General features: G+C 58.4%; 1 protein-coding gene across 5 annotated transcripts; it reads left to right on the top strand.

Moving 5' to 3' along the window:
- Positions 1–5,044: 5,044 nt before the first annotated feature.
- Positions 5,045–90,397, top strand: Adgrd1 (adhesion G protein-coupled receptor D1). Of its 5 annotated transcripts, XM_004844000.4 has the most exons (26): positions 5,050–5,483; positions 5,562–5,598; positions 19,395–19,478; positions 20,660–20,755; positions 23,141–23,257; positions 31,040–31,219; positions 34,933–35,187; positions 37,542–37,603; positions 38,260–38,415; positions 41,964–42,023; positions 43,538–43,655; positions 44,371–44,481; positions 44,980–45,055; positions 46,615–46,756; positions 65,086–65,159; positions 70,340–70,463; positions 73,197–73,300; positions 73,974–74,085; positions 74,326–74,479; positions 79,760–79,826; positions 80,557–80,623; positions 85,475–85,566; positions 87,235–87,361; positions 87,920–87,961; positions 88,187–88,279; positions 88,801–90,397. In XM_004844000.4, exons 1-26 carry the CDS (start codon positions 5,418–5,420, stop codon positions 88,894–88,896), a joined length of 2,712 nt encoding a protein of 903 aa, XP_004844057.2. In that variant the 5' UTR covers positions 5,050–5,417; the 3' UTR covers positions 88,897–90,397. The 5 variants fall into 5 exon arrangements, with proteins under 5 accessions (XP_087054636.1, XP_012927317.2, XP_004844057.2 ...); XM_013071863.3 differs by lacking the exon at positions 34,933–35,187 and having other exon boundaries at positions 5,047–5,483; XM_004844001.4 differs by lacking the exon at positions 20,660–20,755.
- The last annotated feature ends 48,742 nt before the right edge of the window (positions 90,398–139,139 follow it).

The raw sequence follows: 139,139 nt of genomic DNA on the forward strand, positions 1-139,139 counted from the left end.
TGGACTGAGTCCTCTGGAACCGTGAGCCAATGTGAACCTCTCCTCCTTTATGTTACAGGTACCGGATATTTTGCTTGAATGGTGGAAAGCCAACTGATACACTAAGGTGGCGCAGGGTTGAATTTGAGAGGAAGCTGGGGAAGGGTACCCCAGGAGGAGCCCTGTGGACACAGGCGTGTGAGGGGCAGGAGCCGAAATGCCGGATCAGTGTGGTCAGAAAACAGGAGAGAGCTGACAGTAGGGGGCCGTGGCAGGAGCTGATGTTGGGGAAGGGAATATTGTAACATTGTCTCTGTGACGCCAGAGTGCAAAGCAGGGATGGTGCTGAGATCTTCCCTTACGCAGCAGTTTCTCCACCTAGAACCACGGTCGCTTCATTACTTCTTCCTTTCCTACTGCTTCACTCGGGTTTATTTTGCTCTAGTTTTTCTAATTTCTTATGACACGGGCATAGGTCACTGATGTGGGGTGTTTCTTCTTTTCTAACATAGGCATTCCATGCCATACTTTTCCCTCTAAGCCCCGCTTTAGCTGTGCCACCCGTTGTGATCAGTGGCATTTTCATTTCCATTCAGCTCAGACAATTTCCTAGTTTATCTGGGCATTACTTTTTACTCACAGATTAGGCGAGAATACATTTTTGATTGCTAAGTGACCTGCCAGCTTTCTGCTGTGGATTGATAGCTTGATTCATGATATCCAGAGAGTGTATTTTATATTCTCTCGTGTTGATTAAATTTTGTTTTATGGGCTCTCTGGGTGGGTGTTGTGTCCCGTGTGTGCCTGAGCGCGCAGCTCCTGCTGTGGTTGGGTGGGGTGCTCCATCAGTGACAATTAGATCCAGATGTGCGCCAGCCTCTTCATTTCTCCTACGTCCCTGCTAGGTCTGTTTCCTCCTGCAGGACTGTGCGAGGCAGAGTCTCTTGAGAAACAGCGCCAGCAGCCCCTCCCTCCCTCCCCCTCCCCTCCCCCTCCCTCCCTCTCCCTCCCTCTTCCCCTCTCTCCCTCCCTCTCCCTTTCCCTCCCTCTCCCTTTCCCTCCCTCTCTCTCTGGAGTGGAGACAGACCCCAGGGCCTTCCCGCAGAGTTGCATCCCCAGCCCTTAGAGATAGGATCTTGCTAAATTGCCTGGGCTGGGGTCAGACTCCAATTCCTCCTGGCTCAGCCTCTCAGCGTACTGGGCCCTCTCTCCCCATCACCCCCCTCTCTCTGCGGTCCAGATCGACCCGTCTTTATCTTTATCCATGTGACCCCACGCACAGCGGTCGCATGTTCTGGCCCCAGCGTTGCTCAGCTCCAGCGATTCATTTCCTTTGGGAAGGTGAGGCTTCGCCACAGAAGCATGGCTGCTTCGAGGACGCTGGGAGCGAGGCCCATCCGCCTACTCACTCAGAGGTCGGTGTCCCAGTCTCTGAGGAGGTAGCAGTGATCCAGGCACGGGAGAAGAAGGAGGCTCCTCTGTGTGGAGGGATCTCGGCCTGGCACGGCGTGGCTCTGTCCTCGGAGGGAGGGAGTTCTGTGTCTCCTGCTTCCGCTCCGAGCTCATGACTTCTTTCTGCTTCTGTCTGGAAAAGTGTTTATTCTTCTTTCTTCATATGTGGAGGTCCTCCTGTCTCAGCCTCCTGAGTGCTTAATTGCAGGCATGAACGTTCACTTTTTAGAGTGTAAAGTTCAGTAGCTTTTAGTATTTTCACAGAGTTGCACAATCATCTCCACTAACTTCAGAACATTTCCATCACCCCCAAAGAGAAGCCCTCACCCGCAAGGCTAAACATCGCATGATGTCTGTGTGTAGAAACCCAGAGTAAACGTCAACCAAAGAGCAAAGTGAACGAGAAGGTGGGAAGCAGGCTGCACTTTGGAAGTGGGAGGGGAGCGAGAGGTGGGGTGAGAAGGTGGGAGACACTGAGCGGTCACCGTGCGCTGCCAGCGTGGACGGCACAGACAAAGTAAAGGAATGCTGCCCCGTCAGCAGTCAGCACTGCCACCCCTGCCTGGACGCATACCCTCGCTCTGGAGGAGCTCACGGTGTGGATTCCAGCTGACGACCCTAAACACTGTGGAGTTTGACTCGGAGCCTGCGCTGCGCTTCTGTGCCCATGTGCGCGTGTGCCTCTGTGTCCATGTACGTGTGCCGTGTGCCCGTGTGTGTGACCCTGTCTGTGTGCGTCTACCATTGGTCTTGCTGCAGGTGCCTGAACCCCTCGCGCCTGGCTTGTGTCTCCTTGTTCCAGGCACTGTCTTCGCCCCTCACTCTGCTCCTGCACCGCCTGCCGCACAGACGTGGGTCTCTGGCCTTCTCCTTCTGCACCGCGCTTTCCTGTTGGGCGCCCTGATGCATCTCCCACGCTGCGGCCCCTCCTTGAGCTGCAGGGGCTCAGGCAGGGCAGGGGGTTAGAATTCCTCTTTTCCTCTGCACACCATTTCCACTGCTGCACAAATCCCCCGTCAGCCTAAGGATGCTCCCTGTCTTTCAGTGGAATAATTCATGTACAAACTGCTGTATTTAACCTTTTTGTCTTATACTTTGATTGCCTGAGATCCTCCTGCCTCAGCTTCCAGTGTGCTCGGATTCCCAGCATGCACCACCACTGTCAGTTTTCTTTCTCTTGCTTTTCATGTGTGTCGTGGCTTTGGAAGGAACGCTGGGTCTCGTGTGTAAGACAGGAGACTGGTGTCAGCAGTACCTGTGCCAGGGATCAGGGATGGCTCCATCTCCTACTGGGCCACAAGTTGTGCACATGTGTCTCCGTACGGTGTGTGCACGCGCGTGTGACTGTACGGTGTGTGTGTGTGTGTTACATTGGTCTAATGGGGCTCTGAAGCTGTCCAGGCCGACCTGGGCCCTGAGAGCTGCCGGCGCAAGGTCCCGGCTGGGGACACTGCCCCGCGTGAGCATGGGGTCTCCGTCTGTCCCCTGCTGGCGGCCCCTGGTGGTGTCCATGTGAGCCGCTGAGTGGTGCCCAGTCAGAGTGCAGGCTGGGCCCTCGCCACACCTGGATTTGGGGTCCTGCTCAGCACCCACTGCGTCTGGGGGGAGCAGGTGTCCAGCGCCAAGTGCGTGGGGATGGAGGACAGCAGGGCAGAGGCACTCAGGACCTGGGGGCCTTGGGTGAGGGCAGAGGGGGCTCCGCTCCCCTCCTTGACCCACGTGCTCCTCATGCCACGCCCCAAATCAGGGCACACAGTGGCCAGGCGCAGAGGCTGTCCTGCAAGAGGGCACCTCTGTGTGGGGTCTGACAAGTCCGTGCAGGGGCACGGCCAGGGGGCGGTGGGCAGGCAGGGTGGGAGCCGCTGATGGGGTTCTGGGCCGAGCATGGCTCACACACGTGTGCTGTGCACAGAAACGCTGCTGGGCGTGGTGGCACACACTTGGGAGGCTGAGGCAGGAGGATTCCTTCAAGTTCCCAGCCAGTCTGGCGTACATAGTTCAAGGCCAGCTTCAGCTGCATAGCAAGACCTTGTCTTAAAAAAAAAAGACCAAAATAAAAATTGCTAAAGCAACGCTTTCTGCATTCTTATTCATAGGGGCTCAGATGACAGCGGGACTGATTGGCTTGCTTTAGTCTTTCTAAGCAATCAAGAGCAGGACCTCAGGGCCACACCCAGCATCCCAGTTTAAATTCTCAGGCTGGCAAGGAGAAGTTTGCAGGGAAGCCACACCCTTATAAGTGTGTGAATTTTACTTGTCAACAAAAATAATTACTGTCTGACCTCTGCACGGTTTGGAAATGCTGCTTTCAGGTGCAGAGAGGTGGGGAGCCAGCAGCAAGACCTGGGGCCTGGGCTGGGCACAAGAGGCATCTGCAGACGCAGGCTTGGTTCATTTTATCACTGTCTCACCCTGTCCATGGAATTGGGTGCCTGTCATCACCTAAAGGGGGTTTTAACTTGAAGGAATGTCACACCCATCATCTCAGGAGGATGCTGCAGGCTTGAGGCCGGCATGGGCTACATAGTGAGTTCAAGGCCAGCCTGGAGCACATGCGAGACTCTCCTGAGAAGGGGAGAGCGAGCGCTTGGCTGTTTGGCCCTGGAGGTGGGGAGCCCACATATTCAGTGATCTGTTGAACTCTTCCTGGGTTTGGAGGGGCTGAGAGCAGCCTGCTGCAGCCCCTCCTCCCTCTGATGGGGGGAAGCCGGGCTGGGAGCTGGTGGCCTGGCCTCCCGCAGCCCTGGCCAAGGCACAGGGAAAGCTCACCATCGAAAAGCCTGGCCCCGGAGCCGGTTTTCTGGCTGGGAGGGGCGGGAGGCCTGGGGTCCGCCCCAGCTCCAGCTGCAGGGAGTTCGCCATCAGATAACCATTCCCCCCCCACCCCCCACCCCTGCCGTTCCTCCTGCTTTAGGAAGTGTGCGGCTCTGGCTGGCTCTCGATTCCCATTTAAAGTCAGGACAGTTGGGACTCTGCGTGCAGTGTTTCTGGGATTATTTTCTGCTTTCGGTGGTGATTACAGGATGGTCAGAGGGCTGCGTGCTTTCCGGGCTCTGCCTTGGGGCCGTGTGCGTCCACCTCCGTGCCCCCGCCCCCCTGGAGCAGGGCAGTCCTCCTTCCCGATGGGCGCCCAGGAGGGGGCTGTTCAGAGAGCGCTGGGGGCGGAGTGCCAGGGCCCCGTCCCCGACAGGCACGGCTGCTCTTCGGAGTAGACCGGAGAAACTCACGGCTTGGGTAAACTGAGGCACGGCGTGGCTGCGTGAGTGCAGGGCGCACTGAGCAGTGAGGCTGTGCAGTGAGGTGCTCGGGGTGTGGTGGGCAGGTGCTGAGGTAGAAGGGGCGCAGGGTCAGGCCACGGCCGGCACTGTTCGCAGACGGTGTCCACGAGGACCGTGGGGCTGGGCTGGAGCCCCGCGTGCATCTACACACACACTGCTCTGCTCTCCAACACGCGCAGACAGCCATGCACCCACACATGCACATTTGCACACTCACAGTCACGCGCACCCTTCCCAGCCTGAGCCCGCCCCGCCCCACTCCGTCCAGCTTTCCCGGGAAGCTGGTGTTAGGACCCAGGAGCCTGGGCCGGACGCGAAGGAGTGGGGAGTCGAGGCGCTGACATCACTGGCTCCACCCGCCCTGGATGAGGTGCGAAGGAGCCAGACCAGGCAGCTCCCGCGGGACAGCAGGCAGCAGACGCGGGAGCCAGGACTCTCCCGCCAGCCACACTGAGGCGCTGGGGACCCAGCAGCCCTGGAGGCCAAGGCGGGCAGCCCTGCCTACTTCCCTGGGCCGCGCGATCCTGAGCCAGCAGCTTCTCCCCTGCTTCCCACTGGGACAGGCGCCAGGGATCCGCCGGGCTCCAGCCCCAAGCCGGAGGAGACGCCCTGTGTGCTCCCAAGGAGCAGACTTTCAGCCGAGCTGGGGTACATGTCCCTCTCCCAGAGCGGGCGAAGGTGAGGGGCCGCCCCGCCGGGACTCCCACCATGCGGGTGCGTGGGCCCCTGCGCTGCAGGGACCTCTGGCTGCTGCTCCTGTGCTGCACGTGTCAGGTACGGCCCCAGGCTGTGGCCAGCTGGGTGTCTGCAGGCCCTCCAGCCGAGTCTCACGCTGCCACTTTCCCTGTGCAGGTGCGAGGAGCCCACCCCCGGGCCCAAGACCACCCAGGTAAGCCCCTGCTCGGCCACCTTCTCTGTCCACAGCTGTTTGTCTGCTCAGCCCTCAGGCTGCCAGGCCCTGCATGCACACTTTGTCCCAGGCCACTCCACCGCCCAGGTCCGTGACTCGGAGCTCTGGTGACAGCGGTCTCTGTCCTGCCGCCTCTTCTTGGGGCGTAGGAAACCTCTTGATGAAGGGGACCCCCTTCCCGGGCGGCCCGGTCTTCTCTTAGCTCACGTTGTGCGTCCTCAGTGCCAGTCCCCGCTGGATTCCTGGTGGGCTGTTGTCCTGGGTTCTGCACCCCTCCAAGGAGAAGTGGGGTGGCGGGATTTGCTCGGGGACAGTGGGGTGCAACTCTTGGGGGCAGGGACTCTTCAGTCCAGGGCTCCACCGGGCTCTCTCATGGGGACCCCTGTGAGGGTCCCCCTTTGTTAGGGGATGCAGGGGCTGGTGAGCGGCACTGACTTGGACCCCAGACCACACAGGCTTCCTGTGGGGAGCAGCCGCCAGGGCTCGGACCCACGTCGCTGACACCAGCTTTCCCCGCCTGTCTGTTGGGATGGCACACGGGGCTGGGGCGTTTGGTCCTTGTCACCCACTTCGGGGTAGGGACGCTGTTGCCTCCACTTTACCAACGTTTCAAGCCTTGTCTTAGACCCTGTGCTCAAAGAGGGGCAAAGACCCAGGGTTCCCACCTGTTCCCCTTTCCTCAGACAAATGCGGGGGTCTCAGGCTTGGGAATGGGGTAGGGGGAGGTGGCGCCCAGCACCGGAATGACCAGGACCTCGCTCCCCCTGGGGCCAGGGTGGGGAAGAGCCAGCCGCTGCTCCCAGGTGTCTGGGGCCAGGAGGTCAGAGCGGCATGGGCCCCCAGACCAGCCCGTCCTTGCTGCTCCCTGAAGAGCAGAAGCTGCAGGGGCCCTTTCCAGCTTCTCCCTTGGACATGGCATCCACATGGGTCCACACATCACATGCAGGCACACACATCCACACGCATGTGCACATGAGTCCGCATGTACCCACATGTGAGCTCCCATTCTGGACCCTACTTGCGGGGAGCAGTTTGAATTCAGTCTGCTCCAGACTTCGCTCCTCCCCGTCGGGACTTAGGGCAGGAAGAGCCCTTTCTGAGCAAGCACTGCCCTGGGGAGCGGGAGCTGGGCGCTGCCCTACAGTCTGTCCAAGACCTCCCCACTGGCCTTGCCCACGCTGGTGCGGCTCTCTCTGTCCTGCCCCCTGCCAGCCCACCAGTGCAGTGAGGCCTTTGTGCCGTGACCTGTGTAGGGTTCCAGAGCTGGTCAGACCCCGGCGGGCTTAGCTGGGACCTCGGAGCTGGGGCAGACACTCGGTCCCTGACAGCCACTTCCCAGGCAGGGGAGGGCCATGGCCACACCCAGGTCTGGGGCTTCGGCAGGGTCCTGGGACAGCCAGAGCTTGCTCACCACAGCCACTAAACTGTGCTTAGAGAAGGATCACCCAGCTCTGCCGCCGTAGCCTGGCACACCAAGTCCACGAGGTAGCTGTTGGGGAACCTGCGGTGCCCACGGGGTGGCCTGGTGCCTACACCTCAAGTCTGTCCACACTGAGCCAGGGAACCAGATGGGTCCTTACCCATTTGTGTACATCAGTACTGTCCTGTGTACATCAGTGTTTGGTTGGAAAATAATCTCAGAACAGAGCTCGTCTGCACCTCTGCCGTGCCTGTGTTTGCCTGTGACCGGGGACTGTCCTTGTAGAGGAACAATAGAGACAGGAGGGATCTGGTACCCCACTCCCAGTGCTCCAGGGGGCACTGGCCCGGGGGCTGAGCCCTCCCTGCAGCCCGTTTCCATGACAGCCACGGAGGTGTGAGGCCGATTCATCCAAGCCCAGCACAGCGTGGCCAGGGAGCTGCAGGCTGCTTTGCACAGCCCGAGAACTCGCCCTGCCATGGGTCGTGCTTGTTTGGGAAGCAGGCTGTGTCCTTAGCCAGGGCTGGGTGCTGGGTCCCAGAGCCACGAGTCCAGTCCGTTTCCAGGAGGTCAGGGCAGCTCCGCAGCCCTATTTTTAGAAGACAGAGAGCCAAAGCAGATAATGATAGTGATTACAGCTCTGCGTGTTTACACAGTGCCACATGGTGAGACGGGCGGCCGAAACTGCACCTCCCAGTGCAAAAAGCAAAATGTATTCACAGTGGAAATTGTAAAAGCAGATGGAAATTTGGCAATAGAGATGTTCTCGGGGCACCAGGATTAATATGTGTAATTATGTCGTGTTTACTCAGTCTTGCACGCGATCATTCATTCTACCTCTATGGTAATTTTTTAATTGATAGCATAGGAAATTGGGAGATTTCAAATGCAGAAAATAGAATTTCTGTTTTACGTAGGGGACAAGAGAGACGGACGGACGTCACCCTCAAATAGCAAAAAGGCCGACGCAGGAGACAGACACGCACACTAAGCACGCACTCCAGACAGCCGGAGGGGCTGTCCGGGGGGAGGAGCCAGAAAGGAGACATCCTCTGAGCTGGACCCCATTCAAAAGAGGTGGCTGCGCAGGGTGTGGCGGTGCACAGCTGTAACCCTAGTGTCCTGGGCGGCTGAGGCGGGAGGGTCCCAAGTGTGAGGTCAGCCCGGCAGTCTGGCAACTTGCAAAGAGCCTGTCTCAAAATAAAAGATGAAAAAGGTCTGGGGACATAGCTCAGTGTGAAGGCCCTGGGTTCAACCCCCGGTACAGAAAGGAAAGAAGAGAGAGCAAAGCAGGAGGAAGGGAAGGAACGAGGGAAGGAGAGGAGGAGCGGGGCGGCTGCGCAGTTTGTGGAGCAGCGCGGCGGTGGGCGGAGGGCAGCTCCCCCATGGCGTGGGCCTCGCCGCCCCGGAGCGCGGAGCGCGCAGCGCTCGGCCCTGAGTGAACCCGAGGCCGCAGCTCCTTGAGAGGCACCTGGAGGAAAGTGGAAATCCGAGGCTGACAGCTTCCATTTATTTGAGAATCGCTATCCCCACCTGCCTGCCCGCGTCTCTGTCTCTATCCCCGACGCGGACGCACGCACGCACGCACGCACGCACACCACTGGAACTTCAAACATGGACGAGAGGCTCTTTGGCTCTGAAGGGCTGACTCCTACCGTGGGTGCAGCGCCGTCCCTCCCTCTTTGTGTCTTCCTCCCCTCCGCCGCTCTTCCTCGGTTTCCCACGTTCTCTCCCCTCCCCTCGTCGCCCTTCTCGCTTCTCCGCCCAACGCGGGGGGACCCCGGCTTCTGGACAGCCAGGGAGCCTTGCTCCTCCGTGGGCTTGCTGTGAAGGGGAAGCGCGTGCAGGCTGCCTGGACCCTCTGCCGCCTCTCACCTTTGTGGCCTGGGCCGTCCTTTTGAGAGGTGAGGCCTTCTGTTCTGTTGAAATCTTTGGGGCCCGGGTGTTTCGCTTCCAGGGCACCTGAACTGAATCTTGCTCACCTCGTAGGCATCACAAAGATTTTGATTTAAGAAACTGCTGACTTTAAAATTGGGGACGATTTTAGATTTAAAGCATAAAAATCTCTGGGTTCTCCTTTAAAAGTGGGAGACCTAGGGAGGGGGTGTAGCTCAGTGAGCACTTGCCTGGCATTGGTGAGGCCTGGGCTCCACCCCTAGCACTGCACACACGCACACGGACACTCACGCATGCACACACACGCATGGAATGAACTACAAAGGGGAAGGCAGGCCTTCTGCCGCGGACCCGTCTGTCAGCACAGGCGGGAACTCCAGGGCTGGCTCGGTCAGTGTGCATGGCCGGGGCTCCACCGCAGCTGCGAAAGAAGAAAGCGAGAGGCCGGTGCTTGTGGGCACCCCCGCCTGGCTGGTGGCACCCTCTGTGCACAGGTGTGGGTCTGGGCCGGGCCGGCGGGTGCCATGTGGATTCCAGCTGCCACGTGCGCGCCTGTGCCCCGGTGCTGTCCCGTGACGCTTCCAGCGGAGACACTGGCTGTGGCTGACTCCGTGCTGCGGCTCGCATGCTCTCGGGGCGCCTGGCCGTGGTCGGCACAGACCGGCCTCCGCCCCTGCCCCGTGTGGCCGCCATTCCCTGGCCCCCGCCTGCCCCGAGTGCTGTGACTCCGTCAGTGGAGATGGACGGGGACTTGGTGTCCCCGGGCCCCGTGAGAGACACAGCTGTCCCCTGTGTACGGATGCGGTGTCCTTTCCCTCAGCCTGCAAGGCTGAGGGAAAGGACAGAGGGCGAGGTGGGGAGCGGTCCCTCGGGGTGTGGGCAGAGGGTGCGAGCCTGGCCCCAGGGCCGACTCTGTCCCCAGCTGGCCCCTCAATTTGCCAGGGTGACACAGAGGGGAAAGGCGCCGGCTGGGAACGCGACAGTGGCTCCCGGCGTGGGTGGACGCTTGCACTGGGCTCACAGACGCCTGTGAGCGGGAGGCTGCATCCGGGACTGACGATCTTTCAGGAGTCCGGATCGGACCGGAGGTCGGGGCAGCAGAAACCTCCCTCGCACCAGCTCAGGCCCCGCGTCCCACTGCAGCCACACCAGGCGGGCCAGGCGCCTTCCTCTCTCTGTCCCTCCTGTCCTGGATTTGGGGGTTCACGCAAACAGCTGCACAGTTTTTCTGAGCTTGACTTTTAAAAGTCACATTGATTTTTAGCTGATAAAACACACGCATTGCACTTAGTGGGGTGCCACGCGATTGGACATTGTGTAATCAGGTCCGATTTGCCTGCTGCCTCCAACGTTTATGGCAAAAACGCTGAGAACCCTTTCTTTTAGCTTTGTCAGCCGGCGCGCACTCACGGTCTCCTGCTGTGAGGGGCAGGCCAGAACTTCTGGGTAGTGTGTTTGTGGTGTGCGGTCACTGCATTCATCCTGGGCATTAGTCTTTTTGGGTTTTTTTGGTACCAGGGATTGAACTCGGGTCCTTACTCTTGCGCAGCAGGCGGCGGCACCACTGAGCTGAATCCCCGGCCCGTGGGCATTGTTTTGATCTTCACTTCCTCTTTAAACATGGGTGCATGGATTGCTGCAACACGATGGCTTCAGTTCCTCGGGGAAGATACCTAGAAGGGGAACAGCTGGGTCCAGTCCAATTTATAGTTTGAGTTTTTGAGGAATCTGCACACTGATTTTCTTTCTTTCTTTTTTTTTTTTTTCTCTTAAATTCTTTTATCGGTACACTTTAGGTATACAATGCAGTTACATTCATCACTGGGATCTTGTACCTGTACATGGTGTATCTTGGTTCTTATTTTTTCCCCATTCCCTGTGTGCCCTTCAACCCCTCCACCCTTCCCTATTTACAAAGACTTTGTTTTCATTTTTTCGTTTTCTCATAATTTTTCCTTTCCCCTTCCCCTCATACTTCCCCTACCCTTTTGGACCTTTTCTTTCTATTTCACATTATCAATTATTCATTTTAATCCTTATTTACACTATCAGTTTCTCACACTAGAGAAACTATTGGTATTTACACATGTGTGTCCTATTTATTTCACTTAAGAGGATGGCCTCAATATCCATCCATTTAGCTATAAATGACTCTAGTTTCTCATTCTTTTCCTCGGCTGAGTAGTGCTCCATTTTATAAAAAAACCACATCTTCTTTATCCAGTTTCCAGCTGAGGGGCACTTGGGCTGTTTCCAAGCTTTAGCTATTACAAACTGTGCTGCTATAAACATGGGTGCACATATGTCGCTGTGGTATGATTCTTTTAATTCTTTTGGGAAGATACCCAGCAGGGGAATAGCTGGGTCAAATGGGACCTCCAGCCCTAGTTCTTGGAGGTATCTCCATACTGATTTCCACAGTGGTTGCACCAGTCTGCACTCCCACCAACAATGGAGAAGGGTTCCTTTCTCCCCACACCCCCGCCAGCATTTGTTATTGGTTGATTTCTTGATAGCAGCCATTCTTTGTGGGATGAGGTGGAATCTCAGTGTTGTTTTCATCTGCATCTCTCGAATGACCAGTGATGTTGAACATTTTTTCATATATTTATTTGCTGCTTTTACTTCTTTGAGAAATGTCTGTTTATTTCAGATGCCCATTTTTGAGTTGGGTCTTTGAATTTGGGGTGTCTGATTTTTTTTAGTCCTTTATAGATTCTAGATAGTCCTTTGTCTAAGGTACATCTGCTGAAAAATTTTTCCCAGATTGTAGGTTGTCTGTTAGCTCTGTTGGTGGTTTCTCTTGCAGTGGAGAAACTTTTTAATAAGATGAGATGCCAATTGTTGATTCTTTGTGCTAGTTTCTGTGCTACTGAGGTTTTGTTCTTAAAGTCTTTTCCTATGCCAATGTCTTCAAGAGTTCTACCTAACTCATCTTCCAGCAAGTTTTGTGTTTCTGTTTTAATATTTAGATCTTTAATCCACTTTTATCTTAGTTTCACGCATGGTGATAGATATGCATCTAGGTTTAATCTTTGGGAGGTTGAAATCCAGTTTTTCCAACACCATTTATTAAATAGGCTGTCTTTCCTCCAGTGAGGATGGTTGACTCCTTTGTCAAAGACGAGGTAGCTGAGTATGTCTGGAGTTGTTTCTGTATCTTCTAATCTATTCCACTGATCCTCAGGTCTGTTTTTTTTTGCCAGCACCATACTGTTTTTATCTCAGTAACTTTGTAGTATAGTTTCAAGTTGAGGATTGTGATACCTCCTGCCATGTCTCTGTTGCCTAGAATTGCTTTTGCTATTCTAGGTCTCTTCTGGTTCCAAATGAATTTTTGGATTGTTTTCTCTAGTTCTGTGAAGTATATTGTTGGAATTTCAATCGGCATTGCATTAAATCTACATAGCAGTTTTGGAAGTATGGCCATTTTCACTATATTGGTTCTTCCTACCCAGGAACAAGGGATGTCTTTCCATTTTCTTATATCCTCTTTTTTCAGAGTGCTGTAGTTTTCAGTGTAGAGGTCTTTTGCTTCCTTTGTTAGATTGATTCCTAGATATTTCATTTTTTGGATGCTATTGTGAAAGGAATTGTTTCCCTAATTTCTCTCTCAGTGAGTCTATTATTTGTATATAAAAAGGCTATTGTTTTTTGAGTGTTGACCTTGTATCCAGCTACTCTACTGAATCTGTCAGTGAAGTCTAGAAGTCTTTTGGCTGAGTTTTTGGGTCTTCTATGTAAAGTATCATATCATCAGCAAATAATGACAGTTTAACTTCTTCCTTTCCTATCTTTATTCTTTTTATTTCTTTCTCTTTTCTAATTGCTGTGGCTAATGTTTCCAGAACTATATTGAACAGGAGTGGTGATAGTGGACATCCTTGTCTTGTTCCTGATTTTAGCATGAAAGTTTTCAGTTTTCGACCATTTAGCATGATGTTGGCTGTTGGTTTTTCATAGATAGCCTTAATCAGGTTAAGATAAAGACCTTCTATTCCAATTTTCTGTAGGGTTTTTTTTTTTTATCATGAATGGGGATGTTGGATTTTGTTGAATGCCTTTTCTGCATCTATTGAGATGATCATATGGTTTTTGTCCTTGACTCTGTTAATACGGCATATTACATTTATTGATTTATGAATGATGAACCATCCTTGCATCCCTGGGATAAATCCGACTTGGTCAGGGTGTATGATCTTCTTGATGACCCTCTGTATTCTGTTTGCCAGTGTCTTGTTGAGGATTTTTGCATCTATGTTCATTAGGGAGATTGGCCTGTAGTCCTCTTTTTTGGGTTGGGTCTTTCCCTGGTTTTGGAATCAAAGTAACACTTGCTTCCAGGAGTGAATTTGGAAGTATTGCTTCCCTTTCAATTTCATTGATTAGTTTAAAGAGTAATAGCGATAGTTCTTCCTCAAATGTCTTGTAGAATTCAGCAGTGAAGCCATCAGGACCTGGGCTTTTCTTTTTTTTCGGTACCAGGGATCAAACTTGGGTCCCTCTGCTTGCAAGGCAGGCAGTGGAACCACTGAGCTAAATCCCCAGCCCTGGGCTTTTCTTTGTTGGTAAATTCTTAATTACATTTTTAATATCACTCATTGTATTTGGGGTGTTTAGAATTTCTATATCTTCTTCGTTTAACTTTGGCAATTCATATGTATCTAGGAATCTGTCCATTTCTTCTGTGTTTTCCATTTTATTAGAGTACAGGTTCTCAAAGTAGGTATTGATGATGCTCTGGATTTCTGTTGGGTCTGTTGTGCCTTCAGATTTTTCGTTCTTAATTGCATGGATTTGAGCCTTTTCTTTCCTTTTATTTTGATAAGGTTGGATAAAGGTTTATAGATTTTATTTATTCTTTTGAAAACCCAACTCTTTGATTCATTGATTTTTTTTTGTATTGTTCTCTTAGTCTCCATTGCATTGATTTCTGCTCTGATCTTTATAATTTCCTCTCTTGTACGAGCTTTGGGTTTGTTATGCTCTTCTTTTTCTAGGACCTTGAGGTTCTGCATTAGGTTATTTATTTGAGTTCTCTGTGTTTTCCTAATATAGCCATTCACTGCTATGAATTTCCTGGATAGAACTGCTTTCATTGTGTCCCATAGATTCCTGTATGTTGTACTGGCATTATCACTTACTTGTAGAAACTGTCTAATTTCTTCTTTAATTTCCTCTGTGACTCATTGGTTATTCAGGAGGATGTTATTCAATTTCCATGTGTTTGTGGGGGTTTTGTGGTTTCTTATGCTATTGATCTCCAATTTTGTTGCACTATGGTCTGATAATATACAGGGGATAACTTCAGTTCTTTTACATTTACTTAGACATGTCCTATGAGCTAGGATGTGGTCTATTTTGAAGAATGACCCGTGTGCAGCTGAAAAGAATGTATATTCTGATTTTGTGGGGTGGAACACTCTGTAAACATCTATTTAGTCCATTTATTCAATAGCTTGGTTCAGTTCTAGTATTTAGTTGTTGATTTTTTGTCTAGATGATCTGTCTATTTGTGATAGTGGGGTATTGAGGTCCCCCACTACAATTGTATTAGTGCTTATTTGTTTGGGTTTTTTTTCAAACAGTCCTAAGTTTTATTTATTATCTCTTGGTTGTTGTCATTGCTTTATAGTCAGAAAGAAAACTAGATACTCTGTTTAGGAGTTCTAGGTATCAGATCTGATTTCCTTATTGCTCTTTTTTTCTGATGAGTATAGATGAGAAGAGGAGTTGGGATTAGGAGGGAAGCTTTGGTCATTGCTAGGAGACACTGTGTAATGTAAATAACATGCTTTTTGAGCCAGATGCACTGAAATAAAAATACTAGTTTTGCTAGTTTTAGGTATTTAACCTTAGGCAAGTCTTGAATCTCTCTCAATTTAAGGTCTTGGTATTTATTTATTTATTTTTGGTACTGGGGATCGAACTCAGGACCTTGTGCTTGGGAGGCAGGGAGCAGAACCACTGAGCTAAATCCCCGACCCCAAGGTCTTGGTTTTTTGAGACAGTCTCACTATGTAGCCCATGCTGGCCTTGAACTTGCGGGGATCTTCCTGCCTCAGCCTCCTGAGTGCTGAGATTACTGTTGAGAGCCACTGGGCTAGGCTTTCAAATGTGAGGGTTTTAACCTCAGGTTGTTTATCTTAAAAGGTCTCTTGTTCTCAGGACCAGTGGTAACTGTTTCTCCTGCTCTGCTAGAAGCTGATCTGAAGCCTCAAGTTGACAGCAGTAGCATGGCTCAGTCAGGTGTTGCCTTCTGTTTTTCCTTTTTGCGATCTGAAAGCTGTATTCCAGGCTTTGGTCTCCCCTTTGTTTCATCAAAACCAATCAGCTTACCCAGTTCAAAACACTGTTGTTAGCAATTTGAATTGGATTACGACACAGAAGAATCCTTTCCACATGGGTCAACGCTAGCCGGCTGTGATTAGAAACTACACCAAACACTTTAAATTCCAGTGCTTAGGGTGGATAGGAGCAGAGCTTTGGCTGTATCTCAACCCTGTAATTCTGAGTTAGGAGTCAGTTTCAACTGTGGTCCCTGGGGCCTATCAAATGCCAACCTTACCCCTTTGGGGGTGTGGCTACCATTTTGGGGCTCTGGGAATGCAGTTCTCCAGGGGGCCAGTCCTGAAAATACCATAAAAGGTCTGATTCTCTCAATTCTGAAGCTATCTTCTGTTGTTCTTCCTCTAAGAGCGATACCCACAGTTACACCGTGTGCAATCCGTAGCTCTGAGTGCTTCTTTGGTTTTTCATGTCCATTAATATTTGTTTTGTATAGTTGGGGGCATTCGTATTTGGTGCATATATATTTAGGATTGTCATCTCTTCCTCTTGGATTGTTCCCTTCACAAGGACGTAGTGACCATCTTTGTCTCTCTTAATTAGTTTTGGTTTGAAATCTACTTTGTCTGCAAATAAGATTGCTACCCCTGGTTTTTTCTGGGTTCCTGTCACATGGAGAACTGTTTTCCATCCTTTTACTTTCAGTCTATGGATTTCTTTTTGAATTAGGTGTGTTTCTTGTATATAGCATATTGCTGGATTTTGCTTCTTAATCCATTCTGCCAGTCTATTTCTTTTCATTGGTGAATTGAGGCCATTAACATTGATGGTTATAATTGATAGATATTGACTCATCCTTGTCATGATGTTTTACTGTTCTTGGCTCTTTTATTTTTTATTTTTCCCCCTTTCCCTTTAGTTTCTTACCTTGTCTGGTGGCTTCCCTCTGATGGCCATCATGGAGTTGTGACCTTCAATTGCCTTTTTCTAGGATATTGTTTAGAATTGTTTGGAGTGCTGCTTTAGCATTCATGAAATTTCTCAGGTGTTCTTTGTTGTGGAAGTATCTACTTTCCCCATCAATTTTGAAAGATAATTTTTCAGGATACAACAGTCTAGATTGGAAGTTATTTTCTTTTAGAACTTGAAATGCTTCACTCCAGGCTCTCCTTGACTTGAGGGTTTGTGTTGAGAAGTCTGCTGTGATTCTGATGGGGTTTCCTTTGTAGGTGATTTGTTTCTTTTCTCTAACTGCCTGTAGGATTTTGTTCTTCTGTTGGGTCTCTAGATCTTGACTATTATATGTCTAGGTGTAGATTTTTTTTGATCATGGCTAGTTGGAGTTCTATATGCCTCACTTATCTGTATGTCCAACTCTCTACCTCTGTTTGGGAAGTTTTCTACTGTTACTTCTGTGAACAGTTTTTTTTTTAATGTCAATTGTACTTTCTCCTGTTTTTTCATGGACTCCTATCAGTCATATGTTATTCTTCTTTGCATCATCTAGCAGCTGCTGGATTGATTTCTCATGGTCCCTTACTAATTTTAAGAAATATGTTGTCATGGCCACTAACCGCAATCCTGTCTTGTATATCTGATATTCTATCTTCACATTCCCTTAATCTGCTGTGCATACTTTCAATGGAGTTTTTAATCTCCTGGATATCTGTTTGAATCAGTTTCATGGATTCCATTTTTTTGTTATGCTGGGCACTCATGGCTTCCAGCATGGTTCTGAGCTCGTCTATTTTTTATCTGTTTCTGTTCTAGAGCCTCTAATCATGTCTTTCACTCTGCTCACCATCTCTGTAGTTATCTTGGCAATTATTTCTGCTTTGAATTTTTCTAGAGCCTCATTCATCTGTTTTGTTACTTACGGTACTATCAGTTCAGGGTGTCCAGGTGGCTCGGGCACCTCCAGCCTCCCCGCCACTCTGCCCTGGCTGGCCGGGTAGTTGAGCTCTGCCCACCCACTCCATGCAGGTGGCAGTGATGGGCCAGGCTGACCTTCACTGAAGTATTCAAAAACAAGGTGCATTTCTTTCTCTTTGAGCTGCATGTTGCTTTTTCCTCTTTAATAGGGGGCTTTGGGTGTGTTTTGCGATGCTGGGGATCAAACCCTGGGCCTCAGACAGGGCAGGCAAGTGCTCTACCAGGAAGCTACTGCCCCAGCCCACAGGAGTTTTATTAATTGACTGAATTTAATACATCTAAAAAGAAATCAGTGTATTTCTGTCACATGCTATATAAATAGCATTCTCTTTTATTTAATTTGTCTTTTTTCTTCTGCACAGAGATTTTGAAAAAGTAATGTATTATGCTTTTTTTGTTGTTATTTCTGGAGCAAGGGTCTCACTATGTAGTTCAAGCTGGCCTCAAACTCAATAATGTAGCCCAGGCTGGCCTTGACTTTTCAGTGATCCTCCTGCCTCAGCCTCCTGAGCGCTAGGATTATAGACATGCACCACCACACCCAGCTATTACACTTAAATTTTGACTCATCTCGAAATTTCTGTGGTGTAAAGAGTGAGGTAGGGATATTAATTGTTTCTGAATGTTAACCAGTTCCCAGAGCCGTGACTCAGCTGGATTTCCCCTCTGATTTAAAGTGCCGCCTTCACCTGAAGTCCCACATTCCTGGGAGCACCTGTGACCTCTCCCCTGCAGCCCAGTGGCCCCCGGGGCCCCTGAGCTTCTCCACCCCTCTCCATGTCCTCTGGGCTATTCTTGCTGTGTTTAAAAATATAAGCTTCATAAACAGAGTTCCCCTCCCAAAGAATTCTCTCCTCAAGGTTACAGGAAATCTCCCCATAACTTTAGGTTAATTAAAGGGTGCTGATATTTTTATGATGAGTCTGCTTCTCCAAGAACAAGTCAAGCTGTGCAGTTAAAGTGTTCTTAAAATCTCAGCATTGCTGTATTTTTCTCTTCGTGAAAATCGTGTATAGTTCTCATTCTTTTGTTCTAGAATGCTTTTTTCTTTATTGATTGCATTTAGAGAGACTGTTTTGCTGTTTTTCAGCTCTATTGTTGAAATACAGGGAGACTCTGGGCTTTGTAGGTTGCCTTTGTCCAGGTCTCCTTGCTAAATTCCTTTGTGGTGTGGGATGGTCTTTGCTTTGCTTATTGAGCATACATCACTGGACAATAGTGATCTTATTATCTCCTCTCCGAGGCTTCCGGTACAGTGAATAGCACAAGGAACACATTGGTCCTTTTCCCTTCTCCCCAGTCCAGCACACACTCAGTCACTGGGACCATTATTTCCACGCTGACAGCCCCCTGGACTCAGCCAGAGCAGAGGCGGCTGACCACTCAGGCTGCAGATCCTGGGTCACTTCCTCCAGGGAAGGGGGGACATTGGCTGCCTGTGGGTGGGGGAGCGGGTGGTCGCCCGAGTGGGCAGCCACCCAGGACATCACCAGGGCTCACTATGGAGCCAGATGGGAACAATGAATTAATCGACTCATGCAGTGTGTGAAGAGAAAGTGATCCATCCACGCAGAGGGTTGTCCTCATGGAGTAGAAGGATCACCTAGGACATTGGAAAGGAGTCGTTTTCGGGGTGCAGGAGACACCAGGGCCTGTCAGGGGCTGCGGGAGGCGCTGCCTGCCCTGTGTGTCCATGCCGCTGGCCAGTGAGGTGGGGGACACTGTGCTCCCTGTCTTCATGCACCAGCGAAGGAGCAGTGACCTTTGAAGTCATTGTGGGGTGGTAGGCAGAAGTGTCCGTGAAGTGCCTCTAACAACACCTGGTGTATATGGGCATTGTAGCCCCATCTCCCTGCTGTCCAGTCCCATCCGAAGACCCTCTAAGACCATGTCAGTAGCCGGCCAGTGGATGCCCTCCTGTTTCCCTGATGCCAATGGGCCAGTTTCTGGCATTCTGCTGTCAGGTGCGGCAGCTTTGGTTTTCATGAGTTAAAAAGCAGTTAGCACCTGAGTTAGCACCTGCTCCTGTCCCTTCTGTCTGCTCTCATTAAAGAACTATTCATCGATTTCTAATTGAAGGTTTGTTTTTTAAACAAAGCCTAGGTACTGGGTTTAGCCTGGGCCCCGTGCAGGGCCTGTGGTCACTGTCGCACTTCACACCTCCTGCGGCACAGTGGGCGGACTTCCCTCCAGCCCCTTCCGCCCTCAGCGCATTAAGATGTCGGTTCTTGCTCCCCAGGGTTTGCGGTCCTGGCTTCTGCTTCCCACTACTGGCCACTGGAAGATGTAGATGGGATCCAGGAGCTTCAGGACATGACTGGAGGTGAGCTGGGCACTGGGGACAGCTGTGGGTGGGGATGAGGCCATCCTCGAGGCTGAGCCCAAGTGCTTCACTGGATCTTTAGGGATTGCTGTGCTCAGAGGGCCAGATTTAGGATTCAAAATGAGGCTAACATTTGCATTTCCCCAGCCTTCCTGGAGCATCTCCCAGACAGAGCCACCCTCCTCCTCCTGGCTGGCTCGCCAGCCGCAGGGTATACCAGCTGTCCCAGAGGCCGAGTTCCTCCAAGTGGTCTGCACTGTATGGATGAGAGCACCTCTGGGCACATGTGCTCTGGCTGGCTGGGGTGAAACAGACCCCTTTCCCTGGTTGTGGTCTGAGTTTCCTTTCTTGGAGCCTGATTTTCAAGCCATCACCAGGCACTCATCTCAAAAGTGGAAATGTGTTGTCGAGACAGCGCCTTGTGTGGGAGCCGTAGCTAAGATTTCAGGAGTCCCCTCACACGAGGGCCGCAAGCCCCCTGTCTATTTCCCGGCTTGCTCAACTGAGCTCATTTTTGTTGGGTCAGCGGTAACCGGCCGTGTCTTGAGCCCCTTTCCCTGTGAGAGAAACCCTTCCTGAGACGCAGCATCATCGCACCGAGTTTGCATTTTGTTTGCTGAACACATTGACGTCTGGTAAAGCTGAATATTTCAACGCTTGTCCCACGGCCCTGGGGCGTTGAGGGCCATCCTCGCTTTCCCATGGGACCCGAGTCCCCGCGAGTCCCCTGGCAGCGATTCCAGTAGGATCACAGGTCCTCGAGCCACGCTGTGGTGCTGGAGATGCCATTGGACACAAGGCCACGCTGTGGGTGTGGGGCTGCCCTTCTGTGTGGCTGTGTTCTGCTGTTGTGTTTGTCACAGTCCTGCGTCTCTGTCAGTCCTTGTGCCATCACCACCACTCATGCTTGAGGTGCGGCCGCTTTAGAATCAGCCTAGCTCAACTTCCTGTCTCTCAACCAAGTGTCCAGATGCGAGCCTGCGGGGTCAGCAGCCCTCATGCCTGGCTTCCAGACACAAGGTCACCAGAGCTGGTGGTGACATCGCGGGATGAACGGGAAGAGGGCAGGGAGGGGGACTGAGGCCACACAGCCTCCGGCCAGCGGGTCCAGGGATGGGGCGGCTGCGTTTGCTTTCCGTCTCTCTCATCCATTGTGCTTTTGTCTCTTGTCGTTTCTTCAGCACTGCGAGCTTACAACCTCACTGGGTCCCCCTCCCACTCTCCCACCTTTGTGCCCACCAGTGACTCTGCCTACTCCAATCTCTCTGCGACTGTAGGTGAGCATGCATCCGCTGTGTCCTGTGTTGTCTGGCTGCCTGTGCGGTGAGTTCTAGAGCTGGGTTCTGCAGGACTCCACTGTCCTGGCCCACAGAGCACAGATGGATGGGCAAGGACATGTGGCAGAGAGAGCCAGAGTGAGCTGGGTGTGGTGGCGCAGGCCTGTGATCCCACTGCTCTGGGAGGCTGAGGCAGGAGGGTCCCAAGTTCAGACCCAGCCTGCGCAGCTTAGCGAGACCCTGCCTCAGAGCACAAGGTAAAAAGGGGCTGAGGATGTGGCCCGGTGCAAAGGCCCTGGTTCAATCCCTAGTACTGAAAAAAGTTTTTAAAGAGACAGAAAGAAGCCATAGAGAATGAGAAACTAGAGTCATTTGTGGCTAAATGGATGCACATTGAGGCCACACTCTTAAGTGAAATAAATAGGACACACGTGTGTAAATACAGAACAGTTTCTCTGGTGTGAGAAACTGAAAGTGTAAACAAGGGTTAAAATGATTAAAATGAATAATTGATAATGTGAAATAGGAAAAGGTCCAAAGACGAAGGGGTGAAGGGAGGAGAAGGGGAAAGGAAAAACTATGAGAAAAGAAAAAAAAAAAGTGGAAACAAAGTCTATGTAAATAGGGAAGGGCGGAGGGGGTGAAGGGTGCACAGGGAATGGGGAAAAAATAAGAGCCAAGATGCATCATGGACAGGTACAAGCACCCAGCGATAAATGGAAATGTAGTGTATACCTAAAGTGTACCAATGAAAGAATTTAGGAAAAAAGAATAAATAAATAGGAGAACTTACTGTTTTGAAAAAAAGAAAGAAAGAAAGAAAGAAAAGAAAGAAAAGAAAGAAAAGAAAGAAAGAGGAAACTAGAAGGCCCGGTGTTAAGACCCGTGAAGGGTTCTGTGTGCAGGTGATGCAGGGCCTCCTCTGCCATCCCAGGGTCTGGGGAATCAGCTGTTTGTTTCCAGAACAGCACCCACACAGGTAGCCTTTCCCAACCCAGAAATGGGATTTTTAGCCGGGCGTGGTGGATCACACCTGTGATCGCAGGGCACAGGAGGCTGAGGCAGGAGGATCACTGGGAGCTCAAGGCCAGACTGGGATACATAGCAAGAGCCTGACTCAGAAAATCAAATCAAATCAAAACAAAACAAAAATGAGAGAAATGGGATTTTTGAAGGGATTGTGTTCTTCGTGGGAGGGAAAGTGTGCTCTTTCCATGGAAAATTAACACTGCTTTAAAACTGCTCCATGCAAATTTCGATCTCTTACAAACATTAAAATCAGCATTTCTTCTGCAGCTGGATTTTTAAAAAGCTGCCAGAGCTGTCTTACGAGACATGGCCCCAGCAGATTGTGAATAACTCGCTGTCTCACAGGACAAACTCCAGAGCGCCTCCCTCCCTTCTGCGGCGCCCAGAGCACAGGGGCAGCAGCCACAGTGACGCTTGTTTGCCGGGTAGATGCACGGCTCTGAGCAGGGGTCTCCCCTCAGCCTCTCTCGGCATGCCGCAGCTTGCGGTCCCCACGGCGGGCTTGGGTTGCACAGCACAGCCTAGCTGAGCAGCCTGGTGGCCCCATCAGGTTGAGGGCTCAGCTCTCCCCAGCAACGAGAACAGTGAGGAGCTCACAGTCAGGATGGACACCGGCCTGGGGGCCGCTCTGGGGACAGTGGCGTTCCAAGGCCCAACGTGGGTATCCTCTGGCCCGTGACCCACAGCCCCGTCCACCCAGAGGCTGCGCCCACAGGGCCCCACATGTCCTGGCCTGGGCAGCGGAGGCGGCCAGGAGCTGTGTCCCGGCAAAGGACAAGGCCATCACCCGGGCCTTCACAGCTTCCCTGTGGGCTGCACCCTGCCTGGCCCTGGCGGCTGGCTCGGGACAGCAGCTCTGTCCCGGGCTGGTGGCCTCCGTCCAGCAGTCAAGGCTCCTCTGGAACCCGGATGTGAGTCTGTGTCCTGCTGAGGCAGCTGCAGGCTGAGGCCTCCCAAGGGTGGGGTCAGCCTGGGAGGGGAGGGACCAAGGGTTGGATTCACACCTGTGACGGGAGAGTCCTGGGGGGAAGTTCAGAGCAGGCAAAGCAGGAAGGTCCCGGGCGGCGAGGCAGGCGCTAGGGGGTGGCCATCATGCTGCCGTAGGTGGCGGCGGCTCCGGTCAGATCCAATGGTTTCAGCATCACCACAGCAGAAGGTCCACGCCACACCACAGGACACGGTAATAACTACCCGGCATTGGAACTTAAAGTCGCTTTCATTTAATTATCAACCATGGGGCATTAACTCATGCCTTGGTAGAGTCCCGCGTGACGTCATGTGCGCCGGGCCCTTGCACGTGAGCTCTCTGTGAGTCTGACCGCGTCCTGGCCTCATGTCGCTGTCCTGTCTTCCCAGACCTCATGGAGGCCAAGATCAACAAGAGCATTTACCTCAAGGAGGAGAAGGGGGAGACGCTGCTCTTCTACAAAAGCACCTCCTGCATCAGCAGCCCGGAGAGGTGCAGTGTCCAGGGTGAGTGGTGGCAAAGGCCTGGGGTCGCTCACGCGTGTCCTGGTCAGGTGCCACCTGCTCGGGGCTGGCGGCAGATGGGCACCAGAGTGCTCATCAATTGCAGAAGGCGTAAAAATGTTGCATTCGAGCAGGGCAGGGGACACAGGCGCTGGGTTCCGACCCAGGGCCGGTCGGGCAGCCTGGACACACTGCACCGTGCTGCGGAGCTTCGTGGTCAGCCTATTTCATCCTTAAAGGAAGGGGCGAGGCACAGTGATGTCACTCGGGGACCGGGACCGGGCGCTGGTATTTGTGGGCAGGAAGTTGCGGTGTGGCTCCCGCAGTGTTATTTCTGGCTTGGGTGGGTTACATGCAGGGCAGCCTGCACCTGTGAACCCCACCAGGCGGCCACTTTCATGTCCACAGGTGGCTGGACCATGGCAGCTGGCAGCTGCAGGCTGAGGCTGAAGCGACGTGGGGACCAAGCCCGAGTGCTCTCAAGAAACAGGGACCCTTCCCTCCCTTCCTGGGAAGTGACCCGCGGTCTAGACCTGGGGTTCAGACAGCAGATCTAGGATGGGCAAGTGCTCGCTGCCACTGACCAAGCCGCCTTTGCCTGCAGGGTTCCGTGAAAATGTTTATCACAGAGGGAGAGAAGCTTCCTGTGGGCCATGGGAGGTTCTGGGTGCCCAGGGCCTCTTGCGATGGGTCAGTTGTGCGGATTCTGGGGGAAGACAGGCTCTGCTCTGTAAAAGACAGACGAGGCAGAAACAGGCGGCTCTGCTTGGGGCCCAGGTGGTGTGGACCAGTCTGAGGTCGGAGCCCAGCCAGGCTGCAGACCCATGCGGGAGTGCTCTGGGATTGTTCACGAGTCCAGACCCCAGGCAGCCCGGGCTGGGACAGCAGCAGGAGGACTGGGGAGTAGTTCTGTCCCTGCCACAGTGGGGGACTGTCCCAGTGACCAGCTGAGGGGAGAGCCCGAAACGTCACCACATGACGATGCCAGCGCTCACTGTGGCCACTGGCCATGCCAGGCCTGGCAGGCAGTGGGGTGAAATGTTACATTATCTGCTGTGGTTGAGCACTGGGAAATTTGCAAGGTTTCCAGTGTTCTGAGAACCCCTTTGTGTCCAGTGCGGTCCCCATATGGTTCCTTCTCAGCATCCTGCAGGCAGTGTATAGTGGCCTGGCCTAGACGGGGCCTGGGTTCCGGTCCTCTCTGTGGCCCCCTGGGCCATACTGCAGCTGTGGGAGAGTTTCTTATGTGTAAAACAAGCCAGGCAAGCAGCTTCCTCACGGGGTACATGAGGACTGGAGGCCCCCTGGATCTCTGGCTCATCGAGCAGCCCTTGGGTGTCCGCCCTGAGCTCATGGCTCTGCACGTCTCGGTCCCTGATTCTGTTCTTTCTGAGGACACCAGTAGCCTGCTTGGGGGTGACCCTCTGAGGGCTGCTGCGGTCCCGCTCACCGTGCCCACAGCACGCAGGGTAACGCGGACCCTCTCGTGCTGCATGAGCTCTGTCCATCCCCAGATAGACGCGGCTGTGGGATGGGTGTCAGGAAGAGCTATGGGCGTGGCCCAGTCCCGCTTGTTACCAGTTGCTCACCTGTGGCTCATCGGAAGCCCTGGAGGCATTTAGACCCCACCCCTGCTTTATCCCCGGCCAGATGGAGACGAGGCTGGACGCCGTGGCGCAGCCCTGGCGTGGGGCAGTGGCTGCAGGGCGAGGGAGCGCCAGGGCCACCTAGCTTCCCTGTGACCTCTGTCCAGACTTTCCTGGGCCTCGGTCCAAGAGGACAAAGCTGCCCAGCACTTGCGGAGTTGAAGCACAAGGGCCCATGGGGGCGTCAGGGGTCGCTCGAGCAGTGAGAACCAAACCAGGGGCTGTTTTTCTCTAATGCGACCTCCTCCTTCCAAGCACAGAGGCTATTTGGGGTGAGGAACCCAGGAAGTAAAGCTCTGAAAGTGCACTGATTTTGCAGAAGTGCCTCCTAGCAGTGCCGTTCAGATGTGAAGGTGGAGAGTGACTGAGACTTGGAAAACGCTGGCTCCGTGTTTTGGGGCGTGTTGGGCAGCACGTTTTGCTGGGACACAGACAGACAGTCCATCGCTTTAGCAGAAGCCAGCGCTTAGATGGAGATCCGCACCCCATGCCCACCGCTCTGCTGTTCATTTCCAGACCCTCCGTGGTCGCCGGGCAGTTTTCCCATGGATTTTCTTTAAAGAACGATTTGGAGTCAGGATCGAGGTGGGTCCACGCCCCGGGAGCCCAGCTGCCTCGGTTCTCAGAGCCCCCCACTCTCCTGAGGCCCGTCTCCCTTGTGGCGTCCCCTCCTTCACCCTGAGATGAAGGCCCAGGGCCCCTGGGGAGCCTTTCCCTGGTCACTGGCTGCTGTCCAGGGAGCTTTTGAGGGCCCAGGGAGAAGGCACTTGCATACGGCTGTTCCTCACTGGGCCTCAGGAGGTGTCTGTGTCCCTTGAGGCCCCGACCCCTGGCTCCAGGCCGGAGAGAGGAGCGGGGACCAGAAGGCAGCAGGGAGCTCTGAGCAGCCTGCCGACGTAGGGTGTCTCCTCGGGCTGCAGGCTCGAGCTGTGACTGCCTCCTCCGGCCCAGGGCTGCCGCGGCCTGTGCCTGGAGTCCTCTCTCTCAGTCTCTGTGAGGATGGCACCTGTCTTGGCCCTCGCGTCCCCAGGGCCTGGGTGGTGGCTGTGGCACATGCGAGGGCTCACCACACACTTACAGGACTCGCCGGGGCAGGTCGAAGCCCAGTGTTCTCACCACAGTGGAATGAAGTGCGGCAGAAGGAAATGGCACAAAAGTCTGAAAAACGTCATTGCCCGAGGCACAAATGGCTAGAATTACTTTCTTGCTTAATTTCCTCTCCACATCTGATCTCTCAGTGTGTTAGTTAAGATGAGGCTCTTTGACATAGCAAATAGATAAGACCCACACAACGGCTTAAAGGGGTGGAGAGGAGAAAGAGGCTGCTCCATTTCCGGGCTCCTCTGGCTTTTGGAAAGTTATTTCCAATGCTGGACTAACTTCCGTCTTGAGGGATTCGGTATCTGCTTCGCATGCGGCCGTGTTCCTGTCCACGGGAGTTTTCTGCACTCGGCTCCGGGCACCAGGCTCCGCAGAATTTCCTGTCCTTGTAAACCCCCAGGCTGGCTGGACACCCCACTGCCGCTCTTCCCTGGCACGGCTTGGCCTCCACTGCGTTCCTGTGCTGGCAAGTTTCCAGAGCTGTCAGGAGTGCCGAGCCCTGAGGATGGAGGGTGAGCGGGTCCAGGACCCTGGGCTCTGTGTGCACCGGGTGGCCCTCTGTGCGGCACCCAGGACACTCGGGAAACTGAGGCCGGAGAGGCAGCAGGGTGTGGCACCAGGACTGTGCACTACGTAACATTCCCTTTTAGTCTCACTCACTCAGACCTAGCCGAGAGGGAAACTGCAGTCCCACAAACGGAAACCAGTAACGGCTCCCACGGACACGACACTGTTACGCCTACTGCATGGGCATCATTGCCCGCTGCAGGGCGATGTCGTGGCAGCTGCTGTTGCCAGAACGAGACCAGCAAGTTCTCATGAATGAGTCTCTCTGGAAGGCTCAGAACTGAACCAGACTGAAGAGGGACCTGGTCCCCAGCAGGCAGTGTGCTTAGAGCCACGCCTGCCACCTGAGGCTCTCCAGGGAAAGCAGCCAAGACTGAGCAGCACTCACCGACCCGCCCCTGAGCAGGTGGAAGCTGTGGCAAGTGTCCTGCTGAAGCGCAGAGGTGGGGTGCCGCGTTGGGGAGGGAAGCCAGCAGCCGTGGGGGATCTGGACCCTCCAGCAGCGGGAGGCTCACTGCTGTACGCCTGGGCCCGGGGAGCCAGGCCCAGGAGAGGGCCCGCCGTGCCTGGCTCAGCCGCCTCTCCCTCCCGCACAGGCCACACTGGACTCGGCCACTCCGGCCCCTGACCCAGGCTGCACGACATCACCTGTTCATTTCACAAATGGGGAAACTGAGGCCTTATTCTGGAGGTGTCACTTACCCAGAAACGTCCAACCCCTAAGTTTGAGAGGAGCTGTGAGATTGGAGCCCGGACAGCCAGGCCAGGGGGAAGGCCTTTCCCACCCCGCCAGGCCTCTCTCCTTCCTTAAAATACGTAAAAACCTTTTCAGTTTTGAGACAGGTGTAAATTCACAGATGATTGTGAAAACACACCGTGTGATCTCGCGTGTCCCTCGTGTTTCCCATGCTAGTGTCTTACACAGTGGTAGCAGCGCAGCGTCCTCCGGCAGTGCTCTTCAGACTGCACCAGATTCACACACACTCCGTGTGTGTGCTGGGCATGCGTGTTGTGTACCTGTGTGACCATGCACGCCTGTGTTTGTACATGTGCCATGCAGGGGTGCATTTGTAGATGTGCACGTGAGGGTACTGCTATGTGCATCCGGTCTGTGCCTGTGTGGAGCTGTGCACCAGCACTTCTGTGTACTTGTGCACACATGTGCACACACGTAGGGTCTCCTGTGTTTTGAGGGCAGCTCTCTTTCTTTTTTTTTGTACTGGGGATCAAACTCAGGACCTTGTGCTTGCAAGGCAGGCACCAGAACCACTGAGCTAAATCCCTGGCCCAAGGCCAGCCCTCTTTTGATCCAGGCACCATCAGGCCTTTGGAAGTGGCAGAACTGGCAGATTTTTGGTTTCTTTACAAACTGTCATTCTTTCTTCGCCTGAACTTTTGGGCTTCTACACTCTCAACAGTGTCCCTGTTGGCCATTTCTCCCAGCATGTGGAGACGTGTCCGGTATGGACTTTGGCCATGTGGCTCCGTGGACTCTGTGTCCTCTCTCTGCTGGGCTGCTGGGCCTCTCCCTGGTTCCACAGGGCTCTGACCGGGTCCGGGCCAGCAGTGCTCCTGGTGCCCGGAGGTGCCTGCGCCACGGCGACCTCCTGCCCTTCCCGCTGAGCCAGGAGCACTGCCCGCTGTGCTCTGAGCTCCGAGTGTCCTGGGCCAGCGGAGGCCCCACCTGGCCCTGGCGCCCAGTGAGGCGGCTCCGTCCTCAGAGTGCTGGTACCTCCTCTGCCTGGGAGACTGCTTAGGCTGGCGTGGGCCCTGGAGGGTTCTTGGCCTCATCCCCAACCCTGCGCCTGTGACTCCGGAGGTGGCAGAGTCCAGGCCTGCAAAGTCTCGGAGTCCAGCTGCGCACGCCATCACCGATGGCAAGATCGTGCTCCTCTTAGGAAGCTGCTAACATATCGAGGGCGTTTGCTTCCTCCCTGCTGTGTGACCGATGCTTTCCCCCGGACTGTCATCTGTTGCCCTTCCTGGCGATTTTTACCGTGTAGAATATTACACACTCAAGCTTCTCCGGCACTCTCGTGTCACAGGGTTTTGTCTCCCCCTTTTGCCTTGTTGAGCAAGGTCTCTCCCCACTTTATTTTTGGATGGAGCAGGATTCAACACGCACAGCAAGAACAAAGCTCAGGACCGACTTACCAGTGGTGGGCTTGGCCTTTCCCTGCAGACCTCGAAGCTCGGTGCTGACAGCCACTCACGGATGGCCGGTGCCCAAGGCGGTGGGGACAGACTGGACAGCGGGAGGCTGGCAGCAGGCCCCACGCCTTGCCCACAGCTGGTCTGCGCCAACGCCACGCTGCACTTTTAATCTTTATTTTTATGACCTAACCCTCACCTAACACTGCATTGAACTTTCTTATTTCTTTCTTTCTTTTTTTTTTTTTTAGTACGGGGGATCAAACTTGGGTCCCTGTGCTTGTGAAGCAGGCGGTGGAACCCCTGAGCTAAATCCCCGGCCGAACTTTCTTATTTCTGTTTTCCTCCTCGGACAGACACTTGGCCACCACAGATCATTTTGAATTGAGTGAAAGGACTTTTCACACGCAGTCAGGCCTTTTGGGGAAAAATCCCTGACGTCCACGAATCCTGCTGGGAGTATGTTTCATGACAGAGTCTCACAGTGTGCTGTGCTCACTGCCCTGTGAAACTGCCTGTTCCTGAGGACAGTGGGGCCTACGGAGCGGGAGGAGGTGGCCCTGCCTGCTGCACAGGGGACAGTGTGGGGCGTCGCCTGGGCCTGGATGCCCCGCCCACTGCCCCGGGCCCTGTGCTGCCATCATTATGGTGACAGCGCGTCCTTCATGGGTGACAGGGCATTCTGAGGCCCCGGGGACCCTGCTTCGACTTGGATTCTACCCTGGAGCCTCCCAGAGCCTCAGGAACCTAGGGGCCCTTTCCGGTATTGTACCCTTCATGTGTAACTGGGCAGCGCAATCATCTGTATTACGGGGCTCAGTATGTGCAAATCCCTCACTCTCCATTCTTATCTTTGTTTGTGTTAGGGACACGCACAAATCTCAAGGTTCCTTTTATGTAAAAAAATAAAAAGGAGAAACCCCAGGCCAGGGTTAGAAAAACTGCCGATCGCCATGTCCCCGTCGGGGCTGGGACCCCCAAGGGTCAAAACAGTGCTATTGCCACAGGCTCTGGGAACTCACACAGCGGGTCAGCCCACGGGGCACGGAGAGGGCAGTCGGTGGCCAGAGGCTGATTTACATGCGATAGCACTGCTGTTGGACTCGGCAGCTCTCTAAGACTGTGTCCGCGATCTCACTGAGGACGGGGCCCTTACAGGGCCAAGGCCTGCCTGCTGCCTGCCTCTGGCCCCACACCGGCCCCGCCTATTTGTCAAACCCTGGGCAGGGGTCTTGGCCCCAGGATGCTCTCATGATTGCCCTTGTGGTGGGCAGGGCTGGGTCAGCTCCAAGCACACACTCAGCACACTCATACACACACACTCATGTCTACTTATACAATAGGAGTGGGCAGGCACGCACAGGTAACCAGGGCAGAGAAGCAGCTCAGAGGAAGCCAGAGCCCCAAGTGAGGCCCAGGGCCTCCAGAGTCTGAGCCAGGGTGTCCCTGAGTGCCAGGCAGGGTGTCCACTGCCTGTGTGTGAACAGGAAGCACTTCCTGTCAGGCCGGGCCGGTCACCTGCTCTATCTGTGCCCAGGCGTGGCGTGGAGGACACATCATCTGTGACCCAGCCAGGGCCACTTGCGATTGTAGCAGGGACCCCGCCCCGTGAGTCCCCTGGGGTCTGGACCTGCTGAGTGCCTGCCTTTGAATGTCCTCAGAACTGTGCTGCCTGCCTCCCCGCCGGCCACAGTGAGCGTCGCTTGGAAACGAGTGGCCATGGAGATCAGAAACCTGAAAGTGCGCTTCCCACTTGACGGGAACTCCCCGTGGAGACGGGATTCCAGAGCCTCTGATCTGAGGGGCAAAAGCCTTTAGCCTCGGGTTCTCTTTGGAAGACTCCTTCAAAACTGTGATGAAAACCTTAAGACTCAACACAGGGCACTGTTTAAAAAACCCTGTGGATCCTGTTTAGGACATAGTGCCATGTGGACATAAAAATGACAATCTGGCAGTGTATTTATGGACATGGGAGGAAGTTCACAAGCAGCCAGAGAGTTGAAGCTGTTTACAATCCGGTCTGCACGGGAGGGCCCCTTTCTTTGTAAAATACGTTTATAGACCAGGTGTGGAGGCGCTGGTGCGGGTGTCTGCACATGCACACCCTGACCCGGGCGCCAGGTCTGTGTCCCCCCTTGACGAGTCCCAGCCCAGGGACCGGGCAGAGGCCTCAGAGTCCCATCTGCACAATGGGACAGTAACAGTGCTGCGTGCTATTCAGGCGGAAGTGGTTCGCTAGGGCTCCTGGGGAGGGGCTGGCCAGTGATGTTCCCTCTGTCCCCTGTGCTCCTCCTGCTCACCCTGCCCTTTCCCTCTGCAGGGCTCACCTTTTCCTTCTTCTGGAAGACCCAAGGCGAGCACGCCCGGCCAGCCCCTTCCACGTATGGGGGACAGGTGCTGTCCGACGGCTTCAAGGTCTGCTTCAGTGGCAGCCGGGGCTCTGTGCAGCTGTGCACGCGTGATGACTTCATGATCTGGCAGGCCACCTTCAGCCCGCTGGGTGAGTGGCGTCCGGGCCCCGAGCTCCTGCTGTCTCACTGCAGGGGACACTGATGTGAGCACCGATCCCTCAGGACCCTGGGCAGGATCCTGGCTGGCAGGGTGTGCCAGAGGCGGTGGCTCTGTGCTCACCCAGGTCACAGGGCCACGGAGGTGACCTTGAAAGTGTCCCCTCCTAGTGGGCAGGAGACGCAGTTGTTCCTCCCTCTTCCCTTCACCTGCTTCTCCTCCTGTGGTGTAGGTGGAAGCTGCTCAGCACAGGAGAAGAGGAGCTGCTGGGGAGAGGGGCTGTGGCTGGGGGAAGGAGGCCTGGAGGGGATGGATGCAGGGCCCCGCGGAAGGCAGGGTGCAGACAGCTGAGCCGAGGGTGGTGGAGGCCCCGGCTCTGTCTGCTGGGTGCCGTCTTCTCCAGCGTGTGCCCCCTGCTGGCCTGGGCTGGAGGGGGGGCAGGCAGGGCTGAAGTGGACCTTGGGGAAAGGGAGAGGGGACTCAGGGAAGCACACTAGGACAGCCCAGGCAGTGACCAGGAGACAGGGTGGGGTGGAGAGCAGGAGGGAGGCCGGGGTCGGGCGTCCCTTCCTGGCCCATCCACGGGGACTGCATGGCTGCCTCCTTAGAAAGTCTGGGTCGCTCTGCTCTGGGCCTCACTGCCCTGTGAGCTGGCACCCGCGTCTCCACCCACACCTTGGTCTGCGTGTTTGCTGTATGAGGGTAAAAACTCTACCAGCTCATAGGGAGACAGAATGGTGTTAACAGACCCAAGGAGGCAGAGGCCAAGTTTGTTCAGTGGGGCTCGTTGCTTCCAGTGAGCGTGCACCTCCACGCCATGAAGTGGAAGAGGTGGCGGCAACAGCAGAGTGTACTTTGAGTCTGTCCGCTCTGATCCCCAAGACAGGAAATCTTGTGGCCTCCCTGTCCTGTGCAGCACTCCCTCACCCACCCGGGCTCTTCCTTCCTGGGCTCTGTGGACCATCAGCATTTCCTATGGGAGCCTCTCCTCTGTGTGTCTTGGGCCAGTGTGACAGACACAGGGCCAGGGGCCCGCAGGCTCTCTGGACTCGGACTTGGGTTAAGGCATCTCGACAGGGAGGCTTAGAAACATCGCTGCAGGGCAAGGCGCTCTCCATTCCCACATCGAAGGGATTTATTTTCCTTACAAACTTAAAAGCAATAATACTTGGACCTATTAGGATCCAAGTGTTCTCCAGAGACTCCAAACTATTAGAAAGCTGCCCAATCCTGAGCAAGGAGCCTGGACGTAGTTGCTGGACAGCCCACACAGCCTGCTGCCTGGGGGGAAGCTGTCCTTTGGGAGGGCAGCCCTGTCCCTTCCACATCTGAACACAAACACTTGTACCACACAGGGGCCCTGGGGGACAAGCTGCCCTCCAAGGCTTCCCGTGATGCTCGGAGCCTCACTGTCAGACTCCCCGAGGAGCTGGGAAGTTGGTCCACGCCATACTGGTCAGTGTCCAGCTGGCTCCATCAGAGCTGAGGCTGCTATCACGGCATGGGCTGACTTGGGCCCCTAGACGGTTTCACATTCCCGCATCAGCCTCCCCCCACAGCCAGCCTCTTCCCCGCAGAGCCTCTTGCTGTAACTGATGAACTGACTTCGACATCCTTGTCACCCAAGGCCCACGATTTGCATAGGCCCATTCTGGGCATTGTGCATTCTGTGCGAGGCAGCATCATCTGTTCAGATCTTTCGTCCATGTTTTCTTAAGTGGGTTGTTGAGTTCCAAGAGTTCTCTGTGTATTTCAGGCGACAGTGTCCACGATCGTGTCTTTCACAAACCTCTTCTCCCGTCTGTGGCTGGTGCTCTTGTTCTCCTGTGAGTATCTTTCCCAGTGCAGAGGTTCTTAGCTTTAATGAAGCCCAGCCTATCAGTGTTTCTTCTATGCACAGTGCCTTTTGTGCTGAATCTAAAAGTCATCACCACCTCAGTCTGGTGGTGCACACCTGTGATCTTACCACTTGGGAGACTGAGGCAGAAGGATAGCTGTAAGTTCGAGGCCAGCCTGGGTTACGTGGTGAGTTCAAGGCCAGCCTGATCTACACGAAGAGACCCTGTCTCAAACAACAACAACAACAGCAACAAAGGTCATCACCAAAGTCCAGATCATCTAGATTTTCTCCTGTTACTTTTCAGGAGCTTTATAGTTTTGCATTTTATATTTAGGTCTATCATCTATTCTACCTTGATTATTTATTTATTTATTTATTTATTTATAGCTTGATTTTTGTGATGAAGTCACATGAAGTCTACAAAGTCTGTGCCTAGATTTATTTCTTTTTTATTTTTGTATTTGAATATCCAGTTGTTCTTATACCATTGGTTGAAAAGACTATCGTGGTTCTCTTGAATTGCCTTTGCTCCTTTGTTAGCTATTGAGTAGCCTGTTGTCTTTGTTACTTTCTCATTGCTTGGACAAAATGTCCAACACCCACAACTTAAAAGAGGAAAGGCTTAGTTTGGCTCACAGTGTGTAGAGGTTTCAGTCCATAGTCGGCTGGCTCCAAGGCAGGACAGCCTGGCAGAGGGGCTGGCAGAGGAGAAACAGTCCATGGTAGGGCTACAGGATCAGAGAGGGATCAAGGGAGGAGGAGCGAGACAGGCCCTTCCAGGCCACGCCCCAGTGCCTACTTCCTCCACCAGGCTCCACCTCTCAGCATCACACCCAGCTACAAACGCATCAGTGAACTAATCCAGGATCACATACTCAGGATCCATTTACTCCCCAAAACCCCACCTATGAGTGCATGAGGCTTTGGAGGTACATCCAGATATAAGCCACAACACCTGCATTTGTGTTGGTCTCTCTCTCTCTGACTGTCTCTTCTGGTCTACTGGTCTGCCTGTCTGCCTAATCCTCCGGCCCCAGTCCATACCCCCTTGATTACTGATCACTGTAACTGTTGAATAAGTCTTGAAGGCAGGCAGTGTCAGTTCTCCAACTCTGTTTTGCTTCTTTATTGTTTTGTGGATTTTCTTGGTATTTGCCTCTCCATGTAAACTTTAGAATCAATTTGTTGCTACCCATGAAATAACTTACTGAGGTCTTGATCAGAATTGCATTGCATTTATAGATTAATTTGGAAAGAACTGGCATCTTGGCAGTATTGGGTCTACCTATCCATGAACATAGAACATCATTCCATTTATTTAGTTCTTGTTTAACGTCTTTCATTAGAGTATTTCCTCAGATCTCATACATGTTAGATTTTACCTAAATACCAAAGTACTTCATATTCTTTTTTAATTTTTTATAGCAGTAATGTAAGTGATGATGGGGGTTCTTTAAAAATTCAAATTCTACTCATTCATTGGTGAAATATAGGAAGGCAACTGACTTTTGCATGTTAAACTGGAATCCTTCAATCCTGCTATAACCACTTAGTGATGCTTGTGTCCTGGCTTTTAAAAAATATTTGATCACTTTGCCTTGTAGGCATTTACATTTGAAAATGTAAATTTACAATATGTTGAAATAATAGAGTCTTCTTAAACTACCTGTTGGAATTTTGAGAATGGAGGCACAAGAGCAAATTCTTTCCTGTGTGCTACATGATTGAAGAAGAGCAGATCTCTATTGTGACACAAGGTTAGGTTGGAGGTCATGGTAAGATGGATGTGCTTGATGGCAGGAAGGCCTCGTGCCTGGAGAGCTCACCCCGCAGGGCCCAGAGCTGCCATCTTCCCTCTCTTCCAGGCCCCTACTGGACTCACATCCTGTTCACATGGAAATCCAAGGAGGGTCTGAAAGTCTACGTCAATGGGACCCTGAGTACCTCTGACCCTAGCGGGAAAGTGTCGCATGACTACGGAGAGCCCAATGCCAACCTTGTGATAGGGTCTGAGCAGGACCAGACTAAGTGCTATGAGGACGGTGCCTTCGATGAGTTCATCTTCTGGGAGCGGGCACTGACCCCAGCAGAGGTCCGGATGTACTTCTCAGCTGCCGTTGGTCAGTGCATGCGGCCGGGGTCTGTCCTGGGCACCATGTCTGCCTCCCCTCCTTGCTCCCTCATCTCTCTCTCCTGTCACAGTGGGTGGTGTGGCAGGTATGAGCTTTGTCCCAATAAACCTCACAGTATAGTCGTGTTTCACAGCACCTGTTCCTGGACAGAGGAGGCAGTGGTCTTTATTTTTTGGTGGTAATGGGGATTGACCTCAGCTTTTGCACTGGGCTACATCAGCAGCCTTTTTTTAATTTTAATTTTTTGGAGACAAGGTCTCACTCTGTATCCCAGGCTGGCCTTGAACTCACAGTGATCCTTCTGCCTCAGCCTCCCAGGTGCTGGGACTCTTGGTGCAGTTAACCATGTGCCGACCTCCCTGTGGTCACCCCAGGCTTTGCGGAGTCTGTGGTAGAGGCCCACAGCAGGCTTGGGATGCAATATTCCGGGTCCCTCAGTGATTTCATCCCAAATGCCTCCTGGGCCTCCCTGAGCCCGAGTGCCCTCTCTGCTCACACAGAGGAGCTGTTAGGCAGGGGACTCCGTGCAGTGCAGTGGGTCACTCTGCCATGGGCCCTGGGGCAGCGGGGAGTCACTTTTGAGAAACTGAGGAAGATTTCCTGTAATGTCAATTTAACTGTTTAAAAGTGAATGCTCAGGGCATTTAGTAAACTCCACTGTGCAGCCAGCCGCTGTCTCCACCTCCTTCTGAGACATTCTCCCCCACAGCCCCACACAGCCCTGCTGCCCACCAGCGACCTCCGTCCCCATCCCCAGCAGCCGGTGTGCAGGAACAGAGTCATGTGACAGCTGCCTCCTCGGTAACAGGGAGGACACCGCCCCCATGAAGTGTGACAGGCGTGTCAGGCCTCGGCACAAGCCTGGCGTGTGGCCAGTTCTCAGCCAGGCTCGGCTGTCTTTGCCTTCATGTCCCCTTTCAGCTCCACCCTGGTCCTGCTCACAGTGCGCACTGCTTCTCTGCCCTGCACAGGATGATGAGTCAGGAAGCTGCAGTCACCACGCAGCCGGATGCTCAGGGCCAGGCCTGGCTGCTGTAGGCTCTGGCCTTCTGTCCTTGTCTTGGCTGTTAGCACTCGAGGGTCTGGGGGAGAAAACCCCACTCAAAGCCACCTCAGCAAAGAAGGGCGTTGTCTTAAAGACCGAAAGTCCCAGGGACAGGAACTGACTCAGGGAAGACAGACGCGTGAGCCCAGCCCTGCTGTGGAGGCGATAGGACCCGCGCTGCACACGCAGATCCGCGTGCACTCGCAGCTGTGAGGGGCTGCAGGTACCCTAAGGGTCCCTTCTCCAAGTGGCCGTCTGGAGGGGACACTCTCTTCTTCTGTTAGCTGGTGCAAGACCACCTCTGACCCTCCCACCCATGTGGCGTGGTCCTCTGATCCCACAGAGGCAGACCTCTGCCCTCTGCTGCCCGGCCAGGCCCCTACCCCACCACTGGAATGCGTAGAAAGGGACACTGTGTGCCAGGGCCTCAGTGGTGAGGGCCGCGGTCACTGCCATGCGGCTCTCAGTGGCCCGTCCTGTTGTGGCCTTGCTTGAGTGGAAGTGGTGTGTCGTGGCAGCTCTCACTCCCAGACCCCCGAGGGGTGGATGGCCCTGGAGCTGGAGAGCAAGGTGGTTTGGGGTCCACCTCTCCCCTCCGAGTGACATCTGTGCCTGCAGGCCAGCCCAGCCCCACCCACGCCCATGGGGCAGTGGCTTTGGGCCAGGGGGGTTGGTGGGGTCCTCAGGCCACCCAGAGAAAGACATCTCCCCGGACCAGAGTGAGACAGGACTGCGTGGTCAGGGGCAGAGGGCAGAAGTTGCAGCCATCCTGCTCTGGAAGCCTCCCTGTGTGCAGCGGCTCAGCATCTGCCGGGTGGCTCCCACACAGAGCCCCGGGCGAGGGCCTGTCCTGTCCCCCACCACTCCTCTGGTCCTCTGGAGTCCTCTGTTCTGGAGGAGGGGTTTGGGGCTCCTGTCTGTCCTTGTCCAGCGAGTAACAGTTCTGCATTTTCTCCCTCTAACTATGCATGCAACTGAAGCCTATTTTTCATTATTTATTTTAAATTGGTGACACCTTGCATAAAAATCATCTTTTTATATGATGCCTCGCATGAATGGTGTTCAAAAGCAATTCAGAATATAAATGGAAAAATAATTTGAGCTGGGAAAATCCATATAATCTACCTATTAAGCTGATTTATTAGCCCATTATCTTTCCAGCAGCATCTCTACTCAAAACATTCCCAGGCTCTGTCAGATGCATCTCAAGCTGGTGAATTTTTGAATAAGGTCAGACGTTACTCACAGAGGGTGGTGAGGTTTTGGTCCTTACCTAAGCACTGTTTATCTCTTCCAGGGAAGCACGGGCTGCTGTCTTCCACCCCGCCCAGCTTCGTGACCCGGACGGCCAGCACCATGGTGAGCCTTGGCCGCCCCTCTGCCCCTCACTGGTGTTTCTGCTTGGACTGTGAGGCAGCAGGGCTGGATTTCATTAAGAACCCCAGGTCTCTCTTGGCACGAGAAGGCCTGGAAAGAAGTGATAAGTGGAGGGAAGCCGACTTCGGGCCATGCTTGTTGCTGAGTGAGGGATGGCAGAGAGCCTGTGCTTCCCGCAGCAGCGACCTCAGCACCTGGCAGGAGGAAAGGAGATTCTTAGGCACAAATGATGGCAGAGATGGTCTCCTGGGGCAGCCAGAGCCTGCCCTGGCTCGGCTTCCTGTTGTGCCTTTTCTTTTGATATCCAAAGAAAGGAACAGTTTGAGCAGAAAGCATCCCCCTCTCCAATTAGCATTTGTAACCAAAGACCTGTCCTTGTTGAGAATTCAACAGACAGTGCAGGGGTCTAAAGAGTCCCCTTGGGTTCAAATGCCCGCTGTACCACTCCCTCTGTGTACGGCTTTCCACGCCCAGCGTCCCCTATCAAACGGCTCTTCTTTCCTCCCGTGCAGACAAGATGGTGACACATGCAAGGCGTTCATGAAGGCGCCTGATGTGGACGTGTCATTGTCACAGCAGCTGGAAGTCCTCGGACCTCCACAGGGCATACAGAGCCTCATGCTGCTGCTATCTTTCAGGCGCCTGTGGATGCCTACCATCCCATCATAACCAACCTGACAGAGGAGAGACAGAGCTTCCCACGAGCCAGAACTGCACTGAATTACCTTCAAAACGTGACCCTCAGCTTACCCAATAAGCCTCTCTCAGAGGAAACAGCGTTGAATCTCACAGAGGTAAAGCTCTCCGGTCCCTGTGTCTGGTGGGCCAGGCCCAGTGCATGGCTACTCCACAGCCTGGTGTTAAAAGGCCGGGAACCTGCACATGAAAGTCAGGTTTCAGACTCCTCATGAGCTGGCCGTAGCTGACCAGTGCTATGCAGCTCAGTGAACTTGTGTCTTCCATTTTCATAATGCCCAGCCTGCCCGGTACATCCAAGCACCCCCTGCTCCCCTGAGGTATTTGGGTTCACAGCTTCTGGTCTGGACTCTGCTGCATCAGGAGAATGACAGGATTGGGTCTGTAACAGGTGGAGCGAGGCCCAGGCCACAGTCTGCACACAGGGGAGTCTCAGAGCGATGCCAAGTGTTCAGCGAATGCACATTTGAGGCATTCAAACCAGGGTGCCTTCTCGTTTTACTTCTCAGAAACCTTCTGGGTGAAGGCAGAGGGGGTTGTGGGATCTGGTAGAGCCAGGGCCCCTGGCTGGTGTGGGGAGAGAAGGGGCGTGTGATCTGGGCTCCTCGTCACAGACACAGGAGACATCTCGGAGGTGTCCTCATGGGGCCTGCGTGGGCGCTGAGCTCTTCTCGGGGGTTCTTAATTCTTCCTGGGTTCCCAGTAGATGACACCCACGGAAATGCACGACAGGCCCCGTGCTTCCCGAAGGAGACGTTGTGCGGCGGGGAGGCTCTTGCTAGCTGTCCTGTTAGGGTGAAACGCCTCAGACTCCATCCACCCACAAAGCACAGCCATGCCCAGTTGGGGCTGTGGGGAGAGAGACGCAGGTTCTGGAGATCACTAGGGAGGGACCAGCACGGGCCAGGGGGGCCAGGCAGCCGGGCCCTCAGCTGGTGCCCTCAGCTGGTGCCACAGTGAGGAGATACAGGCCCAGAGTGGGGCTTCCTTGAGAGGCCAGTGATGGTGGCGGGAGGCTGGGTAGCCTCCTCTGTGTGGCACTCTGCTCCAGGTACAGCTTGTGGGTCCCTCTTAGCACTGAAGGTATCATCTTATGTGATCTGGGCAGCACCCAGCTTCTCACACATGGCTTGGAAGAAGGTGAGGCCAGTGGCTCCTATTTCGTGTACAGAATGCTTCCCATGATGCTCTGCAGCAAGCTCACACATTTAATTGGTCAGAGCTAGCTCACATGACCTCTCATAGCCCAATCACTGGTGAGAGATTAAATCAGTGTGATGGCTCAGCCAATTTGAAGGACCTCTTGGTGGGGCAAGACTGCCTCTGGGGGAGCACTTCCAGCTCCCACAGGAAGGGCAGGCTTGGGTTCACTGGATTTGGATAACCTCATAGGTCGTTATGTGTGTAAGTGGAGGATCTTGTGTGACTCTCTGGACAGGACTTGGTATGCAGTAAGTGGTTCATTAGTATTTTGTTTTGTTTTGTTTTTGGTACTGGGAATCGAACTCAGGACCTTGCGCTTGTGAGGCAGGCAGCGGAACCACTGAGCTAAATCCCCAGCCCAGTCTTTCATTAGTATGAACCTGAATGTGTTTCTGTGGAGCTAGGCTACAGGGAATCGCCTGGACAGGTGGTGCCTTGTATACAGTTGGCACCCAATAAACCCCTGTTCTTGGTACCAGCACCCTTTCCTCTAACCAGCAGGGAAATGCAGACAGCATACAGTAAGTAAGTGTCCACTTTGTACTAGCATCTGCACACTAGACAGCAGTGCATGCAGTCGGTGCCTCATAACCACTTCCTTTAGGTTCGAGTGGCTTGCCCTCTAAGCAGGGTGGGGCTGCAGTGGCTGGTGTGGCTCAGAGCGTGTATGGCTGTGTCTGTCAGAGCAAAAAGCCAGTGCAGGTCTGCACAGGAAGCACTTCCTTTCTGAGCCTGGTGACTTCCTCTGCTTGCTGCTCCCTTTCTGTTCTCCACTAACCTCACAGAGCCAGAGATTGCAAACTCAAAGGCCTTCAGTGCCCAGAGAAATAAGGGTGCAGGCTTCACAGGCCGTCTGCTCACCTCTGCCACAGAAGGGCACGACCAGCCAGGGACAGTGTGTAAAGGATGAGTGTGTGTCAATAAAACTTTACATACACAGACAGACAGTGGGCCCGATTCAGCCAGGAGTCCTATGGAGTCCTGATCTAGAGCATTTCTGTCCACCGAAATATATGAACCACATTCGTCATTTTAAATTTTCTAGCAGCCATATATTTTTTTAAAAAAATAAAGGTGAAGTTAATAATATATATTTTAGCTGGGTGTGGTCACACATGCTTATAATCCCAGCACTTAGAGGCTGAGGCAGGAGGATCACCATGAGTTTGAGGAATACATAGTGGAACCTTGTCTCAAAAAACAAAGAAACAAACAAATAGCTCAGTGCTCAAGAACATGGGTGGCTGCTGGGCACCTTGCTGCCCCTCGCAGGACATCAGCACCTGGCATGTCCCTGTGTGATGGTGGATGGTGAGGAGCCTGGGCCCCAGGAGGCCCCAGGACCATTATTTCTCCCTGGATCAGAGCTCGGGAGTCTGGATGAATCTGCACGATCCATCTGCTGGCCCCTGAGTCAGGTGCCTGAGGCCCCAGACTGCCACCCACAGGCTGGGTTCCTCTCAGGGGGTCTGTATTGGTCTGCACATAATTCCTCTCAGTTGCAGTTAGCCACTCACTTCTTCCAGGTGGGAATGTTTCCCTTCTAATGCTCTGGGCATGGGGCTCCCTTAGAGAACCAGAAGGGTGCCCCTAAAGGTTAAAGTCGGTGGCTTTGGATGCCCAGCTGCTACCCACCGTGGTGGCATGGGCCTGGCCTCTTACAGAAACCCTGCTGACTCTGCCTTGGCCCATGAGGGCGGAGGTTGTTTTCTCATTGGTTCCAAGGCCTCACACACCTGTGGAATAAAGGCCAAGAGTGAGGAATTTGGAGTTTAAGCTGCAGACGCCGAGTGTCTGGAGTGGGAAGATGTTGGGCCTTTCCTGTGTGGGCCTGGGTTTCATTCTGTGCCCAGTGGTGGGAGACACGTGCCATGGGCTGAGGCAGCCAGGCGAGGCAGTCGGTGGGCACTGGGGTGAACTGGCCCATACTTCCACTATGCTACCAAACAAGAGCAGGAAATCCGTATTTTTCACTTAAATCTTGCACCCAATTTGAAACTGTTGGGAAGTAATGTCATTTTTGGGGGCACAATCGTGAGCTGAACCAGACATGGTTCTAAGACACTTGAAGCGAGGGCCCGTGGCTGCTGCTTAGGGCGAGACCACTCCCATTAGCCCAAGTGGCTTAGCATTGTTTGCCTTCTCACCCAGGAAGAGCCTGTTCCACAGCTTCCACTCCTTCGCAAATGTCCCCCAAACCCCAGCGGTGGATTAGGGCCCTGCCACAGCCACTGGAGGTCATGGTGACAGCCCATGGCAGGCGGGCACTGTCTGCTCCTCTGTCAGAGTGCGCAACTCAGAAGACGCCCTAAGATGCGGCAGGGGGCCCAGAACTCCAGGGGAGCTGCCGTTGCTTCCGGCTGTCTGCACAGCAAGCGGTAGTGGGGAGGGTGCCGGGGACCCGAGGTCTTGTGAGCCTAACACTGCCATCCTGCCCCCTCAGACCTTCCTGTGGGCCGTGGGCCAGGTGCTGCTGCCGCCCAGCTGGACCATGGCGTTGGAGGTGAGGAACGTGTGATCTTCAAAGTGTATGTACCTGGGGACACTTTGTCACACAGATGTGGGGTGACAGGGCCTGATTCGTGGCCCCAAGGGGAGTTTGCTCCTCCCTGTCCTGACGCCAGGCCCTGAGTCTGTGTTGCTGGATCTTCCCAGAGGGCTGTGCCTGTGGCATCTGCCTCCCAAGGGCGGAAGAGGCTCCTTTTCCCAGGGAGAACCTGCGTCCCCGGTTTTACATAACACAGGTTTATACCCCTCCTTCTTGGACAGCGATCAGAGACATGCCTGGTGTTGAGGTAACCCAGACAGGTGAAACTGAGCTTCTCTTCCTTGTCTGCACTTGAGAGAATGGAAGATTTCATTTGATTTCTAAAAAGCATATTGACTTCACTCACTGAAAAGTAAGATAAGTCAATAAGTGGCTGAGAATCAGTCACCAGAAACCTGGAGCCTGGGCGGTGGTCAGCAGCTTGGTGCAGCCCGTAGGCCGGGTTTCAGTTCCCTCTGACTCAGAGGCTCTGGCGGCAGGCGTGGGCCCGGCCTTACCCTGCCCCCAGTCCTGTCAGAGCATCTGGGACATGGAATGCTTGTCTGCAGTGCCCTGGGGGTCAGGAGAGCTGGCTGAGCTGCAGTAGGGATGCCCCACACCCCACGCCCCACGGCTCTGCCCCGCTGTGGCCCTCTGCGGCCCCAGAGGTGTGTGTTGGGGGACAGCTCAGCCCGGAGGCCCTGCTGCGGTGGTGGTCATGGTGCTCACCGCCTGAACCCCCCTCCCAAGCACCTTTGAGAGCACCAGCCAGCTCTGGAGGCAGAGGGACAGCTCCTTCCCTCTCATTAACACTCTTGCACTGCAGTTTCCTGTCAATAGCCTTTTTATTTGGAGAGCTTCCCGTGGCGTGAGGTCAGGTTTAACACTGGCCAAGTGAGAGGAAAGGTTCCGGAATGTAACGCTGACGCAGTCCTAACTGGAAACAAATTCTCCTTTAAAAAGCATGGCCCACCAGGGCTTGTGATTTGAAGGGGGTTCGTGTGCAGGCCGCAGATGGGGAGTCAACAGCGGAGGCCTGTGGCGGACAGGGCAGATGGGCTGTTTTTAAATGCAAAATATGCACATCTGAAGCAAATGTGAACAGTCCTGAGGCCTGGGGCCCAGCGGGTCTGGGGTGCACCGGGGAGCCTGTGAAAAGCCACTCCCCTCCAACGTGGGCCACCAAGCAGCCCCGTGCAGAGCTCAGCTAAGCTGAGGGAAATCAGGTCATGAGCCCAGAAGAGCACGTCTGAGCTCGGCCCGGTGTCTGTTTCCAGCTCCTCAACTTCCCCCGGAGCCTGTGCCTATGGGAATGCCGGGCTCAGGGAGGCAGGAGAGAGGCGGGTGGCGTGGGGGGGCAAGACAGGCCGTTCTAGTCCTGTGCATTGAGGATGACACACGCCTGATGGCAGCAGAGACAGGTGCGACCCGGGTCCTGCCTTGGGTGCAGCCTGGGTGAAGCGGGCCTCACGCTGCCTCTCCGTCTGCAGGACAAGGCCCTGGTGCCCGACCTCCTCGACACCATTGACACCGTCATGGCCCATGTGTCCTTCAATCTGCAGGGCGGCAGGTCGCAGGTCACCCTCGCAGGCTCCTCTCCTGTGGCAGGTGGCTGTGGTCTGCGGGCGGGAGGTGTGGGTGAAGGGACTCGGGGTGTTCAGCCTGCTGTGGGCTCCAGCTGCCCCAGCTCACACCCAGGAGATGAGGCGCACCTCGCCGTCTTCCTGAACCCCGAGGCCTTTGGCCGGACTGTGTGTTGCAGGGCCACGTGCACAGTCCCGGTGACCTACAAGGCTACTTCCTGTCCCGGGACAACCAGGCCCTGCTCCCCAGGGTGTTTGGGTAAACAGCAGAGTCGGGGTCTTAGAGTCGGGCACTGGCACTGCCAGGGTACAAGCGTCCCAGTCCCAGGAGGCAGATGTGTGGGGTCTGTCCTGGGTCGAAGCGGCCCAGCCAGAAGCTCAGCTACCTGCAGGGGCTGTCTCGGTGCCAGTGTGGCCGCCCACTGCCACCTCCATGTCAGGCGTACCTGCTGGCATAGGATGTCATTTTTCCGGGTCTCCTACGGTCCCCGCATGTTCAGAGCAACAGCGGCAGACTGGGGTCTTCATGCCCTGGCTGGGCGGGTGCAGGGTGAGGTCGGGCAGCGGACGGGCACAGCCCTCACCTAGGGCGGGAGTACGGGCTCACGGAGCTCTGGGCGTTGCTTCCCGGCCCGTGTGCTGTCTCCAGGCCTCACTCCCAGAGGCGCTCAGCCAGGCCTGTGTGGTTGGAGAGGGGGGTTGGTGCCTGCTGAGCTGACCACTCCCTCTGTCCCCTGTAGACTTCTCCTTGGCCAGGCTCACCCCGGGGACCCTGAGTGCGGCGCACTACCGGTTCCCTGCCCATGGGGACAGCTACATCAAGATTCCCGGTGAGGCCCTTCGTGGCCAAGGTGAGTGGCATGGCTGACCAGAGGCCCCGAGGGCTGTTCTCCAAGCCCAGGTGAACCCCAGTGCTGCTCCACACAGCCACCCACCGGGAGAAATCCACACTCGCGTGAGCCTGGCCACATGTGACTGCGCGTGTCAGGACGGCCGTGCTGGGCAAGGGCTTTGTCCAGGGCCTGCCTCTACCTGCAAGTCCAAGCCAAGTCCCGACACACGCACGGGAGCCACAGGGACTGACTGAGGTCATCCAGAGACTCTCAGCCTGTGCCTCCTCCAGGCCTGGTGTCTGCACCTGCCCAGCCGGAGACCTCTCCGCCCCACTGCCCGCCTGCCCTTGGTACAGGGCCCAGGGCTCTGGTGGCCTCTGGCGGGGCTTCGGGCCATGGCTCCAGGAAGGCGTGGTCTGCTCAGGCTGCCGAGGAGTGGGGGTCCCCCAGGCAGGACCTCTGGCTCCTCCTGCTCACTCTGGGTGTTGACAGCGTCCCCCTCTGCTCTGTCTCCAGCCTGGACCACCATCGTGGGCCTCCTCTACCACTCGGTGCACCAGTACGTGGGCAACATCCCCCTGGCCAGCACCACGTGAGTTCATGGGTCTTGGGGCGGAGGCGAGGCGGCAGTGCCCGGGCAGCCAGTCTCAGGGACCCCTCCCCTGGCCGTCACACGGCACTGGGGCCTCGCCGTCCAGCCTGCACTCACTGCAGAGAGGGGTCAGCACAGCCTGGGGAGGGGGCTTCGGAGCCCCTGTGTGACCTTGACCCATGACTTAACCTCTCTGAGCCTCAGTTTTCACATCTGCAGAATGGGAAGACAGCACCGTCTGTCTGTGGGTGGATCTGTTCCTTCCCTCATGCATTCGTGCGCTTGGCCCTTGCCAGAGCTGGGTCAGTGGAGGAGCTGTGTGTGGAGGAGCTGGAGGACACGGACAGGCAGGGAAGGACCCAGGTGCCGGGGCAGTGTGCAGCTCCGTGGGGGAGCATCTGCCTAGCACTGCCGGGCCCTGGGCGCCATCCCCAGCTCATCCCAGGGAGGTGGCGCCTGACTAGGTGATGCAGGAAGGACCCTAGAGAGGCCGTGGAGTCTGTTTTAGGGCTGCCAGCTGCAGTGACCACTGTGCTGCGGCCAGCGTCATGGCCCTCATTCCCGAGGATGCTCCTGGCCTGTTTTCGGGGACCCAAGAGTGCAGTGCCCTGCACCTGGGCCGTCTGAGCCCTGCATTCTCACAGGCCTTCCCCTCAGCCAGAGGGCTCCACATCCCGGTCCTCGGGTCCAAGTGGGTGCTTGGGACATACAGCTGCTATGACGGTCACGCTGGCCGCACTCGGCGTCCTCAAGGGCAGGGCTGTCTGGGCCCACAGCTCTGAGCCCCGCAGTGTCCCACGCCCTGTGGGGCCTGAGCCCCACACCATCCTGGGCCATCGAACGAGGGGTTGGGAAGTGCAGCCCCGGAGCCAGGCTGCCTCTTCATTTTTAAATTTGCACCTTTCTCCTGGCGGGTTGTGTCGGTGTTGGGGACAGTGACGTTGTCAGGCAGAATGGTCAGGGTGACCTGTGACCGTCATTCACGGGCACGGGAAATCATAGGTGACAGACACGATGTTCGGATCTGGTTGCTGGGAAAGGCCAGCAGAGGGAGGGACAGGGTGCCAGCCACGCCCAGGGCCCCGACATGGCTCCAGGGGCGGCTCTGTGGGCATATGCCTTGGTGGGAAGCACAGGGGGCCTTACTGGGTCGCATACAGCTCCCCAGGACAGCTCCCCAGGCATTCAGCTTCAGGAGCAGCTTGATCCAGCGTCCATTGCTAGCTCCATCTCCAGGCCACCCCTCAGGGGAGGCCCTCCCCAGCCAGCCCCTCCCCACTGATGGTAGCTGCTCCCTGGGCTTTGTCCTCCAGGGCAGGCATCCAGCCCGGGGAGGAGCCTCTGTCCAGCGTCCTTCCTGAGCCTCTCGCCCTCTCTGGGGTGGCTGGGCTCTGACCTGGACGAGGCTGCACCCTGGGTAGGGCTCCCCTGGAGGGGACTGAGGCAGCCCACGCCCCACACCAGGACCTACGGGCCACTGCGTCCTCACAAAAGGGGTTCAGAAGGCAGCAAAGGCCACAGCTGCCAGACGAGGCGTGTGACCAGGCCCCTCTCCCCAGGATTCCCATGCTGGCCAGCTGCAGAGACGGCCTGCTGTCCACCGCCAGCCCCCTCATCTCGCTGGAGGTGCGGCCCCCGCCTGCGCTCTCCCGGAACCTCTCGGGGTCCCCCCTGGTCACCGTGCAGCTCAGACACAGCCTGGTGAGTTGGTGTGACCCCCGGTGTGCGCAGAGGGCACTGGCAGGTGTCCGCGAGACGCCGAGGAGCCCTGATCTTCTGGTGCTAGCGGGGCTCCCAGGGCGGCAGTGACGTCCTGCGAGGCGTGGCTCCTGCCCTCCGTGCTACCCTCGTGCCCGACCTGATCCTCCGCCTTTGCCCTGTGGTGCTGAGGATGCGCATCGCTCTGCTCCAGTCCGTGGCTCCTGGGGTGGGGGTCGAGCTGCGCCAGCCCAGGTCCTCTAGCCGAGAGGCTCGCAGCAGGTCTGTCCCGCCCTCTCCACCTGTGGCGCCCCAGTGGTTCCCGGGCTCAGGCCCCTCCCTGGGCCCCCCGGGCGCTCTGGAAGGTGTGTGCACCTGTCTGCAGCTCACCCGTCCCGCCCCTCGTGTGCAGCACACCAAAGTGAGCAGAGAACACAGCTCCTCAGTGGGCGGCAGAGCTCGGCCCCAGCCAGGCCTTCCCCACTCTCCTGTGACCCTCGCGCCTGTGCATGCATGCATGCGTGTGCCTGCGTGCGTGCATGCAGATCGTTTCCGAAGCAGTGATGTGGGCACTGCCGACTGAAGTCCATGCCGCTGGGGCTCTGGGGGGCGATGAGAGGGGTGGCTGGGGAGCAGCACAGCTGCAGCATCTGCCAGAGGCGTCCGCACCCGGGAAGCGCGGGCAGGAAGCGGTGCAGCAGGCAGATGCTATGTAGGGTGCTTGGGGTGGAGGCCAGCAGAGAGGGGGAGCCGGGCATGGGTGCTGGTGGCTCCCTTGCTCGCATGGAAGGAGGTCCCGGCGGCTCCTGGGGGCACTCGAGCCCCAGGCGTCTGAGAGGCTGGAAGCAGCGGCAGTCCTGACCCCACGCTGCCGTGCGTGTTGTGGTCCCCAGGCGTCCTGTGTAGAGGACTCCGGGGGCCTGGGCAGTGCCTCCGGCCGGAGCCTCCAGCAGGGTGTGAGCTGGCCGCCAGCGCTGGGAGCTGCTGCCTCTCCCTGCCCGCCGCAGCCTCGCGATGGTGGAAGCCAGGTCGAAGATACACTTCTGTCTTCTGTGAAGTGCAAGGTGCCAATTTGAAAACCAGAGAAAAAGAAAGGGTGGACTGAAATGCAGTTCCTGCTTTAATGATTGGTTACTGTAGCTATTTTTAACAAAGCAAGTGCTTGAATAGAAATCTGTCTCGGAGAGAGGCAGAGGGAATGTGTCACGCCAGAGAGCGTGGTAATCAGAGCGTATCGTAGCCAGGCATCCTCCAGGCTCGGAGGTTTCTCCTGGGAAGGTCACCTGTGTGCCCCTGCTGCCCTGTCCGGCTCTGGCTCTGGGCGCTGGCTGCTGTGTGAGAGGCGGGACCATCCTGTGTGACGCTCTTGCTGTGGGGCAGTGTGCAGAGGCCCACTCATGGCCGGGGCACCCATGCATCTGTTTTCCTGGCCCCAACGAGGCCAGCACAGTGCCGAGGTTGAGCATGGGGACAAGGTTTCAGCCAGGCTGAGGCGGGAGGATGGCCCAGTGGATCCTGGGGACAAAAGGGGCCAAAGCCACCGAGGCCCTGGATGTAGGGACAGACCGCTGTACCCGGGCCCCCACTGAGCGTGCTGAGCCCTTGCTGGGCCCTCAGGTGGCAGAGGAGATGGCACAGGGAGGTCTGACCAGCACCTGGCCTCTATCCCTCACAGCTGTGCATGGCCTGGCTGCCCTGTGGTACCCGGTTGAGTCTGGTTCACCCCGTTGAGCGTGATCCCAGGTTGGAATTCTCAGGAGCAGGTTCGAGGAGATGCAAGCAGGTGGATGGGTTTCTCTTGCGGCAGGGCTGCAGCTTCCACTGGGGTTTCTCCAGGATCTGAAGTGGGCAGGGACATGGTCTATGTGGATGCAGTTTCCTTCTCTTGCTGTGGTCATTCTTTGGTGCCCAGGTGTCCCTGCTCTGCAGACTGCTGTACCGATGGACATGGCTATTGACATGGACACGCATGCACATACATGCACACATGTGCACACACGCACATAGGTGACATTCCCAGAACCCGCACCAGTCTAGAGATTCCTGCGGGCTTGTGCTGGGGTGTCTGAGGGGTACCCTGGCGCCTGCACCTGCACCTGTACTCATCCTCAAGGCTGTGTCGCAGTCCAGGTGGTTGAGTCCTGCTGTTTGGGCCAGTGTGTTCTGAGTCCTCAGGGCCACGTGCAGCACCGTAAGGAGCCTTCGTGAGCCCGCTCAGCACTCTCTGGCAGAACTTGCTAGAAATAGAGGTGTCTGGTTCACGCTTGCGCTTCAACCCTGGCCTTAGATTGGTTTCGATGTTTGGGCCAGATCCATGTTTACTTCCTCACAGAGGGAGCCTGGGAACTGCAGGTGTGGTCGGAGGACTGAGGCGCGCTGCTCCGCGGTCCGTCGCCGAGTGGCAGGTCACCATGTCGCATTGGCACTGTGGAAGTGCATGCAGCATCCTCCCAGGGCAGTCTGCCCGGCCCTCGGGCCGCCCTGCCAGGCAGCCGGTCTCGACAGTCAGCAGCGCGCACAGGCCAGACAAGGCTGGGCCGTGTGGCAGCTCTGTGGCCTCCCCAGGGCCGGCTTTTTCAGACCAGCATGCATTTCCATGGGGAGATGCCGGGTCACAGCTGATGTGTCCATCAGTGACGGATCACACAGAATGGTTCTTCCTGGGCAGGTGCCGCCCCTCCCCGCTGCGGCAGGACAGTCCCTGCTGCCAGCGCTTGGCACTTCTCTGTCAGAGCACAGCCCCCCGGCCAGCTTTCCTTACCCGCCTGTCATTTGCTTTTGCCTGAAGTAGGTGGCTGTTCAGGTGTTACTGGGGATCCGGGTATGCTTTCTTTTTAAATGTGCCTGCTGCTGCTTTTCCTGATTGATTTTTAGGCGTTCTCCACATTCGGCTGTGAGTCATTTGTGGAGGGTATGTGTTGCAAGTCCCTTCCTGGACTGGGTCCGACCTTTTGCTTTCTTGGTGTCTGCTGATGAATAGCAGTTTTAAATTCTAATGAAACCCAGTTTGTGAAGCTCTTCTCTGAAGTTTAGTGCCCTCTGTGTTCCGGTTGAGGAATTTCGCCTGACCCAAGGCCGCAAGGAGCCCCGCGTGTGACCCACAGCATTTATTGCTTCCTTTGCCATCTAGATCTATGGCCCTTGTCCAATTGTCTGTGTGCGTCAAAGTCAGGGTCAAGATTTAGCCTTTCCCTCACTCAGATCCCATTTACCCGGCACCACTTGTTGGCAGGATGAACCTTCGGCTCACACATTGCAAATCGAGCGACCTTTCTCCGCGGCTGTCTCTGGGACTGCACTCGAGTCCCTGTACCTGGTGGCTCTGTGCCAAGGCCCAGGATCTGCCCTTGCACACCCTCCTGCCTTGCTCCTCCAGCGCCTCGGCCACTTCTGGTGAATCCGTATTTTACAGTTTGATATGCAGCTTGGAGCTACCCTTCAGAACAACTGCTGCAATCGAGGGCGTCCTGGTGTGGCTCGTTAGCACCTATTTCCTATATTGTTCGAAACTCTGACACACAAAAAGCCACATCTGGCTGTTATTTTTGTTTGTGTTACTTTGATTGCTGGACATCTTTTCCCAGGGAATCGGCCATCTGCACTCGCTTCTCTTCTCATCACAGTGTCACGCGCTGTCTTTCTGATTGCATGGAGGGAGTGTGCGTTTCCTTACTGACGTCTAAGAGCTCTGCCCGTCGTGGACACCAGCTCATTGCCTGTCACCATTCACCAGGCTCATTTTTATTTTGTGCAAGTTAAATCCTTTTCCATGGTCAGATGCCCCAGGCATTTGCTGTCGGGTGAGCTGCCTCTCTGGCGGCCCTAACAGGTCCACAAACGCAGCTGCTGTGAAAACACGGAGCCCTTAGAGCCCTGCAGGCTGCGACCCACGTGCTCAGAGCCGAGCTCCCTTCGGAGGCTCGGAGCAGGACTGTTTCGCTGCCTCTCCAGCTTCTAGGCCCCGAACCCTCTGTCTGCAGATCAGTCGTCAGCAGCAGCTATCCATCCCCAGGTGCCCTTCTCTCTGCTCCACCCCCTCCCTGGGCTCGGGTGCCCCCAAGCCCCAGATTCATTGCACAGGAGAAGCCCTTTGCCAGTGAAGAGTCTCGGGTTTGGGGTGAGGTGGTGACCTCTGGCGGGGCTGGGCCTCACGTGGCAGGGGCACAGGGGGTCACAAGGAGCCCACAGAGGCCGCTCGTAGACTGTTGCTGCCCCTCCCGGGAACAGGTGGCGGTGGCAGGGTGGGCGAGGCACTATGTGCTGGTGATATGAGGCCGACAACCCGGAAAGGCTCCTCACGTCCTGTGCACGCCTGCCTGGAGGAGACAGCTCTTCCAGGGTCTGTGGCCACAGCACGGCTGACTGCACAGCAGGATGGCTGGGCCAGGGTGGGGCGGCGCTGGCTTCCTGGAGGAAGTCGGCTCTGGGGCTCCCTGAGGGCAGTGGGGCCTCCTCAGGGGCTGTGTCCCAGCTTCCCGTGCGGGGCCAGCCCTGGAGGGTGGCTGTGAGGCCCAGCCTCTTCTCGGGGCTAGGACAGTGGCAGCCTCCCTGCTGACCCTTCAGCTTTGCCACGTCCACGTCCATGTCCCGTCCACACGCAGCACCCAGAGCCACACCCCAAGTCTCCCTGGACCCGTGGTGGCGAACCTGTGGCATGCGTGTCAGAGCCAGCTGTTTGTTATCACTGAACGCTCTAAAAGGCTCGCCGTCACCGGACCTAGACTGTCACCACGAGCATCCTGGTCAGAGGCAGGTCTGGCCTCTTCCTCCCCTGCTGCGACGCCTCCCCTCTCGGTGCCCCAGAGCTGGCATGGACAGCTCTCATCCTGTTCTTGTCCCCTCCACTCTGTCCCGACCCCAGGGCCTTTACACCTGTGCCCTCTACCAGGAGCCCTGCCCCTTCTCCATCCTGCTCTCTCCCAGGGCTTCCTGGGCTCCTGGCTGGGTGGGGTCACCACACTGTGCCCTGCTGCATGGGGCACCTGCGTGCTCCACGTCCCTGGGCCTGCTGTCTTCCCCCGCACTGCCAGTTCCCTGTGCCTTTGCACTTGCGCACAGTAGCCGCTTTGAGCAGAGGACGCAGAGCTCAGAAGGCGAGGCGCTCTGCAGGTTGCTGGCGGGGAGCAGGGCTCGGTATGGAGCTCCCCTGGGTGCCCCGTTTCGTGAGTGCAGACATTTGTCCCAGCTCGGCCTCCGGATGCGAAATGCCCCTCGAGGGACTTGGCTTCCAGGCCGGACGCGGTGCGGTTAGCAGCTGGCCACGCGGGAGTGCAGCTGTTGTTCTAAGCCTGGAAAACGGAAAGGCTGCAGCAGCCAATCCCTTAAATAGTGTGGCGCGTTGTTATTTCCCGAGAAACCGTGTTAGAACTATGCTAATGGAAGTCACCGACTTCCCCACAGACCTGTTAATGCCTGCGCTCACCACGGAGTCAGAAAGTAATGTAGATGGGGCCGCATCGTCCCGGTAATTATTTTTCACATTTCTGAAAGGGCAGCGCGGGGGTGTTAGGGTTACTCACACCCACACTCACGCAGGGCCGAGTTGTGCGTGACTAAGTCTCCTTGCTCATTTGCTAAACAAAGGCAAAACTTACTTGGGTCTTAAGAATACACTAAATTCAGCTGGTGGTGCACACCTATAGTCCCAGCACCCCGGGAGGCTGAGGCAGGAGGATCGTACATTTGAGTCCAGCCCGGGCAGTTTAGTGAGACCCCGCCTCAAAACTAAATACGTAAATGAATAAAAAGGGCTGGGGCGTGGCTCAGTGTGAAGGCCCTGGGTTCACCTTCAAAAAGGACACACTGAGGCCAATGACTGCTGGCCCGCCGCTGCTGTGGGCCTCTGCTGTGGCCGCAGTAGACACTTCCGCCCTTTCCGCCGTGGCTTTTATCCTGGCTGTGCAAGGCGCCGAGCTCGTGTCTGTCGGCCTAGTGGCCAGCAGCCAGCGCCCCGACTCACCGTGCCAGTGACAGGCTGCGGTGGCGTGCGCTGAGGGCCGAGCTTCGTCTGATTCCTCTGCCCGCCCGGCCCTGCTCCTCCTCTGCCCCTTACCCCTCAGGACCACAGGCAGGCAGCCTTGTTCTCTCCTTGGCTGGAACTTCCTGGGCCCCACAAGGGCACTTCGAGGGGGCAGAGGCTGGGCCGGAGGACCCGCCTACTGAAGGGGCAGGGCCACATGCATCCTCCGTGTCCCCACGCCCCAGCCAGCTCCCCTGTGGCTGTGAAGACTGGGCCAGGCTGCTGTGCCCGCCTCTCCGAAGAGGATGAGCAGGGTCAGCCAGATCCTAAGGGTCCAGCCCTGGCCCAGACCCACAGAGGGTTCAGGGCCAGCTGGAGTCACTGTTGGACCTCCCGTGGGTGCCCACGAATGAGCAGGGCTCCAAGTCCTGCCTGGCTGAGGTCGGCTGCCCCTCCCTTGACCTGGCTCGATCCTGGGGTCACCGTGGCATGACATGTGGCCGGGTGTTGGGGACAGAGAGCCCTGGAGCTGTGGGACACACCCAGAACGACTGCCTCCCAGGAGAGGGTGGGTTGTTGGAATAACTCGGTGTTGAGCTAAGACTCCTACAGGGACAAGCCGGAAGTGCCTGGTCCCCACCGAGAGCCATCTGTCTGGGGTCCTCCCAAGCCCGGCAGGCCTCCTGTGGCTGCACCTCCGAGGACCCGTGTGCACCTGTCACTGGCATGCTGGATTGGTGCCCCGCGAGGGCCGAGTGGGGCGCTGAGGATGAGGGTCAGACTGGGTCAGCAGTTTCCCCTCGGGAGTGGGCAGTGGACGGCACGGTGGGTGGTGGCCCGAGGCCCTGCTGAGTGCTCCTGCTCCCCAGGGAGTGCGTTCCCTTCCAGCCCACCTGCAGCTGGCTGGGGGTGCACGGCCTGTGTGGATCCTGAACCGCCCTGTCCTGCTGCTCCTGCTCAGCTGTGCAGCAGCTCAGATGTGCACGGGTTTGAACCCACGGCTCTGCGGAGAGGACAGGGCCCCCCCCCGCAGTGCAGTGGTGCCAGGCTCTCCCACCACGCCTGGGCACGCTCTCTGCCACTCTGCATCTGGGCCATCACAGGGCAAACCCTCACTTCCTCCAAGGCCTGCTGTGCTCCAGGCCGCTTGCTGGGAGGACGTGCTCTGCCAAGCCGGGGAGGCGCGCATCTCTTCAGAGCAAGCGCTGCGCCTTGGGAACGACCTGGCATGGTTTTCGAGCCCTGAGAATGACAGGTGATTGGCATTGAAGCAATTGGCTGTGACCCCACAGCAGCTCCATGAATAGGGCTGTTTTTCGAATTTTAGACCTTCTACAGTGGCGATTAAGGTGAGTAAACTAGAGCATAGCTGGTCCCAGGGACATATTCCGGGAACGGCCAAGGCAGCAAGGCTGGTGTTCCTGGTTCTGCGAGGCAGGTTTGGCTTCACACAAACTAAAGCTCCAGCTCTGGATCTGACTTGGGGAATGGGAGGCTGGGTCAGAGGGCGGGAAACCCTGGTGTGCTGATTTTCACATGGCTCTGCAGCTCTCCAGCTGCCCCCAGTGCCGCAGACTTGGGGCTTTACAGTCAGGTTGGTGTGGAAGGCTCTTGTTGAAGCTTTGAGGTGCAGTCCCGGTCCCCAAGGCGATTATGTGCGTTTCCTGGCTCAGCCTCCTGGGGTCCTGGTGCTACTCCTGAGACCACCTGCCGGCCAGGCTGCTGCTCCTGCACTTCTCCACAACCCCAAGACAGATTTATCTGAGGAATAGTTGTAAAAAGCCAACTGCGGACATTGACAGCACGCATGGTGTGGACCGCAAGCCAGTGCTGTGGTGGAGCCCACCAACAGGTCCGCGTCCTGTTTCCTGGGTGCCCAGGCCCCTCCGTGTCCTGCTCTGTCTCTGCTGACCAGTTACTTCCTGACCTCTGCAGCGGCACTGAGTGGGCTCACTCGTCTCTCGGCTAAGCCTCCAGCAGAGCCCTTGGAGCAGGCCACAGTCGCTCTAGGAATCTGCAGGTTCTGGGCCGCCAGGACGCGTGCACTCCCAGCAGGGCCTGTGTCCTTTCTGTCCTTTCTTTCCTGACCAGCAGTAGTGTCCTCCATGCACACTCAGATGGTCTCTGTGTCTGAACCACTGAGTTTCGGGGCTCCCTCTCTGGCAAGAGTCCCTCTAGTGCTGGCTCCAGGCACTTTGCTGGTTCTTCGGGGTTCCCTCCTCCAGCCTGGCCTGGAAATGCCCTCTGCCGAGAGTCGGGCAGGGAGCTCTGCCCTGGTGGCTCTCAGGCCTGGCCTGACCTGGGTGCCTGGTGCTGATCCTCGAGGTGGCCTCAGGTGCTGGCTCTGGAGGGAGGACCTGGCTCTGTTACTCTACCCGTGTCTCAACTCCCTCATTACTTCATGCTCCTTTTCCATTTATGCGGCACAAAAATTTTAGTTTTTGAACCTGTCTGTGTCTTTTATTTAAGTTTATTTAGTTCTTAGAGAAATTTATTTATGGAGAGAAACTCTGTGGTGACTGTGGACAGAACCAGAAAGCCTGCCGAGACTTCCTGTGAGAGCTCGACGGCCCTGGAGACCCGATTCCCGGGCTCTGTCTTCCTTTCCGCATCTTTGTGCTGCCCCAAGCCCCCCCACACCTTGCATGTCCTTAGGTTCTTTCCTCTGAAAGGTAAATTCTGTCTGGCGAGACTCCATTGATTTCCTCCCTGTGGATGCTGATGAATTTTGCCAGTTTTGCACCAATTAGGCAAATTTATTTCGGCACTCATGCCAGCCTCACGAGTGTGCAGTTCCTCGGCTTTTCCTTGAAGGGAAGTAATATCTCATCAGTTCCCTTAATTAATGAGTTAATCCAAAAATGATCAAAAGATACAGTGAACATTCAAATAAAGAACTTACTACAGTAAAATACACATTGCCGGGAACGACAGGTGAGCTGTGTGATGTGAGCCTGGGCAGGGCACAGGTGGCATGTTTTATTGATGGCCTGCTTTATTTACACACTTACCATAGTTGCGAGCACACCTCGTATTTTTGGCATGTGTTCATTGCATCTGTGTGTGAAGCAGGACTTTTCTTTTAAAAGTTATCCTTCTGCTACGGGGAGAGAGGGGATGTCTGGAGCCAAGCTGTGCATGCTTATTAACTTAGGAGAAGGAGCATGTTTGTGAGCGAGATGAGGCGCACACCAGGGGAAGGCTGGGCACTCAATGCTTTCTTCATGAACTCACACAGAGGAACAGCAGGTGGAAGTGGTGACAGAGGGCCCCCTGCAGACCCCGTGGCAGCCGCAGGTCTCCAGCCCAGACTGGGGCTGGCCGACCTGGTTTCTTTTCTCTTTGGCCTGCCCTTCCCTCCGGGAGCCAGGCTTCTCTCCAATGTGGTGCGTCAGAGCACGCAAGACCACAGACGTGGTTTGTGCTGGCCAACAGAATTCACGTTTCCGCAGGAGCAGGAGGGCACTCCTCGGGACTGTGATGCACTCCTGGCGCACCTGTAATCAGAACTCCTGGTTATCCGTACTCGCAGTGCTGCAGGCGGAGGTGGGACAGGGCTGTCTTCCCCTCTGCTGAGGATTCGGCAGGCACAGAGCCCGAGCTCTTTTATTCTGGTTGTAATGCAGAGCGCAGCTGCTTGGACGTGGTGGGGTTTCGCTCTCATTTATGACCAGGGAGAAGGCTTCTCGGCTCTGGGCAGGATCCCCAGTCCTGGCACTGGGAACTAGGGTGACTGGGATGATGGATCTGGGCATGGCTGTGCCTCCACCCTAATAAGGAGCTCTCCGAGGCCAGGCCGGCCGGGTGGGAGCCCTGCCCCCCAGCACTGGGGTGGGGACCAGCAGGAGAGCCCAGCAGGCCGGTGCTGAGGCCGGGGTTTAGGCTTCGCTCTTTTCTCTTCTTGTATACGGAAGAGAATGAGGCTGGAGGTGCACCATGGAGAAACACTAACCCTCATCTTGGGAAAATAATTTATGACACAGATATCCCAGAGCAAGGCGCATCTGGGAGGAAGAATAATCCAGAGAGAGCTCAAGGAGCAGAGCCGGCAACCTGGAGTGGGTGGCTGCCGAATTGGTGGGCAGCCCGGGAGCTCAGGGCCAGCCCTCACATGACACCTGGCTTTGGGGGGAAGCGTGCCCAGCCGGGTGGAGGAGAAGGCCGTGGGATCCCCGGGAGCACCCAGGGGCCAGCATCCCACAGCCACGGGCGCTCTTGAGTGCAAGGGTCTGGGGCTCGCCGCTGCCCGTGGCCGGAACAGATCGGTACCAGCTATTGTGGTCCCACGCACCAGGCTTACAGTGACAGTGAGTGGCAAGGGACAGGCGTGGGCCGCAGCGTGGATGTGGGCGTGGACGAGTCTGAGGTACAGCAGGCCACCGTGGGTGATGTTGCGTGGCACCACTGTGGGGACAGGTCTGAAGGCCACATGTGACTCCCGCTCGCCCCTGCTGGTGCTTGGAGGAGGCTTCCAGGGAGCTGGCCTGGGCTGGGCATCACCATCGGGGCCGAGAGGGCTCAGGAGGGGACTGGCCAAGGGCCGGGAAATGGCAGGGCCATGCGGGCAGCACCGTGTCCTGGTGCTGCCCTGACAAATGACCACGGCCTTCGCCTCTGCGCAGCAGGGACCCAGACTCACTGTCCGGAGGCTGAGGGCGAAGTGAGGGTAGCTTGGCTCTCTGGGGGCTCCGAGGACTCTGCCAGCTCCGATCTCTCCCTGAGGCCTCCCCCGGCTGCCCGGACTCCTGTCTGCGTGCCTTTCCCGGGTAAGGGGAGACTCAGGGCCTGTCCCAGTCCAGCTCTCCTCTCAGACGTGGCTTCGATGGCTTCCCCAGAGGCCCCATTCCCAGAAGAGCTGCGGCCTGAGGCCCTGGGTGAAGGAGACTTTTGTGGGACACCGTTGAGGCCGTGTGGCGAGGCTGGCGTGGGCCTGCAGGTCCGCCCCTTTTCTCTCCTCCGCCTCCGCCTCCTCCGCCTCCTCCTCATGGCCTGTCTTCCTGACCACAGTGCCTGGCGGGCCTCTTTCTTGTTCACCTGCTCTTCCTTCTCAGCCCTCTTACTTTTGTACCTGTGTGAGGAAAGAGAGATCTGCAGGTAGACAGTGACTTCCTGGATCCTGGAATTTGATGACTTCAGAGGTCAATGCTCTGAGTGTGTTCTGGTCGTGTTTTCAGGGACCACGCTCTGTGGGCGAGTGAGACTCAGGTTATGCACGGGCAGGCCGGGGTTCTGTATTTCACATCCCCCTGGGGAGCTCAGGGTCCGCGCCCACGCAATGTACCTGCTTCTGGATTGTAGGGAGGGCAGGAGGGTCCTGGGCCCATGGGGTCCCTAGGGCTTGGCCGGCTCAGTCAGCTGCTCAGCCTCAGCAGGCATTTTTGTTGTTGTTGTTTTGTTTACTTTTGAGATAGGGTCTTGCTGTGTAGCCCAGGGTGGTCTTGAACTCACGAGATCCGCCTGACTCAGTTTCCTGAGTGCTGGGATTTCAGGTGTGCGCCACCAGGCCTGGTGTTGGCAGGTGTCTTGCGGCCAGTGGGCATCAGCTGGGCTGGAGTCACTGAGGAAGTCGCAGCATGCATGTTTGCAGGACGTACCTGGTCTTCCCTCACACCCCATGCCGCCTGTTGCTGCATCTCGTTGCCTTCCTGTCCCCAAGTGTGACTGAGATGCTGCGCTGTGGCGGGCCTGCTGGCTTGGCCGTCTCCACTGTCCCAGGCCCTCTGCCTCCTCACAGACACCCACTCCACAGGGGTCAGGGCTGAGGGCAGCTCTGGACCTCATGCCCCTCCAGTGTCCTGGCAGCTGTGAGGGGGAACCCAGCGCTCCAGTGGGCGCCACCCTAAGGACAGGGCTGTTCTGCTAGCCCTTCCAAGATCTGTTTTCTTTCTTTCCAGTTCTCAGCGGTCCGATGATGACTTTCTGGCATGGTTCAGGGTTTACTCAGCTTCTTGAGCCTGCATGTTTGTGTGTTGCCAAATTTGAGGAATCCCAGTCATCATTTCTTGGAATATTCTCTCAGCCTTATGGGGTTTGATGACATGGACGTTAGGTCTTTTGTTATTGTCCCACAGGTCCCCAAGGTTCTGTTAACTTTTTTGTGTGTTTTGTTCAGATTGCGTAGTTTCTCTTGTTTTCTTCTTCAGATTACTCTTCTTCCAGCTGTTCTTTCCTGTGATCTATTTTGCCTTGATCCTATTCATTGCAATTTTTATTTCAGCTTTGTGTTTTTCACATGTGAAATTTCCATTTCATTCTCTTTGTATCTTTATTTCTTTGCCAGGACTCTACTTTTCATTTATTCTGAGCGTGTTTGTGGTTGGTGGTGTAAGCATTCATATGATGGCTGCTTTAAAAGTCCTGCTTGGGTTCCTGTTACAACATCAGGTACTTGACAGAAACAGTTTAAAAGACAAGAGGTGTATTGTTTTAGTCACTCTCTTGTTGCTGGGACACCATACCTGGCCGCCCCCACACCTGAAGGAAGAGAGGTTTATTTTGGCTCACAGTATATGGAGGTTCAGTCCATGGTCAGCTGGCTCCAAGGCAGGGGTTCTGGCAGAGGGGCCTGCGGAGAGAGCTGCTCACCGCGTGGTGGACAGGAAGCAGAGAGAGAAAGGAGGGGTGAGGAGGGAGAGAAACCTCCGGTCTCAACCCTGTGGTCACACCTCACCTCCTAGCAGCAGTCAGCTGTGAACCCCATGACTCCATCACCTTCCAAAGGCTCGGCCTGGGAGTGTGCGAAGCTTGGGGACATTTTAGTTCTAAACCATGACACGCATTTGGGCTCCCAAGCTCAGAGTCCATGGCTCCCTGGCTGTGGCCCGTGGGGACACCCAGCACCGTGGCAGGGCTCATGGGCAGCGAGCCGCTCGCCTCCTCGTATCCAGGAAGCAGCTGGGGGTCAGAGAGAGAAGGAGAGGGACATGAGGCATCTTGTGCAGTGACCTCCTCCCTCACCAAGTCCTAGCTCCAAGAGTGGATCTTCACACCCTGGTGGACCCGCCGATGGGGTCAGAGCTTTTGCCCACTCTGCGCTGGGGCCCAGGCTTTGCCACGAGAGCCTGTGGGGACCGAAGGTCACACTGAAGCAGGTTACCCTCCACCTGCCCTTGTCAGGCAGTGCCCGTGTTGCTGATTCCCTCGCCCCTTTGGTTGAGATGACCCCAGCTCTCAGCAGGGGAATCGATTTCCAGTGGGCCTGGACACCTGGTCGCGGTGGGAGACCCTGCACGGTCTCTGCATCTCCTGGGCAGACAGCCCGGCACCCGCCATGGGGGACAGGCCATACCACTTTGGTGGGCGCTGCGGGACCCTCCTCTGCTGCACCCCTGGCTAAGGGCTCCCGTCAGCCTGGCATATGCTCAGCAGGGCTCGGGATAGGCAAGGCTGCCCTTCCTGGCCTTGGGAGCGAGACTCTCTCATCTCCGGCTGCCGGGTGGCCCCTTGCTGGCCCTTGGTGACAGCTCAGCAGGCCATGCAGTGTGGGGGAGAGCAGGACTGGACACTGCAGAACATGTGGCAGGCCAGATGCTGCTCGCTCAGAGTGGATGCCGGCCAGTGAGTGGCCACCCCTGCACAGGCCACCTGAGGCCAGCCGGGCGCAGTGCCCATCAGCCCGAGGCCCGGGACTCTGTGCTGTGTCAGCCCCCCGGGTCAGCTGCTCTCAGCAGGGACCTTGGGGCTCTGGGGCCCACTCTTCCTGTCTGATGAGTGCCTTATCAGACATGCCCGTGGCTTCCTGTGATCCTCTGGGGTCGAGGGTGGAACCGCTCTGGTCTTGCTGCCCAGCCAACCCAGTGCTCAAGGCTGCGAGGGCCGTTTTTCCTGCTGCAGCCTGGGGGCCGAGCTCTCTGGGAGGAGACGCCACGCCAGCCTCAGAGGCTCCGGCTCCCGGCGGAGGACACCCCGCCAGGCTCACTGCGGGGACAGAGCAGAGCCGAGTCCCAGACCAGCCCTCCTGTCTCAGAGCGTCTCAGAGCGTCCCAGAGCCTCCTCCACGTGGACGCACTCAGGGCCCCGTCCAGGGATGTCCCGCCCCTTCCTCCTCACTGCGGACCTCAGCCCAGGGCCGCCTGTGACACCAGGGCTGCTGTTGGGAGCCTCAGCCCCTCTGTGCCCAAGGCCTGGGACCCTCCCTGGGACTCGGGCGGGGAGGGGGCAGGCGCGGGCACACGTGGGCACGCGTGTCCAGGCGTGTCCAGCCTGGACCTGGGCCTGGAATGGCCGCAGTGGGTGGCCCATTGTCCGCTCGCTGGCTCAGGGACTCCCGGCCCTGTGTAGAGCTGGCAAATCGCCAGAGGCGCCGAGGTGAAAGCCTGGCTCCTAGCGCAGCGTTTCCTGTCTGCCCACGCTGAGGGTCCTGGGCAGCTCGATGCTGGCTCCGCTCTTCAGCCTGTACTGGGACTGGGGCAGACACGCGGGGGCTACAGAGGCACCAAGCGGGGCCGGTGCCCAAACGGCGGTCCCACTGGCTTCCCAGGGTGACGCGGGCCCCTGCTGCGGGCGGGGCTGTGCCACCAGATCACCAGCGAAGACCCCGGAACCGCCTGGTGCCCTCCCGCTGCCCTTCCTCCTGCTGTCCCTGACACCTGAGGCCCGCGGTCCCTTCTCATCTCAACATTCTGCCTTTTTTGTTCTTTTTTTGGTACTGGGGATCAAACTCGGGACATTACGTTTGCGAGCCAGGCAGTGGAACCACTGAGCTAAATCCCCGCCCCTATTCTGCCTTTTTGAGAAAAGTATAGAAGACAAAAGACTACAACAACACAACCAATAGCACGGAGAACAGAGGGCTGGAGGCAGGCTTTCCCTGGGCCCTGGTCCACCGTCTGTGTCTAGCTGTCGTCAGTGTATCGTCTGTCTCCTAGCCGTCTGTCCATCCATCCATCTCCTGTCGTCATCATCTACCTCTGTTATCTGTCGCTGTCGTCTAGTAAGTCCCCATCTACCCTCCTCACCAGCTGCCTGTCATCTTCCGTCCACCTGTGTACCCGCCCTCTCACAAGTCCCCCATCTGTGCATCATCCCTGTATCCCTCCTCTATCTCCCGCCCCGGTCTCTGCACTCAGAGTCCCTGCCAAGTGACTCTTTCCCTGGCTGCTGTGAAGGAAGCCACCTGGCCGTCCCAGGCCCCTTGATGTCCTGAGTCCCTGGCGCTGTGACTGCTGAGCACCAGGCTGGGCTCCGGACAGGGGCTCCCAGCAGTGGCCTCATCCCCAGTGCCCGTGTCCTTGCCCAGGGGCACTGTGTGGACTTGTCCCCTGGTGGGACCCAGTGCTTCGAGGACCAACCACGCAGGATGGATCCCCTGTGCATCCCCCATGCAGGGAGGGTGTGGGAGGCAGGAAGTGAGGTCATAGGGCAGGAGGGGAGCTGCAGGGAGGCCCCGAGTGAGACCAGGGAGCAAGGGCAGAGGCACAGGGCCACAGGAGAAGCCGTGCCCGCTGTGCCCCCCTGAGCACGTGAGACGGGCCGGGAGGCTGGAGGGCCGGGCCCTAGACCTGGCGCTGTGAGGACTCCCTCCCCGGAGCCACCCGTGGCCATGCGGCTCTGCACCCAGGCTTGCGTGGGTTCGCACATGGCCCTCTGCACTGACCGTCCCCACGTTCTCGGCCACGGTGTCTCCATTTCTCTTGGATTTAATGACCCTTGGCTGTGCGCTCCCTTCCGTAAGCCGTCCCCAGCGCTGGACAGAGGCCAGGTTTGACCAAACAAATAAAGAACAATAGGGTCTTTGGTCTTAAACACTGTTCGATTTTGTGACAAGAACACAGGGAAGAAAAACCTCGGTCTAAATGCCAGGTGAGGCTTCAGTGCCACAGCTTGAAGCCACATCGAAGCTGTAACTCTCCACGGCTCAGGGCCGGGGCTTTCCCTGCTGACTGAGCCCTGGCCGTGGGGGCTCCCCTCAGCGGTCGGCCCTTCTTAGGGCACGGCCCGTCCTTAGGGTTCTGCGTTGCTGCTTTCCTTGCTCCTCACACGCGTCCTCGAGTGGAGCCGGGTCAGGTGCTCTGTGCTCTGGGAGGCGTACGTGTCCCTGCCTGGCCGCCCACCCGCCCTGTGGCTCCTGGAGAGGACAGGGCCCTTCGCATCTGAAGTCATGGGGCTGAGTGACCTCAAGTCTCTGATGTGCGGTGGGGAGCCAGCGACCTGCTAGGAAAACGTGATCCCCAGGCGAGGGGCGGAGGGACAAGGCCAGATGTCATCGCCTTAGTCAACTTCCAGGGGTCACGGCGGCCTCTGAGGGCAGACAGCGCTGGGTCGTGGGTTAAACGACCTCGCTCAGGCGCCATTGGAACACAATGGCACAGAGCACATGGGTGACAGTCACTGCTGCTGTCAGAGGGGTGCCAAGGCACTCAGGGTCACCTGGCAGCCTGGCCACAGGGCCAGGGAGTGCTGGCACGGCTGAGGCCCAGCTCTGCATCCCTTCCGCAGAGGCAGCTCATGGCAAACACAGGTGACCGCGTCAGACCAGTGAGCATGTGGGAGCAAGACACAGTCGTAACTCATTAATTTTGTACTCAGTGTAAAAAGGGGAGGCCAGAAACAAGCCCTAATGTGACAGTAAAATGAAAATATTTTGAGTAGGCAATGAGCAGAAATTATCTCCCATGCTACTCTTCATTACCATGGCGGGTATTAACCAGGCGACACTGACTTGCTGCGATCTGGTGCCAGACTCCTCGCTTTCCAGTAAACACAGAGACACCTCAGAAGGTCCCAAGGCCTTCCAGAAGGGTCCGGGGTACCCTTCTGGGCTGAGCCACCCTCGATGACTGGGAGCGTCCACTGGCGGGCGGCCCTGTCCCAGGGAGCAGGTGGGAGTGGTGCCTGCCAGCGTTTCTAGGTGTGGCGTGGGGTGCATCTCACACGAGCACAGTCCCTGCTGGGGACCGGGTCAGCCCTGCGCTGCACGGGAGCTACGGCTTCGGGGACAGCAAGTCCTGGGCTGGGCGTTGTGCGGAGAACACTGGCCGTCCTGGTCAGAGCTCCTGTGAGCAGGGACTTTGAGTCCCTGGGCACCCGGTGGGCATCGAAAGCAGAGCCGGGCCTCTCGGTGACAGCTTGCTCCGACCCCGCGGGCTCGTGGGCCTGAGTATGCCCCAAGCTGCTCGATGGTGGCCCCTCGAGGGCAGGGTGGCGAAAGCGGGTGCTGCCGTGTGCCCTTGGGCCCCTCGGGCCCTGCTGCCGCTCTCCAGCCTCTGTCCCTCCTGCCTTCTGGCCCTGACCACTGGAGCAGCCTTCGCGTGCGCTGCCCCGGGATGGCCCCGTCCTCCCCGCTGCTGTGCTGGTGAGAAGGTCCTGAGGGCAGGCGCTCGCCAGACGCCTCACACCTCGGGTGCCGAGAGCGGCCAGGCACCAAGGAGTCGGGGCCAGGAGGGGCAGGCAGGGACACCCACACAGCCAGAAGGAAGGAAGGCTGGACCTCTCAGGGCTCCCGTCGACCTCCCATGTTGCCCACTGACCTTGTCCTCTGGAGCCAAGGTTGAGGCATGGGGGCCCCCGTTCCTGACTCGGGTCTTCCCAAGCCTTGCGTGGGGTGCATGCTCCCCCACTGCTGATGCCGGCAGCTCGCACAGGGATCCTGCGCCTGGCTGGATGCCCCCTGGCGACCGGAACCCTCTGCCCGTGCAGTATGGGGCGTGGACTCTGGGGTCCCCTGGGCTGGGCGCAGCGTCCTTAACACAGACCCGCCCTGCCAGTGACCCTGCAGCCCAGGGGGCGCCTGCTGTGGACAGCGCCCTGGGGTGGGCGGGTGGCTCTGTGACACTGGGCAGGAGCGGGACGCGGCTGGGTGCCAGTGCCCTGGGGCTGCAGCCCAGGAGCAGCCTGTGCGGGAGCCGGGCCAGCCCAGCCGATCCCAGAGGGGACCCGGCACGGCTGCGGCCTCCAGGTCTTTGTCTGCTCCTCCTTCACCTGCTCGCCTGAGGGCCAGTGAGCCCTGGAAGCCGACATTCCTGCCGCGTGCGTGCCGGGGGGAGACAGAGCCAGACAAGTAATATGCGCCGCGCTGTGGCCCAGTGCTGCGGGAGACAAGAGGCGAGGGCCCGAGAGGCAGGTGGCACTGCTCTGAACAGCCGGGGGGCAGGGTCTCTCATCTGAGCACAGCCCGGCAGGAGAAGCCCTGTGGTTTTCTTGGGGAGCCCAGCAGATGCAAAGGCCCTGGGGTGGGGCCTGGTTTGTGGGCTGTGGTGGCAGAGGAGAGAGAGGTGGCATGAGACAGCCAAGGGCCCGGCCCTCTCCGACCACGCAGGGTAGAGGTAGAAAGTTGATGTAGCGCCCTGTGGCAGCCAGAGGTGTCCCATTTCAGGGCCGGGCCCTGGGCTTCCCCAGCTGCGTCATGAGGTATGTCTGTTTCCTTCCCTTTCAGACTGGTAAGCAGCACATCGATGCCACCAACGGCAGCAACCATGTCTTCCTGTACTGCGCCTTCCTGGACTTCAGGTACTGTCGTGTGGGAGGCGCCAGGGTGGAGCCGGGCAGGGGCAGAGGGAGGGCAGTGGGGAGCAGTCACGTAACATCGGAGGAGGGCCACGTGGCCACCTGGTCCCGTGGGCTGGAAACACCCTCCACACAGGGCGGAGGGGCAGAGTGTGCCGGGGACGCCTCCTCTCCGACCCGGCGGACGGGGCTCCCTGTGGCGGGGACACTGCAGGATGGGGTGACCCTCAGCCCGTTCACCAGAGATGCAGGTGGAGGTCGCCGCTCAGCAGGGTCAGGGGCCGATGTCCCCAGTGTCCCCTCCTGCAGGAGGCTGAGGCCAGGGGCGGGGGGTTCTCGGGAAGCAGGGCTTTGCTGGCTGATGTGTCAGGGTCTTGATGTCCGTAACCAACACCCAGGAACTCAGACAACTCAACGGCAGCGAAACAAAACAAAACACCCAATTAGCTGAATAAGAAATGCACGGTGGACCTCAGCAGACGTTTGCTGAGGGAGAGGGACAGGGCCAGCACTGGACATCGAGGCGCCAGCCACTGCCCACAGCGAATGCCACCGACCACGCTGCAGTGGGGACGCGGCCCTGGAGAGGACACAGGGCCCCTGTGTCCTGGGGGGCGTGGAGAAGGGGCCGGCAGCTGGGGGTGTGGGTCACTAGCGCAGCCATGATGGAGTCAGACCCGGGCTTCCTCAGAGAACTGACGGTGGAGCTTTCCGTGACCAGCCCCACTCCGGGTGCAGACCAAGCACGAAGGAAGTCAGGAGCCAGCTGCACCCCGCGCAGCCCTCCTCAGCCGGAGGGGAGCGCCTGGGGCAGGAGTGGATGAGGAGCCTGTGAACGCGGGCCTGCAGCTTCCCCACCCGCTCCCTCACGGTGGTGCCTGTATACCTGCACATCCAGAGAGCCGCAGGCAGCACGGCCTGATCACGTGACGGCGGATAGGGTGGGGCGGGCCGGTGCGAAGACAGCAGACTGGCAGTGGGCGGCTCACTGTGGGCAGCGCCCTGGCTGCTCTGCCTTCCGCCGGACGGTGAACCCCTCTTTGGTCACGTCCAGGTAGGAGGATGGGGAAATCTGAATATTTTACCAGCTTCGCATTCCAGGATAAACTCTGCTTGGCTCTGGTGTATGGTCCTTTCTACTGTGCCGAATTTAAGTTGCTGGAATTACTGAGGATTTTTGTGCCTATGCCCGTGAAGGAAATTGGTCTGTAGTATTTTTTTTCTTTAACCTCTGTGGCTGTTGTAGAGAGGCGATGGTACCTGTGTGAAAGGTACACTTGGGAATGCCTTTGGGATAGATGGTATAGAATTCCTATTATTTCTTCCATAATATTTTCCATAATAAATTCACCAGTCAGCTATATGGGCCTTAGTTTTCATTGTTGGTAGGTTTGTAACTACACCTTCCATTTGTTTTATGGATTCAGGACTATTTAGGTCACCTGGTACCTTTTAAATGAGTCTTCGCAGTTGATGCATTTTTAAAGAATTTGTCCGTTATCAAAGTTGTTTAATTCACGAGCAGGCATAGAGTTGTTTGTCATATTCCTTTATTGACCTTTTTGTGTCTTTGGGTTGCAGTGGATTCTCGCATTCATTTTTATGTCTGTAATCTGTGTCTTCTCTCTTTTTTCTTAGTCACTCTTGTCGGGAACCTATTTTATTTATTATTTCAAGGAAACAACTTTTGGTGTTATTGATTTTTCTTTATTATGTTATAGATTTCATTGACTTATTGTCTTCATCTTTCATTTACTTCCAGAGGGGAGTTATTTACCACCTATAGGTTTAATTTGTCCTTCTTTTAAAATGTCTTAACATGAAGGGTTAGATAACTGATATGAGATCATTATTATTTTCGTTTAGTAATTTTGCATTTACATTAGTAAACGTTTAATGCCCTTATTTTCCCTGGAAGCACCAGTTTTGCTGCATCTCACAAATGTTGGTATGTCATTTTACTTTTATCAAATTCAAAATGTTTTCACATTTTCCTTGTGACTTTCGTTTCTACCTGTTTGTTATTTTGAGATGTGTTGCTTAATTTCCAAATAGCGATTTTTCCATGATCTTTCTGCTATGGACTTCTAATTTTTTATTACTTGAAAGCATACTTTCTGCAACTTCGATTTTAAAAAATTTGTTAGAAGTCATTAAATGACCCAGAATATGTTCAGTCTAGGTGACTATACCTTGTTCACTTGAAAAAATGAGTCCTTGATGGAGAATTCTATAGATGCCAGCGAGATCAAGCTAATGGATAATTATGTCCAGGTCTCCTATAGCCTTATTATTTTCCTGCCAGCTTGTTCTATCCATTAAGCTTGGCCTTTGTATCCTTGGTGTCTGAATTGATGGTTCAACAAACCATGGATGAAAAATATTTGGAAAGAAACATTGCATCTGTGTTGAACATGTGCAGGCTTCTTTTCTTGTCATTATTCCCCAGACAATACCGAAGAGCAGTGCTAATTTACGTAGCATTTACGTTGTATCACAAGTGGTGAAAGCAAGCGCAGAGCACCCGGGAGCCTGGGCATGGGTTAGAGGCGAGGCTGATGCCACTTCCCATGAGGGCTGTGAGCGTGCGCACATCCGTGTTCCTGTGACGCCCGAGAACTGGCCCGGGGTGACTGGAGGTGCATGGGCGAGCTGTCAAGGTGGTTCAGGTCCTTCTCCTTGCACTTTTGTGAGTTTCTCTGTACTGTCCTTGGTTCAGACTGGGTCTTGTTTTTTATCCAATAATGAAATTTCTGCTTTGGGTTGGTATGTTTAGACAATTGATGTTTAGTATTGACATGGTTGGATTAAAATCTATTTTGCTAGGTGCTTCCCAAGTTCTCTCTCTTTTCTGTATTTTTTATATCATCTTTTCTTGGATTCATTTGGGTGTTCAGGTAGTTTTATGGTGCTATTTTGTCTCCACTATTGACTTCTAATTTATACCTCTTCTTAATATTTCTGTGGTAGCTGCCTAAGCTTGTACTGTACATGTCCACTTGCACCGGGTCTGCCTGCAGCTAACATTGTATGGTCTCAAGTTACTCTAAGATGTTGCAGGGATACCTCCCTCCACAGTTCCCCTGCCCATTCCTTGGCTGCTGTGGTAACAATGCATCTTTGCTGGTGCCATAGATATACAGTAACAGTGGTGAGTGGAGCAATTACAAGTAAGACAGGACAACCAGCCTTTCACTTATTCCATTTCCAGCTATTTCATTTAGACCCAGGCTTCTGTCTGGTATCACAGTCCTCTGACCTTTCTTGTAAGGCAAGTCTGCTGGAAATGAATGTAGTTACTGTTTGTCTGAGGAAGTATTCTCTTTTATTTTGGAAGATATTTTCTCTGGGCTTGGATTCTGGGTCATTTTCTCTAGATTTATCCTCCAAGACACTACATGAAATACCTCAACATTATTCTTTTCGAAGTGACACATTGTTTAAAAAAGCAAATGCCCTCTGACCTTTACCCCTCGTCCTTTTCCTCCCTCCCTCTGGCAGGAGTCACAGGGCAGGGGGCCTTTTGTGTGTGTCATTTCAATAATTTCCATATCACTTATATTTATGCTGAGAGAAAATAATAGTTCTGTTTCATTTCACATTTATTGCATCATTCCACCCCGTTTTGTTTTGTGTTCTGCCCCATTGATGAATGTTTCTTTTGTTGGATCTACATGCATCACACTGTGAATGCACTTGAGGGAATGTTTCCTGGCCTGTGCCTGCTCCTAGACCTCGCTGATTTTGCTGGGTTGCCTCTGGGCCGAGTGACTCCTGCAGGCCCAGGAGCTCCTTCCTGCTCCACCAGCTACCGTGGCCCGGGGCTGTACCCACATGGCAGCGTCACATGTCACGGCGCCCCTGGAACATGCGACTTTCACAACTTCCGATGCCCCCTTAGAAGGGCTGTTCTTCACCTTCCTGAGCGTGCTCACTGGATTCACTGGCCGGCTTAGTGTGGCATTCCTGGTTCGGAGTGCGCACTCCTCTCTAGGTCTTGGGCAAAGTAGCCCAGGTCCCTTGCATGGTGCAGGGGCCCACGCCCATTTAGTGTCTCCTTATTCTGAAGTTGTCAGCGGGTGCGGCTCCTCAGCTGTGTCCGAGGCTCTGGCCTTGCCCTCTGTTAAATGCCTCCTGCCTCCCCACGGAAACCGCCCTGGCCACCACTGGCCACACAGGAATGGCCTGTCCACCTCACCAGGTCCCCCTTACACAGGGACACATGCTTCCCTGGGCATACACACCTCCCGTGTGCTCAGTCGAAAGACGTTGACAGCAAAGGTACAAGATGGGGTCCCTGGGCCACCCCAGCGACACGGCACCTCCTGCTGCATCCACGAGGCTTTTGGGTCACAGTGGCAGACTGAGGCTTTCGGCCACTGCTGGGTTATGAACGACTTCTGAGGGGCCCTGCCCTGGGCAGAAGCTGACTGGTCTTTGCCGATAGCTCAGTGCCGCAAGTTCTGCAAAGAAGTGTGCCCGGCACCTTTTGGAATCTAAAATTGAAGTATAGACAAGAAAACTGTCCTGGCCAATAAAATCACCACCAGCACTAACCTGTGCACATCCAAGCACATTCGCTTCAGGCCACTTTCGTCTTGGTTTATACTTTAAGAAATTATACAAGTAACTCATGGATTCAAAACTAAAACATTCTAGGAAAAAGCAGACGCCCCATTGAACTGCACAGGTCACCTGGCTTCCTCCGCTTGGAGGTGAGCATGAGCAGCAGGCGTCCTGGTGATTCAGATGCCAGCTGTATTTACGTCCGGGAGATGTGATCCTGCTCTGTCTTGTATCTGCGTCACTGTGGGGCATTGTGCTCAGCACATTGCTGTCTCTGTCCTGGGCAGGGATCCTTTTAACGACGAGCAGTGTTTGATCATATCTCTGTGCACCACGTGGTGCTGGTCTGTTCTTATCACATCTGTGGATGCACACGGTACCTCCTGTCTGCCCCATGGACTGTGAGTTACTGTGGCTTGTGTCTAGCATCATTTGTGACTTGGCGAAGGCCCCATGCAGGGGCCTGAGCGCCTGGTTCGGGGTCTCCAGTACCCGCGGTGACGGGCCGGGTTGCACCTCCCCACGACCTTGCTGGCACCGGAGCTTCTGCCTCCTGCCGGCCCTCGGTGGCACCCGTGTAGTGCCACCTCCTCTGACCGGCTGTGCTGTGTCCTCAGCTCTGGTCAAGGTGTGTGGTCGAGCCGGGGCTGTGCGCGTGTGGAAGGAAACCTGACCTACTCTGTCTGCCGCTGTACCCACCTCACCAACTTCGCCATCCTCATGCAGGTGGTCCCGCTGGAGGTGAGTGGCCTGGAGCTCAGGCAGGGAATTTGGGTTGGGGGCTGGGTGCTGGCGGCCCAGTCCCTGGGTCCCTCTGGCCTGGGTGCCCAGTCTGCTCGTGTCCTGGGAGGGGCCGGGCCACTGTCACCGGACTGAAGGGACAATCGGGGACAGTGGCCCCAGGGGGCCATCGGCACACGGAGACAGCCGTGGTGGGGACAGGGACCCCAGGTCATGGTGTGCTGAGAACTGAGGGCCCAGGGGAGGGGAGGGGCCGCGTGGGAGCGACCTGCCTTCTCACAGGGAGGGGGAGGGGCTGCACCCTGGAATCCAAGGTGAGTTCGTGACTACTGCTCAACAGTAATCTGTCACTGCTCAACAGCGATGACACCGGATTTAGGCAGTCTGGGTGTCATCGTGGGAGTGGATCACATCTGTTCACTGCCAGAAGGGGTGGATTTGAAAAATGGTTTAAAATTACCCCTGCTAAAAATGCACATCCTCATGAACACTGGAGAAATTAAGGCAGAATTCCTAAGCAGATAGCGATCCCGTGCACACTCACAGCGGCCTCCTCCTCTCCAGGCCGAGCCCATGTCTTTCCTGGGCTCTGAGCAGGTCCTGGGCCAAGGGTCCGGGTTCTGTCCTGGGAGCTCAGCCCCTCATGCCTGTTTCCCCTCTGGAGTTCCCTCCTTCCTCCTGGCCCCCGAAGAGGGTGGGGTTCACCTGAGTGGGGCTCAGACAGGTGGGCTGGGGCTGGGAGGGGGGTTCCGGGATGCTTTCCAGGGAGGAGAGCTCAGGGAGCTCCCAGGAGGCCCTTGCTGGGACGAGGCTCCGTGTGCCCCCTGTGAGCTGTGCTCCACGCAGGGCTGGGGCTGCAGCGACCTCAGGGCCCAGAGTGGGAAGGCAGTGCCCGGGGACCCAACCAAGGAGGCCAGATGAGTCCATCGGCAGCTGGAAGAGGGGTTTTCCAGCCAGCTCAGGTGTGCTGGGTTCAAGAGCTCTGCCCGTGGCAGTGGCCAAGTTGGTCTCCGGGAGCTGCAGGTCACCCAGCGAGTGCTGGCTTGGCCAGTGGGGTGACCCAGGCCCACAGGAGCGGGGTTTTGGTCCTGTCTAAGGGTGGCCAACAGGGGCACCGGGGCAAGGCTGGGGAACCTGGTGTGACAGGGGCCCCTGCTGTGGGCTGCCCCACCAGGGTGGAAGGGAAGGGCCAGGTGCTGCTGCCAGCACAGGAGAGGAGGGATTTCCCTGAGCCTGTGCAGGAGGCCGGAGTAGTGGGTCCTGGGAGCAGGGAGGGCAGGGGGCTGGGGTGTGCGGTCACCCGGAGGCCCCTGGGCCACCCCAGCAAGCTTCGGCCCGCCGCCTTGGTCTGTGCCGCCACCCAGAGCTCAAGGGGCAGGGAAGAAAGGGCCGTGCTCAGGATGGCACCTAGAGAAGGGCCCAGGGGGTGGTGCTGGGCTGGCAGGGCACGCCTCACCTGCCCCTTCCTGCCATGGACCTCTCTGCAGCCACTGGGGTTGAGCATTGCCCTCCTGCCCCTGGGCACAGCATCTGCCCTGTGCCCTGTGGGGTAGGTACAGGAGCCTTTGCCAGGACGGGGCCCCTGGGAAAGGGGATCCAGGAAACCCTCGTGCCTGGCAGCCACCAGGCAGAGCACTGGGGTGGGGCAGTCACTGCCTGAGGCCTGCACTCCAGCCCGTGCTGCATGCTGAGCAGGGGCTGCGCCCTGCACCATGTCAGCCTCACCGGGCCTCAACTCCAGGAAGACACTGCCCTGAGGACACCAGCAGAGTTGCTGAGGGACACAGGCCAAGTGCCCCGTGGGCCTCTCTGGGCAGTTTGTGTCTAGGGCCCTGGTGGCATCTGTGGCCTGTGACTCAGAAGCAAACCCTGCTTTTGCTGATGGTTTCTAAATATGGCCAGGGTGGGAAGGGCAGGGCAGGGCAGGGCAGGGCAGGGCACACCCTGGGACGAGAGCATGTGTGCACTTGTGATTTGTGTGTGTGTGTGTGTGTGTGTGTGTGCGCACCTGCAGGCAGGGCCCAGCCCACCCTGGCCCTCGGTGGCACAGCCAGGTGCGGCTCCAGCATCATGCTGCCCCAGTGGGCACGCCTGGGTGCAGGCCCAGCAGTCCCGCCAGCCTGCTGAGGGCACCGTGTGAGCTGCCTGCGCTCATGGCCCTGGAGCAGCTCAGGCCTCGCTGGCATCCCCGGGCTGTGGGTGGATGAGTGAGGACCTCAGGGAAGCCAAGTAGCTCTGTCCCCACCCTGAGGTTCAGAGTGGGCAGCGTGAGGTGCAGGTGTGGGTGGTTGGGACATGGGTCCTCCAGCCTGCCGTTCAGGGAGCCAGGCCTCCGTGTGCTGGGGAGGGAGAGGTGCTCCTCAGCCACTGGCAGGCTGGCGACCAAGCAGGGCCGCCTCGGGTCGTTTGTAAAGGCTCAGAACCAGCGCCCAGCCCCAGGCACGGTGATTTCTTCACCTGCCAGACAGGCGGGGTCATCTGCTAGGACGGGCGCAGCTGGGGCCTGAGCCTGGCTTCTGGCCCTGGACCCTGCCTGGTTGGAGACAGAGGGATGCAGGTCAGGCAGCGGCTGTGCGAGTCTAGGCGATCGGTAGAGACTCGGAGCAGCCCGGATGCCCGGCCCTGGCTGGAGCCTAGCACTGGGCATCTGCGGGGGCAGCAGCGGGTGCGGGCGGAAGGGCGAGTGGGCTCGGACCCTCGGCCACCTCCACCCAGGCCTCTCCGCTCCCACAGCTCCCGCGGGGACACCAGGTGGCGCTGTCCTCCATCAGTTATGTCGGCTGCACGCTGTCCGTGCTCTGCCTGGCGGCTACGCTGGTCACCTTCGCTGTGCTGTCGTGAGTCGCTCCTGCCCCGGCCCCGCTGTCCCTTCATTCCAGACCCGGGGTGCAGGGCTGGGGCTGCCGGGTGGAGGAAAGACCCAGTGCCATAGGGTGCCGGGCTGCAGCCAAGCTGGAAAGGCCTGCAAAGTCCTGGGCCAGAGGACGTGGTTCCTCTGACCGGCCTAACTGTGCCCTTGGGTGGGGGCCGGTCAACGCCAGGTAGACCAGAGCGGGGACAGTGTGGTCACACAGTGGCCATGCCACGTTCGGGACCCAGGACAGGACCCCTGGAGGGCAGGTGAGAGACCCTGAGGCAGGGGTGACTAAGAAACAGAAAATAAGCCAGGTGTGGTGACTCATGCCTGTGATCCCAGCACTCTAGGAGGCTGAGGCAGGAGGATCCCAAGTTCCAGGCTGGGCTGGGCAACTTAGTGACTTAGCGAGAGTCTGTCTCAAAAATAAAATGGGCTGGGGATGCAGCTCTGTGCAAAGACCCTGGGTTTAATCTGCAGTGCTGAAGATAAAGAGAAGCTGAAGAGGGCAGAGCAGTTAGGGAAGGGCAGAGCCAGGCAACAGCAGGTGGGGGCAGACCTCACGGGGCCCTGAGCCTGGAGGGCCTGGCATCGTAGCAGGGAGCCGCTGAGGGGCTGTGGGGACCAGCACCGGCCTCACCCCACTACACCCGCAGCTCTGTCAGCACCATCCGGAACCAGCGGTACCACATCCACGCCAACCTGTCCTGCGCTGTGCTGGTGGCCCAGGTCCTCCTGCTCGTCAGCTTCCACGCAGAGCCGGGCACGGTGAGCACTGCCTGCACCCTCTGCTTGGCTCAGGCCGGCGCTGCAGGAGCAGGAAGATGCTTCCCAGGGCACAGCGCAGCCAGGGGCTGCCTGGAGTCACATCTGGACCCCGCGACTGGGCGGCGGGTCGGAGCCCTGACCCCGGGGAGGAAACGAGGGCCCAGGAAGTGGGTGGCAGGAGGGTGAGGCAGCAGCAGAGCACACGGCACCGGGCCCTCACCTGTGTCCCCACTGGCCCAGGTCCCCTGCCAGGTGCTGGCCACGCTGCTGCATTACTTCTTCCTGAGCACCTTCGCCTGGATGCTGGTGGAGGGGCTGCACCTGTACAGCCTGGTGATCAAGGTGTTCGGGTCAGAGGGGAGCAAGCACCTCTACTACTATGGCATAGGATGGGGTAGGTGGCGGGCTGGCAGGGAGGGAGGCGGGGCACGGGGACTGGCAGGGAGCCCTGCTACTGCAGCAAAATCTCCTGTCACTCAGAAGGAAACGCTCCTGAAACCCCTAACTTGGTTGATCATTTTGGCGATTTTTTAAAAGAACCAACTTTTTGTTTTTTGATTCTCCTGTTGTTTTGCTTTTTCTTGGTCTTTCTGAGATGGGCTCTTGCTGTGTAGTGCAGCCTGGCCTGCCTTAGCCTCCGGAGTGCTAGGATTACTAGTGTGCGCCACCACACCCAGCCTTCCTGTCCTTCTTCTGTGGCCTAGTGCATTAACTTCTGCTCCAGGCTTTATTATTTCCTCCGCTGCTCACCTCCGATTTCCCAACTGTGTCTGTCGCACCCTCCAGGGAGGACTCAGGTCCCCATGGCGTCTGTTCTTTTGCCTGGCGCAGGCAGGTGTGTCTGCCTGTGTCACTGCTTTAGGACCTGTGTGTTTTGTTTTAAGATCTTTTTTTTTTTTTTTGGTACTGGGGATCGAACTCGAGACCTTGCTCTTGCGAGGCAGGTGGCGGAACCACTGAGCTAAATCCCCGGCCCTGGACCTGCGTGTTTTGTGTGTCCTCATTTTCCTTCGTCCAGAAGTGTTTTCTGATTTCTTCCCTGGCCCTGATCTCTTCTCTCTATGCTGTGTTGACCCAGGACTCTCGCATTCTCCTTGTACTGTTGCTGCTTTCCTCCTGCCCGCTATGGGATGATTTGCAGGACTCTGGTCCTCTTGAAGGTGCTAAGGTTTGCTTTGTGGGCTGGTGAAGCTTGGCCCTGGGAGACGCCCACCTGCCCGGAAGAGCCACACTGCCCTGTCGCTGGGTGGGGTGCCGGGCTTCCATGGCCTGGTCGCTGTGTCGTGTGCTCTGGCTCTGCTGTTACTGTTACCGAGCGCGAGGCCTCGCTCCTACTCCTGCTCCTCACTCGCATCTGCCCCTCCCTCAGCTCTGCTGCCTGTTTCGTGCCTCGGCGTCAGCGCTGTCAGATGCACAGACCTGCGCACATCCGTCCTTCTGATGCCCTGACCCTCTTGTGGTGACAAACGTCTCTCGGGCCCGTGGCGTCCTCCATCAGAGTCACTACTCGGTCGCATGCGGCTGCTGCTTGCGGGGTCTTCCCACCTGGGCATGTGCTGGGGTCTAGTGCGTCTTCCGAGGACAGGCTGGGGTCGGTCTTGCTTTGCAGTTGGGTCTGACAGTTGTCTGCTTCACCCTGACACAGTGGGCGTTTGGACTTGGGTGGTTTATGTCCACAGTTTCCTCTTGGTTTTCAGTATACGTCTTACCCATTTCTTCCTCTGTTCCCCTTTTGCTGCCTTCTTGGGAATTAAATAAGTATTTTCTGGTGTAATCCTTTAATGGCTCATAGTGAAATGACCTTTTCACTGTATTTTTGAGTTCTGTTTTTGTTAATTGTGCTAGTGCTCACAGTGTCCATCTTAGTCTATTACATCCATTGTAGACGAAGCTACGGTGGGATAGGGAAATGCTACCCTCGTCTGGCCCTGCCACGTCTCCCTTCTCTCTGTGATTTCATCTGTCACGCCTGTGGTGTCCGGCCAGGAGCGGCTGCTGCAGCAACCCCCTCGCTCACCCTCGGCTGTCTGTAAAGGAGCGGAGGCCCGGAGAGACTGGCACCCCATGGGTCTGTGGCCCTGGCTTCTCCAGGCTCGTCTCTGGCCCCGTTGCTCCCCCTGTGACCTCGGGTGGCCCCTGGCCTTACTCCACTCCCTGGCACGGCTTTGCCTCCACCACCTGCTTTGTACCTTGTTGGGAGACACACTTCCTCTCTGGCTGTTACGGGCCCAACAATGCAAGCCCGTTACTTCGAAACTCATCAGGGAAAAGAACAGAAGCACGTGCGTTTGCTCAGTGCCCTGCAATTCCATAATCTCCTTCACCACCGAGGCGTGTGTGAGTGTACGTGCGCGTGTGTGTGTACATGTGTGTGTTAGGACTGTCTGGGGCTCTCGCGAAGCTTTCGTTTCCCTTACTGCATGTTTCAACCCCAAATTCCCATGTGGCCTTGTTTGTTCCTTCTAAGGAGATGTCCAGCCCCTCACTGATGTGGGGACCCTGTCGCCAGGCGCTTGCTCCTTTCCCGGGGGCCTGTTTGGCCCCTGGGACGCAGCATTGCATGGTGCCGAGTCTTTTGTGAAGTCCGCCAGGCCCTCTCCCGGTGCTCTCTGCTGCCTGCCTGCCCTGCGTGTTCGTCACACTCCTGTGATCTCCTTGAAGGCTGCATTTGGACCACACGCAGCAGGAGCTCTGGTCCTGGTCCTCTGGGCGGGGGCCGTGTTTACTGAGCACAGCCCCGGGGTGCAGAGGCTTTGGCCTGCTAGCCGGCCCTGCCTTCCCCTGGCAGCTGGTGCCCCAGTGGTTGCCGGAGCCCCGCCCCACTGCAGTCTGCTCGCCTCTTCTCCCCAGGGTGGGTAGCCTGTGTTCTCTCGGGCGCCAGCTACTGCTGGGCTCCTCTCTGAGCATGCGTAGACCTGGCTTCCCTCGCTCTTCCAGGATGAGGGATGGGGACCCCATGATGACCTCGGGCCAGAGCTGGTGCAGTGGGTGGAGCTGGTGTCACCTCACGCATTGCGGGCTCTGTTGTGTGCAGGAAGGCCTGGGCGTGACCAGTGTGTTGAGTCTCTGTGGCCTCCCCGGTGCCCTGCGGAGTGGCTGTGCCCTGGGTCTGGAAGTCGGGCGCTGGCCACTTGTGCTGGGAGCCTGGGGCCAGGTCGTGTTGCCCATGTTGGGCTGGGTGCCACCTGAAGTTCTTGTGCTTGTTACAAAACCCCAACCAGGGCGGGGACCTGTGTTGGTGCCAGGAGTAGACTCCACCCCTTATGGTGAGTGTGAGTCAGTATGTGTGATTTATGTGCGGATGCAGCAGAGGTGTGACACCTCCCTCGGGGCTGCCCAGGGCACCCTTGGGCGAGCTCAGGAGGCCCCAGGGCCAGTGCGCTCTGCTGTCCACCCAGGAGCCCGGCTCCCTCCTGCCCCCCGAGAGGAGGGTGGATTCCGGTGTGGTTAGTGAGGCAGAGCAGGCAGAGTGGCCAGCACGTACCGCTTACTAGGTCCACGAGAAGGTAGTCATGCACTCTGGAGGCACAGTGTGCACACGCACACACGCTCACACGCACACATTGAGCCTCCTCAGTCAGTTCCCAGGAACAAGAGTTTGTGGGATGCTTTGCTGGGGGAGGATCCTGGGGAATGAGCCTGCCACCTCCATGATGGATGTGCGCCTACGTGTGAGGATGTGTGTGCTCACGGGTGTGTGATACGATGAGTGTGAGTGTGAATGTGTGGCACCACAGGTGTGAGTGTGCATGAGTGGTCTGGGTGAGGAAGTGTGTGGTAATCCAGGGGATCCGGCCTGGACGATGTCTTCTGCGAGCTGCACAGTATTGAGGAACTGAGTTGTTTGTCAGGACTTAAATCAAGGAGCCGTGGGTGGGTTCCTGGAACCGTTAGTCCGGTTCTGACCGGGACCCGTGTGGCCCCTGCGGTGCTGAGCCTGGGCCCCACACAAGCTCCGCGCGTGGAGCGGGGATGCTGTGAGGCCGGCCTCCGCCCATCTGCTCTCATGCTCCTGTAACTTACGCCGCTGGGGTCCCTGACTCCGGAGGGCTGGGCTCCCCTCCTGCCCCAGCAGAGCACAGCACGAGAAAGTACCTGAGGGCCAGCTGCCCTCGGTAGGTGACCAGAATGACAGAGGTCCCCACGAAGGGCTAGCTCCTGGCCACCAGCCCGGCTGCCCCTCCAGAGCCCAAGGCACCCCGAGTGTGGCTTTGTGCCCTGATGTCCGGGGAGCATTTAACCCTCTCACGTGTGGAGCAGTGTTCCGGGCAGGACCGAGGCCTCCTTCCAGGGTGACTGATCGCAGACCGAGGCCGAGCCAACCCCTCCTCACTCCAGGGATCCGGGAAGCACAGTTCCTCGCCCAGGGCTGCCCTCAAGGTGGAGCGGGTCTCTCTGCCCACTCCCTGCACGGGGCAGAGGACAGAGGGCAGAGGGCAGGGGGTGGGGGCGCAGTCCAGGGCACCGTGCAGGGCTCTGCCTCACGGACTGGATGTGGCGGTGGCAGTGCTCTTCCAGAACAATCGGCAATGGCTGGGCCTGGGCAGGGCTTGAGCCTCTCTGCCTTCAGAGATGCTTCCGCAGACCCCAGCCCCGGGTGCGGTGCCACCAGGTCCTGCAGGGTTCAGAGCCTCTAGATGGAGATTGCTAAAAATGTTTTTAAGAGATTTAGGTTTGTGTCAGTACAGATTCTCAATCTGTAATGATTACGTTCTTCACGGGGAGCTGGCACATGAACACAGCACACCCTGATGTGTTTGTGTCCCTTCCCCTCTAGAAAGAGCGGAGCCCAGAATCCCTGCTCTTCAGACCCGAAGCCCTGAGGACTGCTGGTCCTGGGGTTTTTCTGTATTCCAGACCTTTGTTGTCCTGCAGCCTCCCAAGTAGGTCTGACACCACCCTGTAAAGCGGCCAGAACATTTAATTACTCACAGTCAGTCTTAAGCCACAGAAATCCACCTTGAGCTGGCTCCCGGGAAAAGCCCACTTCATAACTCAAGTGATGACAAAGGGCCTCAGGGACGGCTCGGTCACGGCTCACACGGCACAGTCACGCCCACTTTCCCCAACTTCTGGTCACAGCCCTGGGCCCAGGGCAGTGCCAGGCAGCTGTGGCCCTGGCCTGCTAACACCCTTACCAACCAGGAGCCCAGCGGGAAGACAGCAGTTGAGGAAGTTCCTGGCCGGTCTCTCCTGGACAGAACCGCTGTGGCTGGGGACTGGATGTTCGGGAGCCATCCTGGGTCACAGCCTCTAGATCCAGGAAGGGCCAGGCCAGGGCCCGGGGCCCATAGATGGGGGGCTGTTGGCTCATGGAGGATTCTGCCTCGGACAGGGCAGCCCAGCCTGCCCGGCCAATGCGTCCCAGCTCCCTCCTTCCCTGCAGCTTGGGGGTCCTCCTGGGGGCCCTCCTGGGGGCCCTCCTCGGGGCAGTGTGTGCAGTCGGTCCCCACAGGTCCCGGGGCTCCGCCCGTCAGGATGACATCACCACGGGTGCCTGTGGGCCAGTGCGACCTGGCTGAGTGCATGTGTGAATGTGCATGGCCTCTGTGATCTGTAAGTGTGTGTGGCTGCCTGTCTGAGCTGCCCAGCCGAGTTCCCTGTGCGGCCGTGTCCAGTCACGGCGAGGTGGGAGCACAGGGTGGGCAGCGTGTGACTCCTGCCCTCCCTGCAGGCCTCCCTCTGGTCATCTGTGTCGTCTCCATCTCCTTCGCCATGGACAGTTACGGGACGAGTGACAAGTAAGTGGGTTCCCGGGGTCTGGGAGGCGCCGAGCCAGGTGCTGTCTGTCCGTAGCTCTCCTGGACCTCGCTCGGCCAGGAAGCACAGGGGTGCGTGGTGCACGCATGTGCACGTGCGTGTGGCCGTGTGCACAGTGGGTGGCTCGCTTGCTGGCTCAGTGAGGAAGCTGGGCGTGTGCGCCCAGACCTGCCCGAGACTCCTCATTACCAGTCCCTTCCCGAGCCTGTCAGCAGCTAGGACCTCAAGGCGATGGTGCCTTCAGGGGACATTGTTTCCCAGCCAGAGTGGGGCAGACAGGCACCTGTGCCAATTCAGCTTCCCCACATGCAGCCCGGGAGTCACCGGTGCAGAGGGCAGATCGGGTGATGGAGGGACGCTTTGCCGTGTGGCGCGCAGGCCTCCCACTCGGGCTCGGGGAACACAGCAGCCTGTATGCCTGCCAGGACCGGCACCGCTGGCGGATCCCAGGAAACCTGCTGGGCTCTCAGAGCACTCAGTGCCCAGGACTCAGCAGGCGACTTGTCCCCGGGCCTCGGGTACTGGGCCACATGGAATTGCAGGGGAGCTGGCTTTCTCGCCTAGTTCCAGGGCCATGTCTTGAGGCCGGGGACCTCCACAGCCTCAGACTGTACCCCGCATCCCAGGGTGCTGCTCGCCAGGGCAGGGGCGGTGGCTGAGGACACACCTGGGTGGGGACAGGTCGCTGAGTAACGCTCTGCTTCCCCACAGCTGCTGGCTGTCGCTGGGCACAGGCGCCATCTGGGCCTTTGTGGGCCCCGCCCTGCTGGTCATCGTGGTAGGTGCTCGCAGGCATGGGGCTGGACGAGGAGGGCAGAAGGGGCACGCTGTCCCCACTGTAGCCCCTTCTGGGAGAGGCCAATGCCCCAGGGCCAGGCCACAAAGAACGCAGTGAGGTCGCTTGGGTGGAAATGGAAATTATACTAAAGCACAAATTTGCAGAAAAAGTCTTAACTGGAGCATGAGAGAGGAGCCAGGAGAGCACTTGGCTTCACTGGTGGGGGCCACTCTGACACGGTGCAGACCCCAGCCGGAGGCCCAGGCCAGCTCACAGGGACGAGTCGGGTGGGTCCGGTTGTCACTTTCCGGCCTGGTGTCCCAGCTCTGGAATCTCTGTCTGGGGGCCTCAGGCACACAGGCTCCACCCATCCTGGAATCCCGGGGACCACAGGCTGGGGACAGTGGTGGAGGCTGCTGGTGTAGCTGGGTGTCCCTGTGAGCCCTGGCCTGGTGCCCTCGGTCTCGAGGGCCACTATCTTGTGAGCTTAGGGGGATCCCCTGTCCTCCCGGCCCTTAGACGACACCCCGAGTGACCTGTGCCCCATCAGGGCTGGGAGGAGAGCCGACCCGGAGTTTACAGTCACAGAGGGCACCACGTCAAGGTGGAGCCCTGCTCTGCTCTGTTACCGCTGGGCACCTGAAACCCAGGGAAGAGTCACGTTCACAGCAAAAATGGCTTTTAAGTCCCCAGCCATGCAGATGAAGCAAATCCTGCTGGTGGTGAGCAGCAGGAAGCACCGGACTCCTGCCTGTCCCCGCCCTAGGGTGGCCCCAGCTGTGACACAACTGTGTCATCAACACCTGTTGACGAATTTAACTTGCTGTTGTTCTGGCAACATTCCCAGGCTGGAGTCGAATCCTTTCTGGTGGGCCACCTGGAGTATCTGACCATCACAGACTGCTCACTGAGGCCAGGGGAGAGGGGTGCTCTGATTGGCTAGCTGGGACTGCGACTGGAGGAGAAGGGTGCTCTGATTGGCTATCTGTAACAGACTGGAGAAGAGAGGTGGTCTGATTATCTTGCTCTGACTGAGACTAGAGGAGAGAGGCACTCTGATTGGGCAGTCCTCGTTTTGGCTGGAGGAAAAGGCTGCTCTGACTGGCCAGGCTTGGGTATAGCTCTAACCTTGGGGCTAGAGTGGGCAGAGTCCACCGTGCCCTGGAGTGGAGACAAGTGTGGGAGATGCGGCTCCCTGGGGACCCAGTGCTGTCACTGAGGAGGAAAACGTGGGCTTGGCAGGGGCAGTCTTGCTTCTGTCCCATCTGGACCTTGGAGGACCAAGTGTTGGGCCCTGACCTCCTGCAGCCTCACACGGTCCCCGACACGGTCACTGGGGTCTGACAGTGGGGCTGTTCGGCCCCAAGGGACCTTCGGCAGCCAAGGTGACAGCAGTTTCGAGCCGAGTCCCTGTGGCCTCCGCGTGACTCCAATGACATTGCAGGAATAAGGGCTCCACTTAGGGGGCGTCCTCCTCCCAGACACCAAGGTGCTGTCACAGCGATGTCCCCTCCCTGCCCCTGCCCTCCGCTGTCTCTGGCTGCTTGAGCAGTGCTGTCTTAGTCAGCTGTGTGCTGCTACAACAGGACACCTGAGACCCTGTGGTCAGGTGATTTATGATGAGCGGAGAGTTATTTCTCACTGTCCTGGGCCTTGGAGGTCCATGGTCAAGGCGCCGCATCGGGAAGGGCGTCTGTGTGTCCACACTGAGTGTGGAGCCCCCATGGCCTGGTCACCCTTCCAAGGTCCCCGCTGGGGACAGTTCTGGTGGCCATTGGGTTTCAGCTTGAGGGAGGACAGACTTTAAAACCACGGTAGGTGGTGCCTCGTTTCACAGAGGGGCAAAACCCTAATCTGGGATCTGGAGCTCAGCGCACCTCACAGGGCCTCTGCGAGGGCTCATGTCTGCCCTGCTTGCAGGTTCTGGCAGCCTGGGCTCCAGGTGGAGGGGCGTCCCCAAGGGGAGTGCAGGGCTCATTCTGATTGGCTGCCGTGGGTGCAATGTGGTTGTCTGATTGGTCAGGACTGCATCACCTGACCCATGTGAGGTCAGCCCTCTGACCCCAAGTCGGACCAGTGGGGGTGCTGTCAGGAGGAGTGGAGGCTTTGAGAGCCAGGCATTCCCAGGTGGGCATCGGCCTGACCTCCTTGGGGCTGCCTGTGGCCAGTGCAGAGGACACAGGGGCCCTGTGGGGCCCTCACTGTCCCTCACCAGAGCTCCCATCCCTGGTCCCTTTTCTCTGCCTGTTCCCTCTCAAAAATCAGCGACTTAGGGCTGCCATAGTCCTGGGCCATGTCACGGGCAGGCAGGGTGTCACTGTTGTCCCCAACTGAGGCATCACACACACTTTGTGCAGTGGGTCTGGCCAACTGCCTGAGGCCTCGGGAGTTCAGGAGGGGACAGCTGGCCTGGAAGGTGTCCCCTGCCTCCCCTGGCAGTGGACGTTTGAATCCACAGACGTGTCCCCAGTGCCCTCGAGCTGGGCCCCATCCGCCGACCGGCTGCCTCTACAGCAAGGTTCTTCTTGGGCCTAGGGAACCCCTGCCGTGGGTGACACTGCCAGAGACATGTGGGCCCTCAGTGTCCTCATCCTTGGCCTCCCCGACAGGGTGTCCAGCCCATGAGGTGACAGCATGGGCTGTCCCCAGCGCCCCGAGGACACGGCAGGCTCTACACCAGATGAAGGCTGCTGGTGCCCTGGGGACGAGCCCTTGGGGTGGCACCGACGCCCCCATATTCCACACCCTCTCTGACCCAGCCTTCACCCCACCTCCTGCCCTCCCCCAGCGTCCATCTGAAGCCCCCCTGAGGGTCCCCGTTGGTGGCACCACGGGGATCGTGGGCCCAGTGGTTAATTAGGGATGAGCCCCAGGGAGACGCTGAAAGGCTGGGTTTGTTCCTTGGTCATTGAAATTCTGCTCAGTCCCCCCTGCCACTCGAGGACCGCAGTGTCTTCTTGGGTGAACAGTGAGGGGCCGTGGTGGCCGGCGTCCTCATCACTGCTGCCCGGAACGGGCGGTGGTGCCACCCTCGTGTGACCTCGCCATAGCAGTATCCAGTTAGTCTCCTCCCGACCCCGGGGCACGCTGAGCCCATCACAGGGAGTGAGTCTCAAGTCATTTTTCTTTTATTTTGGGACTGCTTAAAATTGAAATTTAGTTAGGTAACTTGGCTTTTGAATTTTTAACACATGTGCTTCAAAGACTTAAAAGAGAACCTTGAGAACATAGGAGACGCATGAATGTATGAGGAGCCTGCCGGCACCTGCTTCTGCACTCCCTGGTCTCTGCCTCCCTGAGGAGGTGCCCGGCTGCTGGCGCCTGCTCCCCAGGGCTTCCCTGCAGCGGTGGCAGCTGTGCCACCTTCACCTGAGTGAGCAGGGGGCTCTGGCCTGGAAGGTGAACCCCAAAGGTGAAGGGGCGGGGCTTGCAGACCGGTTGGGGGCGGTGTGAGGACCTTGCCAAGTCTCCCCCAAATGGGGAAACTGCTGGAAGAGTTACTCAGAAAAAATTTGAGTGTTCTGAAACAAACCAAAGGGGAACTAACTGCAAGGCCTTTTGTTTCCCCGTAAAACCTCTCAAGCCTCAGGGCCAGGGTGCTTTTGACTCAGGTGCCCAGCCCCTCCTGTGGGCACAGCGGCGGGGTGGCTTCCGCTCCGGCCCCTGGAAGCAGCAGCTCACACTGTGACCTCCCTTGGGTCGCCGTCCACCTGGGGGATGTGACTGCATTTGGAAGCCAATAACTGGGCCCCCACGCTGCCCCTCCCCCATGCTGCAGCCTGGGGCTCTGCTGTCACTGTCACAGTCCCCGGCCGGGGCGCTGTATTGTGGGGACGCAGTCCTGGGGCCGCTGCGCTGGCTCCTCGTCCACTCGCCTTGAGAGCTATCTGTCATCACTTCACAGACAGGAAACGAGGGCAGTGAGGTGGGTGGGAGTCTGGGTGGACAGCGACAGCCACACCTTCGTGCTGGCCCACACTGTCCCACTGCCGGGGAAGCGGGGGCTGCAGGGGAAGGGTGCTGGCGCTGAGTCCGCGCAGGAAGGCGTCCTGCAGGCCCAAATGAGGCCATCTCAGCAGACTGCTTTGGGGAGGCCGGGTCAGCCACCGGGGTTGGCAGTGCAGACACGGGCACACGGCTAGAGGGGGCATCTGGACTGCCAGGCCCCAGGGACTGGGCTCACACTGGCTCACACTGCGGCGGGCCCAGCCAGCAGCCATCCCACTGGCCGCATGGAGCCTGTGGGACTTGGGGCTGGGCTGAGAACCCCTCCGAGGCTTTTGGCCTAGAGCTGGCTCCCACCTGTCCAAGACCTCAGCACTTTTAGAATCAAGGCCGACCCCGGGCAGCACAGCCCTGCAGCAGAGGATACCAGGCCTCCCCGGACTCCCCTGCTGCCCCGCTGCCCCCATCCTGTGCCCCACCTTGCCCTCGGTGTTCAGGACCCTGGAGAGCAGCTGGGTGAGGGGCTGGCTTGTGCTACAACCTCTGCCAGAGACCCGTGTGACCCAGGCCAGTGGGTTCCCAGCCTTAGAGGGCACTGGGCAGTGAGGACGCCTGGGAGCACAGCCTGGACGAGGGCACTGCAGGGCCCGGGCTTTCCTGGACAGCTCGCGCTGCAGCCCCCTTGTGCAGTCACCGATGGGTCAGGGCTGGCAGGGCTGGGTGCAGGGCCAGGCTCGTGACCGGGAGTGAGTGCTCGAAGAGCCCCGACCGGCCCGCCTGACCCACAGCCACGCCCCCCCTCCCCACTGCCGCGAGGCAGAGCCAGGCTGGTGTCCGAGCAGGGAGGGCCGTGTGGCGCTGCTGGTCCCCGGCCCCCTCACCACTGCCCGTTCCTCCTCCGTGCAGGTCAATGTGGGCATCCTCATCGTGGTCACCAGAGTCATCTCCCAGATCAGTGCTGACAGCTGCAAGATTCATGGGGACCCCAGCACCTTCAAGTAGGTTGGCTGCGGGGAAGGGGTGTAGATTTGGAGGCCGACAGCCTGCGCCAGCCGCTCTTGCCCACCCTCTGCTGGACCCCGGCGTGAATCAGCCGCACAGCGTCCTTGCCACAGTGGGCATGGTGACAGGACCTCTGCACAGGAGAGAGGGGACTTCCTGCTACACTCTGGCCTGGCCACAAGGATGGAAGCAGGGACACGGGAGGCCCGGCCCACACAGCGTCCTGCTCTGCGCTTCTGGTTGGTGGCCCTGAAGGCCCAGCATGTAGGCACCGGGCCCCACAGTAGCCATGTGGTGACCCTGTCCCCAGGACATCTCTCTTCCTGTCGGCTTCAGGTCCAGATGGACACTGCCCTCCTGGTGACAGGGACTACAGGAGCTCGGTCCTTGGGGGCCCTCTTCCTCCTGTGGAGGACAGCGGAGCAGAACTCACCACAGCACCTGGGGCCCAAGTCTCACCGTCGCCCCAACACTGGACACCAGTGCACCCCAGGCTCAGGGCTGAGGGGCCGGGAGGCGGCTCCGTGCCAGGATCTGGGGGCCATAAACTGTGGACTTGAGGCTGCGACGTCCTGAGCGACTTCAGCTACAGTAGATCTTTTCTGATCTGAAAGCAAAAGGCATAAACAAGCCAGCTGGGATCGATGAGATAATTATTCCATAACGAATTCCAAACACTGTGAATTAACCCCGGGCGCTGCTGCCCTCCGGCCCTGCAGGCTGTGCCGAGGAAGAAGGAAGTGCACAGGGTGGAGCAGCCCTGTGACATGGGCCATGCTTCCCGCACCCTGGTGGCCAGCAAGGCCCCGGCCCCGCCCCGGGCCCCAGTGTCCTGGGAGCGCAGACTGCACCCCGTCCCCTCTGAGCGTCTGGGTGGCCACTTGGGCGGGAAGGGCACAGCGGCAGCGTCCATCCCCCCAGCTCCCTCTGGTCCCATGGTCGTCATGGGCGGTTGGTGACTCCCTGTGCCCAGCAGCTGTCAGTGGGTGACGGGAGGAGACTGCACAGGGCCGGCCCGGGCTGGCTCTCTCTTTAAAGTCCGAGGAAGAAGCAGAGAAGCTCGGGGTCCCTGAGGTGGGGCAGGGCGGGAGGGAGCGGCCCCGGAGCAGGGCGCCGAGCAGGGGACACCAGCTGACCCCAGGGCCTTGGGAGCCCGAGGGCCAGGCGAGGAGGGACGTGCGTCTGGGCCGTGGCCACCGGCCCTGGCTCCCCGAGGCCGGGCCCTGTCCTCTGTGGGTGACATGGCACAGGCCCAGCGTGGGGACAGAGCCCATAGGGAGCCCAACGTGCCCCCTCCACCTTCTGCCCTGGCTCCGTTTTCAAGAAGGGGCAAAGGGTTGCTGTGAAGCGGCCCCCGACCCCTTTGCCAGTGGCTCCTCCTGTGAGCCATGGGCCCAGGTGCTCCTGTGTCCCGGGGACTCGAGAACAGGCTGCGGCTCCCTGAGATCTGGCGGTGGGACTGCTGTGGTGTACAGGGACCTGGCTTCCTACGGGCCGGTCCTTGGGGCGGCTGTCCTCCTCCGGGCGTGCCCGTCCTGGTTCACACAGCCGAGGCCCTGTCCTGAGGCCTCTGAGCCTGGCGGCCCTTCCTGTAGGGACACCCAGGCCTGTCCCCACCGCCTGCCCTGCCGACACCAGCATGCCCTTTGCTGCTTCTCTTCCAGGCTGACGGCCAAAGCTGTGGCCGTGCTGCTGCCCATCCTGGGGACCTCGTGGGCGTTCGGCGTGCTGGCCGTCAATGGCCAGGCCCTGGTCTTCCAGTACATGTTTGCGGTGCTCAACTCCCTACAGGTGAGCACATGCCACCACGAGCCTCTGCCGTCCTCACCAGGGCTGCATCCACAGGCGTGACAGCTGCTCCCTGTCAGGTCCCCTCGGGCCTACACAAGTGACAGGCTGTCCTGCTGCGCCCCACGTGCCTGCTGCTCTCCTGTGAGACCCTGTGCAGCCGGGCTGCCCCAGGTGGCTTTAGCCTGGAGATCTCCTCGTGTGGAGGGTGTACGGGTCTGGGACAGCAGTCGGGTGGCAGTGACACCCTTCTGTGTGTCCATCCTGTCACCAAAGCGCCCAGTCTGCCCATGGCTGCTGCCTGAGGCCCTCGGGTGGGGGTCAGTCTCCTGTTGGTCCCCGAAGTCCTGGGCCCCACCTGTCCCTGCGCTTGGAGCCAGCAGGAATCTGTGTCCCCACAGCAGCCCAGCTCTGTCAGATGACAGAGTGGGTCTGCGTGGACCCAGTCGGGATCCAGTGTCTCGGGGTCCTCCCAGTGGGCGAGCAGATGCTGCGGGGGCTGTGACTGCCGAGAGTCTGAGGCCGTGCACCTGGCCCTAATGCCGCTTCTCCCTTCTGCAGGGCGGCTTCATCTTCCTCTTCCACTGTCTCCTGAACTCTGAGGTAGGTGTACCCTTTCCGTGCAGTGCCTCGAGGGTCATCCTGCGGAGGCAGAGTGGGCAGTGCCGCCGCCGTGGCCCCTGCGGGAGGAGTTCAGCAGGAGCCCAGCCCTGCCATCCCGGGGGCCTGGGGCTTCCTGGGCCTCACCACAGAGCCAGCTCCTATGCATGGCAGTGCTGGCCCTTCCGGCCCTGCAGTCGCTCCTAATGGCTGTTTCCTCTTCCGAAGGTGAGAGCCGCCTTCAAGCACAAGACCAAGGTCTGGTCGCTTTCGAGCAGCTCAGCCCGCAACGTTGCCAGGAAGCCCCTCAGCTCGGACACTGTAAGTGCAGCTGGTGCCCTGTCAGGGCCCCTCCTGCCACCCAGGCCTGCTGGGTGCTCAGCCCGTTGTGCCCTGCCCCCGCCTCTGCCTCGCCCAGTCCGTCTGTCCTCCCGGCCGCTGCAGGCCCCCAGCAGCCAGAGCAGAGCTGTGGTGTCCTTCCCCCACCATTCAGCTCCTCACTGGGGGGACCCGCACTGTCACACTCCTGCCACCCCCTCAATTACTTGCTCCATGCATTTGCTTGCTGGCCACTATCACTGACTGGAATGCAGCCCCGGCCCCACAGCGCCTGGCACCATGTGCTCATCCAAGAAAGGCCCCAACACACGTGTGTGCAGAAGAACAGATGCACCTGGGTGTCCACCAGTGTGGGCTCAGGCGGGAGGGACATGGGGAGGGCTCCCTGTGGCTCTGATTGCTCTTGTCTCGGGGAGCAGGGGACCCCACTGCTGGTGCAGCTGCCAGGCTCTGGGGTCGAGCTCTTCCCCGGGAGTCAGATCTACGCCTCATGCTCTTTCCAGATGAACGGGACCCATCTGGGCTCGGCCTCCACCAGGCTGGGCCCCTGGGACAAGAGCAGCCACTCCGCCCAGCGTGTGGACCTGTCCTCCGTGTGAGGGCCCAGAGCGAGTGCACTCTCGTGTGGCGTGGGACACACGACCCTCTCCTGCCTGCCATCCCGTGGTCAAAGCCCCACCCAGGGCTGTGTGTGACACACAGGATGCGTGGCCCGTGGTGGTATGACCCTCCCATCCTGGGACGCTGTGACACCAACCGCAGCCCCTCCACGTCCACATGCAGAGTGCAGGAGCCCATGGGGCTGTGGCAGGGCAAGGTCTCCTCTGTCCCGGCTGTGTGAGGGGTCCTGGCCTCTGTGCATGCTGGACACTGGGCTGGCATCTCCGGCCACCCTCGTGAGGACGCTGGCCTTGTCCTCGGGACCGATGGCACCCCCTTGTGAAAACCACTGCCCACAGCCTGGGCTTTGGGCCATAGCAGGTGGCATGGTGGGGCAGCAGCCCGGCCCGCATCCCTTGAGCTTTGCCGTCTGGATGGAGGTCAGCTTAGGTCCCCTCCCAGCACCAGCCAGCCTCCCTTCCGGCCCCCCACAGCCCACTGCCTCCTTTGCATTCTTCTGAGCCCAGACTGCTGGTCCCCGGCCTGGCTGCCTGCAGAGTTGCTTCCCTGATGGCGGCAGGGAAAGGCTGGCCACCTCCCTCCCGTGAGGAGACCCCAGGTGGCTCTTGGGGGTGGGGGAGTGACACAGCCTGCTGTGTTGGGCTCAGACCCAGGCTGAGAAAGAGGGCGCTGTGATGACTTGGTGGGCACACGGATGCCGCGGGTGCTGGAGGGGCAGCACGGCCAGGACAGTCAGCTGGCGTCGGTGCTGGAAACCCCACTGAGCACTGTGACCGCCACCTCACTGCGTCCCTTGCTGGCCACACCTGCTTTGCTCCTGAGTGAAGTCTCAGCTCTGTGGACATTTCCTGCCTGTCATCAGGGCCTCGTGCATGCCAGGCACGCGCTCCCCCGGGCTCACAGGCCCAGCATCCTCTGCACAGTGAGGAGGGGCTGCCCCAAGTGGGCAGGGCAGCGGCAGCTCCTGCAGGGTCAGCCTCTGCCCTCTGGCCACTGGACGGAGCCCTCCCTGCGCCCCGGGGAGCTGTAAGCAGGGCTGGCCCAGTGACACAGGCCCAGGCCACCCGAGAACCCGCCTCTGGCTGGGTCCCATGCGCAGCACCGGAGGGAGCCCGGTGCCCAGGTCACCCCTCAGCCCGAGCACCCACCCAGCGCCTCCCCACTCCCAGGCCTCGGTCCAGGTGGAGCCCTTCCTTCCCGCCCTCTTCCCACTCACCCTGTGAGCTCAGGCCTCACCGGCGATGAAGAACCTGTCCAAGCCTTTTGTTTCTGAGAACAGACGCCGTGCACTTTATTTATAGGCTGTAGACTGTGCCTTCTGTGGCACTTTGTTATCTATACTAATCTGCCCAGAAATGAGAAATTGGAAAGAATGGTGTGTTTAAAGTAGTTTATAGCATGGGAAAGATGATGAATGCCAAGCAGGAGGGAGGATGTTGTGATTTTTATGAAATTAAATCTCAGTGTTCCTAAATAAAACATGGTCTCCCACTCTGTTGGAGAAGTGGGCTGGTGGCATCTCCACGGAGACATGTGGAGCAGAGCACGGCATGGCACGGCGAGTGGAACTGAGCCTGGTTTCTTGCCAGACATGCATGCAGCACCTGCTGTAGACCAGACTCTCAGCTTGGGCCACACTTGGAAGCCCCAGTCCCAGGGGCTGAGCGTGGATCCCCAGGGGCAGACAGCAGGCTTGGGGAGGAAGCAGGGAGACAAAGGGGTCCCCAGGGCCTTTGCCTCCCAGGCTGGACACTGCACGGCTGCTGCTGTCGGTCACACAGGGCCCTCCTGAGGTGCAGGTAGAGCAAGGGCAGCAAACAGGAAGCCGTGGGATGAGAATGAAGGAACCATCAGAGCAAGGACACTGATGTCAAGATACCAGAGAACCAAAGGTAAAGGTCGCCGGTCCCTAGATCCCAGGCAGGGCAGACCCCCAAGTACAGCACTGGGCCTGTGCCCAGCCTTGACTGCATCGTGCTCTGAGCCCTCTGTGGTGTGGGCCGCCGTGACCCTTCCTCGGGACCTGCTGTGGTCAGCAGTGCCCGCCTGGTGGGCAGGCCGCGTCTGGTGCCCGTTGGGCCAGGACTGCTGTCCGTTGTCCCCAGCTGCAGACCCTCTGGAGACCCCAGGACCCGCGAGACCCAGAGGTGCCCCAGGGCCGCTCCCAGCCTGTAGGGTGCACCTTGGCTTCCTCCTCTTACTCTGTCTTAGTTTTTTGTTTGTTTGTTTGGTACCAGGGATCGAACTCAGGACCTTGTGCTTGCAAAGCAGGCACCGGAACCACTGAGCTAAATCCCCAGCCCTTCTCTTACTCCGTCTTAATACTGCTCACACCTGCTGCTCCTCCTGGGGCCCTGCTTGATTCTCTGTGGGGACACTGAGAGCCTGAAGATGCCACCCCAGGCCCACCTGAAGCCCCCCAACACCTTCACCCACTCCCGCACCGCATCCTGGGCTCTGTGTGGCACAAGGACACACCTTTCCCCTCGGTCTCCATGCAGGGCCTGCCCTGTGCCAGCCTGGGTTCCCACAGTGCTCAGAGCCAAGACTGTGAGACGTTCACTGCACGTTGTACTTTTACACTCCGGTTATTTCTGTGCTTCTGTTACACATCAGTGTTACACACCCGTATGGTGTATGTTTACTTCTATATAAATATGCTTATTATATGTAATATGTTTTATTTATATATTACATATGTATTTTAATATAGTTTCTATCTACTTATATGGAAAAGATTAGACAGCTGGGATAGATATCTGGTATTGATGTCTTTGTGCTTATTATGTTTTTCTTTGAGACAGGGTCTTTTTTTTTTTTTTTTTTGGTGCCGGGGATCGAACTCAGGGCCTTGTGCTTGCAAGGCAGGCGGCGTAACCACTGAGCTAAATCCCTGGCTCTATGTTTTTCTTATATTGAACATTTTCCTGGTTAAAATCCCGAGGAGTAAATGCCTCCATGAGGCATGACCTGTTCCCCTGAGTTGTTGACTGAAGGGCTCCCGGGTCTGTTCTCACTGTCAGTGACTCTGCCTTCTCAGTGGGGCCAGTAGTTTGATTACCAGTGTGGAGCTGTCTTACTCCGCACATCTCTCTGCTTCTGAGCTTGGATGGGTTCCCACCATGTCTTCACTCTCTCTGCCTTGCTCCTGGCTGGGTGGCTGAAAACTCGGAGTGCGGAGGGGCACTGCTCGGAGCCCCGGGGCTGCTTCTCCGGGCCGGGTGGCGCGGGCTATGACACTGGACATTGCCCTGACAGTCCCTTGCACCGGCCTGCAGTGCGCATGTCCACCCCAGGCTGTGCCTGGGGCCTTGCTGCCTCCAGCCCCACGGTGGGTGTCGGGCTCTTCTGCTGCCGCTGTCACCTGTGACCTCAGGGAGGGAGGCCAGGCAGCCCGGGTGTCTCCCACTCCTCCCTGCCCTGGGCTGCCTGGCCTGGCCTTCTCCCTTCTTGCCCCGGATGTGGACGTTTGGATGTCATGGGGCGGTGGAGCAGGGCTGGAGGGCTGCTCTGGTGTGGCCAGACTCCCGCCTGCTCCTGCCTCTCCTTCCAAGTCCTTGGTAGCAGAGTGGCTGCCTCACTGCCTCTCGCTGCAGGCTGCCTGGTCTGTTCGCGCCCGCTGGCTATTCTTAGCCTTCGTGACAGTCTGCGCTGGAGTGTTCCCTTCCCACTCCTGTGCTGTGCTCCTAGAACACTGGCATTTGGCATTTTGTTCCTGGGCCCTGTTTTTCTGTTCCGTTATTTCTCGGTGTTGCCTCCGCTGTCTGGGTTTCTATCTTTGCAGCAGCTTGAGTCAAGGCTGTCTTGATTTTCCTCCATCTCCAATGATGCCGCAGCAGGGCCAGGTAGCTTTGTGTTCTAGGCACTTTCTGAGGCAGCCTTGTTTCTCTTTAATATTTAAAGGAAGGGTCTTCATGTTGTTGCTTCTCTTACATTGTCTTGTAACACCCTCTCTCCCTTAGCTACAGTTTCACCTCCATAGTTTGTTCCTGGAGGACCTGAATGAGAGAGTATGGTAAACTCCAGAAACAATTCATGGGCTGTGAAGTGTGCGCTAGTCTGAGGTGTGAGGTGGAAGCTCAGGCTGCCCCTGGTCCAGACACTGCGCTGCAGACAGACCTGTCCTCAGGGCTCGATGTGTGTCCCGAAGTGATTTGTATTTCATGGGGTCAGCTCTCTAGGGCCTGATTTCAACAAAGCCCGTGCTGGATCTGCCCTGCTGTGATATCCCAGCCACGCACAGTGCTGTCCTCAGCAGCCCTTCTTTGAGTGATGCCGGGAATTCCGCCTTCTTCCACTGGAAGCCTGGGGCATGTCCGTCCTTGTGTGTGTGTTTCTGTGACAAGTCTTGCCCAGTGCCATTTCTTGGTATTATTTGTGATCTTACTTTGCAGAGCAGGATAGTTTCCCAGACCCCACAGGGTCTTCCTGAGCTGAGCTTTCCTCCATCAGACTTTCAGGCTCTCGGAAGGGCCTCGGGGCGGGGGGCCGGGGAAGCCCTAGGGGCCGCCTCCCGGCCTTGCAGTGTCTGGCTGCCTCCAAACACCACCTCGCCCGGAGCTGCATGCCCTGAAGGAACAATGTGGCTCTTCAGCTGGTGTTTTCCAGGCGCAGTTCATTCTGTCTCACTCAAAAGCCTCACTGGGGCAGTGACTGCGGCCCGCCCGACTTCTGATGAATACAGAATGTGCAGATTTTGCTGGGAGGGAGGGATGGATCGTCGGGCTTTGCCTTTCCACCAGAGGTCGGGGTCGCCTTTGGGAGCAGCTGGGTCCCCTGGACACAGACGGAAGGACCCAACCGGACCAGGTGCATCTTCGGGAGGACTTCCTGCCTTTAGACCCACCCCTGGGCTCTGGTCTCCATGCCTCCTTCTTTTTAAAATAAACTTCTTTTGTTTTAAGACAATTTAGATGTACAGGAAAATTGTGGAAGTGGTATAGAAAGTCGCCATATAACCCGCACCGAGTTTCCTCTGCTCCTGACGTTTTTAACCCAAATCCACCCTTAAGGAAGTGACGGCACGGTGGGCTCCTGGCAGTGCCCACCAGGCTGGCCTCTCAGCCCTCAGGACCCGGCTGTCCCTTTCCCGGTCCATACGGCTGACCGTGGGGTCCTCTACCCACCTCCAGTGGGCGCCGAGGTAGGCCGTGTGTGTTCCTGTGCGCACACCTGAGGAGAAGTTTATCCATCAGATACACCAAAAGATGAACAATGACAGCAAAATAGAATTGTAGTAATACATTGTCACAAAAGCCTCGTGGATTCGGTGTCTCTGTCTCCAAGCATCTTCCCGTACTCTACCTGTGGGTTTCCAGTGTTGCAGGGATGAGCCGGCTGAGCTCTCTCACCTTGCTTGTCAGAGACAGTCTTTATTCTCCCTCACCTTTAGAGTAATTCTCCTGAGCTTGTATAAACACCATGTCAATGCATTTTCTTCTTTCCATATTGGAGCATTTCACACCCCTGTTCTTGCCTGCATGGTTGATACGAAGTCCACAGTAATCTTTATTCCTTCTCGTCTGCGGGGAAGATGGGCTTTTCCTGACTTCAAACAATTTTCTTTTGGGTTTGAACAATTTTAACATGAAATATATGCATTGTCCTTTTTTTTTTTTTTTAATCTATTGGGCTTGGTGTCCCCTGTGCTTCCTGAACCTGTAGCTCGGTGTTATTAATTTCGGAAGGTTCTCGCCATTGTAATTTCAGGTATTCCTTCTGTACCGACTCTTTCCTTTCTCTGGTGTCCCGGTTGCCCACGTTACGTCCTTCACAGTTGGCCCACAGGCCTGGGGTGGTGTTATTGGGGTACTCTGCACTTCCGTACGAGACGTTCTTGTCAACCCATCCTGAGCTTCAAGCCTTGCTTCGGCTCTTTAGTCCACCAATGACCCACCAGATTCACTCCTCCCGGCTGCAGAGGGGTTTCAATTTCTAACCTTCAGTTTGATTTGTTGGTACCTTTATGGCTGTCCGCGCACTTCACCGGTCTGTTCTGTGTGCCGTGTACTTTCTCCGTTGTGACTCAGCCTGTTAATCACCCTTCCTTTGCCTTTCTTGTCTGATAATTCCAGTGTGTGTCCTGTGAGTCTGCGCTGATGCACGTTTTGTTTTCCTCGCCTTTGCTGCTCTGCATGTTGGGCTTCGCGTTGATCCTTCGAGGACGGGCTGGGCCTGATGGCTGTTGTAGCCAGAGAGGCCACAGGCTGCAGACTCTGGCGCCTGGGTCGGGTTTGGCTTTTGCTCTCCTTTCCAGTGTTCCTGCTCCCTCCTTGCATGCAGCAGGACCCGCATTGCTGCGGTGCAGCAGCAGCGAGCAGTGTCGGGCAGGGTCCGTGTGGTTCCCTCTGGAGGGGAGGACGCCCACAGGGCCAGGTGCAGGACGGCCTTTCCCAGGCATGCTGGGCTTTGGGAACAGATTTTCTTTGGATCAGAGTTCTACGGGGAGGGAGTTGATCCTTGGCCGCCAGCTTCCTGAGGGCACCTTCGAGGTGCACTTCAGCTGCATGGAGAAGGATCCATCTTCCCGGCCTCCGCCCTCCACACCACCCTCTGGGGACTCGGAGAGGACCGTGGAGGAACTGACCAGTGTGCAGCTCCCGGCTCACTCCGGAACTTGGGCTCGACCCTGGGGGAAGGGTAGAAATGGGGTGCAGAATCCCCACAGCGTGCAGGGCTAGGTGGTCCCTCTGGCAGAGCAGAGTCAGAAGCAGAAACCGCCCATCTCTTCCCATCCATGCGGACTGAACTGAATCCCAACCCTGCTGCGGAAGCCAGACTCCAGATGGGGCAGCTGAGGCCGCTCTGACTCAGAAGTCCTGGCCACGCCTGCTTCCCGGCTGAGAGAGCCCAGGGAAAGGGCACCGCAGCGGGCATTCACCTGGGCCTGTCTACCCGTCCTCCTTTCCAGGAACTGATTTAAAGGCCTGGAGCTCCTTGGCCGCCCACCCTCCGGGGCTGACCTGTGGGACACTGAGTCCTCATGTGGCAGAGCCTCCCCTGACAGCTCCTGGTGAGGGACACAGCAGCCTGGCAGCTGGAGCTGCCCATGGACTCACCAGGCGGGGCAGAGCCACTCTCCCCGCTCCGTGCTGAGCAGGGCTTCCTGCTGTGCACTGCAGGGGCCACTGGACATCTGCAGGGCAGCGAGAGCCTCACTCCAGGTCGCTGCCAATAGTGCAGGGCTGAGGGGGTCCTGAGGATCCCGCTCGCTGCTCTCAGGTGACAAACCGTCGTGCCACTGCCCACATGCGCACATCCGTCTCTGCCCTACCTGGCTGCAAGGCCTCCTGGTGTCCACACATCCTCAAATGTGGAGTGACAACCCCTCCCCTCTCCCTGGCAGTGCTGCAGGCAGACACTGCTGAGGCTTTTCCACAGGGCTGGAGATAGGGAGCACACGGATCCTCCCTGCCTGGAGGAGGATGGAGGAGCTGAGGGAGCAGAGTCAGATAAGGATCTTGCCCCAGGCAGATGGACGAAATGTAGATGTGGGTGCTGGAGCTCAAGCAGCCAAGTTGGAACTGAAGGGGAACCACACCCTGAAGATGTCCTGGAGACAGTCAGAGGAGCCTCCTTCTCCACAGATGAGCAGTGGGGCCTCCCTGGACTGCATTTCTCTACCCTACGTGTGGGAGAAGCAAGCTGGGCCCATCGAAGCTGCTACAGTCCGGAGTCCCTGTCACTTGTGACGGTTGCCCCCTGACACACGCACCGTCCCAGGAGCATTTCCTGCCCCTCTGTGGGTGCTGATCGGAGCAGGTTCTGGGCATCCAGCCCCCCCCCCAGACACTTGTGCCCCAAACCTTCCCTGCAAGAGCAGCTTGGACAAAAAAGTGCCCGGCAAGGGCCTTCGGGGGATGGCCTGGTGGGCAGCGAGGGCTCCAGTGGGGCAGGGAATCGTACCTACTGGCTGCTCGCGCATGCCTGGCCTCCCCTGGCTGCCGGGAGCTTCCTTCTGCAGCAGGAAACTGGGTGGCACCCGGGTCCAGCTTCTGTTCACACTTCCTGCACTCAGCAGGGCAGGTCTGACGAGGTGGGCTTGGCCATCACTTCTGTCTCCTGACGGCTGATCAGGAACTGGAGGCTGCAGCCCCGAACCCCACTTCCCCCTCAATGATGCTCAGCTCCTGCCAGACTGGCCTCTGGGATCAGAACCCTGCCCGGACTCCAGGGCTCCATGCTGCTGGAAGCCAGGCTGTCACTGTCCCCCCAGCTTCCCTCGGTGCGTCCCCTCTTCCACATGACAGCCATGCAGGCAGCACGGGTCCACAGGAGGAATGGGCAGGCCCTCCTGCTCCACTTCCGTCCCTGCTGCGGGGGGGGGGGGGGCAGGCAGAGTCTGTGTGGAGGAGCAGGTGCTCTGAGGGGACGTCAGGGACCCTCAGCTCCAGGGACCCTGCAGTGTCACCGGGCGAGCTCCACTTCAAGCTGAGCTGCGTCTTTCCCTGATGGCATCTCCTCTCTGGTCCTGTGCAGGGCCCCTGACTGAGGGTCCCAAGGGTGGCTGGGGGGAAAGGGCCCCCGCTGCACCCCAAAGCCGGGCAGGCCTGGAGCCAGTCCCACTGTGGCCATCAGGGACTCTGTGCCCATCACTGCTCTGCAGCCTGCGTAGTCACCCACCGGCTCATAAGACTTCATCTCTCCTGATTCAGCTCTGGGCGCCGGAGCCTCTGGAGTGGATTTCTCATATGGCATCTGTATCTTCTCCACACCAGAGGGGTGGGGAGGCCCGGGCTGGGGCTTGCAATATTTGACCCCCTTGGTACAGACAGGGCCTGGCAGGAGGAGCTCGGGAATGCTGAGTGACGTGAATGTCCCCACCCAGGTCCTGGGGCTCGGGGGTGGGTTAGACACAGCCCAGCAGCCAGTGAGTGTGACAAGCACAGCATCCTCCTCCTGGGGGGCCCGGTCCCTTCCCCTCTAGACACTTGTGCACATTACGAGCTTGTGGTTAAAACGAGGCCATGTCACTCTGCGTGATCAGGTGTAAGAAACCAGGGAGACGGACGGCCCTGGAAGGGCCGGGTGTTTTTAATGCGCGGTAATCGCAGCTCTCTGCCAGGACACGCTTTGTTCTTGAGAACTGGAATAGACTTTGATGTCTTCTGAGAGCTCGGGGCATTCTCAGTCCTCACAGAGCGGGGAGCATGGGGACGGGCACACGCGGGAGGGAGCTTTAGTCCTGGGACTGCCCGCCCCGAGCCTGTCCCATGAGGGCAGCAAGGTCAGGGCCAGGCAGCCTCGTGAGCTGGGATGGTTGGGGGCCTGCAGGGAACCTCTGCTTCCAGGGAGCGAGTCCAGGGCGGTGCTGCACCCAGGGGCCACATGTCAGCCTGGGCGGGGTCAGGGCCAGGCCTGGGCCACAGAGCTGCACCCTGGCCAGTTTGGATGAAGAGGGGTACGGCGAGGATCCCCTGGCCCTCACTCAGCCGTGCACGCAGTGAGGAGGTGACTGTGGGTGCCTGCCGCTCGGATGAGGACTGAGCTGGGACTGCAGACCTAGTGGTGGCAGCAGAGGTCACCTGAGCTGCTTCACACCACACATCTGGAAAGCAGGAGCCGCCCCGAAGCTGGACGCTCTCTTCCTGAGCCTGGGAGCCTTACAGCCCATGTCACCATGCAGCCCGGTCCCAGGCCAAGGCCAGGAGGCAACACTAGGTGCAGGGCCACGTTCTACTGTTTCCTCAGCAACACCCCGTGAGAGTCCGAGAGCTGTTAGGATGGGCGGGAGACTTGGGGTGCAGCCCATGCATGAGGCCCCAGCTTCCACCTAGCTCTGCAAAACAAAACCAAAAGCAGAAGAGATGTGGGAGCAGCAGAAACTTGCCCGTCCCTAACACCAGCCACTCGGTGGGCTTCCAGGAGCCTCCTGGCACCCGGGCCTCTCCACAGCTTGGCAGTCAGGGGTCTAGGCTGGGTCTGGAATCCAGGGTGGCTCCCCGGGCTCTATCCCATGACCCTGCATGGTTCCAGGGCAAACTGCAAGTGATGGGACTTGTGAGCTGTCAGCACGTATCACCTAGGTGTGTCCCACGTAGGTAATGCTTCACCACCCAGGTGGGCATGGCTGTGTCGTTTCCCTTGGTCTGTGTGCTCCGCTGACTGAGGGGATGGACAGAGGCAGCAGATGGAGAACCGTGGGCTTGGCCTTTGGTCCAGGGAAGGGAGCCCCTGTGGAGGTCAAGGCTGCCCGGCAGTGAGCTTTCTCTGGGGATGAGTCTGGCCAGAAGTGCAGAAGCAGAGTGCACTTCCAGGGCCCACACTTCCATAAAGCACCTCATGCTCATGACAGCCCCCACTCAGGGCCCTTTTCTGTCCTCTTACAGATGGAGAAACTGGAGCACAGGACGGAAATCTAGGCAGAGACACAATTCTGTCTCTGGGATCTGATCTGGCTCTGTACTCTGAGAACTCCTCAAGGGGAAGTGGGGGAAACCAGCTCTTATCTGCTCCAGAAAAACAAAAAGGGAGGTGGTTTGGCTCCTGGACCTGAAATGCTACATAACAGGCCTTGCCTCAGGTACAGCTTGATGTCATTACAATCGAGTCCTTTTTGTTTTTCCATCTAAAATCTCTGCCTGTAGCTGATCTGGCTTCATTATCAGGCTCCAAAAGGCAAGTCATCCTATTCCTTCAGGCTCCGCCATCATAGTGACAAGATGGCAGCCCACAGCTGTTCACTTCCTCTCAGGCCAAGGCGCTCCCATCAGCCTGGAGCAAGTCCCAAAGCTTACTCTGATTGGATATGTTTTGGACAAATGGCCAGCTCTGAACTAATCACTGCGCAGGGCATGGCTGCAGAAAGTGTAAAACTATTTTCCACTGGCCCCAGGACAAATGCTGCCACTTCCTCTAATTGGACTGGTTGAGCCATGTGACCATCTTTACACTAGTCATGACTGACCACAGTCCTCTCACTGGGCCAAGGATGCCCCCCTGTGCAGGGTGGCAGGGGAAGGGAAGGGTGATCCCCACAGAATCTGGAGTCTGTCCCTTGGGGTCCTGCTTTGGAGGCTGTGGCCGTAGGAGAGGACAAGACCTGGGCACCTCCTCCTCTCCTTCCGGTAGCTCCAGACCCTTCTGGGTGAGACCTCCCTGATGTGGAACTGGGGTTTGTATGTTCACTGGGCAGAAAACGCCTGGAGCTTGGCAAGGGCCGGAGGCTCTGAGTGGATTTACATTCATATCCAGAATGCTAAGTGTATGATACTGGAAGCTGTCAAGTCATCGACATCCAGGATATCACAGATCTGCAGACTGTACAGAGCTTGGTGGCGTGAAACACTAGTTGGGGGGATTTTCCGCTCCATTTGGGAACCAGAAATGCAGCCTAATGACCTTGAAAGCTGTGAGACACCTGTAGGAAGTGAGAGTCTTGGGCTCCTGGCACAGGGCCTGAGGGCTGCTGCAGCCCTCAGCCCAGTGTGTAGGTGAGGGCAGCGGCCACCCTGTGGCAGGAGGCTCAGTCCTAGCAGGAGGCGGCCCCTGTGGCGATACGGCGGGGAGGGGGGGAGCCTCGATGGTATCCGTGATGGTGGGGCAGAGGAGTCCCGCCCCCTGTGAATGTGTCACCTCACCTCATGGTCAGGGCTGTGGACTGGCGATGGGGAGGTGGCAGCCGGAGGACCCAGGCCAGTGCAATCCCAGGAGCCCTCAGCATGGAGAACGTCCCCGCTGAACCTGAGGGATGAGCCCAGAGTGGGGGAGAGGTGGAGTCGAAGTGGGTCTTGTGCTGCTGCTGGCTCTGAGGACAAAGAAGCTGGGAGCTGGGGGCGCAGGGGCCTTTGCAGTTGGAAAGGCCCCGCCGACAGCCATAGGAAGTGGGGCTCTGTCCGACAGGTCCAGTGAGTGAGGACACAGCCCCTGGGTCTCCAGCAGGGGCCGAGGCCTGGGGACACCTTGACTGCAGCCCCATGAGATCCCCATCAGGCTTCTAACCCACAGAATGCTGAGAAAATGCAGGTGCTGCTGGGCCTAGAAAGCGGGGTGACCTTGAGGCAGCTGCGGGCATCTTATACCCACACTTGCGTCTCTGCAGGCTGCTGCCCCAGAGGCCAGCTGTGTGCAGGTGTCCGGCAGACCTGGCCTGGGGCCAGGACAGCTTTGGAGGGAGAAGGTCAGAGAGCCTGCAGGGTCCTGAAGGCAGAGCAGGGGCTCAGCCCCAAGCCCCCAGCCCGAGCTGGGCCCGAGATGGACCGGAGATGGACCCCCCGCCAGTGGGGGGCGCTGCATGCACAGTGCAGACCTGGCCTGGACCGCAGAGCAGCCTGGGCCTGAGAGAGGGGCCTTTCCTGGGGCTTTGCTTCCTGCTGAGATCGCGTGTGTGCTCTGTGGCCCCGACTGAAACGGTCGGGGAGGGGTTGTTGCTCCGTTCCCTGCAGGTCTGAGCCTCTGCGTTATTTATGGAGCAGTTGGGGACTCTCCCAGCCCCCTGTCTTCCCCGCTGTGCCAGGCTCAGGCTCCAGAGCGCCCTCTGCCCTGTGGGGCGACAGCTTCTCAGCGCCCGGCTCCAGTTCTCAGATGAGGCTGGCCGTGTCCACCTCTGCCCAGGACAAGCCCTCGCTGAGTGGACCGAGGACCCGGCCCCACCCTCCCTTCCTGGTGTCATGGTTACAGCTGGTCACGCTCTGCTGATCACCTCGTGTGTCAGAGCCTGGGCAGGGGGACACAGCGAGGTGGCGGACAAGATCACAGCCTCTCCCCAGGCACGCGATTTTGACTTGCATTTTGAATTTTGAGTTCTGGATATTCAGTGCTTTCTCATGGATGTGACAAACTTCAGCTGCGTCCCATCGTGTGTGGCCTCCGCTCTGCCATCTCCAGAGTCCTGGGGGCATTGGTCAGGGGACACCATAGCCCCTGGTGCATCCTGAGAGACAGAAAGAGCCCTGCTGGCCCAGGATGGGGTGGTGACAGTGCGGGAGGAGCAGAGGTGTCCTGGCGAGGGGAGGGAGCACACGCAGCTGCAGGGAGCTGCTGGTGTCCTGGAGGTGCCTCATCGTACTCCAGGTCATGGAGGAAGCTTCCTGAGAAGTACAAGCAGGAGGAGGGGAGCAGAGGGACCCACCTGCAGCAAAGGAGAGAGCATCTTGCCTTCCCACCTATGGCCTTCAAGCCACTTGGCCTCTTTAAAAAAAAATGCTAGAGCTGGGGATTTAGCTCAGTAGTTTTGCCTCCTATCTTGAAAGCGTAAGGACCCAAGTTCGATCCCCGGTACCCCCCAAAAAAAAACTCTCAAAAAAAAAATGCTATAATACTCAAAAGGCAGTTTTTTACACACACACACACACACACGTACACATATAAAACTATATTATACATGTAATATGTGGCCCGAGATCATCTCTTCGCACTCAGCATAGCCCAGGCCAGAGGCGAGACACACCTGACAGCAGACGAAGAGGGAAACAAGATTTGGACAAACTGTAACCAAGCCGACCAGCAGGCATGGAGCACTTCGCCCAAGAAGCACAGGGCACAGCCCTCCCACACGCACCAGGGCCAGACCGGGCTCAGCCACACACCAGCCCCCCCACATTTAAAAGATTAGAGTCCTGCAGTCTCTGGTCTGACCACAGGGGAATGGAGCTAGACAGCAATAATGAAGACACCTAGAATTTCACAAATACATGGAACCTAAGCCCTGTACTCATCATGGAAGACGAAATCACAAAGCAATCCTTTAAAACACATGAGTAAAAAAACCCAAAATGCAAATCTGTGGAATGCAGTGAAAGCAGCTCCTACAGGTAAATTTACAGCAGTAAACATCAACTTTAAAAAAGAAGAAAACCCTCAAATCCATAATCTAACTTCATACCTTAAGAAACTAGAAAAAGAAGAGCAAGTAAGCCTAAAACTAGAGAGAAGGAACCAAAGATTACCACAAAGACAAAATAAAAACAGAAAAAAACCAAATAGAATCAATGCAAAAATTGGTTCTTTAAATATACCAAAAATTTACAAAATATTAGCAAGTTGAAGAGAAATAAAATGCAAGTAAATAGTAAGTGAAGGTGGGACCCTACTGCTTGTCGTGGTTCAGATCTGAAGCATCCCCAAAGGCTCACAGGCTGAAAGGCTTGGTCTCAGATGCAGCCATGTCAGAGAGGAGGACTGTGGGAAGCAACCGTACGGTGAGGACTCCAGTGTCATCCGTGGTTAATCCACTGATGGGTTCATAATCGAATATACTACTGCGAGGTGCTGAGACTGCAGGAGGCAGGCCTAGTGGAGGAGTAGGTCACAGAGTGTCCCCAGCACCTCCCTCTGGTTCCCCTACCTCTGTGCCTCCTGCCTACCATGAGGTGAACTGCTTTGCTCCACACAAGCTCCCTACCATGATTTTCTGCCTTGCTACAGCCCTGAAGCAACTGAACCAAGTAACCATGGGCTGAATACTCTGAAACCAAGAGCCAAAATAAACCTTTCCTCCTTTATGCTCATTTTCTCAGGGACTTTGTCACAGTAACGCAAAGCTAACTAATGCATTACTGACATTACAGAACTAAGGAGGATTAGAAAGCTATGTAATTGTATGCCCAAAAATCTAGATATTCAAGGAGTTAACTGAAACTTCCTGAAACAGAATACAAAAATTTTATCAGCTCTACACTTCTTAAAGAGATTGACTCAGTAACCAAAACCTCCCAACAATGAAAAGCCCAGACTCAGATACCTTTATGGGGGAGTGCTACCAAACATTTAAGGAAGACTCAGCACCAGTTATTCGATTTTCTCAAAAAGCAGAAGAGGGGAACAATGGCAAACTTATGAGTCCAGTGTTGCTATGATACCAGATCTAGATGAACCCCAGAGGAAAACTGCAAACCAACATCCCTCATGAATGCAGATGCAAGAATCCTTAACAAAATCCTAGCGAACCGAAGCCCAGTGCACAGTAGACAGTAAAAAGATTCTCTATCCAACCAAGATTATATGTGTAACCAAGGGTGACCGGTCCCACGACTGCAGGGTGGCTCAGCAACGGAAACTCAGGGTGACCTGTCCCGCTGACCACGGATAGAAGGGGATGCTTATGTGATAACTAACCATCTCAGCCACTGGAGAAAACAGTCACCAAAGCCCAGCACTCTTTCTTAACAAAAACACCCAGGAAATTCAGAGCAGCAGGAAATGGCCTAGGCACAAGACAGGGATTTCTGAAAATCCACAGCAATCTGCATGCAGTTAAGACAAAGCACGGCTCTAAACTTCAGAGCCAAGCAGGGCAGCCCTTTCCCACCCCACTCTGCAGCCCTGCATAGAAACCTGTGGCCAGGGCCTGGTGATGGAGAAAAGGATCAAGATCCAGATCGGGAAGGGCCAAATCCAGTGATCCGTACCTGAGATGATGCAGTGGTGTATATTCCGTGGTGGCCCACACCGGTGATCCCAGCACTTGGGAGGCTGAGGCAGGAGGATCACCACAGGTTCAGGCTAACCTGGGCTACATAGAGAGATCCTGTCTTGAAATAGAAAAAGAATGAAAATATCCTACAGAGTAAACACACACACTGGTAGAGCTAGTAATACAGCAAAGCAGCAAGGAACAAGACTATCCAAGAAACAGATGGGTTTTTTTACATCATCAGCAAAGAACAATCCAAAAAAATTTGATAAACCAATCTGATTTCTAGCAGCATCTAAGGGGTCAAAATGCACAGGAATAAATTTGAACCAGGAGATGAAAGACCCGTACACTGAAAACTACAAACCATTGTCAATGCATTAAATGCCACCCAATTGTTCGCTTTAAAATTGTTCATTTTGTTCAGTGAGTTTTACCTTAAAAAAGTAGAGCAAAAGAAATGGTGGTGGCTGACAAAGAAGCCTGAGGGAAAATGGAAAAGTTTTAAGTCTGAGCAATTTCAGTTTTCTGTCAGGTGTAAATTAAAAATAACCCGGAGTGAGCTGACTAAAAACTCAAGCGGTGTCTGCTTGCCAAGGTGAGCAGGAGAAATGAGATATGAAGAACATGAAATGCTGCTCTGACTAGACGTTAATAACCCGCGGGCGGCATGCGAAAGGAGAGATCTGTGGAGCCAGAATATCAATTTCAGTGTTAAAAATAAGCAGCAGCTCTTGTTCCTGTTATTCCTCTAAAATGGAGGCTTAAACATTAGGCCCCAACAGATGACGGACGGATCCTAGGAACAAAAGTGCCCGTTAACATAAATACTTAGGGTCTGAGCCTCTTGGAGGGGGCAAAGGTTTTGGTCAGCACCTGGGCCTAGGCCCCTTTCACCCCAGCTCCGGGCATGGCCAGCGCCCAGGGTGTTGCTGAGCGGTGACTCCGCCCCCGCTGAGTGGGCAGCTGCTGTTACCCGGATTTCGGTGAGGAAGCTGCTCACTTGGCCGCAAGTCCCCAGGCACCGACCCAGGCTCCACACAGGCCAGCTCCGCCAGGACACCCAGGACAGCAGGCACAGCGCGCCCAGGCTGCGGATGACGCCTACGAGGCCCCGGCTGTGGGCGCCATCCAGCTCCTCGCGTGGGCGCTCTCAGGAGCCCTGGTGCCTGACTGCCCACTGCACGCGGTGTCCCCAGCGTCCCTTCCACCCACCCCACGCTCTTCATGTCAGGGCCACGCCACACGAAGGTGGAGGCAGCGTCACACCCGGCTCAGGCAGGCAGGGCCGAAGTCCTTCCTGAAGGGAACGGTTTTCATCATCAGCCAGGAGGGCAAAGAGGGCGGGCCTGGGACTGGTGCAGAGCCAGCACCACCGTCACTGGCCTGCGACAGGTGGCCCTGCACGGCCAGGCCACAGCGCCCGCTTCCTGCCCCGCACGGCCGGGCTCTTCCTCCACACTGGGAGCTGCTGCACTGGGAAGGACAGGAGCACGAGTCCCTCACCCTGCACAGGCAGAGGACACAGGTCACGCCCGGCTGCAGAGCCGGGGGAGGCACAGCCCCACGCAGGCCGGTGGCTGAGCCCCTGTTGCCCCTCCAGGCCAGGCACGGGAACATGGTCAGGAGGCCCTTCCCAGGCCAGGAGCCCAGCCGTGTCCCCAGGGCAGGTCGGCAGCAGGGACACGGGGAACACAGGGCAGAGCTCAGGATGCACTCTCCCCTGTGGCGTGGTCACAGCTGTCCGCCCTCCACTCCCCTCAGCCCCGCTGAGTGAGCAGCTGGGCTCCGCGTCCCCTGGGTGTTTAGCAGCCACTGTCTGTCAATGCCACCCTGTGCCTGCCACTGCGGATGCTGCTGTACCTTCTTGAGGAAAAGGGGAGCCCTTGCCTGGCAAGACCAGGGAGGGGGGTTCTGGGGCCAGTGTTAAGATCCCAACCTCTCCAAGCCCCAATTGGCTGTGATGAACCTCCCCCCAAATTTCCCAGTTTCAGCCCCACTGCGTTTACCAGACAAGACAGCCATCACCCCCCGCCCCCCATGACCTCTGCACTATCCTGGAGCCTTGCACCTCAGTGAACCAATCACAGGCCTACCCTTGGACCAATCACAGGCCTGGAGCCCCTGTGTAAGCAGCACTCTGGGGCCACTTCACGGGTCAGTCTAGGAGGCTCCTCCCTGTGTCTGAACCCTGTGCTGTGGCACAGGCCTTGTTAAGGACAGACATTGGAGGTTCTGTGAACCTGCTTAGGATTTATTTCATGAGTAATGTGGTCTCCAAAAGTCCTATAAATCTACTTGGTATTTTGTGAGTAGTGTGCACAGAGCAGTCATTTCAAAAGAGAGAAATAAGCACCGGGAGTGAGTGGTCCTGGCCTGGGAGGGAGGGCCAAAGGGTGTCCAGGTTGGGGAAGGAAGGTTCTAGACCTGAGTGGGTTGGGACGTGGTCCAGGGGGACAAGGTGTAGGCAGGGACTCTCCTTGGTTCATGGTCACCCATCATGCACCACATGGCGCCAGGGGAGCTGCCCTCCATTTCCCAGCTTCCCTTGCTGCTAGGCCCTCAGGTGGCCCAGGCCCCACCAATCAGAAGCCTCCCATGAGCCTCTGCTCAGGAAGAGGCAGGAGGATGGGGTGCTGGGTGGGTCCCTCTGTAAGCGCCCACATGGGCCATGACACAGGGTGTCGTCAGGTCCCAGGCCTGGCAGTGGGCTGTGGGCTGTGTGAGTGGCCATCTTGTCTGGAAGATTCCTGGCGTCCACACTGGCCACCCCCAGATCGGCTCCATCCCCATCTCCCTGGGGTGTGGAGTCTCAGCCCCAGGTCTTGCCAGCTGGGTCAGACCTACCTGGAACCAGGCGGTGATCTGTGCAGAATCAGCCTGCAGCGTGGCCGAGAGCTGCAGCTTCTGCACTGAATCCACCCAGGGTGGTCACGTTGTTGGGTTAAGACCCGGAAATGCAGGGCCATGGGGGGGAGGCGGCAGGTTTACCCTCAAACATCCACCCTGTGGACTCCCAAGGACCAAGAGAGACAAAGCCAGAGAAAACAGCTTTGTTCCCAGGACCCAAGCACGACGCGCACCCAGAGGAGAGACCCAGACCCACAGGGACGTCACACATGCAAACTCAGACCCGCTCCCCACGGGCCCAGCCACAAAGGCACAGCTGAGGGGACCCAGCCGGGCGCTTCCTCCTGCGCTGCCCTGGACCTCAGAGGGAGCAGGGCTGCCCGGCTGGCCCTGGACCCCGGGAGACCCCGAGGCCGACCCTGAGCAGGACGCCATGACAGTGACAGCCACAGGATGCATGGGTCGCTGTGTGGCAGGGCACAGGGGATGCGGGTGGATAGCGATCACTCGCTGATGGTGCTTAGCCTGGCGCTAGTGACCAGCCTGGCCTGGGCAGCGTGTGGGCTGGCAGCCAGCACCCGTGCCCTCCAAGGGCAGAGCGGGCAGGGGGTGGGCGTGGCGTGTGCGCTGATCCTCAATGCAGGGGCTGGGGAGAGACAAGGACAGCAGCACCAGTCTGTGACCCCTCTAAGGCTGATTTACCCCCAGGCCCAGCCGCCGGCACTAATCCACTTCAAGGGGAGAGAACTTCGTCTGAGAGATGGCACCAGTGCAGTAACTGCAGGGAAATTATAATGCCACGGGATCCCACTATCTGTGTCTCGGCTGAAAGACGCCGAGCCGTGGGTCTGGCTGCTCCTCCCGAGGGCAGCACTGTGGTCCAGGCCTCCAGGCCATTCAGGAGGACTGGGCTTGACTGCAGCTCTCGGGCATCCAGGGCGTCTGGAGCTTTAGGGTTTGTCCTGGGGTCAGATTGGACGGCGTTCGGCTCATTCTGGGCTCTTTGCCCCAGGCCCTTCCCCTTCCCCTGTGTCCCTGAGCTGACCCTGTGGGGCATTTTGGGCTCTGACTGGGCCCCGGCTCTGCAGTAGCTGTGCCCCCCAAGGCCCGCTGTGGTCCCCTGGCTGAGGCTGCCCCACCCGGCCCTCCACCCAGGTCGGTGGCAGATTGCCGGCAGGGGCATCTTCGTCTCTGCTCTTCCACATGGTCCTGTGTGGTCCCCCTGCAGTGACTCTGTCCCCCTATGGCCCTGTGCAGACTCGCTCCTCACCCTGAACTCTGGCCTCCACCCGGCCACTCGCCTCCTGCTGCCCGGGTGCCCTCTGCCCCGCACCTGCCAAGCCTCGTCCTGCACCCCAGCCCCGAGGCCAGGCGCTCCCCCTCTGCCCGTGTGGCATCCTCACTGCGACCCGACCCTCCTGGGGCCCAGGTCCCCAGGCCCCGCTGGGTCCTCCAGGGCCCTTTATCCCTCGCGAGCTCAGCAAGCAGGCACGGTAGGGCTGTGCCCCCTGAGGTCACTCTCATTCAGCGCTGCCCAGCAGCATCCCCATGCAGCTCGGTGTCAGCCCCGCGACGCGCAGGACAGCCAGGACTTTCCAGTCAGAGGAGCAGACGTCCCAGCTCAGACTCCCTAAGAGGGGGAAGGGTTTGATTCAAACACAAAAGCTCACAGGCGAGTGAGCTTCAGGCCGGGCTGGGTCCCTGGGCCGTCAGCCCTGCCTCTCCCCACCTCTCCCCTGCCGCCCTCGCCCTCCGGGTCAGCTCCTCCTCAGACCCTGGAGGAGGCGTCAGGGGCCGCGTTGGCTGGAGGCCGGGAGCACCTGAGCCTCTCGGGGCCGCGGCTGGGTCCCGCCCGGGGCCTGCGTGTGCTGTCTCTGCAGGAGCGCGGTGTGTCTGTGAGACGCCAGCGCAGGCTGAGCAGAGTGGCGCTGCCCGGGCCTGAGCGGTGTGGGGTGAGAGGGGCCGAGGCTGCTGGGACGGGGAGCCGGTCACGGAGTGTGTTCCCGTGCTCAGCGCGCGCCCAGAGAGCCTCTCCCCTGTGGTGAGCAGGCCGTGTTCATGCATCGCAGCACAATTAAGATAATTTGTTAAATGAAAATAAACTAAATGAAACAGCCTCCATTTGTTTGCAGGAATAATCTCTCCTATCTAGCATAATGTTTGTTATATAACTTCATTGCGTCTCTTCACTGTATCACTGCAAACGGCACTGCAATTCAATGAGGTTAGGAGACTTATTATTCCAGCTCCCTCTGACTGCAGGCCTTGGTCACGAGAGGAACCTGCACCCCTGGGCTATCGATAGCTGCGCCCGCCTTGCCCGGTGCAGGGGACGTGTCCTTGGCGGCAGGAGGAGGAGCCCCCGCTGAGGACGCAGTCTCCGCAGGTCCGCAGCTCGGGGGTGGGTGCTGCCCCGTCCCGGGAGGACAGTCAGGGACGCCGTCCGTGGCAGAGGGAGCCGGGAGCAGCCTCTCAGGGACCTGCGGTGTGGCCCCTGCCCCTCCTGGTGCTGAGCAGCCGAGGGCACCGGGCATCCTGGCCCCGGGCTCCTGTGCCGCGGGCCTGCATCATGGACGCAATCTTGGTGCCTGTCCCGTGCCCGGGGTGGAGGCTGTGCCCACGCGTGGTCCCCAGCCCTCGCCCTTGCCCCCGCCCCTGGGGTTCAGGCTGAGTGCAGAGTGGGGCAGCTGACAGCTGTGACTTGCTGTTGTCCGGGAGAAGCGAGGGGGGTGGCAGGAGGGGCGGACGTCGGGGGAGGCTGCGTGCTCATCCTCACCTGGCTGGCGCCGTCCGTGCTGCGCTGCTGTCACCGTGCTCGCCGTGGGCTCCACGCGCTCATCACCTTGGCCATCGCCCCATCACTGTCACTCTCGGTGCCGCTCACTGGGTCCCTCGCTGGCTGAGTGCTCTGTCCATCGCCCCTTGGCTGGCATGCCAGCCTGTACCCCAGGTGTCCTCACTGTCCCCGCTCAATGGCCAAGACACTGAGGCAGCAAAGAGGCCTCAGCATCAGCGGCCTGCTGCTCGTCCCACGCCCAGCCCCAGCCTCCTGCACTGCACAGCTCGGCCTGGTCCTGCAGGCAGGCTCTGCTCGTCACCAGAGCCGCGCCTCTCCCGGGCTCTCTCGGCAGGCTGCGCCCCCTCCCGGGCCTGGGTCCAGCACGCCTGCCCCACTCCGGCCAGCGTCCTGCCGACCCCTCCCTGACGCCCATCCGCAGGCAGCTCCTGTCCCAGCCACAGGGCTCCCAGCACTGCTGCTGCTCCCCGCTGCCCTGGCCGCCCGCACAGTCCCACGTGTCCACGTGCTGTCCTCCCACCCGTGGTCCTGCTGTCTGGTGTCCCCAGTACCCCGGGGCTCCAGAAACAGCCGTGCTGCTCCTCCGGCAGTGGCTCTGCTGGTGCAGACAAGGACGGGGCACAGGAGGAGGGGGAGGAGGAAGAGGCGCTGTTTCCCGAAACACCTGGTCTCTGTCCTCGCGTCACAGCCCGCACATGTCATGCAACCGGGACGTCGTCCTGGCTTTGAGGCTCCTCCACTGCTCCTCCTGGGACTGAGCCTGGCCCTGAGCACGGGCGTGTGGTGTGGGCGATGCAGGGACCCTGACTGGGGAAGCAAGACTGACGCGGGGCGCGTCCTCCTGCTCAGCGGGGGACGCCTGTTCACAGAGGACTCGCGCTTGCTCATCTGCGCTGGCGTCACCTTTGTCCTCCTCATGGGAAGCCCGTCCGCCCGAGAACGCCGTCTCCTGCTGAGGTGTGATGAGGCTGTGCAGGCAGCACCGTGCTTGTTGGAAGGGCCAGCCTGGGCCCCCTGGTGACAGGAGCGGGAGCAGAGCCGGCCTCCTGGGAGCCATGTCCCCTCCCGGGTGGCCTAGCGGGAGCGGCCTCTGCTGCGGCTCTCGGCGCCCCAGCCCCAGAAGCCGGGCCAGGCACAGACACAAAGAAGCAGCACCAATGCGCAAGGTGCTGAGCCCACGCGCGGGAGCGTTGGTCACAGCACCTGCTCGCCCCGTCCTCCCTGCAGAGGAGGGGATTGTCTTCTGCTCAGGGTCCAGATGAGGAAACCGAGTCCTACAGCGGCTCATGCCGTTGTCCAAGGGTGCAAGTTACGAGTGAGGGGACCTGAGTCGTCTCCATTATTGTTGTTGTCATCATCATCGTCTTATCCCAGATCATCCCCATTACTAGCAACACTGCCAGGTTCCCCACGGACAGCACCATTGCTTTCACCACTATCCCTCATCACCTCCACCAAGTCTCCACCATCTCCACCCCCATCACCTTTACCCTTCGTACTCTGGCCTTCAGGCTGCTGTGGGTAAGTTTCTGCTCTGGACGGACCAGCCTGAGGGGCGCACACGCCTGAGGCTTCGTGGGAGAAAACAAATGTCCGTTCCTGTTTCCACACTTTGCTTCTCTGCACCACGCAGGAAGCATAGAGGCCAGGGCTCCGGTCCCGCCTGTGCTCGGCCGCCAGCTCAGACACTTCCGCTCCAGGGCGGTGTCCACAGCCGTCACCCTTTGCTCCCTTGTGCCAAGGTCTGAGGCTGTGTCCTTCCCTGGCCGGCTCCTCTGCCCTCTCCTGTCTCCAGCCCGAGTGCCCTCTGCCATGGCACGCAGGTCACCCATCCCGGGATTCATACCCCAAGGCTGGGAAGGCCCTGGAGGCCCAGTCTGGTCTCTCAGGCCACACAGCATCCTGAGTGTGGTGCTGGGGACCTATCTCCCCTCCAAGTCTCAGTTTCCTTGGGGTGGTGGCACCTCCTCACAGCTGTGGGTGTCACCTGGGGCGGGAGGAGGACGCACGTGAGAGCTCTGGGGAGGAGCTCTGTGTGGACTGAGGTTCTTCCAGGGCATCCTTGGCCCTCGTTTCCGGTCTGGGGACAAGGCCGGTGACACCCTCAGTGCAGACCAGGAAACTGCCTGGGCCGAGGCCTGCTGGCCTGCCCCTCGGCTCCACATGGCTGCTCTCCCAAGGGGACGGAAGGCAAGCGCTGGTGAGCGGCCCTCAGGAAGGTCTGGATGTGCGGATGAGCCAGGGAGAATTCGGGGTCCCCGGGGAAGCACAGCCTGCGGTCGTCGCTGTGCCTGCGCATGGCCCATGAGGCATTTCCGTGGACGTGAAGACCCAGCAGGCACAGCCCCTCCACGGCGAGCTGACTCTGGACCCGACAGCCGGGCACCTTTGTGGTGGGCTGGCATCTGCACCTGGGGTCCCCTGTGGCGGCTGCGGGGGACAATTCCCGTTTCCCACCCTCCCAGCCAGGCCCTCCCTGGGGGCTCCAGGTCCTACAGCGCTGGACAAGTGACCAGGGCCTGACGGCCAGGCTCGTCCCAGGGGTGCTGAGACCCAGGGAAGGGGCCGAGCTGGAAGGGTGTCTGCAGAGTGCCAGCCGGGCCTGGCTAGGGGGTTCCAGGCTCCCCCGAGCCCTGCTGCCCGGCCTCCCTGCCCACAGCCCTCAGTCCCAACAGCCCCACAGCCCGGTTTCCACAGCCCTTTGTCCTCTGCACTGGCTGCTGGCCCTGTGCTCGAGACCACTCTGCCAAAGTCGGGCAGCAAATGCTCGGGCAGCCGGCCCGGACCTGGTCCCGGAGGGAGGACGCAGCGCTGAGCAGCTGGTCCCACTCCCTGGAGGGCTGGCCAGGCGGGGCCCTGTGTCTGCAGAGCACGGGTGGCTGGCAGGAGCCTCAGGGCCCGAGGAGGAGGTGCACGGGCTCTGGTCTGACGCCCGTGGGCCTGAGTGACCAGACACCCGTCCACGGCCCGGGTCTGCTGCTAACCCTCGCTGGAGGCGCCCTGGGCATGAAGACTCCAGGAGCACAGCAGTGGGTGGCACCTCCCCTTCCCGAGGCCTGGGCTGGGGCTCAGCATCTGGGATCCCACTGCACAGCATGGCCCTGGAGGGGCGAGGTGGGAAGGGCCTCTACTGCCCACGCTGTGCCCAGCCTCCCGCCATCGCTCTCTGCCTCCCCGGCCAGGGTGCCCTCGGCCGCGTTTCCCTGGGCACCAGCGGGTCCCTGCTGAGCCGAGTGCTGGCCCCGGTGCCCTGCCTGGGTCTCTGTCCTGTGACCCCCAGGCCCCCGGGTGTTAGAGGATAAAGCAGGCAGGGCGGGAGCCGGGTGCAGAGCCCCTCAGAGTGGAGTGCGGCCCGCTCTGGCCTCCCTGTCCACCCACGCCTCTTCCTTCCCTTCCCGCCCACAGCCCACTCGCCCGAGGGTCCAGCACTCCGGATGCCCCGCCCCACGGCTGCCCTCTGCCCTCCGTCCTCCTCCAGGCCACAGCTGAGTGTGAGGCCCCTGTGGCTTGGAACCAGGCCGTCTTTACTGGGAAGGGCAGGTGTGCTCTGTGAACGTCCCTGCCCCTACCGGCCACCGTGCGGTGCGGGAGCCAGTTCCTCTCCGTGACCCTGCTTGGCAGGAGCCTCTGGGGAGACTGAACACGGGCAGGACCGTGCTGTGTGTGTGAAGCACGGGGCAGCGGCTTCATCACCTCGGGACCCCGCTCCCCCTCTTCTTCCGGGCCTGGCTGTGAATGCGGGTTCTGCCCGTGCAGCTCCTTGCAGCGCGCTGAGTTCCCGGCCCTTGGTTAGTGAGCATCCCCCTCCTGTCTGACTCACGCTGCTTTGCTCCAGCCCTGCCCGCGGCTGCTAGGCTGCGCCTGGACAGTGATAACTTTCTTCTGCAGATATTCTTATTAGCAGTCGGTAATTATGTAGCATTGCACCAGCCCATCATTTCCGGCACTCACGGTGACTTACCGCGTCTCGGCTTGCTTCTCACCCGAGGTCGTTCTTCTTTGTGTGCACCTGGGCATTCTCGCAGTGCGGGCTCCTGGACCTGATCTATCTCTGCATCGTCCCGTCTCCGTCTCCCTCCGGGTCCATCCTTTCCAACTCTCTCTCTCTCTCTCTCCCAGCTTTGAAACGAGCCCTGCAGGTCCCGCTGGGCACTGCCCAGTTCCCCACCGCACTCTCTGCAGCGCCGGCAGACCTGCTCCTCCCGGGCTGCACCGACAGGGACCTGCATGGAAGGTGACCCCGGGAGGACGGCGGGGGACCCAGCTCCTCAGCCACTGTGGCCCCACCTCTGCCACTGCCTTTGGGCGGAGTGAGGGATCTCGCCAGCACTTGGGGTGGGGTGCTTGAGCGGGGAAGGACTCCAACCTTGGGCTCCAGGTCTGCTTCCAGCCCTGCTCCTGGACACAGAGGACCCTGCAGAGAAGTGGGCCCCCCCCCCCAACGTGTCCCTTGTGTCCGCGCTGCCTGGACACAGCCTGAGCCCTGCCGGCCGGGTGTTGGGAAGCCTAGCTCCCAGATCCTCCTGACCCCATAGGCTCAGCGCAGAGCAGGCAGGGACTGCAGGGCCCCACACAGGCGCAGGGCAGGCAGGGGCTCAGGCCCCAGGACAGGAAGCAGCAGTGGGGCGGCGCCTGCCCGAAGGCCCCGGGGTGCTGTGACTCTGTCCCTCCCTACCCGGCCCGGGCGGCTGTCCCTAAGGGCTCCGGTGGCCGGGAGCCAGCACACCTGTCGGGGGCGCCCAGCACGGGGCCCTCAAGGATGCGGATGAGAAGACGCAGAAGTGAGTGGAGGCAGGGTCCCAGCTGCAGACCCCAGGGTGAGGCGGCCGCACCTGCTCTGCCCCTGGACGCGTGAGGAGAGCGACCTGTCCAGGACCGGCCGCCTGGCCAGGCTCCCAGCTGTGCTGGCCTCTTCCTGGTCCCCAAAGAGTTCTTCACCCTACATGGACGACAGAGGCCTGAGGCTGGGTCCCTGGGCCAAGCGGAAGGAGCTTCATGACCCTCAGGGCGCCTGCCACCTGCTGGCCCGGCCTGCTCCGTGCTCACCCCAGCTCTGCGGTGCCCTCTTGTCTCTCCTTCAATCTCACGGGGCTTGCTCTGTGTTTCATTTTTAAAATCTCATTGCTCCCTAGGCCAATGCCCGAGGAGGAGGCGGCAGATGACCCTGCAGATGAGCCTGGAGGCACAGCTGTTCAGATGGCTCCCGGGCAGGCGGCTGTCAGCATCTGGCCCTAGGACTCCGAGCCGCGACTTCACAGCAGAGCAAATCCATTCGGGTGTCGCGCAGGTGCAGCTGCCTGCAGGGCTGGGCACCCTGAACACAGAACTTCTGCTCAGAGAGCCTTTGTGCCCCTGGGCACAGCTGGCACCAGCTCTGCTCAGCACTGTCTCCCACCCAGCCCGGATTGATCTGCGGCTCAGGTCCCACCACACCAAGCCCTGGGCAGTGTCCCCCACCGTCCCCTCCTGTCCTGAGCACCCCGCCCCTCACCCCACCTGTCCACCCTGGCTCCAGCCAGTGCCCAGCACTGCCCACCTTGGCACTGACACCGGCACCGCCCTCCACACTGCCCCCAAGGCTGCAGCCCCTCAGTCCTTGGGTTCTGGGTCCTTGCAGTGCCCCAGGGTCCCTGGTAAAGGTCCGGCTGTCGCCCGGGACCCCCTCCCCCAGCACAGAAGCCATCGATGCAGCCCTGGAAAGGGGCCTGGAGCCGCTGCTCTGCGTCTGCTTAGGAAGGCAGTGCCCCAGTGAGCTAATTAGCCCGATATTTCAAGCAGCGGCCGCACTTCACACAGGACATTAAAGAACAACTCCGAGACAGGAGGAAGCAACCGAGTTTTCATACCAAGGCCCCGCCTCGGGGCTCGGCAGGCAGCCTCACTCCTAGCCCAGCGAAGAAGCCCCAGGTGTGAGGACAGGTAAGACACGGGACGTTTTCCTTGATGTCACTCCAAGAGCTCCCGTGTTGCGGTGCCTGCCTCTGACTGGGGGTGGAAGGGGGGCTGGGGACTCGGGCAGGTGCCACCAGTCGGCCCCTGCTGCTCCACAGCCCAGCCCACCTCAGTGGGAAGCACTCCGGCGGCTCCCACCTGGCGGGACCAGCACTGCCCACGGCGGAAGGCAGAGGCGACGCTGGACCAGGGACTGCGGCCCACGGTGCACCCTGCTGTGCCTTTTGCACTGGATTTATCTTACAACCTGGATAGGCAGCATCACTTCCCCAGTGGCCCTGATGGCTTAGTCAGTTGATCACAATAATTAACCTCCGGCTCCGGATTTGTTAACAAAAGCAGGTGACAGCCGATGCAGAGACCACCGCAGGCACTGGGGACAAACACAAGGCGTCGCCCGCCACTGTTCAAAGCACGACTCGTGTTTTCTTCTCAGGCAGTCAGGGACTTAGAGGCTGTTTTGTTTTTAAAAAGTGCCTCTCCACTGGCCCTCAGATGCCCAGGGTCACTAATGCGGCAGAGCTGACCTTCATTTGTGTCCGGCTCCTCTGTACGGGAGACCTAGCCAGCCTGCTCAGCCTCGATGTGGGCTGCTGATCGCTTAGGGACTTGGGCGTCCACGCGGGGCCAATCCCATCACCTCAGGATGGAGGATGCCAGCTAAGAGATTGCAGAGTCGTCCGCCAGTGAGTGCCGTGTCGTCCTGACATCTAGAGGGACACGGGTGACACCAGGGGCCACATTGCTCTTGGCCAGGTGCAGCCCGGGCTGGGGCGTCTCTGTCCTCACCAGGCTGGGCCTTGGTCATCTTGGCTGCTGGGTCTCAGGGCTCTGGGTCCCTCCAGAGGTCTCCCCTGTGTCCTGTCCCTGAGGTTCCTGTCCCTGGGGGGCCGACTCTGAGATCACCTAGTTGGGGCTTGCTCACTGGCTGGGCAGGGGCAGTCATGTGACTTCCGACCCGCTGGCACAGTCACATGACACATGGGGCTCCAGCTGCAGGCCTGTTCTCTTTTGTCTGATTTCTAAGCCACACAACCCACCTAAAGAAGACTGAGGGTCAGGCTGGGCTGGGTGACTCTGGGACAGGAGCCCAGGCAGGTGTCCCCGAAGGCAAAGACAGCCCAGGAATTCAGCAGGAGGAGGAAGAGGAGGGGTAGAGCACTCTACCTCACCCTGCATCTGGGACCCCACCCTTGATGACCCCTTCATCCCTCAAACCAGTCTGAGTGCTGTGTCCCACGGCACTGAATGGCTCCTGACCACTGCAGCCCACCCAAAGTGCACTGTACCTGGGGTCACCTCCATGGGCGAAGCTGCCCCCCACAGCCCTGGGTCTCCTCTGTGCCATAGCACACAGGGACCAGGAGGGGTGGAGACCAGCAGGGCGGGGGCCATAGCACAGACAGTCACACCAACAGCTCACACCAGAGAGCTCACACCAGAGAGCTCGCACCTGAGAGCTTGCACCAGAGAGATCAAACCAGAGAGATCACGCCAGAAGTTCCCACTGGAAAGCTCACACTGGAGAGCTCTCACACAAGTTCACACCAGGCAGCTCACACCAGAACCTCACACCAGAAGTTCACACCCTTAGCTCACATCAGACACCTCACACCTGACAGCTCACACCAGAAGTTCTCACCTGTAGGCAGCTCACACCAGAGACCTCACACCTGACAGCTCACACCTAAGAGCTCACAGCAGAGTTTATACCAGAGAGCTCACACCTGAGAGCTCACACCAGACAACTCACATCAGAAGTTCACACCCATAGACAGCTCACACCAGACAGCTCACAACCAGAGAGCTCATACCAGAGAGCTCACACCAGAGAGTGCAAGCCAACAGCTCACACCAGACAGCTCACACGAGAACTCACAACAGGCAGCTCACACCATGAGCTCACACCAGTCAACTCATGCCAGACAGTTCATGCCAGGAAGATCACACCACACAGCTCACACCAGAGAGCTCACACCAGACAGCTCACACCCCATACAGCGTGCACACCAGACAGCTCACACTCATGAGCTCACATTGTAGGGGAGCTCACACCCCGATGCCCATGGTGGGACTGGGAGGCTCCTGTGCTCCTGGACCAAATATCCCGAGAAGAGAGGATGTGGCCAGGGTAGACCGGCCGGAGCTGCACTGAGGGGGCCTGTCCAGGCAGCGTAGGGGACATAAGCTAGACCTCCAGTGGGAGCCCTGGTCCTGGCAAAGGGGGCACTGAGATTCGCGGGCACAGCTCGCGTGACGACGAGGGGAGCAGCTGCTCACCCAGTGCCCAGCTCTGCATCCCCCGCCTCTGTCTTCTCCCAAGGCCACCTCCACGGGTGGCACCACGTCCCCTTGATGCCGAAAGCCCTTGCTGTGCGAGGAGAAACTGCAACTGCAGTGAGAAGCGCGAGGAAGCGCCGCCCCCGACCGGCTGGGCTCCAGCTGCCACCCTCATCTTCACTGCTCCCGGGGGGGCGAGGCTGTGCAGGGAAGGGCATTGTCCTGATGCCGGGGCGGCGCCCAGCTGGGCCCTGGGGGTGGGGCTCGTGAGGTCCCTCCCTGCAGGTGGGTTGCTGCTCTCCTTTGGGGCCAGACCCAGAGCAGCCGCCCCCTTGCAGGGGATGGGATTGGGGTGGGCGGGGGCCTGAGAGCAGGTTCAGGACTGTGCAGACCAGGGCTCCGGAGCTCTGACTCCAGCCTGGAGGGGAAGGTCACTGTGCTTCCTGTGCGCTGGAGCAGGAGGGGCCCAGGGGGGAGCCTGGGGGTGGGGCCAGTGTTGGGGCGTGGCTAAGGGGGACACATTGCCCAATCACAGGGTGGGGTCAGTATAAAGGGGGTGGCCTGCTCACCAGGATGGGCTAAGCAGTGGCCTTACCTGAGGGGTGGGACCAGATGGGTGGGAGCAGCCACAGAGAGGGGCAGGGCCTCATGGGGGCAGGCCCATCCCCCCTGGGCACAGGAGTGAGGACCCGCCCATCCCTGCCCATGCACAGCCCCCTCTGCCAGTCTCATACCCACCCTCGGCTCCATCCTCCCCTGCCCTCCTCAGGGTCCTCCAGAGCCCGGTCGAGGTGGTCAGGATGCTCCCGTGGCCCCGAGCGCCTGGTGCAGGAGTTTGTCCCACTGCACCCGCCCCTCACTGCCCTGCCCACTGTGCGGTAGTCCTCAAAGGAGTCCAGGGCGCGTTGTGTGCGTTTTGATCTGGCTTCAGGCAGGCGTGCGGATGTGTGCACGGAGGGCATCCCTAGAGTTCCTCCCAGGCAGACCACAGACCCGCACTCAGCGCCTGGCCCTCTCCTGGCCGCGTCCTCGCCCAGCGCCCCTGGGGTTGTGCCAGAGACGCGGTGTCATTGGGTTCTGCTTATTCCTTCCGCACTGTGAGCAGTGTGTGTGCTTTGAAGACGAGCTGGTTGCTAGGTGCACACCAGCTGCTGGGGCTGCCCCACCCCCACGCTTTCCCCCAGCAAGGCCTCCTAGGGACACCCACCCGGGCGGGGTCGCCAAAGTCACACCTGGAGCACCGTGCGGCCCCCCTGGGCTGGGTCCCATCTGCCTGGGGCGGCGCAGGCTGGAACACGGGGCTGCCCCTTCTGCCCCTCCCCTGCGTCCTGTCCCCAGCCCACACCGGGCGGCAGCCAGCACCCGATCCCTGCTGGGAGCAGAGGGTGCTACACCGCTGTCACCCGGGTCTGCTGCTCCTGCTCTCAGCCACATGGCCGTCTTGGTGCCCATGTTGAGCATTTGTGGGTCCCCGTCCCTCCGCTGCTGGCTGGAAGCCTGTGCTGTCCCCCGGGTTCCTGTCCCTCCCTGCACAAGTGCACAGTTGCATCAGATTTCCTAGATGCGGTCGTTTGCGGGTTCAAACTCAGCAGCTGCCTTTGCCGCTGCCGTCCGCAGTAGCTGTGAGTGTTTTTCTCTTTAGTTCTGCCGTGTGACGTCAGTCATTCTCCACGCGTGTGCTTTGCCTGTGGGCGTAGCCTGCTGTCCCAGGCGCCCGTCCCCGAGGTCTCCCGCGAACCCCGAGTCCTCCTGATCCCCGTGCGTTTAACCTGGCTGAGGGCGCCTCTGCTCGTGGTCCTGGGCGCTGCGGCTGCTTCCCCTGGCCGTGGCCGCGCGGCGTCCCAAGCCAGGTGTCTGGAGCCAGGCCGTCCAGCGTGTGCACCCCTGGGAGGCCCCTTGTGAGGCGCGCATGGCCCACAGGTTCTGGTCCCCGCACGGAGCTCTGCTGTGTGGGGAGCAGCGAGACTGTCCCCGCCCCGGGACAGAAACGCCGCCTTCTGCAGCTGCCCTCCTCAGGCAGAGCTGGTGCGACGGGCGGGCTCCGCGGGTCCCAGAGGACGCCTGAGACGGGACTGGAGGAGGAGGGAAGGACGTGCTCTAGCCCCCCGCAGGGACGGGCACCCGGCACGGGGGAGGGGCAGCCGGCTCAGCGAGACCCCCCCCCCACGGGTGCCGCGGCCCGGATCCTACAGAGGGGCCTGGGTCGGCCTCACTGCGGTGTCCCTCAGGGGCTCAGGGCTTTCGCCCCAGGCCACCCAGCAGGGGCGGGGCCTCCCACAGGGCGGCACAAGGCCCCGAGCTGCCCCAGCCTGGCTCCTGCCCCGTGAGGAGGGCGCCTCAGTGCTGCCACCTCTCTGCGGTGTGGACATTTGCACCGAGGCTGACGCTGAGCCCTGGCAGCGGTTCCCTAGTCCCCGTCACCAATGGCTCACAGGCTGGCGGGCGGTTCCAGCACCAGCTGTGCCCGGCAGACCCGTGGCCAGCTGGCTCTGACGCCCAGCTTCAGTGCCACCTTGGCTCCGTGGCCCCCACTGAGGACAGGCTGGGTAGTGACTCGGGGTCACTGGGTCCCCATGGCACGCGGGCAGCGAGCGGCCTCCTGAGTGCCCAGGAGGAGAAGCTGTGTCTGTGGCCGCACCGTCCCTGTCCCGGCTGCCAAATCTGCCCTTTGGGGACACAGCCACAGCCCCCACGGGGATGGCCGGAGAGGGCGCCCACACTCTGGGGAGCCCGGGCTGCGTCTGTCCCGGCCCAGAGCCACACGGCTCCGCCTCCTGGTGTCCAGGGCCACAGCGCTGCGACCGAGGGTCGTGTCCCCTCGTGGGCCTCAGTGTCCTCCTGTGCCGAGAAGCTGGGCGGGTCCTCGGTGTCCCCAGCGGTTGCGGTGAGGCCTGCGGGCTCCGGGCCAGTGTTCCGGAGTTGTTCCTCATGCTCCTCGCTCCCAGCCAACCCGATCTCCACTCATGGAGGGGATGTTTCAGTGCTGCAGAAAGAAAGTCACTGCCTGCTGGGACTGAGCAGCCAGGATGTTCAGTAAAACGAGTGGGCTTCACCCCAAACCAGCTGAGCAGTCTGCTGAGGCACTGGGCCCCATTCTGCCTGAGGGACGGGGCCACCGTCAGCGCCAGGCTCGGCAGCTCTGGTAGCCGGAGTTTGAACCGTGAATTTTTGGTCCTAAGTGAAAATGCGCTGTCAGGGCTCCTGTGTCACTCAGCACCGCGTCTCTCCTGCTTTCCCATCTCCGTAACCATGGAAACCCTTCTCTTCCTGTCGTCCGTCCTCAGGAGACTCGTGCCGCGCCCAGCACAGCAGGGGCACCGGCCTCCCGGTGGGGTGACAGGGCTTGGGGTGACCGGGCGACAGGAGGCCCAGGCTGAGCCCGAGGGAGAGGCGCTGCGGTCCCAGGACACTGCCCACGGGGCCACTGCAGGGTGACCAAGGGGGACCGGCCGGGACCGGCCTGTGGGGCCCAGAGGGTCCCCTGCCCTGGCGGGTGCTGGGCCGGCCTCTGCCTGTGCCTGCGCAGGGCTGGCCTGGAGGTCGCCTGGATAATGCAGAGCGGAGGCACGCGGGAGTCCTCGCGGGTCTGACGCTGGGCCTGAGAGATTCAAGCTGGGCTGGGGGCGCTGGGTGGGGCCTGCCTCCCCTCGCCAAGGAGCACAGCTCACGGTCAGCCGGGCCATGGGCCCTCACGGGCTCTGTGCTGTCGGCCGCGCTGGCGCCCCGAGCCGTGGGGTCGTGCTCGCTGCCACCGACCAGCAGTCACTGCCCCCGGGGCCGCGGGCTGTGGTCTGAGGACAGGGCCGCCCGCCGCTTCCTGAGTCCTGAGGATGGGTTCTTGGCTCTGTCTGGACGGTGACCGATCAAGGGGTGCACGGCCTCCTCCAGGAGCACAGGGAGGACAGAGCGGGTGGGACAGGGCGTCCTGGCCGGGCCCAGGCTCCACTCAGAGTGGGCTGCAAGGGGCCGGCACTGGGCTCCAGGAGAAGCTCGCCTGGTCACAGCTCTGTCCCGGACCGGGGTCCACGTGGGCTCTTGTGACACGCGAGTCCCAGCTCCTCCTCGTGGTGAGGGCCCTGTCCCCACGTAACTGTTTGTGGGGCCCCAAGGAGGCTGAGGTGGGCTGCTGTCCCCAGTGCTGACACCATGGGGGCCAGTGCCAAGCTTTCCAGAAGCTTCCAGCTCAGGGGGTCCCCTGCTCTGCTCAGGGCCCCGCCATGGCCACCGGCGGGGAACCGTGGGGCTCTGTGGGAGCTCTGGCTGGAGCTGAGGACAGAGCCTCGGCGAGGCTGGGGGCCCGAGCGGCACAGCCACACCAAGGAGCAGCGGGACCCGGGCCCTCCTGCAGCCCCTCCGGGTCCTCTCTGCACAGCGGAGCCGTTTCCTGAGGTCACAGAGGCCCCACAGCCCTGTGCCCCACCCGCCATGCTCCCGACTCCCCGAGTGCCCAGCGTCCCTGCCCAAGTCGTCAGGCCAGGACCCTTGGGGTCAGCTTCGCCGGGGGCTGCAGTGCCACAGTAGACGGCTGGCCGTGGGGCAGCAGCCCGGGCCCGTCCCTGCCGCCCAAGGCCCTGTCCTGTGCAACTGAACTCGCCAGTGGATGCCACTGGCTCGGGCGGGCCCCAGCCTGGAGGAAGCTCCGGGCGCCCCGACATGGGGAATCTTAGGTCCATGAGACTCGCCTGCCCAGAAGCAATTAGATGCCACAAATTTAAAACGGGAAGAAAAGGGCCACAGCAGGTTGCGTGGGAGGGACACGGAAAAGGTTCCTTGGAACATTTATCGGCAGCGGCAGTGGCCGTGTCCCCACACCGAACCCTGACGTTGCTCTGGGTGCGAGGTGCGTGGGCCTCTCTCTCGGTCCTCGCTGTGATTTGTCCCCGGGAGAGGCCAGCACCGCCCTTCCCAGGATCCGCTGTTGCTGTCCTCCCGCACGCTGTGCATCCCGGCACTCTGGTCTCCAGTGAGCGTGGCTCCTGGTGCGGTGGACGGGCGGAACCCTCCCTGCCGACCAGCAGCTCTTCCCAGGCACAAGGACCCGGGCCACGGGGACGCCACCTGCCGGCGAGGAGCAGGCGAGAAGCCTGTGCGCCCCTCGATCTGGCCGGGCAGTGAAAATGACGCCCACCTAGCTGCGGGAGAGCCCATCTTCCTTAGTGAGGGGTGGTCCCACCCAGCCCCCGACTGCCTTTGCTGCAAAGAACAGTGGCTGCCTCCCGTCAGTCAGGGCCGGCTCAGCCCCGGGGACCGTGGTCAGGCGCCCAGCGCTGGGCGCACTCCTGCCCGTCTGGTCGTGCCGCCCTCTGTGCTGCTGGACCTGGGCCTGTCCGGGGAGGGTGCCGGGGCCCACACCGGGCTGAGGGGCTGGGTGCTCCTTGCACAGCCGGATCTAGCACCACCTTCAGGACGTCGCCTGCCTGTGCGTGGCTCCTCCATGTGCGGGAGCATGGAGGCTGTGGCCAGGGTCCTGTCCGGGCCTCTCCCAGGCCTGCAGAGGATGTCAGGGCCAGCAGGGAGGCGTCGCCTGAGTGGCCTGGACCAGCGCTTGGCCACCTCCGAGGGGTGGGGCTGCGGCTGTTGGCGTCAGAGGTGGGGAGGCTTCATCGTGGGGCTGTACACCACTTTGGAGAACCAAAGCCCTGCAACTATCACTTTGTCGACTCCACGTTCCCAGGGTGCCACCAGCGTCCAGGCGCCGGAAAGTGCCCCAAATACGCACCAGTTGTCACGCGAGCAGCACGAGCTGTCCGCAGGGGGAGCGCGTTCGCTTTCAGCACCGGTCAGATGGTGTGAGAAGGGAACGCAAATCATCTGTTATCTCTTCCAAGCCTGCCATTGATGTTTTTGTGCCTTCTCAGAAAGGAACTGTGGAAATGGGAGGTGTAGACACACAAACTGCCTCATTGGGATGTAGACCACAGTGGGAGATTTACAAACTGCGCCTTCTCGCCGAGAAGAGGCATAAATAAGAAAACTCTGGCAAAGACCCCTAAGCTCCATCGGAAGACAGCACTCCCTGAGCTCTGGGGAGGTCGTCCCTGAGGAGACAAGGCACAGCAGCTGTGCTAAGCCCGGCAGATCGGGTGCTGGCTGTCTGCGGAAAATGCCGAGATTGCTGTACGCCGTTCCCCAGTGTTGGAAGTCGCTGTGATGTCGAGAGATTCTAAAGCTATGATTTCATATCAGCTTTTTCCATCCAGACCACATGATCTGTAATGTGCGCTTTTCCTGGTGCGAAGTTCTCATCTCAAGGAAACCGAGAAGGTGTGCTACTGTATGGACAGTGTTCTGCCCTTAAGATGCTCATTAATTTGCAAAAGACCTTCCTACTTGCTGTTTATCTGTCTCACCTTTTGCTCTTTATTTGTATATGTTTTTCCAGTTTCTCATATAAGAGAAGCCATGCAATGCTTAAGCTCGTGTGTCTGACTTATTTCACTTAATAAAATGGTCTCAAGCAACATCCACTTACCTATGAATGACTCAGTGTGTCCTGCTTTATGGCCAAGTAGTACTCCATTGTGGGTAAATACCACCTTTTCCTTCTCCACCCATCTGTTGATGGGCATATGGGCCATTTCTAAGATTTAGCGATTATGCTGGAAGGGAGAAGGAGAGATGGAGGGAGTGCAGAGGGAGGGGAGGGACAGGGGTGGGAAAAGAGTTGGGATGTGCTGCGTACATGCACCAATGCACCGTGATAATTGTAACAATTATGCAGAGGTGGACTGATAGCAAAAAAAAAATGCTCATTACTAAGAGAAAAGCTGGAAAGAAATTCTGCTTACGGCGTGGTGATTTCCCAGGTGAATCTAAATACAGTGAATAAATAATCAGATTTAATCATGAGATGAGCGAGCAAAGCCCTGGCAGAGCAGTGCCTGCGGATGAGGCAGGGCCACTAGGTGGCACCGGCTGGGGAGAGCCTGGTGTTTGTCCGCCTGTCCTCCGGCTACAGGGATTTTTATTTTTGACCTTCTGATTGTGGTTACATGTCTACAATATAAAGCAGAAGCTCTCGGGAGAGGTACCTTATCCTGGAAAGAAGGTATACTTCAGAGCCTCATGTGTCTGAGCCTCAGTGATGCACAGCTGCCTGTTTCCAGACACCCTCACTCACAGGCACAGTGAGACACCGAGCCTTTGATGAGATGAACTGTAAGTGTGTTGAAGAGTATATTAGGAAGCATACTTCAGTCTATTTCCTTTTTTCCCCCAGTAATGGGGATCAAACTCAGGACCTTGCCCTTACGAGGCAGGCGCAGCTCCACTAAGCTAAATCCCCCGGCCCTGGTATGTATTTCTTGATAGGGTCACCTTTATTTATTTATTTGGGGCAGGAAGGTTGAGATACGATCTCATTATGTAGCCCAGGCTGGCACTGAACTCATGGCGATCCTCCTGCCTCAACCTCCTGAGTGTTGGCATCACAGGTGTGCACCACCACGCCCAGCTGGTATAGCTTTTAAAATGTGTGTTTGTGTCATTTTAAAATCCAAAATATAGAGTGATACTTATTAGTACAAATTGTCATTTATGCATATTTCATTAAAATTAATGCGAGGATTACAGATGGGAGATGAAGCTGCTCTTGTGGGACGGAGAAGGGAAGAGGACTGGAGTAAAAATTCTGTGGCATCTGTGTGGACTGAAGAAAAACAAGCGTAGAAGAAGAGCCATGGAGGGGACAGCAGGAGTGAAGGGCACTCCTCCTGCAGCTTGGCAGCAATGTGGCCCACCCAGCTGCGTGCCCAGCAATCCGGGCAGAGGGGCCCTCACCGGCTCGTCTGTGAGAGAGGAAATCCTCTCGGCCCGCAGGGGCTGGCGTCTGCCTTCTACGGGGTCAGGCACCACTTTTGGACCTGGAAATAGGAGGCAGCAGGAGTGGGGTGCGGGCTGAGCTGCAGGCCTTGTGGGTCCCCGGGAGCAGACCCTGTTGGACCTTGTTCCCGGATTAGATTAGCGGCGATCTCTTGAAGCACCACACAGTCATGAGAACTCACTGGAGAACTTTATTTTCCGGCCGGGACCCATGTACACTCCAACCAAGTCGGAGGACAAAGGCCCCTACTGAAATGAGGACTGCATATTTAAAGGGAAAACCCACAGAAAAAGTCCCTCCTCCCATTCCCGTGGGTTACGGATTATCGCAGAAGCTGGTTACAGAAGCCAGGATAGGCACAGTTAGTTCCTCCCATTCCCCTGGGTAATGCTTTGTTGCAGATCACCTGAAACACAGTTTCTGTTTTTTAGCTTGTGGTTACATGTATCGGTTAGGGGTGGGGTTTTCTCCCGGGAGACCAAGTGCAGCTGGAAGTCACATATTTACAAAATGGAGGAGAATGTTCAACATGGTGCAGGTATTGCTAAGTTGCTGAGTTGGGTCTCACAGACATGAAGTGAGGGTCAGGCTGGGCCACTCTCCCTGGGCTGTGGGGAGCCTGGGGCCCCGGCAGGTGGCCCTGCTGTATAGATGGATCTGAGGCTGGGCCACGCAGGCATCCAGAGCTCCCAGCTGGGCTGGAGAACCACCACACCCCACGCCTGCTCCATGCTGCCACGGTGAGAGTACCCACGGCGAGGGACTGGGCAACATAAGAGCCACGCGGTGGACACAGCCAGCGTTCCTGTCCTGCAGGTGAATCTGCCAGGGAGCTCCAGGTGCGTACTTCGCACGCACACTCATGGAACTGTTGAGAGGGCAGATGTGTGTTAAGTGTCAAAAACACTAACGAATGAGCAAGCGAGGGAGGCTGCGGGCGGTGTGGTGGTCTGTGGTCCTGCCTCGGGCTGGGGTCCGAGGGGTTCTCGATGCCCTAATCAAAGAGCGGGGCAGGACACCTGGGCGGTGCAGGGGGAGCAAAGATTTAGGTAAAGGGGGAAGGGAGGGCCACCCCTCAGGGAGGACCTGCCAGGGAGGGGCGGGCCCAGGGTTCCCCTCTGGTGGGCCCTGGTGTGGCCTAGGGTGCAACTCCCCAGCTGCTTTGACTCCGCCTCCTGGCTCAGAGCTGCTGAGCTCCTCTGGCCCTGGAAGAACTGCTAGGGCTTCCGTGGCCCAGGGGGTCAAACCTGCAGTCAGTGAGGGGCGCTTAGGGTCGGGTGCCGCAGGGTCTGGGGAGGCGGCTCTCCCGGTCGGTACTTACTGTGCACGAGCTAAGTCATCTGGCCACCTTCTCTGTGTTTAGACCTGGGCATCCGGTTCTGGCCAAAGTCCACTGAGGCAGGAGCCGGGCCCTGGGTCCCCAGAGCTGAGCCTCCTTTCGTACCCAGGGTTTCCTTGGAGGCCCGAAGCCTCTGCTCAAGCCTGGAGAGCAGGCAAGCAGGCGCAGCCCCTTCCGGAGCCACCTGCAGCCCTGAGCAAGGTCCCTCCTCGGCCTTCGGCACACAGCAAACTGCAAGGCTCTGCACATCTCTTCACAGCTCTGTAAAGTGTTTAAAAGGGATGAGATGGCAAATTTTATGTTATGTGTATTTTGCCACCATTAAAAATAATTTCAAAAGGAAAACATTGTCTTAGGTGTATGGTGTTACCATTTTGTTTTACGTGTATAACTACGCATAAGGCTTTTAATTTTTCTTTCCTCTGTAACTGCATCTATTTTTAAAGCCTTACACAATGAATCGCTGTGATAAGAAAACACGATGTTGGGACATTTTGGGAAGACACTGGATGCCCCTCTGAGCCTGGCTAGAGTTGGAGTGGCATCTGCGACCATCATGAGGACAGGGCAGGAGGGCGGCGCAGTCATCCGGGCCCTGCAGCTCGCCCCGGCCTGCAGTGCTGCACAGACCTGAAGCTGGACTGGCGAGGACCGGAAGACCGGAGGGAGCAGGAAGACGGCCCCGTGTCCTGCAATGCAGACGCCCCACGAGGTCAGCGCCTCCCCGATGGAATCGCAGCGCACGGGCAGGCAGAGACCTGGGTGGCGCTGGACAGCGCTGTCTCCACGCTGCTGACCACGGAGACAGTTCCCGCCCAGCCCTGCCTCCTCTAGGGTGAGGACGGCGAGCCCCTGCACAGCCAGGCTGGGCGCGCTGTTGGTCCTGTGCTGGGTCCAGCCCCCTGCTGGCTGGAGGTGGCAGCCACCTTCAGGCTCCCCCAGATCCGGCCTCAGGCACCACCCACCCGGAGCCAGCGTCCTCCAGCCCTGAGGATGCGCTGACCTCCCTGGCACTCCCAGACAGGCCCAGAAGTTGAGTGCACCAACGGGCCTGGGGGCAGTCACCTGGGCAGGGGCCTGCAGGCAGGGTGTGGCCGAAGCAGCATCACCACCTGCTCCCCATCATCAGGGCTTCCTGTCTCAGGACCGGGCTCCCTGGGGTCAAGTCCTGAGCCTCTGCCCCGGCCCGGCACCCAGGCTCCTGGGCACAGGTGACCTCGGTGTGGACCGAGTGGCCCTGGGCATCCCCAAGGGAGTGGCATCCCCAAGGGAGTGGCATCCCCATGGTACTGTCCACAGGTCGGACAGCTCAGGGCTACAGCTCGGAGTCCCAGGAGCTACGGCAAAGCCTCTGCCCACGCTGGTGCACCCCGTGCCTGGCTCTGCTGCTACCGCCTCCATCTGCAGGACTCCCAGCTGCTCATCCATTAAACCCCAGCCACTAAATGATGGGCTGGGCATTGATACCTCCTGCCCTGGAGCAGGCCCCGGCACCCCGCTCTCTAAATACAGACATCTGGTGGTGGCAGTGTGACCTGGGCCAGAGAGGGGCATCGATGTCATTCGCAGGGCCCAAGGGCCTCCAGGGTGGGGCTGCTGGGCCATCAGGGCTGCGGGGAGGCTGCCTGCTGCCAGGCTGGGCCAGGCCAGGGGCCCAGGGGCAGTTGAGCCCCCCAGAGCGCAGGGAGCAGAACCTCATCCCCCTTCCTGCCCGCCTGCCTGGGACCCCAGACACAAGGGACAGGAGCTTGGGCCCAGAGCCCGACAGAGAGAGGGCGCTGGGTGCTTTCACCCTGGAACTCAGCACACGGAGCTGCCAGGAACATGGGCTCCGCAGGGACAGGCAACTTGTGCAGACCAGGAGAGGAGGGTGACCCTGTCTCACCTTGCCTGGAGCAAAGCTGCCTCCTCCTGCCCTCTCTGGCTGGCCGTGCTCCCACTGCCCACTCTGGCTGCACGGTGCTCACCCGACCCCGACCAGGGAGGGAGCTTCCTGCTCTGTGAGTCCCGGGCCTGAGAGCAGAGTCTTTCAAAGCACCCCATGCGGCCCCTGAGCTCTGTTCTGGGTCGTACAGTTTCCTGCAGCCCCCTGGAAGGAACATCAAAGAGACCTGGAGACGGAATCCACTGAGGAGGGAGACAGGGCAGGGAGTGCAGGATGCACCGACACCCTCTGCTCTTTGCACAGCTGGCAGAGTGACCTGGGCCAGGCCTGCCCCTCATTCCAAGGCCTCCTCTGTACCCGAGCCACGGGTCGCTCTGCCCTCGGAGTGGACCGCAGCTGATGCTGCTAACAGAGTTAACGCTGAGAGCAACCGAGCGCGGTCAGTGTGGTGCGCCCCTGAACAGCGGTCTCTGGGAACAACAGGGACAGGGCTGCCATGTCCCCATTCCCCCTGCCGTCTGCCTGGGCTCAGAGGTCCCCGGAGGAGCAGGAAACAGACGCCTGTGCCTCTCGGCTGTCACAGGCAGTCTCAGCAGTGTCTCTGGACCAGGGTCAGAGCAAAGGCCCTTCCCTGTCCTGCACCAAGGTGTCCCTCACATGGGGGATGGGCAGGCCACTGGCAGGCCACTCGGGCCCTACCCAACGCCTGCCCTCCCCTTCCAGGCCAGGGAGACGCTGAGGGCAGGCGAGGTGTCCCCAGGGTGAGCCACGGCTCTGGGGCCTGGCCAGGAGGAGGGGCGGCTTCCAGTCGAGCCCTTGCTAGGCCGAACGAGGCAGGCCAATTTCCAACTGAGTTAGCATCTCAGGTGCAGGGACCGTTTTCCAGTCCTGTCCTTGAGCCGGTGTCCTGGCTTTCACCCAACCTCAAATCCCTTCTGGAGAGCTTTTGGGGACATGTGTGTCAGTGTGCACGTGTGTGTGAGTGTGCATGCGTGTGCTACACCACGAGTGTGCCCAGTGCTGGCCACATCTGTGTTCGAGCAGCTAATGACAGCGGCACTTAATGAGGATGTGCTGGGAGCCCGCAGGTGGCAAGGATGGCTATCAGCACAGGTAATTTTCCTTGGCATTATGTTAGCTCTGAGCTTTCAATAGCCGTGTAAAGGTCAGAGCTGTGGTGAGGAAGAACAATGTCCTTCCCTGCAAGTGTGTTTGGAAGTTACAGCAGAGCGTGGTCTACGGCCAGAGCACCCCGTGTTCCCGCGGTGCTGAATCACCCAGGCTGACCTCGCCTGAGATGGCACGATAAACACATGGATGCCGGCCATTCGAGGGGACTTCCTGTGAGCTCCTCAGAGGAAAGGTCAGAAGGAAACCCCATGCAGGGTGAAAGGATGCAACCCGGGCCTGAGTGGCCAGCAGCTGGCAGGGCAGACAGGAAGCAGAGGCCGGGGTTTGGGCAGCACAAACCAGCAGGGCTGGGCTGCAGTGCTGGGTCCTGAGCAGTCTCAGATGACATTGAGGTCACCATGAGCCCACGGCCATTTCCAGCCCAGGGACTGCTCTGCCACCAGCACCTGCTCCCAGGGTTCACCCCCCTTCCATGCGCAGGTGACAGCTGGGGACTGAAACACGCAAATCCACCCCAAAGGCTGGTGGGCACTTGGACTTGCGTTGTCCATCCTGGGTCTAGCTTTGGGGGCAGAAATGAAACCCAGATCATCAGGAGTCTACTGTGTGGCCCTGTCAGGAAGCTTCCGGGCCTCCCATGCCCGGCCTCTGGCAGCTAGGTGCCCACCTGCCCCTCTTTGGGCCTCAGCAGCGGTGTGGGGCTCTGGGTCCCCGAGCGAGGCATTGCACGGGACACCAGCACATCGCCATGTGCTGCTGTCCCACTCATAGCCCATGGAGCCTGGCTCCTAACCAGGGGGTGAGGCACACGGCTCCCCAGGACCCCCACAGGGAGCGAGGAGCCATTCCCATGCTGTGGAGGGACTGTCTCTTCCACAGAAGCAAAGGAAGGAATTGCATTCCCCACGGGCGAAGGCCACCGGCAGGGCTGCAGGAGCACCTGGGAACCCAGGCCAGAGCTGAGGAGCAGTGGGATGGGCTCAGAGGTCACAGGCCAGCCCTGTCTAAGTCAGACCCGGCCACACCCAGGCCCCAGCCCGGGCTTGGGCTCTCCCCAGGTCAGGGATGCTGTGGGCCCAGGGAGGGACCAGGGAGCCAGGGCCCCACAAAGGATTCAGATCCCCGCCCCATCAGCCAGCGCAGCCTCCCAGGTGCGCCAGGTGACCGGTACCAGGGCAGGCGGGAAGTGGCTTCACCCCAGCCTGAAGGTTGGCGGAGGCCCCTGCAGCCTATGGGGTGGGCGAGACCCCAGGGCCCGGGCATGGTGGGTGAGAGGGAGGGGCCCGGCTGGGGCTCCCCTGCCTGAGGGTGGGGAGTGGGCCTGCCCGATGGGAGGCTCGGAGCCCCTGGAGCACCAAGCCCAGGCTGGCGGGGGCTGGGACCTTCCTCTGGCTTGAGCCTGGGGTGGGCCATCTCCCATGCCACCTGCCCGCAGCGCTCAGGAGCTCTGCCCTCATGGGTGGAAGCCTGTGTTAGTTATTTTTCTCGTTCCTGAGACAAAATACTCGACACTCAAAGTTAAAGGGGAAGGCATACAGTTCGTAGCGGGTTCAGTCCATAGCCAGCTGGTTCCAGGGGAGACTGGCACGTGGCAGAGGGGCAGAGGAGAATCATTCCACAGCAGCAAAAGCATCGAGGGCGAAGACTGGCCTCTTTCTGTCCCTTGTAATGTTTCCAGGCTACCGGGACTGGGGTGGTGCCCAACCAATTGGTGGGCTGACTTAGTAATCACCCACCCTTTGCCCCAGCATCACACACTCTGGATCGGCCACCTGTAACCACATGAGGCTTCAGAGGGATCTAGACCCAAACCCTAACACTGCAAGAGCCCCCCATGACAGCAACTCTGCCTCCTCAGGAGTTCGGGATTTGGCTGCACACACCTCCTCGGGGCCAGGGACCTGGCCACGAACCCACAGTGCCCCAGGGGCCAGGACCCTCAGCTGTGGAGGAAGGTGCTGCCTTCCTGGGCCCCATCCCCAGGGCTTTGCTGAATCTCCTGAAATTTGCTAAAAATGTTCATTGCGTATAGTTCAGCAAGCTCTCATCAGAGCAGTAAATCCAGGTGCTTTGCATAAATATTAGGTCTGGAGAAATAAATAAATAAGCTGGAGCTGGTGTCATTTTGACCATTTCTTAGCATCTGAGTTTAAAGAATTTAAATAATTCAGTAGGAGGCCACAGGAAAAATCTTGAGACTGTTCTGCCCAAGTACAACTCCTTCAAAGACTTGCGGGTTATTTATTTCTTTAATTTACCCTGAAATGCAGCCATAAATCCATATTATATGATTTTAATGAATATTTATTTCTGAAATAACATATGTGGCCATTTTCTGGTTTTCTAATGAAAAGCTGGGGGAAGATGCATGGATCCAAGACGCTACCAGCCAGGCAGCCCGGTCCTGGGAAGCCGGGCTGGGCAGCAACCCATCCGCGCCTGCAGGGGGCGCTAGGGCCAGCGCAGGTGGTGTGGTGCGGCAGTGTGTAGAGTGCTGTGCCTAGGCTGTGCAAGGAGCCCCTCTCAGCCCGCCCTTCCCTGGAAAACGGGCTTGGCTCACGGCTGGTCCTGTCCTAGGGAGGCCGCACAGGGGCCTGCAGGCCAGACAGGGTGCAGCCAGCTCCTGCTGAGCCCTGGGAAGAGACATCGGGTCCCCACCCGCTGACCAGTTGCTGCGTCCAGGACCCGTTCCCGCCCTGCTCTGTGACTGGCACCGTCCTGGTGACTGTGAACAGCAGTCAGCACTGAGCGAGGTGGGGACCCAGGACCCGAGTCTGCAGGACGATTGTGAAGGAGGAGCAGCCGGGGTCCCAGCTTTGGGAACCAGGGGCAGAGGCAGCAGGCGGTGGCGCCTGGGCCTGGAGGCCTCGCACTGCATGGTGGGACGTGTGTCAGGCTCCTGTGGACCACGTCCATCCCCTCCAGCTTCTCAGCTGGGTACACTGACCACCAGACCCGGTGCTGTGCTTGCTTCTCTCCGGGGCACACGTGGTGACAGATGGGAGTCAGCACCACCACCGTGTCCTCCCGGGGCCTCCTTCAGGCACGGCTGGGCAACCCACACTCGCTACGGGGATCACAGAGTTGGGACAGAGCGGCGCTGGCCAGGCAGCAGCCTGACCCACGGGGAAAGAAGCTCGCGTCTCCCCACAGGAGCCTCTGTCCCAGCCCAGCGGGTGTGTGCCGGGGTGCGGGGCGGCACAGATGTGCGCACAGAGCACACTGAGTTGTTTTCCTGACTTGCGCGCTCCAAGGCCCTGGAGGTTGGAATCGTGCACTGCACACTGCTGACAACTCCACGGTGCCACGCAGGGCTCCAGGCCTCACCGCTGACTGCAGCTGGCGCCGTTCACCCGGCTGCTGCCCCGGTCCCACACGCGCCCAAGTTGCCCGGTGGCTGTGTTTCTCCTTCACCAGGCAGTGTCCCCTGAGGGGACAAGAGCCCGGGAGGTCAGGCTGGGTGCTGCAGCTGGCTTCACGGCCACCTGTGGAGGGGCTTCTCTGGCGCCAGCCTCTCCTTCTGAGCAGGGCTGCCCAAGAGAAGCGCCAGCCCGGTGCCCCGCAGTAATGAGCCAACTGGAGTCAGACTCCCAGGAGGCCCGGCTTCTCTCCCCCTGACCCCGGGCAGGCCCAGCACCCTCCACTGGGAGTACATGCTGGGCCCCGCTGACCAGGCTGTGGAGCCCGGGATTGCAGAGCCCAGGCCAGTGTGGTGCCGGACAGCGGGCGGTGTGGCCACCGTCGCAGGCCCAGGATGGAGTGGGGACCGGACCTTGCCCGCTGCCGAGAAGGGCCGGTGTCTCCCTTAGCTGGAAAACAGTCCTCAAATGGGGGAAGACTTTCCTCTTGTTGTGCTGTCAGACTCCGACGAGCACACACGTGTGCATGACTTTAACCTGTGTCCTTACCCTCCTGCTCCTTCTTCGCTATCTGCAGCCTGCAGGGTCAGCAGCACTGCGACCCAGGCCCCCTTGGCGTGGTCTGAGATTTGAGGGGCAGAGCTTCCCAAGGCCAGGCTGCATCTTCACAGCACACCAAGTCACAGGGTGACAGACACCAAGACAGGGCGTGTCTGAGAGTTTGTGCCTTGCCTTCGATTGTGCATTTACAGGTTTAATGCAAAATAACAGCGTTTTCAGTAACCAGCAGGCCGGGCTCCCGAGGCCCGGACAGTGGCCCCAGGGCTCAGCACACACCCGCCTAGCCCAGCCCGGCCCTGGCCAGTGATCGCCCAGCCTCAAGTGCAGGGACACAAGTGCCCAGGGTTTGCTCCCGGTGTCCTTGCCTCACCACGGGAACTCGGGGTTTAATTCACGCTGGCCCCAAGGTGGCAAAAGCCCAGCATCCTCTGGGAGTCCAAAGGCCACCTCCTGGCCTCAAGGCCAGGGAGACCCAGCAGCCCAGCCCTGCCTGAGGATGGCCCAAGGCCTAGGGTTCACCAGCATCTCCTCCACCGCCCCAGGCTGCTCTGTACAGTGAACCCTGGCTGCGTGGACAGCATGGTGGGGAGCGGTCTGGGTGAAGCGAGGCTTAGGCACGGCTGACATAGGAGGGGCCCCCAGGGAGCAGCTATGCCAAGGCCCTGTGGTGGGGGCCAACAGGTCCTGGGAAGAGTGGGGCTCTGACAGGGAGTAAATTCGGGAGACAGAGGGGCCACATCGCAGAGGCCGTTGAAGGCCTGGTGAGTGGGGCTCGGCCTGGATTTGTCCTCAGGATGCAGGGACCCTGCAGGTGGGGCATCCCTGGCTGCACCCTTCGAGCCACCACGCTGTGGCCTGCCCTTGCATGCCCCTCCAGCTGCGGGTGCAGGTGCACGGAGACCAGTGTGTCTGCAGGCCCCGCTTCCCTGCCTGTGCGGCCCCCAGGCTGGGCCGGAGGGGTCACTTCCGCCCTTCCCCCAGGGGGCCCACCCAGCTGTCCCGTGGGGGTGGCCCCCGGGTTGTGTCTGGCATGGCTTCGGTGATCACCGCATCAGTTACGACACTCAGATTTTGGAGCCTGCAGACCGGAGGCTGCTCCTCGGGAGGGGGGCGCTTGGCCCAGCTCTGTGGTCCCCAAGATTTGACCCCGGGGGGTACAGGTGGGGCTCGAGCCCCTCCTCGTGGAGACCCAGCATCCGGCCTGCCGTCTCCTTCCTGGAAGTCAGAGCCTCGCTCCTAACTGAAACTGCCACTGGCCCCCGCGCCTGTGCACTGTGCTCGTACTTCAGTGATGCCCGAGGCTCTGACCAAGCTGCGCTGTCCCCGCCCTGTGCGCTGCGACTGCCCCGGGCGGTGACTCATCAAGGAGGAGTCACTGGAGGTCTGGGCCTTGGGCTGAACCCCAACACCTGGGACCGTGGCCTGGGCAGGTGGCCTGACGTCCATGACCCTCGAGGCTGGCAGGACCGGGGAGGGCCTGCAGGGGAGCCAGAGCCACCGCACTCAGGCCCCGGGACCAGGGCCGAGGGACCCCGCTAGGGATGCCGACCCCAGGTGCCACAGGCACCACTGAGCTGGGGTCTGGGTGCTCCCTGCAGATGAAGCCACTCTCACTGCAGGGAAGGCACTGGGCGTGGGCGGCTGGAGCTGCTGGGCTCTGAAAGGTGAGGAGTGGCACGCATGGGGGGCTGGGGCCCAGGCTGGGTGCTTCCTGATTCTCCTGGGAGGGTCACCTCCACCGTGTCACCACCCCACACTCTCCCTGGTGTCCCCTCCACTCCGAATGCTGGATTGCCTGCTGGTGACAGAGTCCAGCAAACCCTGCCCAGCAGAACCAGTGCCCAGGCCTGGGCCTGGCAGATGGGAGCCCTGCCATTCTCGGGGTGCAGCCCCGTGTGCAGGTAGGGCCACGTCCCTGGTAGGGGAGGGCGTGGCTCTGCTTCCCAGCTGTGGGAGCCCAGAGCACATCTGAAACTTGAAAATCTTCTGAGTGAAAATCTTTTCCTACAAATTTATGAATCTGGGAGTCACATTTATTTTGTGCAGAATGAAACAAAGCAGAAACTTTTAAAGTTTATTTTTAATTTACCAGGCACCAAGTGCATCACTCCTCGGCTGCCACCACATTTCCACTCCCGGGCTCGCATGGGGATGGAAGTAGGCAGCATGGCGTGAGAGGTCCCCTCCCCAGGAACCTTGGCCATGACCTGTGTGACCTTGAGTGTCACCTGCAGGCTGGACCCACTCAGCAGGGAGCAGCGGAGCCCTGTGCCCTCTCCTGGTCGTAGGCCAGGGTCCTGGCTCCTTGCCAAGGGAGCAGGTGACCTGGGGGAGGGCCGCCCAGCCCCATTGAGCCCTATGAAAGTCCTCACAGGCTCAGCTCTCCAGGACTCCGATCAGCAGGAGTGGGGAGAGGGGCCCTGAGAGGCCCAAGTGGGGCTTCTGGCACCCAAGCCCCACCCCGCACCTCACACAGGTAACTTCCTCCTCGCCCTGGGGTGGCCCTGCTGACTTAGTGAAGCCTCACAGCGGGAGACACAGGAACCACCTCAGGGTGGCCCAGCGAGCCTGTAGAAGCCTGAGCACCCCGGGGTGTGTGGGGGGGATACAGAGACCAGGCAGGGCCTCGGCTGGGCCAGGACACAATGGCAGCAAGGGACCCACACGTCAGGAGTGGGGCTGTGACGCGCCTCCTCCGTGGTCACTGTGGACTCTCGGGAGGTCCCTGAGCTCACCTCCCGCCCTGACCCACAGGGCAACCTCCGCAGGACTCACAGGGACCGTCCCTCCCGGCAGGCACTGGGAGATGCCTCTGGCCTGAATCAGCCCAGGAGAGCCAGAGGTGCCAAGTGGACATTGCTGAGGGAAACGGTTTTTCTTCCTCTCGGCCTGGGCTCTGCTCCCTCAAACCCTCGCCTGGAACTAAGTTAGCACAGAGATCTCTGCTGTTGCCAGGGTGCAATGTGAAGATGCAGGCGAGAAAATTAATTTCCCAACACGGTGGGGGACGGCGCCTCCTCCACTTGCTTGGGCTCTGGACCTGGGGACCTGCGAATTCAACTGACAAGACCAACTGGCGGGAGAAAAGCGTGCAATTAACACTGCTTAACTCCGTGTGCCTGGGGCCTCACAGGGACGAGCAGATGGTGGACAGCATGGGAGGTTTGAGAGCTCAAGTCCACCTTCGTAAGAGTGGCAGGGCTGAGGGGTGACCTTGGTGTGGAGGCCAAGGTCACATTATTGGAAGGGGACCACGTGGAACAGGCGTTTGTGACAGTGTCCGTCTGGGTGGTGCCGATGTCTGCTCTTGGGAGAGGAGCTTCCGGCCAATCCTGGGAGCAACTGGAGCCAGTTGAGCTGTCCTGGGGGTGCTGCACTTAAGCTGGTGAGTTTCTGGGGCACCAATGCTTCAGCTCAGAATAACGCTGATGCCCCATGGCACCTTCATATTGGCACAGCCAGGTCCCCTGGCACTCCATGGAGTGTGGGTTGGCACAGGCGATGTATAAGGAGCTTCCTGAGTCAGCACCAGCCGAGGACAGCTTGATGGAAGGGGGAGGTGTCTGAACAATCCGTGCAGACGAGGAGCATCAGAGCATCTGACAGGAGAACAGATGTCCCATCCCCGGAGCCCACCAGGCAGCGGGCACAGAGACCTGTGACGCTGCCCACCTGTCACCAGAGCTCCCTAACCCTGACCTCCCCTGGTGGTGGTAGTGGCAAAGCCTCCCTCAGAAACTCCTTGGTGGGGGTAGGGGGCAGCTTCTTCCTGAGGAGATCCATTGCTGACACAGGTTCATTCTGCTTTCTCAGCCAGTGCAATGCCAGTGCCATGGGTTGTGGGCTCCTGCAGGGAATTGGGCTCTGTGACTTCCTGACCCCCCTGGGCGCCTTGTGCAGGACCAAGGGACCCCCTGAGACCCCTTTTTGCTGGGGCAATAGTCCTGTCCTATGTGGAGGGGCTGCTACTGAGCAGAGGTCTGGGGGAGGGAGAGTAAAAGGGGGTAGAGAAAATCATGAAGGGGAACCTAGGGTGGGAGAGATGGCCACTGAGAGGAGGTGAGAATGTGGGATGTAGGAATAATAGTAGGCACATTCTGTACAGCATTTGGGGTGGGATTGTCCTGCTATGAGCTCTTCCTGTGTCCTCTTCCTAGAAAAAGGTACCAATATGATTAGCACCAGCACCACCAGCAGCAGCACTGCCATCATCATTACTGTTTCTGTTTCACACCTGAAGATGCCCAGCCTTGTAAAGCCCAGTGACCCTTTGCTTCGTGAAGAGAGAGTGGAACACTGATGCCCCTCTGGGTCTCCAAAGCTCCAAATCCCTCTTTACCTCCTGGGTCCTGGTTGGAGTGAGCAGTGGTGACCCTGGAAAGAACAGGCATCACTCAGCTAGCAAAGGGGAGGAGGGGGGAGTCCTCACTGCATGGGCTCACAGCCAGGAAGTGGCTCCTGGGCCCTCTGATCACAGTGCCTTGCCTGAACTGGGTCCTTGGTCACAGAAGGTCCAGAGGAGGCTGGGGCCTGGGGCCTTGCACTCCAGCAAGGGCCCCGATCCAGCAGGGTGCTGACAAGGAAAGGCAAGAGAGCGAGGCCAGGGGTCTGCCTTCCTAACAAGCTCCTGCTGCTGCTAGGGCTGCAGTTCAGGGCCCTGCCCTTCTCCCCTCACCTGCACAGGCTCATGCTTGGGGCCCAGAGCAGGGCCACACTAGTCCCTGTCATGCCCCGTGGCTCAGGGTACCTGCACTGGCCATGAAGACAGACCACAGAGCAGCTCTTCTCATGGTGTTACCTGACGCCACTGTTTGTCTCCCCAAAGTGACACTGAGCTGGGTGTGTGGAAAGCAGAAGTGCCTAGGAGTGGGAGACACCTACTGTCCACATTGC

Source organism: Heterocephalus glaber, unplaced genomic scaffold (genome assembly GCF_053883595.1).
Source record: "Heterocephalus glaber isolate CG9 unplaced genomic scaffold, H.glaber_assembly_v1.0 deba00001687, whole genome shotgun sequence".
Taxonomy (NCBI): Eukaryota; Metazoa; Chordata; class Mammalia; order Rodentia; family Bathyergidae; genus Heterocephalus; species Heterocephalus glaber.

Bases quoted from the DNA above. Each gene is read 5' to 3' on its own strand.
- Adgrd1 (XM_004844000.4), top strand. From the start codon at position 5,418: ATGCGGGTGCGTGGGCCCCTGCGCTGCAGGGACCTCTGGCTGCTGCTC. The intron at 5,599-19,394 runs GTAAGCCCCTGC...CTTGCTCCCCAG, and splicing joins CCGGGCCCAAGACCACCCAG to GGTTTGCGGTCCTGGCTTCT. The intron at 37,604-38,259 runs GTGAGCCTTGGC...GCTATCTTTCAG, and splicing joins CCCGGACGGCCAGCACCATG to GCGCCTGTGGATGCCTACCA.